Source organism: Dermacentor silvarum, chromosome 5 (assembly GCF_013339745.2).
Source record: "Dermacentor silvarum isolate Dsil-2018 chromosome 5, BIME_Dsil_1.4, whole genome shotgun sequence".
Lineage (NCBI taxonomy): Eukaryota > Metazoa > Arthropoda > Arachnida > Ixodida > Ixodidae > Dermacentor > Dermacentor silvarum.
This window is the reverse complement of record NC_051158.1, coordinates 97,727,437-97,871,615: the sequence shown is the minus strand read 5'-3', so window position 1 is coordinate 97,871,615 and position 144,179 is coordinate 97,727,437. Positions and strand designations below refer to the sequence as shown.

Sequence of the window (144,179 nt, the reverse complement as noted above, 5' to 3'; positions counted from 1 at the left end):
AGTTATTGAACGTACACAACAATACCTCAAAAATAAAGTCATTGAGCGCTTCACAACAGTAAAGTCATTGACTAATTGTTGTTGACATATTGTTGAATAATGTTGAGTACTATTGGGAATTTTTGACAATATTGACATTAAATATATATCTGAAACACACACATGTAGACGTGTATGTGTTTTACACATATATATCGTTTTATTGTTCACTTAATCATCACTAAATATATAGCGTGTCACATAACTTGAACCAAATGCTTATCTCTCAAGTCGTAACTGGGGGAGCTTGTCGCAAGACGACGCTGCCGCAGGCATTCCGCTTCGTTTGTCCTAAGTTCAGGGTCGGCGGCTCTTCGCTGACGTTTCGCCTAGGCTTCGGAAGCCGTCACGCTAGAATCAGCATGCTAGAATCGGACGACAAGCTTCGCTTACTAGAATCGGACGACAAGCTTCGCTTACGTAAGATATGCCTTTGCTTACGTAAGATGCTTACGGCGACAAGCTTTGCTTTCAGATATATATTCAATGTCAATATTGCTCAACACTTCTTAATAATACTCAACATTATTCAACAATATGTCAACAACAATTAGTTAATGACTTTACTGTTGCGAAGCGCTCAACAACATTATTGTTGAGGTATTGTTGTGTACGTTCAATAACTATTGAGGCATTATTGAAAGGATATTGTGTCAACAATTCCTCAACAATATGCCAACAACATATCAATAGTCAGTACTCCATTTTCTCGACAGAGGAAGGGCTGTTAACTTTGTCTCTTTGGGTCCCACGTATGACAAGGGCAGTTCAAGGAAGCGTTAGAGGTCCCCGTGCCCACAGGGGATATGTGCCATTGAGCTTGGACCCTTTCTGCACTGCCTCCAGGATCGGCCCACATGAAACGGGTGCCATTGATCTTGGACCCTTTCTGCACTGCCTCCAGGATCGGCCCACTTTATCTGCCCCTGTATCTATCTGCCTTTTGAACGTTGCTATTGGAAATGACAAAACTTCAGCGTAATAGAAGTTACAGCTTGAGTGATATTGTCAAGAAACATTGGCAAGAACTCGCAAGCAATATTTTTTTTGCAATTTGTTTGGAGAGTAACTAGCATGTGTAGTAAAGGGTTGGTGCCAGAGACCGCCTTTTTTCAAGTTTGACTGGTTGCTCGGATGACCTCGTTTTGTTCTCGCAACTTGTCATAGTGGCTTTTGATGTGTGGCAAAGCCAGTGTCAAGCAGACACCATTTACTATTTCGTTTGCTCATATGTTTTGTTTATATCAAGTACAATGCATTGCATGTCATCATCATCATCATCAGCCTATATTTATGTCCACTGCAGGACGAAGGCCTCTCCCTGCGATCTCCAATTACCCCTGTCTTGCGCTAGCGTATTCCAACTTGCGCCTGCGAATTTCCTAACCTCATCATCCCACCTGACTTTCTGCCGTCCTCGACTGCGCTTCCCTTCTCTTGGTATCCATTCTGTAACCCTAATGGTCCACCGGTTATCCATCCTACGTATTACATGGCCTGCCCAGCTCCATTTCTTCCGCTTAATGTCAACTAGAATATCGTCTACCCCCGTTTGTTCTCTGATCCACACCGCTCTCTTCCTGTCTCTTAACGTTACTCCTAAGATTTTTCGTTCCATTGCTCTTTGTGCGGTCCTTAACTTGTTCTCGAGCTTCTTTGTTAACCTCCAAGTTTCTGCCCCGTATGTTAGCACCGGTAGAATGCAATGATTGTACACTTTTCTTTTCAACGACAGTGGTAAGCTCCCAGTCAGGATTTGGCAATGCCTGCCGTATGCACTCCAACCCAATTTTATTCTTCTGTAAATTTCTTTCTCATGATCAGGGTCCCCTGTGAGTAATTGACCTAGATAAACATATTCCTTTACAGATTCTAGAGGCTGACGGGCGATCCTGAATTCTTGTTCCCTTGCCAGGCTATTGAACATTATCTTTGTCTTCTGCATATTCATTTTCAACCCAATTCTTGCATTGCATGTACGGTACGCTATATTGCACTCTACGTCCATGCCACAGTTGTACTCGTGCCTACGGGTGACAAAATTTCATTTTCAACTTGCCGGCATGTTCTCGTTTTGAATGCCCGGATAACAGCTTTGGCTTTTGGCTCAAGGTCACTTGAAGATCGCCGACAACGGGAGCTAAAAGCATTTCATGCTTAAAAGAGTAGGCAACCTTAAACTTTGACTTCGGTGTTTCTTTTTGGCACTCGCATCCCGGCGTTGGTGTTCTGTGCTTTGGTAAACAGTAATAAGTGATTTCTGATCAATTATAATTATTCCAGACACTTCAGTAACTCAACTTGAACTAAGCTTATGCTTTGATATCATGTCTCTAATGAAACCGATGGATTTTGCACTGTACTACTTTGTTTCTTTTTTTCCTGATTTATTTTTAATCTGGTCTCAGCTAATTAGTTATAATTATCCCACACACTTCAGCAAGTCCGCTTGCAACAAAACTTATGCTTTGATATCATATCTATAATGAAAGTCATGAATTCTGAACTGAACCATTTTTTTTCTATTTTTTTTATTTACTTGGATTGCATCCCCGGTCGTCTCAGCTAATTAATTCTAACTATTCCAGACACTTCAGTAACTCAACTTATAGCTAAACTTATGCTATGATATCATATCTATAATGAAATTCGTGAATTTTGTACTTTACTATTTCTTTCGATTTATTTTCACCTCTTGATCATCTCAGGAGGTGAACCGAAAGTACTGTCCAAAGAACAAATGGCACTCGACGCTCCTGCCACTAAAAACTCCCGATACAGCTTTCTATTGCTCAATGCGTGCAACATAAAATTGATTTTTGTTCTTTTTCTTTTTTTTTTTTTCTAGCGTGAAAGAAGCCCGCGAATACACGCAAAATTGCCGCACAACTAGCCGCTCGAGGCACTATGCGTGTATCCGCGGGCTTCTTTCACGCTCGGAAAAACACTTTTAATGTACCACGTATTGGGCAACAGAAAGCTGTATCGGGAGTTTTTCCTGTTGCTCTATAATTTTCTGATTGACACTTTTCAGCTAAATATAATATCTGAGAAGCTAATTATTTATTATTAATTGATTAATAATCATTAATTATAATGATTATCTAACTAAAAGATATAGTGGGTGTTAAAAATTATAGGCTTTACGAAAATTTTTAAAAATCGCTTGTAGCAGGTAGCATAATTCTTATCACTTAGCTATCTAATGTAAAAATTGAGTATCTGTAAGCGACGGCAAACAACATTACCTTGGTTCTGTCCAGCTACGTGGCATTTGCCTATATTTAAGTGTCGGTGCAAGAAAGTTGGGACACCCTGTATATAGTGGGTGTTAAAAATTATAGGCTTTACGAAAATTTTTAAAAATCGCTTGTAGCAGGTAGCATAATTCTTATCACTTAGCTATCTAATGTAAAAATTGAGTATCTGTAAGCGACGGCAAACAACATTACCTTGGTTCTGTCCAGCTACGTGGCATTTGCCTATATTTAAGTGTCGGTGCAAGAAAGTTGGGACACCCTGTATATAGTGGGTGTTAAAAATTATAGGCTTTACGAAAATTTTTAAAAATCGCTTGTAGCAGGTAGCATAATTCTTATCACTTAGCTTGGTTATTCGAAGAAACGGACATTAGTAACACAAGAAATTGAAACTAATATTCTAATAATTAACAAAAAAATTACTAATGAACTTCTTAGTTAATTATTTTACGACACATATTGCAATATATGAATTGTAGCCGGTGAGTTTGCAAGACGCATCCACCTAAAATTAATTTCCAGTATAATACCAGTTTCGAGATATTATTGCCCAAAGTGTGGGACGAAATACATGGGCGTTTTAGTTACTTTAGTTAGTTACGTTTTAGTTATGTATAAAACAGCATTTTGGTAACAAATTAAGTGTAACAACAGTGCATTTTTACGGCGAGTTTGATGGCGCATATCTCCAAACTGGTGTCATTCTGGAAATTCATTCCAAGTGGATACGCCTGAAAAGATCACCGGCTCAAATTCGTAAATCGCAATATGTGTCGTAAAGTAATAAAATAAGAAGTTAATTAGTGATTTCTTCTTAATTAGTTGAATGTGTGTTTCGATTGCTCGTGCTACTAATGTCCGCCTCATCGATTAACCCACCTCAATGATAAGAATTATGCTACCTGCCACAGGCGATTTCTAAAACTTCCGTAATACTTAACAATGACCACCCTGTATATATATATAGACACCACATTGGAGCACAAGACAAACGTCCCAACAAGCAGTGACCAATGACCGATGATTGAGCACCTCCTGGATTCCCATCGGCTACTATTGTAAGTGGCAGTGCCCTGTCTGTGTCAGAAAACGGCATTGCCTCCATGTTAAATATGGGCAAGATGGTGGGAAAAGTAGTATGTAAGCATAATCAATAAATATGTTTTTTAAAGAGTGCGTTTTGTTTAGTTGTTAGCCCTTAGCGCACAATAAAATGAAACAAGTTTGGGTGATCTCTGCGACGTGGTGTCCATATTTTACATGAAAGCCTAGGTCTATTCTGTAACACGTAGAGACGGGGTGCTGGCCAGTGTGCTGGGAAACTGCTTGGCCACCACGCACAATCTACGCTGTTTTGCCGGTAGCAAATCGTAGCGCAGAAGCACAGGTACAAATGTTTAATCAACGGGACGGCATGCTGTCTATACCGTTCGTCATGATGTCAAACTAACAAGCACGAACAGCGACAATTGTGTACGTTGCTGGTCCGTAGTTCATTTCGCGCCGGTTGCTTCACGTATTAAAATAAATATTTCTTTTTAATACAAACGATTAAAACTGTGCGCGCACACAGGGCGCGACATTTGCGACGTTTGAATTTTGCACTATTTCCCGCGCGCTCCGTACGTGACCGGCCGGCGCACTGCGTTACCGCGATAAAGAAAATAGTTCCTCAAGGAAGCTAAGCAGAAAATTTTCACACTCTTGCAAACCACAGAAATTGTTAAACAATACCATTATATTACAAGATTTGTTAATAAATATGGCAACTCACATCTATGAAAGCGTGGATTTGTATGCGCGTTTTTCTTCTTCTTCTTCTTTCTGTTTTACGTGCCAAAACCAGTTCTGATTATGAGGCACGCCGTAGTGGAGGACTCCGGATTAATTTTGACCACCTGGGGTTCTTTAACGTGCACTACAACGCAAGCACACGGGCGTTTTTGCATTTCGCCTCCATCGAAATGCGGCTGCCGGGCCCGGGATTCGATCCCACGACCTCGTTCTCAGCAGCGCAACGCCTTAGCTGACTGAGCCACCCCGGCGGGTATATGCGCGTTTTTGTGTGAATGCGCGCTTGCGCTGTTGACTCTTTGGCGGATTCCGGAACTTTGTGCGTGCGGCGTATGTGTGCGGGTTGCGTGATGAGTTTGCTGTGTTTTCTGTGCCCTTTGCCTCGCTGTGACATCTTTGGTATATTACAACTTATTGCTCGGTATTTATGGGCTACACGGTGCCTCGAAGATCACCATGATCGCCTCCGACTGAGCCACATCGCAGGTGAGTGAGTGTTTCGAATTCGACTTGCTCGTTCATTGCGACGCTATCAGAAAAAGTGCGTACAGAGCCCGTGCGTGTCTTCCACGCGCCTCTGTGCTCGTTTTCATTACTAGTACTATCCTTCCGTTGCGAGAATTGGTTGTGCAGCACTAGATTTGTGATATTGAGCATGAAGTTTTGTCCTGATTTAACTTCACAGCGCGCTTGCGGCGACGTAAAGCAGCTATGTGGAGCCAGCTAAAACAGGGCATGTTGTGTCACGGCCGGGCTCGACTGGCGCGCGCGCTCGCTTCTTGCGAACGCGCGCCAGTCGAGCCCGGCCGTGGTTGTGCGCGCCACGATTTTTGGTACGGTGTTCCAGCACCGATTGAAATTAGCCTTATTAATGAGCGCTCGTGCTCTGCCGTTTTGGTGGGCAGCTATGTGGAGCCAGCTAAAACAGGGCATGTTGTGCGCGCCACGATGTTTGGTACGGTGTTCCAGCACCGATTGAAATTAGCCTTATTAATGAGCGCTCGTGCTCTGCCGCTTTGGTGGGCAGCTATGTGGAGCCAGCTAAAACAGGGCATGTTGTGCGCGCCACGATGTTTGGTACGGTGTTCCAGCACCGATTGAAATTAGCCTTATTAATGAGCGCTCGTGCTTTGCCGTTTTTGTGGAAACAATGCGACGTGAAATAATCCGAACTGTACTGTAATCAAGTATATTTCGTTCGCGCAACGCCGTCCATTGACGTGTATCTACTGCATGGCGTGTCGGTATCGGCGAAAATATGCGCGGGGCGTTTTGCCGTTCTAATGTATTCTGCTGCGCTGTTCGCTTGAGGATCGAGTGCCCAGAGTCCGCTGCACGCCGTGCGGTAGACACGCGCTGTGGTGCGATAATAATAAAGAATTGCAATGGCGTATATGTGATTCTTTGTGATAGGTGAGATAAAAAAGGGCTGATGCCAGTGAATGCTGTGAAATCATCAGGTTATGTGTGGTTTGTTTTCTACCGGTACGCGCGCGGTGAACTTTTTTTTTTAACCGTTATCTCCCTTCGACGCCATCGAGTACTTCGCGCTAACGCCTTCGCGTAGGCGCTCTATATTCACGCAAAAGGCAGATTCTGTGGGATGCTATGTTCTGCTTTAGTGGGATGAAACATTCAAAATAATGTCATGGTGTGAAGTTTCAGCCTTTGGCCCTTCAGTAACTGATTGATATAACTAAGTTCGAAAATCAGTAAAGGAACGAGATGCTTGGGCATATTTGCCGTGTCGTCCCACTGTGCTCCCAGTGGCATGTAAGCGTTATCGACAAATGTCAAAAATTAGCAAGGCTTTTTTTGAGATAGAAGCAGACAGCTATGTCAATAAGTTATTTTTGCTTTGAATTCACACACTAAAGAGGAGAGAGAGTTAAAGGGGAGCGTATCCTTGTGATCTAAATGACGCTTTGCCATAAGCTTGGAACAATGGTTTGTTGGTGGAGCAGTTCTGTGGAATACTTAGAGAGTAAGCAAACTGCAGTAGCAGCAGTTAGACGGGGAGTAAAAAATGCAACACTGGTTTTATATGAACGAGCTACCTTTAAGATGTGGCCGCAACAGTTCATGCAGTAGATGAGCAAAAATAATTTTAAAATTTAGGAGAGAAATTAAAAATAAATTATTTGCCCACCTCACACAGCCAGTGGCAAGAGCAGCCATGCTTTAATGTTTTCAATCAGTCATTTATATCCATCTATTTATGTCGGCCTAATCGTCCATGTAGATGTTTTGATTGTTGCTTTTGAGTTATCGTGGCGTCACATTTTAATACTGACATCTGTTTTCAGAATCAAAATGAGCCTGGAGACGCCACAGCCGGAATGCAAAAGGTGAATTCTTTGGCCATTCATCATCTAGCGTCACTATGATCAAATCCACTGTTGCCAGGAGAATGTATTGCTGGAAGGTATTCTCCTTAAGATTTAGTAAAAATGGTAGCATTAAGTGTCTCCTTTGCGATTTTGCATAGCCTTTGATTTGCGAGTCGATTCATTTATTTGATGAGGTGGATGAGGCACACCCTGTCTTTGTGTCTTATGTACACATTCAGCTGAGTTGGTCTGGGACACAGCAAGCGAATCTGATGTGTAGTGGTAATATCGCATTAACGTCAACAGTTATCTTCCTGTTTGAGCTGCTTGCTACTGCTGCTTGCCAACACAAGCAGCAGTTGCCCACGATGGTGTGAAAGAGGTTCATTGAAGAGTGGCACATACTCTGAGTCACATACCCAGAGATCCAAGCAGGTCCATCAGATGGTTATTAACCCACTTCCCGTCTACATAGCAGCCCTACCCATTAGGCCATTGACCACCAAGTGACACAAATTGGCTGGAAAATAGTTGGACATACACCCGAAAGTATGTGAAGTATCCTAAAAATGCTACTTGCATTAAATTTTTCAATGCTTTGGTTTACTTACTATTTTATTTTGTACTGGGTGAATCCTTGTTTTTCTGAAGCACATGGCATCCCAACAGCATAACAAGCTATGACATTAGTTTTAGTTGTTTTTATTAGTGACATTAGTTGACATTTTAGGTCTGGAGCAGGCAGTATTTGTGCGATTTATTCGGAGTGTGGCTGTTGTGTAAATGTGCTTAAAATCCTTAAACTACCTCACTAATATTATTTACCTAAACGTGCCATTTCACATAGGTTGGAGAGGTGCTTATTCAGATGATCCTGGCACAGCTTGCCATGGTGGACCAGGCAAGTTTGCAAGGGCCTTGATTCACCATGTGGTCACAGAGAAGAACCTCATGGGCCACTTACTTCTCGGAAACACCACCACCAATAGGCAAAAAGAGGCTCTTGGCCTTATCAGGGTCAACGCTGTTATAGGCAAGTACCGTACATCCTTTTACCCATTGCATTTTCGCCTTCACATTTTGTACTTGGAATTACCAGCTTGCTATTAGCACAACAAATGACTTTCAAGTAGCCTGTGTCTGCAACTACGTGCTACAATAGCCTACTATTTGGAATGAATGTTCATTTGATCTCAAGTCTCTAACGCCTCCATACTAAAGTGCTAAATTTTAAAAGCAGCCTGAACTGCCAGAAGTGATTGGTGGCTCCAACTGACAAAGTTAGGTGTATTTGCGCATTAGTTGCACTACTTGACTGTCATTGCAATGAACAGTTGCAATGAAGCAACTACCAATCTGTAGTACCAATCTGTGAAGCTTGCTACCAATCTGTTGCTATAGCAGGTGTGCTTAAGTAGCCTGAAAGTGTTGTTATAGGAATTGTGGAGAAGCTATGCTCAAGTGCAGTTACTGCTCAACTCGAGGGACAGCACTTCCACCAAATTTCAGCAATCAAAATGGCCCTCCAGATTCTGTAACGCAAAACATAGTGGTTTCACCTATTTCAACAGACCACATTGAATTAAAGTTGCTCCTGTCTTGAAGGAGGTCCATGTGGTGGCAGACAGTAGCCTTTAAGCAGAATGAGCTTAACTTACGGGGCATAATTGTTTGGTTGTTTCGATGAAAGCAACAATAGGAACAGTTGCCAAATTCGTTGTCAACATTGCTATGTTTAGCAATGTCCTTTCATTCTAGGCACTCAACCAATTAAGATCCAATTTATCACATTGTATTGTAGGATGTGGAAAAAACAAAGGTATTTATTTTACTTTTCCTCACGTTCCCATAAAATGATCAGTACTCAATAGGCCCTTGGCAGCTACTATATAAAGCTTATTACAGAACATGAGGCATGTCCGCAGGTCCCACTCTGAAATTGTTGGAAATTGTTGTCTCCTGCTTTCTTAATTCAAGGACGCACTTGCCTGTTTTCAGCGTTATAATAAACCAGTGCTCAAGTACTATGGGTTTAGATTTATCAAAGATTGATGATATTTGGTGTTTTGTGGCGCAAGGGCCAAGTGTGGCCAAAGAGCGCCAAGACAATGAATGGTATGTTTGCCATGATCAGTGTGTTCCGATGACGGGATGCAATGTGGCTGTAAAGGGGCCTAAGAACAAATCGCGGAATAGAAGCGTAAAACATATATCGAATAGAATTATGGCAGTGACGTGTGGAATGATCTATGGGTAGTGAATGGATGAGAAATGGTCATGGTGCTTAGAGTATTAAGAGTATAAAAGTAGCACGACGCCTACCGGAAGCCTTTGTACACGAAGACCAGGAGGCACGTGCTTTCTTTAATAAAATACCGCAGCAGCGGCCTCTCCAGAGAGGCCGTGCTACAAGTCACCTGGATATATAACACGAAAGTTAGGTATATCCTTTAAAAACGCGATAACGGATTGATATTTAAAAAGAGGTTCATTGCCCAAAAACATACATGGATGCAATGGTAGATTCTGCCGTAATAATAATGAAAAATGTCTTTTCCTCTGAGGCTCCAGTTCAGGGCATTGCAGGAGGACGTGAAGTACACTAAGTGGCTCGCCACATTCATCACAGACAGGCGGATCGCCACCGGACAATAAGTATGCGTGTGTACTGTATGTGTGTCCTATTCTGAGTCTGCAAAGTGTAACTTGTGTGCGGCGTGTCTTCGATTCTGGTGGCCAATGAGCGAGTTGAGGCTTTATAGTGCGTAATTTGTTGCTCGTTTCTCTGTCCCACAGACGTTGCCAGTAGGCCCTGACCTTTTTCTTGAGAAAGGGTTTTAGGTCCATTACAGGGACAGCTATGGGTGAAGTGGCAGCGTCTGTGCGAACGGATGTGGCTAGCTTGTCGGCCAACTCATTCCCTTCGATCTCGCGGTGCCCTGGCACCCAGCACAGCACAATTTCTTGCTTAGATGCATACGCGGTGCAAATTATGGAATAAAGAGCTATAATGACGGGGTTTCTGTGCCTACTGAGAGTTTTTAAACATTTCAACACGGATAAAGAGTCAGTAAAGATGATTGCCTTGGGTATGTCTAACCGTTTGATGTGTTTAACCGCCGCCAGGATGGCGTAGGCTTCCGCTGTAAAGATGGTTGTGTTTGGGTGTAGAACTCCCGCAGCAGAAAAGGACGGACCAACCGCCGCGTAAGACACGCCAGCGTGTGACTTTGAAGCGTCAGTAAAATATTCTGGACAAGAGTATTTGTGCTGCAATTCCAGGAACTGCATACGGATATGTGCGACCGGCGCATGCTTTGTGACCTCAATAAAGGACAGATCACAGTCAATCAGCTGCCACTGCCATGGCGGCAGCTCTACAGGAGGGGGCATGACATCGTGCTCATGGAGCGACACATCCATTTCTTCGGCAAGACTTCTTACTCGCAGTGCGTAGGGCTTTCTCACGGAAGAGCGGTTCAGAAAGGTTTGGGCACTGGACAGATCGTTTATACTTGTGTAGGCAGGGTGCGTATTGTCCGAGTTCACTTTTAGGAAATATACAAAGGATAAGTAAGTTCTCTGTAGATGTAGCGACCATTCATTTGATTCGGCATAAAGGCTTTCTACGGGGCTTGTTCTGAACGCACCCGTAGAGAGGCGGATACCCAGATGGTGGACAGGGTCTAACATCTTCAAGGCGCTCGGCGTCGCGGAGTGATATATAATGGAACCGTAGTCTATACGTGAACGAATGAGGCTCTTATATAGATTCAATAGGCATCTTGTGTCACTACCCCACGTAGTGCGAGACAACACTTTCAAGATGCTCATTGTCTTCAGGCACTTGTTTCTTAAATACTTTAGATGTGGGATAAACGTTAACTTCGCGTCCAGAATTAGGCCTAGGAATTGTGTTCAGTTTTTACAGGTAGACCCTCACCCTGTATCTCGATGTTGGGATCAGGATGCAGACCTCTCTTCCTGGAGAAGAGGACGCATGTGGACTTTTGTGGGTTAAGCCGAAAACCATTCTCGTCTGCCCACTTAGACAGTTTGTTCAGTCCAAGCTGAACCTGCCGCTCACAGATTGCAAGGTTACATGACGTGAAGCCTATCTGTACATCGTCGACATATACTGAATAAAATATGGTGCGTGGGATGTACAGACGCAGAGAGTTCATTTTTATGATAAAAAGGGTGCAACTAAGCACACCACCCTGTGGTACTCCAGTTTCCTGCACATATGGTCTTGATAGGGCATTACCCACACGAACACGGAATCTGCGGTTGGACAGATAACTTTCAATGATATTCAGCATAATGCCACGTATTCCAAAGTGTGCGAGGTCTCTTAGTATTCCGAATCGCCATGTGGTGTCGTATGCTTTTTCCATATCAAGGAAAACAGACAGGAAGAATTGCTTGTGGACAAAAGCCTCACGAATCTGAGCCTCTAGGCGTATCAGATGGTCAGTGGTGGATCGGCCGTCGCGGAATCCACACTGGTATGGGTCAAGCAGCTTGTTTGATTCTAGGAAATGTATCAGACGGCGGTTTATCATCTTCTCAAAGACTTTGCAGATGCAGCTTGTTAGAGCTATGGGCCGATAACTCGATACGGACGATGGATCCTTGCCCTGCTTCAGGATAGGGATTACTATGGCCTCTTTCCAGGCAGAGGGGATCTTGCCGGAGGTCCATATAGAGTTGTACAGGCAGAGAAGGGTTTTCTTTGTTTCAGAGGACAGGTTTTTCAACATTTCGTAGAGTATGCGGTCAGAGCCTGGGGCAGATTGTTTGCAACAGGTGAGTGATGCTTGCAGCTCTGCTAGGGAGAAAGGTAGGTTATATGGCTCGTTCCCAGTGCTCTTTCGGTCTAGTTTTTGTTTTTCTATTGCTGCTTTGTATTTTGTGAATGCTGGAGAATAGTGTGATGAACTGGACACATGTTCAAAATGTGCACCCAAATGGTTCGCTTGGTCCTCCAGGCTATCTCCCTGCGTATGTACCAGGGGAGGCGGATATGTTTGTCGTCCTCTTACTCTATTGACCCTGTTCCAAACCTTGGCCTCATCCGTGTATGAATTTATGCTTGATAAGAATGTTTGCCAGCTATCTCTCCTGGCTTGTCTGCGCGTTCTCCTACCTTGGGATTTGATTTTCTTGAAATTGACGAGGTTTTCAGCAGTAGGAGAATCGCGAAGCTGCCTCCATGCTTTGTTCTGCTGCCTACGTGCGTTCCGGCATTGTTCATTCCACCACGGAACACGGCGTTTGCTAGAAAGTCCACTTGTTTGGGAAATACACTTAAGAGCTGCATCAATTATGAAATTAGTAAGATATTCGACGGCACCGTCAATTCCGAGCAATGAAATGTCAGCCCACGAGAGCGTACTGGTAAGTGTTTGGAATTTCTTCCAGTCCGCTGCATCGACCTTCCACTGGGGGGCGTGTGGTGGAGATTCGTATTGTCTTGGTGTTCTCAGCAGTATTGGGAAATGGTCGCTCCCATAAGGGTTTTTTATAACTTCCCATTCAAGTTCAGGTAGTATGGATGGAGAAGCTATGCTCAGATGTATGGAGGACAAGGTTTTATTTGCGAGACAATAATATGTGGCTGCTTTTTTATTTAGCAGACATGCACCGGATGAGAAAAGAAAGTCCTCAATTAGACGGCCTCGTGCATCAATGCGAGAGTCGCCCCACAGACCGCTGTGCGCATTGAAATCGCCAAGAACAAGATAAGGTTCTGGCAATTCGTCTATAAATGACTGAAATTCATGTTTGTGTAGTTGGTAATGTGGGGGTATGTAAAGCGAGCAAATGGTGATGAGTCCGTTTAAGAGAACAAGTCGAACTGCCACTGCTTCGAGGGGCGTTTGTAGCCGCAAACGTTGACATGCTATGCTTTTGTGGATTACGATGGCAACACCGCCTGATGATGCGAGGGCATCATCACGATCTTTACGAAACGTAACATACTGTCGGAGAAAGTTTGTATGTGTCGATTTTAAGTGAGTTTCCTGTACACACAGCACTTTTGGGTTGTGTTCGTGGAGAAGTTCTTGGACATCGTCGAGGTTCCTAAGAAGACCTCTGACGTTCCATTGTATGATTTGTGTATCCATAATGAAAGTAAATTGGTGCTGTGTGTACTAGAAAAGGAAATATTGCTTTAGATTACAGAGCCCTTTCCGGGCCCTGTAACGCGGGATTTGTCCTTTCTGAAGCGGTCGAGGGAGCCTCGCCGCTCCTTAGGCGCTTGGTGCGCCGTCGGGATGGGTGTAGTGTCCATTGCCTCATGTGGGGCGCCGGACACGCGCTCTTGCGAGCGAGAAATTTCGCGAGAAAGTCTCGCCGCGAAGGACGAGACCTTTGCGCCCACCAGCCCGGAGGTTGATGGGGCTGTCTTTGGGCCTGAGCTGCGCCGGCTGTTGCCAGCGGCAGCAGGGGCCGGAGAGGGTGAGGCAGCCTTGACTGCACCCACCGTGGGCGCTGCTGGCGGTCCTGCCGGTTCGCTACGCGAAGAGCAGGATGCCGCCGTGGACTGTTGTGGTGCCGGTAACCCTAGGGTAACCGGGCTTGTTTGCTGGTTGGGTGGGGTAGGCTTAGCGCCTTCCACCCAGGGGGCAGGGGCCACAAGCGGCAGCTCGCTGTGTGCGGGCTGGGCAGGTGGCAGTGGCCGCTGCGACGCTGCCCCCCGACGCGCCGCATCAGCATAAGATGTGTTGTGGAAAAGTGAGCACCTCTTACGGGCTTCCTTGAAAGAAATATTTTCTTTTACTTTTAGGGTGATTATGTCCTTTTCTTTTTTCCAGTTTGGACAGGAACGTGAGTAGGATGCGTGGTCACCACTGCAGTTCACACAGTGAGGAGTGCCAGTACAGTTGTCGGAGGAGTGGCCCTGTACTCCACACCTTGCACAAGTTATTTGACCACGACAGCTCTGTGAGCCATGGCCAAATCTTTGGCATTGGAAGCACCGTCTAGGGTTGGGGACATATGGTCGAACAGTTAACTTAATGTATCCTGTTTCGATGGTTTCAGGCAGAACGCTAGATCCAAATGTGAGGACAAGATGTTTGGTGGGGATTTCTTTGTTGTCCCGTCTGATGATGATACGTTTTACATTGGTGACATTTTGATCTTTCCACCCTTCCAGGAGTTCTGCTTCTGATAATTCTAGGAGGTCTGCTTCTGATACGACTCCACGTGAGCTATTCATTGATCGGTGTGGTGATAAAGAAATTGGTATGTTGCCGAAAGTCACAAGGTTGCCGAGTTTCTCGTACTGTTGTTTCTGAGGGACCTCAAGAAGAAGGTCTCCGCTAGCCATTTTGATCACTTTGTAACCTGAGCCTAAAGCTTCCGTCAAAGATTTCGCAACTATGAATGGAGAAATGGATCTGGCCGGTTTTGAAGCATTTTCACTGTGTACAACATGGTATTTTGGATAGTTATCTTTTGGTCGGTTGAAAGATAGGCAAAGTTCATCGGTGCGTCCCCTCTTTAGAGGGTGACGATCAAGTAGGCGGGGAAATGCTGGTGTTCCCATAACGGTTTGTTTTATTTCGGCGGCAATGGCGGCCACCCACCACGGAGCCCAACTAGGGGACGCTGCAGTGCTTAACGCGTAAGGCTGCAGGCGCCAACCGTACATTGCCACTATAACCTAATATATTATACCAAAGGGAGGGCACATACACAAGGTTAACCCAAGCCGCCAATGAAAATTAGGAAGTGACAGAAGAGAAGAGATGATAGGATAGTTGAAGAAAGGAGACAGGAAAGCAAAAGGTTGGAGAGGGGGATAGGAAAAGGCGACCACCGATTTCCCCCAGGTGGGTCAGTCCGGGGGTGCCGTCCACGTGAAGCCGAGGCCAAAGGGGTGTGTTGCCTCTGCCGAGGGGCCTTAAAGGTCCAAACACCCGGCTTCGGCTCAACCCCCAGGATCCCCTTTTCCCCGGACACGGCTAAGCCGCGCACGTTTAAACGCGGGAGGGTCCGACCCTCATGTGCTCGGGTCCGTGGTGTCGCAACACACCAAACGCCTGCTGACGCAGACGCCCCTGCGGGGGTTATCAAAGATTGAATGAGCTTTGTAGGTGTTCATGTTTAACACTTTGAGGATCACATATTTTCTGGCAAACGTCCCCCAATTTAAGTGTTATATTTTTATTCTGAATCGTTCTTCAGAGTGACCTTTCGAGAAAAAAAATGGGTAAATAATTTTTTAGGTCACTAAGTGACAAAGATTTCTTAGTGTCCGCTGTTTTACACCATGTTCATTGTAGCATGCAGGGCAAACTAGCATAATCACATTTTTTAAATGTAATGACACTCACAAAACATTAAACTAGTTGAATACTCCCAAACTACTGCAGTGATGGGCACCATAGAATAAAGAGAAAGATCAGTTTTGGAAGAAGCCAAGGGGCAACAGCACAATCAGGATTTTTGCAGAAGTCGCAGAAGGTTACAGAATCTGTAATGTGATGCTTGGGGACACTTCATTCTTAAAAGGTATGCTTATTTATATGTTCTTTCGCCGCCTCATATTTATGGTCGTGACCACACGATTTGTTTCCACCAGTCTACATGCATGGCAGTGACCCTCAAAGGATTAGCAGAGCCAGTCCACTTGCATATTTCTCTTGTAAGACTGAGCATTTCTTCGTATTTCTTCTTCGCATTTATTTGTGTTAGTGTAACCAGGTCGGCGTGCAACTGCAGTAAATTCTCGTTATAAGCAGTATTTTGTTTTCAGCATAGAGGCATAAGAATGGTCATCACAATGCGAGAAGTGCACTCCAGTAGCATATGAGCTTGTAAAACAAATTCAGATATACCACACTCAATTCTGGCCGCATAACCGTATTTGGAGCAACTCCTGCGAGGAAAAGTGCAATAAAGTGCTGCACATTTTGATTATGATTGTTGAGAGAACTAATTTTAGTTGCCAGTAGTCTACCTTTAAGTTTTTTCACCAACTGTATGAAGTCTTTTTTCCACCATTTGTTCCTAAGCAAGCAACGTTCACATTTTCACACCAAGGATATTCATGAAGTTATTCTGCCACAGTGGGCTTTTCCTGTTTGCCTTCTGCATATTGTACTAAGTGGAGTCCTCCGGTGCCACTCCACTTTGAAAGCTGGTCATTCTCTAGAATTGAACTCGTGAAAACTTGGAATAAACAAAACAAATGAAACAGTTTCATTATAACAGGGCGTACTGTATATCTCACTTTTGCATGTGGAACATTGATCTTTAACGTCATGCTGTTTTTTCCTTTATTACAGGCTTTACCTGTCACAAGTTTCCTGGGACAAACATGACCTACATTAAGAACACTCTGGCCTCACTTCTCGCAAGGGACCTGAAGTGTCCAGAAGAGCTCAAGTCTGTGGACAGTTCGAGTGTTGTGCACTTGCAGCCCTGAACATTTTTTTTTATTATTATGGTGTTTCTGGTCACCTGAAAAGCACAGGTTGGATTGTTCAGACACAAGTACTGTGTTGTGATTAATAATTAATTGCACAAGTGTTGCGCTTTGTATTTTAGTACATTTTTACGTAAATCTTTAATATATTTCTACAAAAGCTAGTGTTTCTTGACTATTTTATTTCATAGGTATCTCGGGTCATTTCATGCCAAGACTGTTCCATGACGGCACACCATTTCAAGTTTGTTTGATAAAGTATAAGTAGGCCCAGTGAGAAATTTTACAGAAAGTTAGGTTTCATACGTACTCTGGAAAGTGGAATCTGTGCTATTGTCAGAGTGGTTCTGTTTAAGAAAAACTACATATTAACATATGTTTGTAGTAATGGTTTATTTTGCTATTTCAAAACAGTAAGAATTAAGTGTTAAAGTTTGCTTAAATTCAGAGTGCAACAACAGTTCTCGGGCAAGGCAGCGATGTGCTTTCTTTCATGTATGCATGAAATCTGATTTCTTGTAAATTCTTTCATTCTAACTTGTTTGCGGCACTCAAAATTAAACAAAATTTCCTCATGCCAGTTTCATTTAAGGCTTCCAGCAAGTAACTAATGGCCACTGTGTATCAGGTAAAAATCTTAAGTAGTCAAAGTGAATAAATCGCTTGGTATGTAATGACCTGCCCAGTTACCTAGTAATCATGGCAGAAAACGCAACTGTATCCTGCAACAAGCAGTGCAGCACAAGAAACTGCTGCCATGGCACAAGTTATTGTAATTACCATGTCGTTTCAGAGGTAGATAACGTTTAGTAAAATGGGCACACCATTTAACCAATAAATAAGAGTCTCAGTGGGCTCATGCAGATTGTGCCATAATTATTAAGTTACTGGCTACCAAATAAAGAAATCAAGTACATTTTAAATGGTATTTACTGTAATGCTTGTATAATATTTATTTTCTATTTATTTCAATTTTCAGAAATGTTTTACTTTAGGGCCACGCAAATTTTACTACTCTCAGTATTCAATTTCGTTATTCTATCAAGCTGCTGGCAGTTTGTTGATTGCGTTAGGATTTTTTTGATCTCGAGGCACACATGGCTGTACAGTTAACAAATGTTTGGCTTCAATAAACAATTCATCTAGAAAAAAATGCTTTTTGTCCACATCAATTTTGAGCTGTTGATTTTGTGAAGGAGTATTAATTTTGTGTGTTAAGCCAATTCAAAAACTGGCTTAATGGTTCTGCTAGCAGCTCTATAATAAGTTTTATAACAGGCTATATCTAAAAGTGGTTTTGATCCCTAGGTGACCCAGGTCTTCAGTACAGAAGTGCCTGAATTTAAGTTTGCCCCTGTCCTCTAGTATGCAAGGACCACATCAATATGGATGGCATCAGTGGTTATGCCATGAGACTCAACGTAGCTCAGCGGTATTTAAAGAAAAGTCTAATGCAGTTTTCAACACTATTCACCAAACAGCATATTTCAGTGGGCTCTCAAGTGATTTCAATAGTGACGTTCAACACTGCTCCAATAATATTTAAATGGTGTTGCATTATTGACTAACAATGCACGTTGGGCTTGTTGGTATAATATAATGGAGGCAAAAGGCGTAGTGCATCAGAAACAGGACACAAGAGGAAGAACACAGACAACACACATGTTTGGTGCTTAACATGTGTGTTGTCTGTGTTCTTCCTCTTGTGTCCTGTTTCTGATATGTAGCAACTTTTGCCTCCATCAAGCAATATTGACGTTTAATGCTCATCCAATAGTACTTCAATGGGGTTTCAATATTGATGTTCAACAATGCTTCAATAATATCTCAATGGGGTTTCAATATTGATATTCAATACTGTTTCAATAATATTTCAATTGGGTTTCAATATTGACGTTCAACACAGTTCCAACATTATGTCAATAAGGTTTCAATATTAGCATTCAACATATTTCAACAATGTCTCAACAGATTTTCAATATTGACATTCAACACATCGTCAACAGTTCTTCAATGGGCTTTCAATATTGGAATTCAACATGGTTTTGAACAATCCATCAATGACTTCTCAAATTGAAACGACCCAATGATGTTTCAACAAAATGTCGCGGGACAATTTTCAACACCTGTCAACAATTTCCTCAATAATGTTTCAACAAAGCCTCAATGTGCTTTCAATGCTATTTGTTGACATTGACCAATGACTTTTCAACAATTTTTCAACAATTTTTTTGTAAGGGTTTGCTTAGAAATGAGAAAATATAGGATATTCGATTCAATATTCCCAGGTCCTTTTTCACGTAAAGTCTCGTGTAGTTAAAAAATTTCAGATTTAGAACACCTTTCAAACCGTTTTCAAAAACAACCAAGTGATGTTTTCCAGAAAGTACCCATCTCTTGGGGACGGTGGCAATACTCCATTTAGTTTAGAGTGTAAAAGGGCCGTTTCCCGTTCTATGAACTTTGTGCATCTGCAAAAAATTTTGTTATTCCTGACAATCACTGTAAATGTACAAGAACATTGTCAAAAATCTGTTGAGAGTGTGTGTTAGTGAGCTTTTTATTATTAAATTTTGTTTCTTTGTTGCAAGGCGTTGATTCCTGGTATTTGTGGCTGGCGACATGCTTCTCCGGGACCCTGAACAAACGAAAGGACGCTTCAACCCATAATTCGCGATCACAAAAGAAAAGGGGGGAGCCCTGGCCCACGAAAATAAATAGGTGTTTGCCTGTTTTCTGATATATAGTGATTCCATGTGATTGTAATGTGTTAAAGAAACCCAAACACAAATTAACTTGTAAAGATGGGCTACGAATGTTATGTGACTGCATGTAATTTTTGTTGATAAAACGCCCCAGACATTTGCAGAAAGTAAATTGCAACTGTGATAAGGGTGTGCTCCAAACTTCCATTCAGAGCAGCCAGTAACAAAGCACGCGCGGGAGGCGAGAAGCCGCCATAGGACAAGGGCGTCGTCGGTGCCGGTAATGAATTGTCACTAAGAACGGCTAAGAAAGAGAATCCTGGTAGTACTGACGAAGGGTATGAGAATTCATGTGTACAGCTTCGCTGCCTTTGACTTATTATTTGCGTATATTAGCATGTATCAGCGAAGGATTTTCTAATCGTGTAAACAACGTGCTAATTACTGCAGGAGCCCGTAGTACTATACCTTACGCCAGAGATACACAGTTCTAAAAAAAAAAGAAAAAAAGTAGCAGCACCGAAAAAAACAAAAACAAGTGGAACTATGAATTCAACACAAGGCCTATAGTAAAAAAATGCCTCTTATGCAACTATCGTTCGTAAGGGAAAATTCCAGAAAATATTCATATTGAGCATAGTACTAGCGAAAGCGTTCGGTCAATGCCGAAGAGCACTTATAAACAAGTTGATTTGGTAATTCTTCAGCTGATATCCAAGGAAAGCTCTGCCCTTTTCTGGTTTCGTGGCCTCCTTCGACTCACCTTCATTTGCTGAAACCGCTTCTTGAGAATCTTCACGCTCGCCAGTCCAGCGCACTCCATATCAAACTCCGGTGTCAACGACTGGAGCTCGCCTTCGGGGTCCGGCATCAGGATGGAGGAGTACAACACGTGCTTGCAGATGAAGCCGGGGATGTAGCCTAGCACCATGCGGGAAACTGCGCGGATCGCAGGGCACGGTGTAGAGCAAACGCTCACTTTATCAAAACTCACACCAACAAAAACAATGTCAAACTGGAATGTAACTGATTTGACTCGTGTGAGAAACACGTTTTTTTTTTCAGTCATCGTATTGATTGACTGCTTCGTCATCTAAGTACTTAACGAAAAGGAGCGAACGCTCCGCGGATATTCTTAAGACATCAAAAGCTTGTGCGCCTGTCCGTTCACCTGCTTGTAAAGCCTCATCGAGCATTTCTCTTTTTTTTGGGGGGGGGGGGGGGGGCGAATAATAAATTGGTCAGAAACAAGTGAGAAAGATTGTCGATGTCGGGATTAGGGAAACGCTCGTAGACAGCTTTTGGCTCTACTGAAAAAAAAAGATGCACTTAAAGGCGCGTGTTTGCTGCAGCGTGGATATTTAGATAGAGTGTGTAACTTCATTGCGATATTCCATGGAGAATACAGCCGTACACCAGCCCAGTTCTAGTGGCTCTACATATAATACAGCCGTACACCAGCACAGTACAGGTGGCTATTCATATAAACCACTTCATCATACGTGTATAGACTCCACCGGCGAGAGCGCCGTTTTGGAAGGCGACTTCTACAGACGCCCCACAGGTCTCGCGCGACAGCATGGCCGGCAGCCACCTCCTCCAGCCCCCCCGCCACTACCGCGGGCTCACTCACCGAGTGGCCTGCGATGCGTCGTCGTGTTGAAGACGCAGAGTATGGAGCTCGCCCGTTTCTTGATCGAGCCAGTGGCCGCTTTGCGGGGAGGGAACTGGTCCTGGCACGGCGGCTGGTTCTCGACGGTGAGCCACATGGGGTCGGTTGTCATCTGGGGCGGCGTCGTGGGACGCGTCGGCCGGTAGCCCATGGCGAAGGCAGTCAGGCTGAGCGGGATGAAGAGCATGATCCACACGGAGCAGCAGACAACCCACAGCTTGTAGCAGGTCGTGTGCGCGGGCGGCACGAAGTCGACGCTCTCGAACAGGCCCGACTCGCCCTGCGACAAGACGACATTTCAAAAACGACTGCAATAGCTGTTACTACCTTCATCTGTGCGAACCATACGCACAGAGAGTACACAGACGTCTACAATTGGCCACGAAATTTTGGGGGGCACGGCGTCTGAGAAAAATGTGAGTTTACGCTCTGTCAATGTTCGTATTTTAGTGTATGACTCCGCAGAACGGAAACACTACATTAGATTGAAACATTGAGTTCGAGGCTATGTGCCCAGGACCTCCCGCGCTGCCTTCCCGCTTTCCTCCTTTCGTGTGGGAGATTGAGTGACCAGTTCTCCTTGCGCGCGGTTGCAAGATACGCATTTGGTGCCGCAGAACAGCGTCGCCCCCCCTCTTCCTCCCTCCCATATAGCCCCACGGCCTTTCGCGCTACGGAAGTCCCGTTTGCTCTCCGTCGTGCGTTTGCTCTCCGTGATGACACGCGTCCCCCACGCGCTTTCACTCGCACATACAGCGAGTGAAAGTTCGCAGTTGCTAGTAGAGCACTGCACGGGCCGATTTTTGCGGCCCGGGCCCGGCCCGGGCCTGTTTTTACATTGGGCGGCCCGCCCGAGCCTGATCAAAACATTTATGGCGAGACACGGGCCCGGCCCGGGCGCGGAAATAATCTACGTTACCCGTCCGGCCCGGCCTGCCACCCCTTTACCTTAGGCCCGAGCCCGGCTCGAAACCGGCCCGAACCCGGCCCGAACCCGGCCCGAGACCAAAAAATACATGCTTTTCAGAGTTGAGAGGCCCGAGAATAAGTCGCTGCACGTTACATGCGCACCACCAGAATGCCCGAGCCCGGCCCGAGCCCGGGTCAAAAAGCACATGCCGTGCCCGAGCCCGGCCCGAGCCCGTGAAAAAACTGCTCTACCCGACCCGGCCCGGCCCGGGTAAGCCCGCGCAGTGCTCTAGTTGCTGGCACAATAGAAGCCGCACCCCCTCCCTCACGCGCTGCCTTTCCGCTTTCCTCGTTTCGCGTGGGAGATTGAGTGGCCAGTTCTCCTTGCGCGCGGTTGCAAGATACGCATTTGGTGCCGCAGCCCAGCGTCGCCGCCCCTTCCCTCCCTCCCATTCCCCCACGGCCTTTCGCGAGATGGAAGTCGCGTTTGCTCTCTGCCGTGCGTTCGCTCTCCATGATGGTGTGCGTCCCCCACGCGCTTTCACTCGCACATACGGCGCGCGGCGACGATTTTATCGCCCTTGGACTTTATACGGAACCTCACGGCGACAACAACGGTGGCGGCGACGCCGATGGCAGAAATCTGCTTGAAGTGTCCATATAATTACTATCGCAACAAAACACTGAGTGATATAAGACCGTCTCTATTGTGCTGTGAAGGGATTCTTAGAACTTCCTTGCATGCCGGCTCGTACGCGCAAAAGGAAACAACGAGGCGGGGTGGCCATGGGCAGTCACTTATGCAACGGAAATTCAAAGCACACAAGTGAAGCTTAACAACGACAATTGGCGGCCATGAGTAAACCACCAAGACGCCGAGGTGAAATTGATGAAAAGAATTTTAGCTGACCTTGTTAGTGTACCAAGTGGAATGGAATTGAGCATTGGGAAGTCTTACATGACCACAGCCATCAATTACGCCTATGAATTTACTTTGTCAGTGGCAGCCTTGCTGTGTTCAGGTTCATCGAGGCTAACTAAAACGAAGAACCACAGCCACCATGGCTCCGGTGTCTCAGTGCGTCGATTTCCATTATCGCAATCGCGAACGTTAAACACATAAGAGTACGTCTTACCGACGTACGTCGTCACCTAGTCCAAATCATTAAAATCATTTCTTCCGAAAAATTCTAGCTTAAGAGGGCTTTGTGAATTTGGGCCCTGGTCAATAGAATCATCACGTGATCATCGTAGACACCAATACGCTCAACACATCTACTCTTTACACCTCATATTTCTCTACGTTCACGGCACTTCTCACCGCTGTACCAAGTCGACAACCACAACACCATGAACAACAACAGACTCGCGAATACCTGAAGAACGAATTCGTTCGGGGCATTGCCTGCGGTCATGAGAGAACGCCCATGTAAGCGTGTGAATTCATGCTAGTTTGACTTGTATTGGCGACTTATTTTTTGACGGTGCGTAACTCGAAGAAAGGGTGTCTTGTTATGGATGTGAGTTATGTGCATTGCAACAAACAAGCACGTGCGTTACATCTGATTTATTGTAAATTCGTGTACTTTGAAACAGACGCCACATTTACAAAGAAACGTTCTTTTTTTTTCAGAAAACATTTTATTCGTGGCGGCATTGCATTTTCGTAAACATTGAACAGTGCTTAGTCGTTTTCCCTGAAAGTTACTGTCATTAGCGTTGCCTTTGCAATATGTTTGCCTCAACGTTTATGTATAAATAAAAAAAAAGATATGAACACGGAATACACGAAATTTCTAATTACACAATACAAACTGCAGTATGCCTGATGTCTACGGGAGGGAATGAAGTTGCGGGAGGGAACAAATTTTATTCGCTGCTGCACTGGTTTCAAGAGTTACATAAGGCGTCCCCGGCAACACGTGGCAATGTTCTACGGCAATCAGAGCATGCATGCATCACCTGTGCCGACTCCTGCTTTGCTGTATCCTGAGGCTCGGGGTCCTGCTCCTGTGGTGCCGATGCCTTGGAGGTCGTACTCGCCTTGGATGGCTGCCCTCCAACGGCCATCGACATCCGCCGTAAGGCGTACATGGCCGAGATCCCAGATCAGCGTTGGACGAAGCAAACAAAAATCACACTGTATTGCCCCTGCTGCTAGCCTGTCTCGCAAAACCAGGAATGCTTCTTCTTCTTCTTCTTCTTCTTCTTCTGCTTCAACTAACCCACTTGGTGATTATTAGAATAATGGCGCATACCCAATAAGGGGCTTTGACCGAAATTTCGACAAGAAGGAGAGGTGGGAGGGTGTAGAGGGTCTGGAAAATTCATGCACATTTAAGGGGTCGTACTGCGTATGTGTCTGGGTCTCTAACCGTTTTCGCGCTAACTTCGATGACTGGGTACTCCATGGTCTAATGGGTACAACATGGGGCTGGTGTGCTAAGGGAAGAAGAACGTAAACTTTATTATCAAATCGATAAGATTTGAGTCCGGCGTATTTTTAGTGGGTCTGGGCACCCGCCCCGGACGCGGTTCCGAGACCTTGTCTCGAAGCGGCTTCCTCGGCTCGCTGGACGGCCCAGAGCTGTATTGTCAGGTTCGAGCTGAGCAGTGCGGTCTTCCAACGCGAGCGGAGGCTGGCGGTGGAAGAGACGGAGGTGTCGGCACTGCTCGAATTGTTTGTTATGTCCTGACATTCCCATAACATGTGATTAAGTGTGGCAACCTCGCCACAGGATGTGCATCTGTTTGTTGTGTACATGTCTGGATACATGGCGTGCATGAGTCTTGGGTTTATGTAAGAATCAGTTTTTAATTGCCTGTAGTGTACTGCTTGCGCCCTGTCTAACCTAGCGTGAGGGAATGGGTATACGCGTCTCTGTAACTGGTAGTGTGTCGTGATGCCGTGGAACCTGGTCAAACGATCCTCGCACGCCCAGACGTTTGCAGTACCCCGCGGGGGCTCTTCCTCCGATGATGCTCGGTGAGTGAGGCCTCGAGCAACGCGGTGAGCCGCTTCGTTGGGGGTGCTCAGTCCAGTGTGTGCCGGGATCCAAAGCAAGGGAATGATGATAAACTTTATCATCATCCAATCCTTTCTGGCGATTTATTTCAAGCGCCTGCAGTCACTTTCCCTCGCCGCGATCATCAGTATAAAGTAAAACGGCCCACATGTCACACTCATCGCTTTGCTAATTCGTTCATACCACGCACTATCATTGAGTGGAACCACCTACCATCGCATGTAGCTACTGAGACTAACATAGCAAAATTTCAGGAGCTGCTACGCACTGAGCGCATTGCCTAAACGGACTGCCCGACCTAATCGACTTATTTTTTTCCTGTACCGGTTCGTAGCCATTTTTCACTTGGAATATGTTATTATTCACATGTCACTGCAATATGTCCCCCTATGTAATACCCTCTTTGAAGGCCTTTAGGGGTATTTTGAATAAATAAATAAATAAATAAAGTGCCTGCGGTTATCGACGTCGGCCTCTCCCTGGTGTATGGGATGTCGCTTGAGTATGTCATACGCCTCTTGCGATATGCGCCCATTTGAAAAATTGCGAATTGCCGTTTGCGAATCGCAGATCTAAGGGAACAAGGTTCGAAACCAACCGTAGGACTAACTCGGGTCACTGGGCAAGTGCCACAGGGTATGTGCTGTCTCTTTAGTGACGAAACAATCATTTCAAGATTTCCACATTGCTGGGGGAATCGAACCCACGACATCTATAGCGAGACAACGTTGTCTCAATCTATATTCCCTCAATCGCCACGCGCGGATACTTGTAGGTGCCGCTAGATGGCGCAGCGTGTTCAGTGGAAAGCTCAAGACCGGAAGCCAGCTGCATAAACAACTCACATTGACGCGTTTCGATGGTTACAATAAATCTCGCCACATTGCTTCATTGCTGACCACGTCAACGTCCACTTTGATGTAGATATGGATTCCGTCGGATTTTTAAATAAAGCTAATCGAACACGTACAGATGAAGTGAAGAACAAGTCTTCCTTAAAGAATCGAAGCAATCCTTCAAGCAAGAAAATGTCTTCGAATAGAACCAGGAAGTCCGACAAAGATTCAATGTGAACGCCTGGAATTGGGTAAGTTTCCCTGAACAGAGAGATCGAAAAATAAAATTCACCGACGATTACGATACTTCCTAGTGCAAATTTTGAGCGAAGATGTTTAGGTGTTTTGCATTCGCGATATATTGTGGCAAAGAATTTGTGGACGACAGGGTCCTCCCAGCAGTGGCGCTGATCCTCTTGTCGGGCAGCTCATTTATCAGCAGCGTCCAGGGTGTCGGAACGAAATGTTTTTCGTTCTGGTTTTGCGTGGCCTAGGCCCAGGCCTCAATTCGTTGGTCTCAATGAAGTTGTTTCACTCACTGGTTTTAGTTTCGTTCCACTGAAAAAAAGTTCCGTTCCGGCTCTGCTCGATATCGAAAAAAAAATGACCCGTAACAGTTGATAACGGTTTCTTGTTGACATGCAAACATTTTCGAAGCAAAGTAACGATAAAAACGTAGTATTTACTTTTCTCAGTCAATGAATTATGAATTCTGAGATCATGCTCAGTGCTATGAGTCAAGGCACTGAGCATGATCTCAGAAGCAGCATGTTATCGAGTGTACTCGCCGCAATGCGAGACCGCGTTTTCGATAAAACGTACATAAACGAAGGATAGAACTTGGGTAACAAAGCGATGTACCCGAAGAATACGAAACGATAAGCTCTTCAGCGCGCAAACCCTGGGTTCTGCTACGATGCCGATTTGCTAGTGCACCGAACGACAGGCTTAGATTAGTGGAGCGCTCGATCGGCTATCGCTCGCACTATCCCTGCCTGAGATACGCGCTAATGCGGACCTCCGAGATACGCACTAATTTTGACGTTGCCCGACGTCGCTTGTTGCGGTTTGCAGGCTTTGTCCTTGAACGGAAAATCGATAAAAATATTTCGGTTTCACTCCGAACCAAAAGATTAACGTTTAGGTATTTCGGTTACTCTTTCCTTCAGATCAAAAATAACGTTTTACAGCGAAGCTGACTACGGCTAGGGTTCTCTGCATTTTTCGTGTCCGTCAACAGATCTGCGTGTGCGAAAACCCAGCTCCCAAATATGATGCAATATCGCTTCATTCCATGCAAAAGCATATACGTCTCATCACTTGGATATGCATTTTCAGTAGATTATAGTTATCAATAGGCGCCATTTTCAATGTCAGTAGACGCTCAGGTATATAATAAAGGTTTCCCCAATATTTGCCGCTGTGCGACCCGCGTGGGCCATGTGTACTCTCGCACCACGCTCTCTTTGCAGTCGTTCAAAGCGCTTGCGTACCGAGTTTCCTTCCCCTCTGCCGCCGTGACGGTCCCGTCGTGCGTGTCTAATTTCCTCTGGCTCCCAGAGGTGGCGGTAGTCTTCCACCCGCATTAAGCCCCCTGAATAAAATTAAAGGTAGCGACATTCCTCCTCGCCCGGCATATCCTTCTCCTGGTATCCTCGCTGCTCGCGTTTTCTCTCGTCGCTCGCTTCGACGCGCGCCGTCTTCGCCCTAGAGTTACGCGAGGTGAGACATTAAAAATTGTTGTTGGGTGGTTCCGCATGGATTTCTGCAGTATTTACGGCTTGTTTATTGTTTGCTGTGCTAGGAGCGATGATGGAACGCTATGAAACTGGCATAAGCAGATGATTTTTGTGCTTTTTCGGCAGTGTAACCGCGCACTTGTTTTGCCGCTTTGGGTTGGCTACCTGCTTCCAGTTAGTAGCTTTTTGAGGCTACTTTTGTGGATAAATTTCTTGTAGTGTCGAGTTTTAGCACAAAAATCAGAGCTCTTCGTCTCTCCAATATTGGCCGAAACAATAAAGGAGTTAGGATTCGAATCGCTGCAACGCCCGCCATACAGTACAGAGTCCAGACTTGGCCCCAAGCGATTTTCATATGTTTGGATCACTGAAGGAAGCGCTCAGGGGTAGAAGATTTGCAACAGATCGAGAGGTCATTGATGCGGTGCAAAATTAATTACAAGTCCAACCAAAAAAATGGTTTTTTTTCGACGGAATCAAAAAAACTTATGAAACGTTGGGCAAAGTACGTTGAAGTGCAGGGAGGTTGTGTAGAAAACTTTTGTATGTTTCAATTTTCTATCGTTAGAATGAATGTACATTTTCTCAAAAGTACCTTTACTTTTTGACTTCCCCTCGTATAAACAAACACAGGGTGCGCGAACGCGAAAGCTACACTTCGCGTCGCAAAAATAAACTGTTACAAAGCTGTGACGCGCAGCACACGTCCGAGTGATGACTTCGTCATTCATCCGAACATCCACAAAGCAAAACAGTCACCTCCTGAATCAGTCAAAACGTAAATGAAATCTGAGCACAATCAGCGCACGGCTAACTATACAGCCTGTGGTAAAAGTGCAGTTTTTAAATGTAAAAGGCCATACATAGAATGCCATGCCAAATGCTGGTCGGGGGAGACTTCAATGCGCCTCATCAGTCGTGGGGCTACCCTTCCTCTAGTGCGAGAGGCAGTATTGTGTCAGACAAGTTTACAGACGCGCAGTCTGCCCTTTTTAATACCCTGGACACTTCTACTCGCGGTTGGGATCATCCCAGTGCACCACCGTACGCGCCGGACCTCTCGTGGTAGCTGGTACGCATGCTGTTTCCTGGTGCCGAAAGCCGGACTGTTGGGGCAGTGATAACCACCCCCTGGTAATCGCTTTGACCACAGTCAACCAACGCCACCTCCGCTGTAGGTGCTACGTTACCGACTAGGACTTATTCGGCAAGGAATTGAACACCTAGATTACGGCTACACCATCTGACCCATTGTAAGTGTTAACCACAGTCGTGGAGGACGCCACGCTGGGTGGAGGGCTCCAACTGGGTGGAGGAGAACAGACCACCGCCGAATTTACATCTTTTGCGTCCCTGGGCAGCACGCTGTCGTGCAGAACTAGCCTTAAACCGAGAACCGGTGGCCGCTGAGCTTCGTGCGAACCTAAATAGACTCACCGCGTCAGCACGTCGCTACGAGAAGCGCCTCTCCCGGGAACGGTGGGTGGACTAGTGCGCGTCGCTTGGCCCATCTTCTTCGTCCGCCTCGATCTGGAGAACGTTCCGGAGCATGGAACTGGGCGTTTGCACGCCGGACCCAGCAGCCAGTGCATGCATGTCTTCTCCATGTACACCGAGTCAGCTCGCGCCAGAAGTAGCCAGGTCCTTTTACCCAGCGTACGATCAGGCCCCGCCACAATTCGACTGTACGTATGCCCTTCCTCTGGAAGTTGGCGCGACTCCCGGTCAATCAGACATCGAAGTCATGCAAGTGTCCTTTACAATGGCGGAGCTCCGGGCAGACATTGACCATGCAAAAGTACGCAAGGCGCCAGGCCCAGATGGGATCTCTTATGAAGTGTTCAGTAACATTGATGGCCCTGCGCTGCAGTGCCTGCCGGACTTGCTTAATGAAATTTGGACGACTTTAGAGCTGCTTGAACCATAGAAGCATGCTGAAGTTCTGCCAATACCGAAGCCAGGAAAGCCCTCAGACAAACTGTCTAATCTTTGGCCTATCGCCCTAACGTGCACGTTGTGCAAATTTCTTGAACACATGTTGGTATCGCGTATGCCTCCTGGTGGTTGGAAAAGCACGCCTGGTACCATCCGACCCAGATTGGCTTTCGACCACACTTGGGCACGGAAGATGGCCTAGACCATTTGACGTTCATGGAGCTTTTCGGAGGAAGAACAAGCAGCATTCGAACCCTCCTCACCATGCATGTTCAAAAGCCTACGACAACTTAGCGATCATTCACATAATGCAATGGCTCCTTTTTGTCACACCGCACCTTCTGTATACGAGTCGCCAAGGAAAGGGCAGGACATTTTGTTTCGAAGCGGGGTGTACCGCCGGGCTCGGTGCTGGCTCTGTGACTGTTTAACTCCGATATGCCCGATACTGCCCAACTGGGCGCAGATGCCGCCTGCCATCCAGCGGAAGTCGAAAACCCGCTGCCTCTACTTAATCTGTTCCTAAAGGGCAGCTTTCTGCCCCCTGCGCCCGCCCCCGCCCCCTGCGCGGCCTTGGCTACCACCCAGGTCGACCACCTGACCTAAGGCGCTGGACGCAAGCACCCTTGTACGGCCGCACAGTTACATCTTTTAACAGGGAAGCTGTTTAAGCCAGCCGTAATTTGTGGTGCGTAGCCGTGGTAGCCATGGCAACCCGAGGAGGAGGAGGAGCGCACGCGTTCTCCTCCTCGCCAGCTCCCATGCCTTCCCGACCTTTGCCTCTCTTCTCTCCGCGGCGCGCTGCGCCAGGAGAAAAAAAAAGGGCGCAAGCTTTCACTGGGCCGCGCAAAACTCAAGACAGAGCGAAGATGGCCGATTGATATCGAGCGGCTAGCCTCCAACGCGTTCGGCGTCGGCAAGCAGTAGCGTTCTTGGCACTGTGCCAACCTTGGTTAGCCTGCCTGCGTTTGTGGCATGCCAGGAACGCTGTCGCTCGTAGGCGCCGACGCGTTTAGCGCTAGTCACGCGAAAGGTTGCCAACGCGTTCGGCGTCGGCAAGCGACAGCGTTCTTGGCACTGTACCAAACTTGGTTAGCCAGCCTGCGTTTGTGGCAGTCCAAGAGCGCTGTCGCTCGTAGGCGCCCACGCGTCCAGCGCTAGTCACGCGAAATGTCGCGAAAGGGAAGGTACCTCAGAAAATGATCGCTCGAGAATACCTTCCTACGCGCGTAGTTAAGTTAAACCAAGTTAAGACCTAGCAGCAACCAAGTTCATCCCTAGCTGTAGCAGCCAGTAAGATTCGCCGTGCCTAAGCTTTGCGCGACAGAGTGCAAACTTGCCTGATTTTAGATGCGAAGCAGCTTATGGCGGGGGCTTTGTCCGTCCCTCCTTCCGTCCCGCGGCGTCCCACACCCCCACAGCGCATGCGCGTCCCCTCCCCCCTCTCTCCTCTTCTACGCTCCCCCGCTTTCTCTCCTCTAGGAATCCTCTACTCTACGGAGCGGCGCCCGCGTCCCACACCCCCACAGCGCATGCGCGGCCCCCCTCTCTCCTCTAGGAATACTCTACTGTACGGAGCGGTGCGCACGACAGGTGGTGTGACAGCTGCATACTCCGCTGGGGGCGCTACAGTAGTTCCGCGGTATGAAAATGATGGAGCGCGTGCGCCTCATTCTCTCTTCTGTGCAGCGCGGCGATGAGCGCTCGGGCCGCTGCCACGAAACGGGAGCGGCGACGAACGATTGGCTGGTCCAGCACATGCTAGACGTGTACTCGTTGCGATGCATTTCCTACGACCACAAACAACCGACCACCATTAGGGGAACGTGCATAGACCTGATATTCGCGAACTTCAGAATGAAAACTCTGGAACAGCAACCCTTGACGCTACACTTCACCGACCACAAGGCCGTCGTCTTCAAAGCGCCGCGTGCACCGACGCTAGGAATCGCATACGGTCTCTAAATAAATAAACAGACAACCACCATGTTCTCTCTCTTCTCCTATACGTTCTCATTCGTCATCCCAATAAAATTACACCATCTCCCGCTCAAGCTAACCATCTCCCCGCTGTTTCGCATCCACACATGGTTCCCTTTAGCGGGGAGATGGAGTAATTGTTTTAATTAAATTTATGCCGTAGGGTATACTGGCGCCAATAAAAAAATGACAGCAGATCCACGAGGTGAATGATGATGAGTGGGCGAAGCTCCGGAGGGAATCATCGGATCTCCCGTTTAAGGGGACGCTAGCACAAACGCGTTAGAAACGTGCAGTACTCTCTAGTAAGGGGGAGCGGCCACAGCGTCTTACGCAGCCATTTACACATGCCGGAACGTGCACCGCGTTTGTCGACGCCATCACATGACTGCTGAGAGAGTATACCCCCCGTATTCATAAACGCTCCTCGACTTGAACTTGACTTGCCACCGCTTTGGGCAGCGCGTTCGAAACGCGTTGAAGGTAAGGTGGAGAGGCCACAGCGTCTTACACCAGCTTCTTACACGGGCCGTAACGCGCTAGCACAAACGCGTTAGAAACGCGCTAGAAACGCGGCCTTTTGTTAATGTTGGGTATTTATAGCCATCGTCGTGCGTTTGTCCATGTCCGCTTCGTGGCGTAGTGGGCTAACGCCGCGCGCTCGGAAGCGAGGGGTCCCTGGTTCGATTCCGCGCTACGGACACAACTTCGGAATTTTTCTCTCATTTTTCTCAGACTGGTTACACACTACTACTACTACTACGACGGGGACGGAACGGGTGCCGCTATAAGGAGCTTCGCCCCTAAAACAAAAAGAATGCCATATCTATCTATGGTTTTCGCAACCTTTTTTTGCGCACACAATGAACGAATGAATGTATGTTGTTTAATGGCGCAAGGGCCAGGAATGGCCAAAGAGCGTCATGCCAGTGTTAGTAAGCTTGCAGTGGAGCAATGAGTTTGACGACGTAGATGAGACGTGGCTGTAAAGGGGCCTAAAAATAATTTCTGTAAAGTGCATAAAATCTATAGATGATAAGATTGTGGCAATGGCTAATGAGGTGTACTGTGAACATGTAGAATGCATTGCGAAGGAATGATACTATTTACAAAATATGACTGATCCAAGAATTGGCCAGAAACACGAGTGCCTAAACAGAGCGCTTGAAACACAAGGGCCTGGAGGAATGGGCTATAATAAACTATCTCAGCTACATCCTCTGGAGAGACGATGCGCTAAGAACTTATTGGGCTAATAACATATAGCACAACATCATTCAGGAAATCGAGGACTGCTTTGGCATTAAAAAGCGGTTCTTCACCAATAAACATCATGGGATGAAGTGGGATATTGTAGCGGTATGCTACAGGAAAATGTTTCCTTCTCTCGGTTTCGGCTTCCCGACACTCCAAGAGACGTGGAGGACGGTCAGCCTCTCACCACATCTACCACAGGTTGGTGGTTCATCACCAGTCAGCAAAAAACTGTGGGTGCCGTACGTGTGTCCTATTCTGATACGACAGAATATGACGTCAGTTCGTCGTGTTTTTGTTACGGGGGGCCAGAAACCTATCTGTGGTTTAATCAAGTGAAGCTTATTATCTGTTTCAGCGTCCCACAAGCGTTGCCAGTGGCTTCGCAGTTTCTTTCGCAGGAAAGGTTTCAAGTCTGTTAGAGCAACAGCAGCTGTAGGGTTAATAGCGGGTGATGTGACTGATGTGGCCATTTGGTCGGCAAGAATATTGCCCTCGATGCCACTATGCCCAAGCACCCAGCATATAATGACATGCTGGTTAGATGCATATGCTCTACACAGTACAGAATAGAGCTCAATGAGTACAGGATTTTTCTGGTTACAGGGTGACTTCAAGGCTTTCACGACACTTTGAGAGTCTGTAAATATGATAGTCCTTTGAAGTTTTGGTTTATTTATATTGTCACGTAGGAGTGACGGCAAAGAAAATAGTCGCAAAACTGTGCATGACGAAACTGGTTGTTTATTGGGCGAACCTGTGCCCACAAAAGAAAGCTACACTCAAAGCACAACGATATCGGCGAACACAGTCGGCGATCGTCGAAAATCTGATCAGCGGCGAAACGCGTTGGCTTTTATACCTGAGTCAAAAAGGTTCCAGATTAATCCCTGATGCCCGCGGGTCTTCCAGAAAGTTCTAGAAAATTCGCGTTGGTCATACAATCAGATAACATAAGCGTCGGTGAAAACATGCAACGGGAAGAAGCATCGATAACGTTCTAGAAACTTCCCATACAGGCGCGTCCTGCGCCGAGCGATAACGTTTAACATTTGTTAGTCGGTGGAAAGCGGCCACCGGTGAAAGATAAACTTGTATACGTGTCAATATGCTTTACATCTGACAATAGTGCGTAGGCCTCAGCCGCAAATATACTTGTTTCTGGATGGAGTACGCCGGATTCCGAGAAGGACGGACCGACAGCTGCATAAGATACTCCGGCATGGGATTTAGAAGCGTCTGTGTAAAATTCTGTGCACGAGTACTTGGACTGCAATTCTAGGAAATGCATTCGGATTTAAACCTCTGAAGCGTGCTTTGTAACTTCTACAAAGGATATATCACCTTCTACTACCTGCCACTCCCAAGGTGGTAACAGCTTGGCTGGAGGCATTAAGCGATGTTCGAGGAGTGGAACGTCCATTTCTTCGCTCAGCTTCCTGACACGCATTGAGAAAGGCTGTCTTACAGAGGGACGATTACGAAAAAGTGTAGCACACGTCATATCGTTAACGGTATTAGAACACGGATGCTCATGATTAGAGTGAACTTTGAAAAAATATGAGAGGCTGGTTATGTTCTCTGTAGATGGAGTGACCACTCATTCGATTCGACGTATAAACTTTCAATGGGGCTTGTTCGAAACGCACCGGTGGCCAGGCGGATACCTAGATGTTGGACGGGATCTAGCATCTTTAGCGCGCTAGGGGTGGCAGAGTGATATACCACAGCACCATAGTCCAATCGTGATCGAATGAGACTCTTGTAAAGATTCATTAAACATTTCCTGTCGCTGCCCCATGTTGTGCAAGATAAAATTTTTAGTAATTTCATTGTTTTTAGGCATTTCACCTTAAGATGTTTAATGTGTGGAATAAAAGTAAGTTGAGCGTCAAGTACAGTCAACCATAAAAGTTTGCGGACCACGCGAGTGCGTGGCCAAGAGCCTCTTCGCGACACTTCCGCTACGTCACCAGCGATCGACAGCAGCGCTACGTTGAAGACGCATCCCTCCTTAAATCTATGGCCTGTCTATTTTCGCACTGTGCGCAAATATTTTCTACCTATCTCTTTCAACGTGACGCGCTCTTTGTTAGCCAGGGCTACTTGCTTATATTTTGAGAGCAGAATATCAGTACAAGTAATCAGACAGCGTATTCTTGGGCTGTTATCAGTTCTATTTTCGCGTAGCCACGCTGTTTTTTTTTTTTTTCGTGAGTGCGTGAGTGAGCGGTGAGGCAGCCATGGGACACAGATGCTTAGTCAGTAGGCAGAATTTTTCCGTTACTCCCCTATCGCTAAGTGACAGTAGCGGCCGGGATTTGATCGCCTGCGCCCAGGTTTTGCTGCGCAAAGCCCGAACCACCGCGCTGCTATAGTGGTTACATTTAGAAAAATAAGAAATAATCGGGTGCGATGACTCTTTTTATAACCCTTTGCGACACGGCGTCCTCGTTTGGGGACTCGAACTTCGGAGGCGCGTCCCACGCCACGTGTTTCTTCAAATGACCTAAAACTCAGTGTGCACATTCGTGTCCGCTTCCTGATGGGACAACTAGCGGTCAGTTAACTTCATTGTCCTGCGTATTGCTGCAGATGATCACTTTGCTGGAGACACTACCATGTTAGACAATCGTTCGACGCGCCGCGTTCCAAGACCAACGTCAAGAGTATTTTTTTTCTCCGGTCGACACGAATACAACCGAAAAAGCAAGTGTGCATGCGTTTCGGGCCTAATAGTTGATTCTTTTTATGCAAGCATTGAAGCTGATGGATTTCAGAATAATTAGATAATGAGTTATACGCTAATTATTTTTTTTACTGAAACTCGCACAAAACAGCACATTGCTTCGTCTTCTTTCTTGGAATGTAATAGTGAGCGTCTTGAAATGATGCCATGCGCATTTGACGCATTTGCAGACAGTGCATCATAATTCGTGTCTGAAGGGGATGAATTTATTCACAAGACATTTACAGAAGTGTCATGAAACATAGGTCTCTCAATGATCTAGTAGGAAGTGAAATGTCCGCCGTTTTCTAGCACCTTATTGATGCGTGTGGGCATCGACTCGTACAAAGATTCAGTAATCTCCGGTCGACCGCGCAGGCTTTCCCATTCTTGTGCGATCGCTTGCCACAGCGTATCGGCCGTGCGGCCGCGGTTGGCTCGTGTGGACAGCCGTTTCTTCAACATGCCCCAGACATTTTCTATGGGATTCAAGTCGGCGCCACATGGAGGCCACTCAAGCTGGCAAACAGCATGTTCTTCTAGCAATGACTGGACGATACGTGCTTTATGGATCGGGCTGCGGTCGTGTTGAAAAAAAAATAGCAGCCGTCGCTGAAGGGACCGTCCAGCGCATACGGAACGAGGTGTCTAGTGATGACGTTGCAGTACCGTGACGCAGTGAAGGGCCCTTCCAGACGCACAAGGGGACCAAGGCCATCTTTGCTGATTGCTCCCCACACGCTCACGGAACACCGTCCACTGGATAGAACACTCTGTGTGTAATTAGGCAGATATCTGCAAGAAATAGCATACAATTGGGTTCCAGCGGCGCGTCTAAAAATGTTGTGATTCCTCTTGCGTATGAACTTTATAATGCTGTTATAGAGTTGCAATAGAAAACGTGCAAACATCATTAGATAGTACTGAAAGACCCACTGGCAGCTTTTAATTAGCTTCAGAGTAAGTAGTACTATGAAACAATCGTTAATGTTTTCAACATAATACCACTACAGAAAAATCTCGTAATGTCCAAAAGCTCATTTTACGTGAAACATGTTGTGATGCAGAATTAGCTTCGTGAATTAACTGCCAATACACTGTAAACACACCTGCAGTTTAGTGGACGCCAAACCCGCTTCCGTTGGTCCCAGCGCGTGGAAAAAGTTGACTCGTCGCTAAAGATGACATCGCCCCATTTCTCTGTTGTCCAATCTTTCATTGCTGTAGCGAACATGAGTCGTTCTTGTAGCTGGCTGTCTGAGAGGCAGGGCTTCTGTGCTGCTACGAAAAACTGCAGGCCAAGCTCACTCAGCCTTCTTCTTACAGTCTCAGACGATACCGTGAGCGAGAGCGCTTCTCGGATATCCTCTGCACTTTGAAAAGGATCAGCCACGATGGCGGCCGTAATCAGGCGGTCCTCTTCCTCAGTCGTGGCCCTTGGACGCCCACTGCGCTCCATATCTGTGAATCTGTCATCGTCGCGGAAAGCTTGAATAATCCTATTCACGGCAGTCCGGCTCCTGTTGGTTCGGCGGCAGATTTCGCGCTGAGGTATTCCCTCTATAAATAAACGCACAATGTGCCTTCTTTCGTCAAGTGGAACACGCAGCGGCATCTTTCCAAATAGGCAATCACCACGTGGCCTGAAGCAAGTCTACTACGTTTTCAGCGACTGATGCGAAGATGCGCCTATGTGTGAAAGAAAATTTTCTATGCATCCGCTTTTTCTTTATTTTTGATGACAGTGAAACACCTCCCTACCCTTTCTCTCAAGACGCAGAAGCAGCAACACTCATTGGACCAAGATGCTGCCAACCAAAGTGCGCCAGTAAACGTCGCGTAAAAAAATCGTCGCAGCGCTTCGTGAAACTTATCTACCCACTGGCACACCAGTCGACAAAGGTTGCAGTGATTGCTCCGATACTGCTATCAAGCCAGATATGTGGCGGTCTTATCGCAGACAGCGCTCTGCGTCAACACAACGAACTAACAATGTCATGCACGGGAATAAAAAATTAACAGGCAGGCGAGTACCAAGAGGGCTCATATCCGGGAGAGCGCCCCTGTCGCCGCTAGGTGGCGTACCGCTAGGTGGCGCGGATAGGCAGTCTGGCACGCGCTCGCGTGGTCCGCAAACTTTTGTGGTTGACTGTACAATGCCTAAACATTTGTGCTCTTTGTTCAGAGGTATTTGTTGCCCATACAGTTCTACACAAAGATCTGGAACCAGGCCTCTCTTTCTTGTAAAAAGAACACAAGAACTTTTGTGGGGGTTCACTTTGAATCCGTTTTCGTCTGCCCACTTTGTTCAAGCCCTATTGTACCTGTCTCTCACACATTGTAAGGTTGCAGGATTTGACACCTATTTGTATGTCTTCTACGAAGACGGAATAAAAAATAGCTGGCGGTAATGAAGCACGAAGCATGTTCATCTTCACGATAAACAGTGTGCACCTGAGCACACCTCCTTGGGGTACACCAGTTTCCTGTATAAATTGACGTGACAGTACGTTGCCGATTTTCACGCGGAAGATACGGTTAAACAATTAGCTTTCTATTACGTTTAGCATATTTCCACGGATGCCCATTCGCGACAAGTCTCGCCAAATTCCGTAACGCCTAGTTGTGTCGTACGCCTTTTCCATATCGAGGAATATCGACAAGAAAAACTGTTTATGTACAAATGCGTCACGTATATGTGCTTCAATGCGAACAAGATGATCAGTTGTGGACCGGCTTTTTTCTGAAGCCACACTGATAGGGATCAAGCATTTTGTTCAGTTCAAGGAAATGTATGAGTCGGCGATTAATCATTTTTTCAAAAAGCTTACACAGGCAACTTGTGAGAGCTATCGGGCGGTAACTTGCCGCTGCGGAAGGGTCTTAACCCTGCTTCAAACTGGAATAACAATAGCTTCCTTCCATGAGGATGGCAGGTATCCGGCAGCCCAGATAGAGTTGAAGAGTGCCAGAAGTGTTGTCTGTGTGTCAGTGTGTAGGTTTTTAATCATGTCATACATGATTCTGTCAGCTCCCGGTGCAGAGCTGCTGCATACGCTTACGGCAGCTCTCAGCTCGGCTATATTAAAGGGACGGTTGTATTGTTCACTAGGTCGGCATTTACGATCCAGTGACTTACGTTCCGCTATTTGTTTATATTTAAGGAATGATTTTGAGTAATGTATGGAGCTTGATACACGTTCAAAGTGCTCGCCCAGAGCGTTGGCCTGGTCTTCCAAGGTATTCCCATGGTCGTCAACTAAAGGTAATGTGTGCATTTGCTGCCCCTTTAGCTTTCTAAGGCCATTCCATACTTTACTCTCTTAGGTATAGGATGTTATGCTAGAGAGAAACCTCTCCCAGCTAGCCCTCCTTGCCTATCGCCGCGTACGCCTTCCCTGTGATTTTACCAGTTTAAATTCGTTAAGATTTTCCGCAGTCGGGGAGCGACGCAGTGCGCCCCACGCTTTGTTCTGTTTCTTTCGTGCCAGTCTGCACTCCTCATTCCACCAGGGAACCCGTCTTTTACATGAGAGGCCTTTTGTTTGTGGAATGAATTTTTCAGCTGCGTGGAGTATAAAACCAGTAAAATACGCTACTGCGTCGTCAATGCTAAAATCGTTCATAAAATCTGGTGATAAGTAGGTTGACTCTTTAAAACCTTTCCAGTCAGCCGATTTTATTTTCCAACGGGAGGCGTGGGGTGGACTGTCACGCTCCTCTATCAATGCCAGTGTCACAGGAAAGTGGTCGCTCCCGAATGGGTTTTTAACGATATTCCATTCTATATAGGGAAAAAGGGTAGCAGAGCCAATCGCTAAATCTATGCAAGAAAATGAATTATGGTGGATGTTATAATAGGTGGGCTCTTTTTTTGTTAAACAGACATGCACCAGAGGTTATTAGAAAGTTCTCTATAAGCTGACCCCTGGCGTCACACCGGGAGTCTCCCCACAAAGCGCTGTGAGCATTAAAATCACCGGCAATAATGTACGGTTCCGTGAGCTGGTCAGTTAGCGTGTAAAATTCCGTTTTGCTGAGTTTGTAGTCTGGCGGTATGTAAATAGAACAGATGGTTACCAACTTGTTGACAAGTATCGCTCGCACGGACACCGCCTCAAGTGGTGTCTGAAGAGAGAGATTCTGGCAAGCAACATATTTATCCACAATTATTGCTACACCTCCGGAGGAGGCAACAGCAACGTCACGGTCTTTACGGAAGATAGCATATTGTCTGAGGAAGTTTGTTTGTGTGGGTTTTAGATGTGTTTTCTGAACACACAGCACTTTTGGATTATATTTATTAAGGAGTTCCCTAATATCGTCGAGGTTATGGAGAAGTCCTCTCACATTCTACTGTAAAATTTGTGTTGCCATTTAGAATGTGTTTTTGTGCTGTGCGTTCAAGAATAGAAAGTTAGCTCACGGGCCCTTTCCAGGCGCCGTGACACGAGATTTTTCTTTTTTGGAGCGGTCGATGGAATCGCGCCGCTCCTTAGGCGCTGGCTGCGCCCTCACGCTTGGTGTTGTGTCCATGTCCTCTTGCGAGGCGCTGGACACGCGCTCTTGCGAGCGGTTTGTTTGACGTGAAGGCCTCGTCTTGAGGGACGAGACCTTGGAGGCCACCAGCCCTGAGGTCGATGGCCCCTTGTTCTGAGATGGCGGAGCAGCGCTAGCTGCAGCCGCCGAGGGGCGGATGGCGTCACCGCCGGCCCACTACGCGTGTGCCAGACAGCCGCCGGGGGCCGTTGTGGCGCTGCCCCCTGACGCGCCATTTCGGCAAAGCTCGTTCTTGGCAGGTGCAATACCCGCCTGCGTGCCTCCTTGAAAGTTATGTTTTCCTTTACTTTAATAGTTACTATTTCCTTTTCTTTTTTACAGGATGGGCACGACCGCGAGTAGGCGGCGGGCTCCCCATCACAGTTAACACAATGTAAAGAGCTTTCACAAGACTCGGAGGAGCGTTCATGAGCACTGCATTTTGCACAAGTTTGGCGGCCTCGGCAGTTCTGTGAACTATGGCCGAACCGCTGGCATTTGAAACATCGGAGAGGATTTGGCACGTATGGCCTAACACGAAGCTTGATGTATCCGGCCTCGACGGATTCCGGCAGAACACTTGAGTTAAAAGTAAGTATCAGGTGCTTGGTCTGGATTTCCTTGCCGTCGAGCCTCATCTTGATACGTTTAAGATTGATTACATTCTGCTCACTGAAACCCTCCAGGAGTTCAGCCTCACTCAGCAGCAACAGATCATCATCTGATACAACGCCAAGGGTGGTATTCATGGTACGGTGCGGGGTTACTGTTACTTGAGCATCTCCAAATGTCACTAGGTTGGGTAGTTTCTCGTATTGTTTCAGATCACGGAGCTCCAAGAGGAGATCCCCGCTTGCCATCCTAGATGCTTTATAGCCTGGTCCAAAAATAACAGTCAGAGTCTTTGACACAAGGAAAGGTGAGATTGTTCATACTGATTTGTGTTTTTTCTGAGTGGAGCACATGAAATCGGGGAAAGTTCTGTGTTTGGCGTCCAAAAAACTAGAAAACATCTTCGGTGCGCCCTCGTTTCAGACGGCGATCAGGGAGTGGGGGGAAAGAACTTGCCATAAGTATAGGTGAATGTTCGGCAGCAGCGCCAGCCACCCACCATGGAGCCCAACGAGGGGACGCTGCAATACCTGGAAAAGATTGGTCCTGCAAACGCCAGCTGTATGCCACTACTATAACCAAATATGGAATATCCAAGGTTGGCTACCCACACAAGGTTAACCCTAGCTGCCTGGGAAAACGGAAGTAAAAGGAAGTGAAAAGAAGACAGGATAGATTGAAAGTGAGAGAGAACGACGAAGATTTAAGAGGAGGGCAGGAAAAGGCAACTGCCGATTTCCCCTGGGTGGGTCAGCCCAAGGGTGCCGTCTATGTGAAGCAGAGGCCGAAGAGGTGTGTTGCGTCCGTCGGGGGGCCTTAAAGGTCCGAACACCCGGCATCAGCTCAACCCCCAGGATCCCCCTTTCCCCAGACACGGCTAAGCCACGCACAGCTACACGCGGGACGGTCCAACCCCCATGTGCTCGGGTCCGTGGTGTCGCAACACACCAAACGCCTGCTGACGCAGACGCCCCTGCGGATTTTGCGCACACATATGTGGCGCCACGCACATTGCCTTCCGTTCACGGGGGAAATAGCGAGGACGAAAACAAAAGGCCTGCAGTGGAAGAATTTTGTACCGAATAGTATACAGGCGGAAATGCACAACATATATAGCGCGAACAGCCACCACATTTTAATCACGCGGAGTCGTGCAGAGAACGGAACAAAGCTTGCACGTTCACAGGTGCAACGTAGCTTCAACGATGCCAAACTTACGCATTCCCGTCCACGGGAACACGACAACGCGCGATGCCCCATTCAAAATCCCAACGTATACCTTTCCAGCTATAAAGCCTACTCACTGTAGTGAAAATGATTTACACTTGTCAAGAGCAGCCTGTCCTCGCAAAATGTATTTGCGGCGCCTAAAAAGGCATGGACTGACAATGCTACCACGGCCGCTCCATAAAAAAATTACACCATCTTCCCGTAGGGGAACTCTGAGTAGTATGCGAAGCAGCCATGAGGTCGACTCAAGGTAGTTTTATCAGCTGGATAAACTTGGATATGCAGCAGCACCAGCAACGCGCAGAACTGTTGTCGACGCCGTCGGCGTCTTGCCCGCGTTCGCACCGAACGCGCGCGGCGTTGGTGACTGTTGCTGGTACCTCTGGGGCGCCTACTGTCGCGCCTCTAACCTAAGCTGCTTCGCGTTATCGCGCGCGGAGCCGCAGGTGTTACCATTCGTTGCGCAATCCGGAGAGGAGAGGAGCATCGGAGAGGAGAGGAGGAATGCCGAGAGGAGAGGAGATGAGACAAGGAGAGGAGAGGAGGGGAAGGAGGATGCGCATGCGCAGTAGGGGTGGGGACGCCGCATGGCGGATGGAGGGATGGAGAGAGGCAGGGAGTGACATAGCCCCGAGCATAAGATGCCTCGCATCTAAAAGGTGCGGCCTGCTGCGTGGCGCCGAAACGGCGTCTCGGGCCTAGTTCTCGCGCCAGCTCTGGCGCCATTACTCTGGTACAGCCGTTCACGGAGAAGCGCTTCCACAGCCGCGTTAGTACGCGCGTTGGTACGCGCGAAATAAGGCATTTTATAGTTCCACATTACTTATTAGAAGTCGTCATTAGAAATTCCGATTACCCCACATATATGAAAAGTCTGCCCTAGGTGTGCTAATCTTTTTTAGAGTGGACCTCAATGCTCCTCATGAAAGCTGCCCACTCGACTCACCTGAAATGAAAAGAAGTGCTCTATTACGAATAATCGGGAGTGGATTTACGTGTTTCTTCAAGACGAAGCAGTGAGTGATGCAGGCACTGAGGAGGGTGGCCAAAGGGCCCTGACGGCTTTGCTCCTGAAATATAACTTTTCCTGTATCTCTCTGTTCTCCGCAATCTGACAAGTGCGGCAGGTTGGGCAGGTTAGTAAAGATGCATGACTTGAAATCAGTAGCGCGAAAAGAAACCGTGGCAAAATAAGATATGCAGAAATGACAAGCCCGTGTTTTGTGTACGTTTCTTCCTTCTGCCTCCGTTTTTTTTTTTTTTTACGCGCTGCTCATCTTACATTTTGCCCGTGTTTCTGATATCCTTTTTTTTTTGCATGTACTGCGGATAACCGGGAAACAGAGTCGGTACCACAGTCGGAAGCAAAAGCCTAATCTTTGTGTTCTTTTTATAGTCATTCTCAGTAAAATGTACTGAATATATCAGCGACATGCCGCTTGGCTCCCATGCACTTGCTTCCTTTACCCCTGATGACCATTGGTGAGAAATATTCTTCAGCCACGCTTCCCGACGCTGTAGATCGCAGGGGAATTGGCGGTACTTCACAGTAGCGTCTCTTCTCGCGTTCGAGATGCACAGCGGCACACAAGGGCTTCGCGACATCACACCGCTAGAAAAAACCATCTGCCACACACGCGCACACCAAAGAACCGTACTCAAGCACAGGAAACATGAGGCAAGCTGCTCACACACAAGATCACACAAAAAAGCACATGAGAATGCGCACGAAAAAGCACACCAACACGCATAAATCCTGAGGCAACCATATTGTAGTACGCACCGGTGTCTGCCTTGCGTAGAGGATAGCGCGACCAGGAGAAAAATATTGGAACGAGAACCGAGAAAGCAACCCTCGCACAAGTCTAGCCATGTGTAAGATTAACCATGCCTGGGTCCCGTAGCCCGTGAACAATAAAAAAAAGCGGGCAAGTTTGCACTCGGTCGTGCAAAGCTTAGGCACAGCGAAACTGTCGATCCTCAAGTCTTAGTGGCTGCTACTGCTAGGTATTAAGGCTCATTCACACCGGCGACTTGAGGTCGCGCGACCATTTGCGACTCGCGACCAAAAAGCGACAGAAGGCGACCGATGTTCACACCGGCAAGCCCGGCTGAGCGCGACCCGCAAGTCGCAATCCCGGAGATTATCGTTCTCAGCGAGAAATCTAGGAATCTACGCAGTTCGCGCGCACTTCGCTGGCACTGTGTAAATTGGTTTCGCGTTCCGGCAAACGCCATAGATTTTGATTCGGGCGATGGCTGGATTTTGATTCGAGCGAACAGGAAGACGTCGTTCCTGTGCTGATGTGCGCTTCCATGGTGTCAGCTGTGGCAGCGCGGAAGCCTCCGAAGAAACGCGACGCTGGTGGGTGGGCCCGTGCCTCCGCTCGTGTGAAGTGGCCGGCCACGCAAGCAGCCTCCTGCCCGAACTTTGTGCGCATGACAACGAGTATTATCGAGAGCAGTTGTAATTTATAGTTATTTGTAGTTTATAGCTAGTTATATCAGTTGTAATTTATAGGGATTCGGTGCATAATTTTAAAGCGAAGCTGTTCACCCGCTGTGCACCTTTGGGTGGCGTGCTGATCCAACGAACGGCAGCTGGAAAAAGGGTTTGTGTTGTGCTTTCTTTTCTTGCTGTTTAGCTTCCAGCGAATGCGACCGCGTACATTTGACACGTTGCTGCAACTGCTGCGTCCCAGCATCACAAGACAAGACACCAATTACCGGCCTGTCGTCTGCATATGGTGGCGCGGACATTGCATTTGGCGTGGACGACCGCCGGATAAAAACATATAACATCACTTTCGGCGCGGCGATGATTGGTTGAGCAGCTTAGCGACTACGGTCGCGCGACTGAAAAATCGAGCAGTGAGCGACTGGCCCAAAATGGTCCTTTTCTCGAAAAGCGATCATTTGCGACCATTTGCGACTGGTCGCTTTGCGACCAACTTGGTCGCGCGACCACTGTCAGTCGCCGGTGTGAATGAGCCTTTAACTTCGTTGCTGCTAGGTGCGAACTTGGTTACTGCTTGGTTCTGTAACTTGGTTGCTGCTAGGTTTGTAAGTAGGTTTTGCATGGCCTTGTATTTTGCTATCACTTCGCATTACTGGACATGAGGATCGACAGTTTCGCTGTGCCTAAGCTTTTCACGACCGAGTGCAAACCTTTCAGTTTCACTTTCAGTTTATTTCCTTAAAGATTCATGCTAACCGCCGTAAACCATGGTTCACAAAAAAAAATCCGAAAACACTCGAGAATAAGAAAAAGCGCCTTTTTCGACAAGCTAAGGAAAACCTGCCCGTTCTTTAACAGCGAATCTGTTAAAGCTGGAGGAGAAACGTCCGAAGTCCGCAGAAAACTCCGCGCCGTTGCCTAGCAACAACCAAGCACAACTGCGCAACACCTTGCCCAACCTCGGCTGGCCGCGCATGCGCCGAAGCAGTAGCAACAGAGCAGCAGCCATCAAGCCACGCCCACCGACGGGAACCCTCCGCGTAGCCGCGCCGCCGAGCTACCGCAGCAGCTGGCAAACCGTTTCCCGCCATGCCGCCTCTACCGAAAATAGCTGGTACGTGTCGCCTAGCAACCAACTACGTCATACATGACGTAAACACCCTGTGTGCATGCGCTTGGCTTCGGAGTTTGGCATAAAAAGGGGTGGGCCTAGTCGTGTCAACTTTCGCTAGATAACGAGCGGCTAGCCTCCAACACGTTCGGTGTCGACACAAACGGCTGCGTTTGTGGCATGCCAGGAATGCTGTCGCTCGTAGGCGCCGACGCGTCCAGCGCTAGTCACGCGAAATGGAAGGTACCTCCAAAAATGATCGCTCGAGAATACCTTTCCTGCATGCGTAGTTAAGTTACTAAGCATGCTAGAAATTACAAAACAAACAGCACAATGACCGTCGACCGCAATGCGCTTGGCCTCGAAGTTTGCCATATATCTTCGCCGCTCGATATCTACCGAAAGTTGACACGACTAGGCGCCGCCCCTTTTATGGCAAACTCCGAGGCCAAGCGCATGCACACTGGGTGTTCACGTCAGTTATGACGTAGATGGTTGCTAGGCGACACGTACCAGCTATTTTCGGTAGCTTCGACGTGGCGGGGAACGGTTTACCAGCTGCTGCGGTAGCTCAGCGCGGCGGCTGTGCGGAGTGTTCGCTTCGGTGGACGTGGCTTGACGGTGGCTGCTGCGTTGCTACTGCTTCGGCGCATGCACGGCTAGGTGAGGTTGCGCCAGGTGGTGCGCAGCTGTGGCTTGGTTGTTGCTAGGCAAAGGCGCGGAGTTTTCTGCAGGTTTCAGACGTTTGTACTCCAGCTTCAACAGCTGTTAAAGAAGCTCTGTTCGTAAACTTTTGCACCTTCTGTACATTTAAAAGCAATCCCTAACATAAAAACAAAACAAAACCAGAGTTCGTAAATGACGTGGGTAGCCAGAAAACCTATATACAAAACACATCCAATCCCTTGCGAATGCTTCGCCGAAGCAACTAGACAGCCAGCTCTCATGGCGGCGACGGCATTGAGACGCTGAAAAAAAAAACTGTCAGCCCTTCCACTGGGGTGGAGATGTAAGACCAGCGAAGCTGTATTACGGTGGGAATTATGTATTTCCAATTATGACTTTTCTGATGTGATGGTGTAACTGGTTATTTGAATTATTAATGAATGAGAAATATATATGATCCGGTGGTTTCCATTTATTTAGTGACCGCAGGCACCATCGTCTTATGGTAGCTACGGTACACCACCATAGGGTGTACAGCAAAGGTTGGCACGTTCCTCATAAACACGTCACCAACGACGCGCGCGTTCGGTGCGAACGCGGGCAAAACGACACCGCCGTCGACAACAGTTGTACGAGTTGTTTGTGTGACCGCACACAACCGCTGTCAAAACGCTGGCTACGTGACGGAACGGCTAAACGCCGTTGTCGACACTGTTAGCCTGTTAGGGGAGAGGCGAGCGAGAGCCCAGATAGAGTCTGCGGCACAGGCGGCAGAGGCCGGCAGGGCTGCACGCATGCGCCGCAGTGGGAGAGTAGTAGCACGGCCGCTAGATAAAAAACAGGTGCGGCCCGTTGCGTCGCGCCGAAACGGCGTCTCGGGCCTAGTTCTTTACGCGCCCGCTCTGGCGCCACTGCTCGGGTACAGCCGTTTACGGAGAAGCGCTTCCACAGCCGCGTTGTTACGCACGACAGTGACTCTAATGAGGCCGTAAATAACGCGTTTTATAGTTGCACATTACAGGTTGAATATTGAAGTCGTTATTAGAAGTGCCGATTTCTTCACATATGTGAAAAGTGTGCCCTAGGAGTGCCAATCTTTTGTAGAGTGGGTCTCAATGCTCTCCATGAAAGCTGCCCGCTTTACTCACCTGAAATAAAAAGAAGTGCTCTATTACGAATAATCGGGAGTGGATTTACGTGTTTCATCAATACGAAGCAGTGAGTGATGCAGGCACTGAGGAGGGTGGTTTTTTTTACGCTCTGCTCATCTTAGATCTTGCCCGTGTTTATGATGGGCATGTCTCTCCCAACAGCTCCACTCGCCCTCACGCTTGGCATGAAACTCACCTTGTTAACCCTCTCGTGCAACCTCATTCCCCCAAGAAAAAAAGTGTTGGCTACGTGCCTGACGTTAAGTCACGAATTCGAAACCACACATGAATGTACATGAGCGTGTGGAAAATTATAACTGTATGGGTAGGCGACAGAAGTGCGAAATGATTCGACGAACACCTTAACACATTTACTGCAACTTTATTGTACATAACGAAGAGCTTATTCACAGGCGGAAAACCTTCCTTCAGAGAGGTTTATGCGACAGTGTCAAAACTCGCTCTACAGTTGCATTTGCAGTCCCAGCCCAGTTCGCTATAAGAGGCATCAGCAACGTTTTAAAGAATACTTTGAAAACCTCCTCAGTGTGAGCGTGGTCATTTCATTTCAATCGTCCACAGTGAGTGAGATGTGGAAGCAAGGCTGACGTCAGAAGGTGGCACAACTTGCTGCTTTTTCAGACGTCGTCTGCCTTCATGACGCGCTGAACAAAGGTGCAGGTGAACATACCAGCGAGCTGTCGCTTGGCTCCCACTTGCTTCCTTTCCCTGACGGCCCTTGGCGAGAAATATTCTTCATCCAGGCTTCCCGACGCTGTAGATCGCAGGGGAATTCGTGGTACTTCACAGTAGCGTCTCTTCTCGCGTTCGAGTTGCACAGCGGCACACAACAGCTTCGCGGCATTACACCGCTAGAAAAAACCGTCTGGCACACACGCGCAGTCCAAACAACCGTAGTCAAGCACAGAAAATCTAAGGCAACCTGCTCACACACACGATCACACAAAAAAGGCACACGAGAATGCGCACGAAAGAGCACACCAACACGGATAAATCCTGCGGCAACCACACAGTAGCACGAACGGGCGTCTGCCTTGCGTACCGGACGGGCCGTATTGATTCTCCAAACTGTACTACGTGCGACGAGACCTGAGATATTGAGCACTTTCTGTGGTCGTGCCCAAGCTGCTGAGGTGAAAGGGACATTCTTCTGAAGAATCTGCAAAAAAGGACCTTCCGCAGGCATGCCTGCGACACTTCGTGTTCCTAGAACGATAAGCTATAGCATGCAAAGAAACTTCATGTCTTCTTATTGCATTCCTAAAGTGGCCCTGAGACATTTCTTGAAATTGTAGGAAAATGTTGCCGATCTGTCATAGGCAGCTGCTGTGAACATGTGAGCCAAATAATACTGCACTGCATGCAGCAGGGAATTTAAAATCTCGTGTCAAACACAATGAAAAATCATTTGCTGTCGCTTACGCAATGTCGTCACATTGAAAGCAGCTGGCCTACCAACGCTATTGGCTGATTTCGTGATGACGAGAGCATTCTCAGTAATACGTAATTCCTACTTTTGAGTAATTGCAATCGCAAAAGGGCAAAAAGCGTTTCATCTTTGCACTGGCCATAGTTGCATCAGCCACGTGTGGCCTTTAAGATGGCAGTGGCGTGCTGCATTGCGTAGTATACCGGGGCTTTGCTATCTTGGCTTCTCCTCTGTGTAGCTTCCAGCACGCTAGCAGGCAGGAAAATAGTCTTGCATTGGTGTTGTAACTTCACTTATAGTTGGAGGTTTGGAAAACTTTTTGCGGCACGAGATTCGTGAGACGACTGCCCTTTATAAGTGAGGCCATTCTATGATTAGTTAAGTGTTTCAGGGTGCCTTTAGGAAGAAAATGGTTTTATTTGCATGTCTTACAATACCGCAGTGATAATGTAAGAGACACTCGGAAGGAGCAGTTGCTGGCCTTGATTGCCAGGCTAAGCCCGCCTGTTGCTACAACCCACCAACATGCGCACCACTACCTAAATAAAAGTAACGTACTCTTGTAAGAGATTTGTTTGGAAACCATCTAACTGCTAATGACCTACTGGAAGTCGCGTGTGGATTAAACCATTTGCCAGTTTAATTTCACTCTACAGTATAGCTTTTTCATATCATATCTGCAACTTAATTCTGAACATCATCGTACAGCATAAGATTTTGAGAGAAAGTATTGCTTAAATTTATAAAGTAAATGTGACCGAGGTAAAACAACGACACATATTTTGCTATTTGAAATACTGAATTGCACATCTTTATTGTAAATCAAGTCTGGCTTACTCACTTTATTCTTCACTGTTGTATTACAAAGCAAACTTCTGTGGGCAGCCAGTGGTATCCAAGAGGGAAGGGACCTGGATTCCTGTGGTTACTGCAGCTACGTCTTATTTTATGTGGTCAGCTTTTCTACTGTATTTAAAAATGTTGTAAAATCATTCTGCGTGTCCTTTAATTTATTAGTCAATAAAGCCGCTTTCTCACAATGTCAGGTTGTAATTTTTTTCTGCATGTTGTTATGCACATTTGCTTTCTTTGTGTATTGCACAGTTTATATATGTGCAAAAATTTTATGCAAGTTATTATAAATAATATAATGTAATGCTTCAATTCAATTTTCAGTTCTATATAGTAACATGTGTAATGAAGCTAGCATACGGATCCATGGTATGCTGAAGAAGTGGCCATTAATTTTGCTTACCACGTCGCTGTAGGATGACAATCTATAATTGCTGCTTTAAAGACAGCTGTAAAAGCCTGCATATTGTTTCTGAAGGCATTATACGTTATGACTTCGGAAACAATATGCAGGATTTTATAGCTAAATTAAAAATTTGTTAGACTTCCCCAGAATTCTGTTATAATTTATAACAGAATTCTGGGAACGTCTAAAAAATTCTTGAGTTGTTCTTGTCGAGATGTTTTATAAAAGCCTGCATAATGTTTTCGAAGCCATTATTACAGAATTCTGGGAACGTCTAACAGAATTCTTGAAGTTGTTCCTGTCGATATGTTTATTAGCCAACTTTTAGCGTAACGTTAGCAGGGCTTACTGAAGTACCTGTAGACGTCCACGGCTAGAAAATGTCTTGACAGACAGCCTTTAGACTTTTGAATTATCCGTTCAAGACATCTTTTAGACATCAAATAGCTGCTTGTGTGTTTCATGGGATGTATTAGTGAAACTTTTATTTCTTTGTTTAGCAGCAAATAAAGCTTCATATATATATAGGCTGATGATGATGATGAAATGTTCATGCATAGCGTGTTTCAGCGACGTAATCATCACCCTCCTATTCCAATAGGTTTGCTTGTTAGTTAGTTCATTACGCATGTGTAGTAAGTTCCTTGTATGGACGCCTCTGACAGAAAGAAAATTTTGAAAGTTTACGCTTGTCAGTGCCAACACCCTCTCGTCCTTGCCTGTCTTTGGCACAGCGCATTTTAGCTTTATTGCGGCCCAACTTTCCGTCCTTAAACCCGCCTTCCCTCTTGCCGCTATCGCTGTGATTGAGCGCAGAGCCGAAAGAATCACTGAAATCTGCGGTCTTATTTACTTGTTGCCTGCGTGAATTTAGGTTCTCATAAATTTCTGGTGTGGATCCATCAACTTTTACTGAACAGAAACGCTGTGAGCTGAATTGGCAATTCTGGATGTTTTATTAGGATGAAAATAAACGCTGCTGCCAACCCAAGCATTATCACGTGGTATACATACTACTGAAACAGCCATGGCTAAGGTAGAGTGCCTGCAGTTGCCTAACTTCTTTTATTAACAGCGTTTGAATAGTGCCCAGCGTAGAAGACGAGTAAATCTCTCTGAATTTCAGCTAAGTTCCAGGACTGATTCTATCATGCCATGTGTACTGCCTCATCCTGCTAATGATTCCGTGGAACGGTGCTTGTTTTCACTGTTCTAGGTCAAGCATCATTTCCAGCAGGCGCACGCGGTGGTATCTTTTTCTTTCCATGTAATAAATACCTATTTTTGCTAGTGCTTCGAGACGCAACTTCTCAGATTTCGCATGTAAACTTTTTCACGATGACCCCATTGTATCTACACTAATTGAAACTAGGCTTTTTATGCTGTAATCGGTTTTGTTGCAATTCTTTAATTCTAAATTGCTACGTTGGCTAGGTGTGGGGTGTAAACAAGAACGATGGATCTTGCGCGCTTTGTTTTTGTGTTCTAAATGTTCTATGTAACACCGACTAAATATTTCATTTATGTTGAAATGTTAAAAAGCGTTGCCTCACAAATCTCTCACAACAAAATTTATTGATTCATCACTTCGAACTTTCTTCTCAAAATTCCATTCTTGCAGTATAGTTATTTTTCAAGATGAAAACATTGTCACATACATTTGTCATTCCGACATATCTGATAATCTTTGCTTTTTTTAACACGAAAGTGTTTTATCCCGGGTTTCACGACTGACTTAACGAATGTGATAGTCACCACTTAGGAGCGGTGAGGCGAATTAATGCATTGTGACACTAACGAGCGCCGACAGGGAGCGCTTCGGTAGTCACAGCCACCGTGGTCACAGCACAGCGGAGGGTCCAACGCGGTGTAGCCATAGAATAAACAACCAAGTATAGCCTCGTGTATGGTTTCATACAATTGTACAATAAATAATCACACAATAAGAAACATTATTAATATTGTCCGACGGCAGGATTCGAGCACAGGAACTCTGGAAGAGAGGCCCGATGTTGAAACCATTACGCCACGGACGAATGCCTCGACACACGACATAAAACGCCCTTATCAATTTATCGCGAGCAAGCCAGTGCATTGAGACGCTTGGCGCGTTTCCATTTGGCCGCCTCGACAAGCTGAACCGTTGTAATTAGTAGCGATTGCGGGTGTTCGCACCGTCTTCTGCACTTCGAAAATTATAGATTGCTTTGAAATTTATGGCAATAAAGGCATAAAAGCGCAAAAAACAAAGCCACAAGCACGAAGATAAGACAAATTTGTTCTTCTGTGGCCTCGGCTACGCAGTTAGCGTCGGATTAGCCTGTGGCGCCTCGTCGCCTACGGATTGCGGCTTCAACGTGGATCAATAGTGCATCGCCTACTGTTTCGCTTGCGATGGTACCACCTAAGACAACTGATGCGCTAAACGGCGCAGAAAGGCAACGACGTCACCGGGCCGCTTTGCTCCGGCGAGACATGCCAGCGTGAAGCAGAGTGCCTTCGCGCGTTCGCAGTTCACGGTGCGATCTCTCCCATTGGCATTCCTGCAGCAGTGCGCATCGCAGCTCGACTCGCTGCCGTAGCCACTACGGAGCCGCACCAAAATGATCGAACCTTCGCCGAAGCCACTCGCCAGCAGGACGCTGCCCGCTAGCCAACCTGTGACATGGTTGCCGGCATGCAAATCGTGTGCCTTTCGCTGCAGCGGATCGTGAGTTCACGCAGCAAACATGCAACAGCTTTGTGAAGACACGTTACATTTTCGTGTTCTACCGATTTCTATGAAAGAGGGATTAACCATACTTTTTTACAGCACAATCATCTCCACCAAATATGAGGAGGTGGTACCAAATGCAATGAAACCACAGCCTTATCGCGTCTTCAGGGACCTGACCAGCCCGCCGTCATCCGATCTCTGACCAACCAGCCTACCGACGTCAGCTTGCCTGCCCTAAAAGTCCTAGACAACCCACCGTCCTCGGCAGCTTTCCTAATGCCTATCCTCAGGGCCCTGCCTAATCCATCGTCATCCACTTAGCTTCACGAGAGATGACTCTTTGGCACTTACTTGTAAAGAAACTGCTTTAACATAACCCACCGTCACCCATTTAAGTCCACGGAGAATGCCTGTGCGGGCTTATTTATTTGCAAATAAAACTGTTATAAAATCGTCTTTAAGTATTCTTTTATTATTATTTGCATGTGTAGAGGGCTTCTGGTTCTCGGCCTAATATATTTCTATCGCGTTTTCCTAGCTACAATTGATGTAAACAGTATGGGGACAATTGCTGTCAAAAATGCCACTAGCAAAAGGCTCACCGTAATAACGGCTGCTTGCTCTAGCGCCCACGTATTTAGAATATTCGTCATGCAAAGGGCATTGGCCGAAAGCGGGCCCAGCGCTGGTACTACGCTAGCAACACAATGGCTGCTGAATTGGCATAATAGTCGGCTTGGCTTTAACCCTTGGCCGTCGTCAAGCTTTCGTTTCAACATCATCATCGGCAGCCGCTTGGACAGGCGCTCGTCCAAGTATGTTGTCATTAAAATTTGCAACAGTGCCTTCGTCGGCCTCCGGTGCTATGGCTTGTGATGTCGGCATTCTAAAAGAATTTGTATTGTTAAAGGTCGTCGGTGAAAGCGCGCTATCGCGATTGACCGAAGTCCCCAAAGAAGCGAATGTGCTATGTAAGAGGGTGTTTAGAAGGCTCTTTCTTCTAGAGAGTACTCTGACGTTATGTCTGATCAATGAATAAATGCCTATTGCTCTGGGGCGCTATAACGTAAAACGATTTCCAACTGTTTTGATTCCAAACTCCTGACGTCAAATTTACGTAACCACCGACGCAAGCATCGGGCGGTGACCCGCAGCGTTGTCTGAACAACCCAATTAAACACTCTCCTCGTTTATAAGAGGTGACCTTTGTTCGCTTTCAAAACCAATTACATTGTTTACACTCAGCAGTATTTCTTATCTAATTGGCTGGCCAGAGGCAAGGAGCACGCTCTATTGGAGAGGGTATCGATGGGGCCGAGCCAGCACAGTGAAAATAGATAACCGCATGAAGAGGGTGGTGCCGGCTTCTCCGATTGGTCCGCTTCGCTTTACTTAAGTTGCGGTAGCTGGTCGAAAATCGCGGCGGCGTGCAACGGAAGGATAAGAATGCCGCTAAAACGGATCCTCAGCAAGGAAGAGTTGGCAGAACGATGTCGTATGCATGCCGAAAGGGTTCGATAACGTTTTACTGCCATGCAAAAACGTTTATCATGCGCAAATAAATACATGCAACGGCAGGTGCGAGTAGCGAGGGCCTGAGCGATTGGCGGGCAGCCATCTTCTATTCCTTTCGGAACAGGGCAGTCTGTGGCTATTCAGAAAAATGTTTAGTTTTGTTCGGCATAATAATGCATTTTTTTCGCGTACACGTCACTTTGACGTGGTGAGTTTTCGCGGTTTTGTGTGGTCGCGTGACAAACAGGCGAAGTGGGCGTAGCCAGGAAACATTGGACCAATAGCAGAGGGCTAATGATGAAAAGGCGTCGAATCAGGTATGGATATTTTTCTTTTGTGTGGTTTAATCATGCATAATCAGTGTGTACACGTTATACCAGATGGGGAGTTATCACGGTTTCCGTGACGTCGCGTGACAGACCGGCGAAGTTGGGAGTGGCCCGAAAATTTTTTGACCAATCGTGGAGGCTGATTGCAGTAATTGGAATCGAAACAGTTTGGAATCATTTTACGTTATAGTGCCCCTGTTGTCTTTCGTTGGAGTAGAGATGTATAATTTATTTCCTGTCCGTACAGCACTCCTAAATCAGATGAATTGTTTATTTCTCATATTTATCTACTTTCTTTATTGATACATGAGTTTAGGATGATGAGTGTATCGAAGCAGATAAGAAATATTCATATTTCCGCAGTGATTAGTCTAGGCGGTGGACTCAAGCAATCGTCCGGAAGCATCTTTGAAAAGGTCTTGCACTCCGTTTTGCGAAGCCTGCTCGTTGAGGGCGGTGCATTCCTTGATGTTGCACTTCAGAAGCGACAGTTTCGTGCTATGGATTGCCTCAGCTTCGTCGAACTGTGCAAAAAGAAAGCAAGCGTTTTAGAAAACAGCATCAACGTCATAGTGTCTGTATATATTTTCCAATCACGTATTGTGTGGCCAAATGACTAATCGAATAATTAAGACGATGGGTGATATCACAACGTATAAAAGAGCGTGTGTGTTAAATCTGTAATGTACTTGCACTAACTGAGTCTAACGTGGCTAAATACATTTTGTGAGAATACTATGCAAATGGCTGGTTGGAATAGACGAAGATAAAATTCAGGCTAATCCAAGCTCTGAAGCCCCCCCCCCCCCACCCCCCCACCCCCATATGCCCCCCCTCCCAAACGTTTATAAAATAAAGCTCCAAGATGGTGCTAAACTTTCACACAAGTCTTCAGAGGTTTGCATGAAGACGGCTGGAAGCACTTGGAAGGTTTTATGCAGGCCACCGTGGGCTCCGCTCTCCATCATGTATAGGGAATGTTTGGGCGACTTTATTTCTGTTAATCTATTATTAAGATATACTTAATGCAAGGCTACACAAAGAACGTAAAGAGATACACACATGGACGAACTGTCAACTAAGTTATATTCGGTTTTAGGTGTTGGGCTTGGCAGCTGCGCCTCCCACTGGTGTTCTGTTGGTGCTTGGTCGGGCGTAGTCCGCGGGTTCATTTTGCATTCCCAGACCATGTGGTAAATGGTGTTTAGTGTATCCCGCGTTTAGTACATCCTTTAAACGTACAACGAACGTTTCAGGGAGGTCTTGGTTCTTGATGATGTTGAGTGCGGTCTTGATAATTCTTCCTGCCCGAAAATGACGAAAGGCTGCCTGCGAGTCTGTGACGACGATGACCGGCACGTCCCATCGGCAGGTCCATGTGGCCGTTGCTATGGCGACCTGTTCGGCTATCTTAATGTCCCTAGCAACTACAGATGCAGCTGCTATCTAATCGTTCTGCTTGTTGCTTTAGCAGGTAACATATCTCCCTTCCTTGTATCTGGCGACGCCCGAGTACCTCATTTCTGCTTTGTTGCTTTGTTGGCTTAGCATTTTTTGTAGCGCGGTGGCTCTCGCTTGTGTTCTCTCTTGGTGGTATTCTGGGTGCATGTTTCTTGTTATGGTATGGTTTGTTCGGTTGGTACATAATTTTTAACACCACTGAAACCCACATACTCATCATATTTATGAGGTAGCTTACAAGATGGAAGTCAAAACCTCCCCAAATATACACTAAAAATGTAGCACTAAGACGCATAAGGAATTATAAAAGCAGAATACTGAAGCAACTCAAGAAAACTACCGAGACGTCACGTAGGTATACAATACCGCTTTCGCAAAGAGAGATAGAATTTCAATCTCATGGATCGCATGAATTGTGTTGGAGATTGTAGTTCCGTATGTTTACTGGGTGCCCACTTCTTCTAATTCTTTGTGTCACATATACGGCATAAATATTTTTGTACATATTTGTATACGTTTCAGTAGCCTGTGTGTATATTTTTGTTGCTTTCGTTTACCAGTTGCATCTTAGCTTCCGTCTAGTAACTACGCCATAGCGGTGGCAAAAATTCCTGCAATAGAACTGAATAAAAAGTTCATGTTTGTTTTTTCTCGTTCCAGCATCTTCGTCTAGTGTTTACAGTACTTCGACAAGGGATCATCCTTGCACCAACATTTATCGCCCTATTCGTAAGTTCTTAGGTCCCTGGACTTCCCCAATCACTAACACTAGCAGGCTAACTCTCCCTGTAGCAACATCACCACCACCATATTACGAAGTCACTAAATGTCTTTATTTCGATACGCAAAGTAAAAAAAAAAGCTGCATAATATATGGTTCACATGGGCTCAAGGCAAATGGCTCAATACCCGTACGTTCATCGGTACGGTATGTGAACGCGCTGCGCATGGTTGTAGGTGCGGTTCTAATGCCGCGCATAGGCTCAATATCAGCTCCATGGGCAGCCTGGTTGTGTCTGAGGGTCTGGTCGACGATTTCGTCGAGCGCCTACCGACAACGAAACGCATGCTTCCTTCGCAGATGATCCCTTTCGACGGAACAGAGTGCTATGAAAGCAGCCGTAAACAATGCAGGAAGAAGCTGAGGCTACCGACACGTCCAAATTATGACTGAGAACTTTAATACGTAACATCGAAACGTGCAAGTTTCGCTGCATATCACACTTTGACATCGTATCGGCGTCCATCGTTTCTTCTGGGCTTCTCAGCGGCGAAAACAGGATGATGCTTACATCAGATCAAAGGTTTGTTTGTCAGGTTCAGGTGGCCGCATTCCGGAAGAGGCGAATTATGTTCGACGGTGCTTACACATCAATTTTGGAGACCGTTAATAAATCATAGGGTGCTGATGTCGGGGCCTGGAGCCCCTAACTGCGCAATCTGTCATACGCCAATTGGCACATAGAAGTCAAGGCTAATCAGCCAACATCGCCACAATGACCAGCACCAACATTTTCATAAATTTACCAGCCTCATATGCACACACATTCAAGTGTATGTCAGAATACTGCACAGCACCGTACACGAAGCACATAACGGTTAAACACTCTAGCTGGTTTTGAATCAAATCAATTCAAGTCGTCGATTCTGTGAACACTGACGCATGTTCGGAGCAGTCACTCCACATAAAGTATGAAGCCAAGGTTGCGGTGGTGGTATCCAAGCGGCGCCTGACGCCGTTCTGTAAACATGCGAATGCGGCCTCGCCATACCAAGTGAACTGCGGCCCAAAACCAACAGTCCGTTAAAATTCCGGGCGAGTTTTGGGTGTTGTAAAACGTCATCGGCGTATTTTTGTGTTCACTGCTGTACAAAGGCCTCTTCTCCCAGCGATCTCTAATCACCCCTGACCTTCGCTAATTGCGAGTTATGGCCGGAAATTTCCTGATTGCGTTACCCCATCTAGTTTTCTTCCATGGCTGGCAGCCGCTTCCTTTGCCCTAGCACCCACTCTGCATTTCTAATGAACCATCGATTACCTGGCCTACGAATTGCGCGGCCTGCCCAGCTCCAATTTTCCCTCTTACTTTCAATTACCACTACTTCCTTTTGTCCTGTGATCCACACCGCTCTCTTCCTCTCTTAGCGTTAGGCCTAAAATGTTTCGTTCCATCGCTTGTTTGCGCGGCCCCTAACTTGTTCTAAGACTGCTCCAAGTTTCTCCCCATATGTCAATACTGGTAGAATTCAGTGGTTGTACCCTTCCCTTTTCAACGACAGTGGTGAGCTATCGGTCATTCTTTGGTAATGCCGGCCCTATGCGCTCCGACCCGTTATCATGCTTCGGTAAATTTCCGTCACATGATCAGGGTTCCCTATTAGTAATTGACCTAGGTAAACTTACTCCTGCACAAATTCTAGAGGCTGACAGCCGATCATGGTTGTTGAGATTTTCGCCGTTGATCGGCGCTTATATTCCTTGCCAATCTAGCACCTTGAATATATTTTCATGTAAACATGCAGTAGATATCATTGGAGAGATTGGGCGTCCCTGCCTTGGCCGGTTCCTCGATAAGTATTCTTCTACTTTTCTTGCGGATAATTAAAACATGTGAAGCCGGAACTATCACTGATGCAGAGTGGAAACCTAAGAAGTTGCACTATGGCTGAACTTAAATATGGAAGTTACACATAAATGAAAGAATTTTTGAATCGTCAACCGAATGTTGCAAGCACCAGGGCATTTATGTGAAGTTCCTTCAGTCTGCCAGTACAATCCATACGATATGCACATTCTTTCAATCTATGTAAGCAATAAGAAAGACTGGACGGCGCACTGGTGTTCCACGTGGTATCAGCCTCCACAGTCGTACAAGCACATAATCAGCTACTTTTGCAGTAGGTTGCTCGCGTCATTGTTTTGTTTGTTTTCACAACACACACCAAGACTAAGGCCGCCAACTGCACTCACCTGCAGCACTTGCCGAAAAAACTTGAAGCGCCTCCAAAAGTTAAGAAAGACGGGGCTAGTGAGGTGCAATTTTGCTCTCGACTCTTTTGCACCGCCTGGAAGCAACACAGTAAACAATGTCAACGGTGGTTCTCAGTCACCATTTAGGATAAAGTAAAGTAGGCCATATTTTTGTACAATTGTTCAAACTTCCCTGCGACGTTTAGCCTCCCTATACTTAACAGTAGGCTATGCGGGAGGCCGTAGTGGAGGGCTCTGCATTATGCATTAATTTGATCGTCTGGGCTGCCTTAACGTGCTCACAAAGGCCGCTACACGAGAGTTATTTCGTCCCCCCTCCATGAAGATGCGGCAGGCGGGACTGGGAATCGAACCCTCAACCTAGTGCACAGCAGCGCAACGCATGTCCACTATGCTAGCGCGGTGTGTTTTACTGATTTTGGCGAAGTAATACTTGCGGCTCAACTTTAAAGCAAAAATTTGTATGTTTTTATTTTTATTTTTTTGTGGCTGCTTTGCATACTAATGCAACCATTTATAAGCGTAACTGAGTGGTTTTTCTTTAACTGCACAATAAAAAGGCACGCTACTGTGTTCGCCATTTAGTGCAGATTGGCATTATGGTTAAAAGTACGCGTAAGGTGAAACTAACTGGGTGGTTTGCACTTTTCGCATATTAAACACCTCAATTATTTTGCCGGGAACTTGTAAAACGAAAGGCGGGCGATCGAGCAAGCGTAATCATCCCAAAGGAGCCTAGAGAGATATGAAAGATTCTGCAAATGACTCATTTAGTATAGTCTCTGCTGACTACTAAAAGCATCAGCCTGACGGCATGTCAAAAGCACGCAGAAAAATTGGTGGTGTGAAGTGAGTTTCAGCAGAAATTGCGCTTTTTCGCGGAAGTAGCGCCCCTTAAGCCTTTGACGCGAACGACGCATAAGTAAAATTTAATACGGAAAGGACCGAACAGAGCCATTGATCAACTTTAAGCCGGCAGTAAAGCACTTGTAGATGCTTAGGTGTACTGCTTGACAGATCCACGAGGCTGTGCAGTATTTGCAACTGCCGGAATATGACACTAATGTATCCAATACTGTGAATATAAAACCACCGCAGATACTCGCCTGTAACGAGGCTCAGCGCTGTTCCTAAAAGGACCGTGACGAGGGCTCCGACGAAGGTGATCCAGAAGAACGACAAGCGGTATAACGGGAACACATAGAGTCTGCACAAGAGAGTCGTATCTAACAAGCTTGCCGGTTACGATTTACGCACTTGGTATCGCTAAACTATGAACACAGATCTAGGAGAGGCCACAATTTTGGAGTACAGTATAGCGTTCGGGTAATTTTAGCGACGTGGTTTAAAGATACAACTTTTCGTCTCTGGATGTCCGTCGCTGAGCTTTAGGCGATGTTCTCCCAATCTGATTTAAAGGGCCCCTCACCAGGTTTGGGCATTGCAAACAAAAATACGCGGCGCATAGACCACGTGGTGGCAATCGTGTCTCTAAGGTACCAAGTGGCTGCGTATCATGAAAACAGGTGAAATTTCAAACAGAAGCCCATGCGCTCTTTCTCTTTAGGGATTATCGCTTCCAACAAGAGTCAAGTTTGCGCGAATGCCCCTACGCAAAACGCACTGCCTGCAACGTCAGCGATTGTAGCACGTGACCTCGGTATATCATCCAATGCATAGCCCGTAATATGGTCACTGGCATTGTGCCGCTCAGCAATAAGCGGTCGCTATGATCACAAATAAATTTTAAAACGAGGGCGGGCGCACAACGCAAACCTGACACGGTCCCTCGGCTACGGCATTGGAGAACGCTGGGGGGGGGGGGGGGGGGGGGGGCGTTGCGACGTTAATGGTGACAGAGGAGGGTGTCCACATTGACAGTGAAGCTTGTCTTCCGGCATCATGGCTACGTGGCATTTTAATTTCTCCTATCCCCTCCGACACTAAACCATTGAAACATATTCTTGAGGTCAGACGCTCCCCATACAGTACCCTACAACTTCTAGCGTATAACTAACATTTGCAATTGGTCCTGGTGAAACACCTTTTAAGACATTTCCTTATGTCGTTGCTGTATGCTCGAGCAGGTCATTTACAGCTCGTTCACTCTCACTTTAATAAAAACTCTTAAATTTTGTTCACGTGATACTGGTGCCTTTCAGAGGCCTTGGTTACGACAGTGATCTAACGTCTGAAATAAACACCCGCGTAATCTACAAAACGTATGCGAGCGTCCGTTCATATGGACATTTTATAACACCCTGAGTGCAGAATATGGCTTTAAAAATATTTGCCGTACTAGGGCACGAGTTCAGCATATGTGGTTAAAGTAATTTTTTAGAAGCAGTGCGCAATAAGTTTCCCTTAGTATGCAGCTGAAAGTTTAGTCAGTATAGATTTGGAATTGCTCTAAGTAACTCAGTATTGCTGTAAAATCAACGAACATAACTATAAATACATCGCTCTTATATAGCTAAGTACCGAAGAAATAACAGCCTAATGCAATTTAGAGCCATATATATTAAATGTATTAAGGCAAACGTTTCAGATCACAGCCAGACTCATTTGAAGATGTTTACTTGAAAAAAAAAACATTTCATATACATCTGCCGATCTGAGCAACTCATGCAACAACATTATAGAAGTGAGTTCGCACCCGCTCCATTGCAAAAGTGAGTCCTCACACCCTTCAGAAGTTCTAAGGGTCTATTACACACCTGCCCAAAATCTACCCAAGATTTTGCATCAGGCGATATAAGCCAACACAAGGCGTACTACCCGTAATCCAGTTGTTTGTCAGCCAGGATGCTGGAGCCGGCGAGTACACCGGTGTCGTTGGACCACGACGGGCATCGCTCCAACGTTCCGGGAATCACCGGAGGTGGAGGGATGGCCGACAGCATCCTCCCCACCGCATGCCACAGTTGTAGTGCGCACACCAGAAGACTTGCCCACGCAGCACCCTGCGGGATCACATAAAAAAGGCAGTTTAGCCCAGTATGTTCACTCGCTGTTTCTATAAATAACAATGGTGTCGCGAAAAACGTACTTTTCTTCGGAACCAGGGCATGACGGCTGAGATCGAGTGGTACGGCTTATGTGCGCGTGTTCGACCAATACAATGTTATTCAAGCAATTCCTGCTGCGGAGCTGTGCTAAAAGAAATTTATATTTTTTTTTTCTGATTCCGTGGTGGCCCAAAAATTTTGCACGTCAGTGTGTGTTTTTATGGGTTCGCACGGTAAACACAGGTCCGCCAAACTATCAGAAGAAAAAAGAAAACTTCAGTGATCTGTCTTCTTTATTTCGAAAATATAATTTCTCACCAGTCCAAAATGTATAATATAGTCGTAAATACATGCTTGTTTTTACGCCGTGTAATCCTGCACACGGCTTCGCTAACGAATGCGCGGTTTATTAAGAGAGGCCAGTCAATATGAAACGTAGACTAAAAGCACGTGACAGATGGTGGTCTAGACATCGCCAACGAATTGACGTAGTTTGGGCTTTTTGTTCCCCTCACTGGGAACGCCCTCCTATGTTGTTGAACGTGTGAGACACAATTTTGCAAATAGCACACGGATGCCTTATTTTGGACAATCGTAGCAATTTGTCACACGACGATCACGCGGACCTTTTCAGCCACTGCATCGGTGTCTTGTTTTCTGTGAAATGTATGAAAAGGTGCATTCGGCTAATGTATTTCTCGCGACATTTTGCATTACCTTTTGTTGTGTACGCGGGGTAAACGTCAAAATGAACCTGAGGAGTTGGGCTGACAATGTTGCTTGCGCCAACAACCGTAGGATGGATAGTTGCAACCTTGGTGCTCAGTAACATTCGCACAGTGTTTTTCTTACAGCCCAATGGAAACATTTAACCCTGTTTGAGCCCATATTTACGCTCATGGTTGCTGCTATGGTTGCTGCGATGCGGGGTAGTTATTGCTTGATATACTTTGTATCTTCTCTGCTATGCATATTGAGCATATTGGTTATTTCTTCGCAGGCTATGCTGAATAGCGGCATGTGTTCCTATCATGCATATTGCCTATGTTTTCACCACTCTTGCTATAGCCCAAATCAGCTGCACTTCGTACGAATATGAAAAAGGACCACGAGATTTCCGCGTAAAGGCGGGTATACTAGTTCCTTTTCCTTCACTGAAATAAAGGAAAGTTCCATTTCGGTTTATTCAACACAGGAGCTATACAGCAAGTAGCAGAAGGGAGATTCGAAGCTATAAGTATGCAGGGATCGGTGTTTGCCCAAAAAGATATCCCCTCCCCCCCCTTTCACATCGTGTGTCATGCACTGTCTTAAATAACCATGTGTCAATTAAAGCGATTAAATCGCTATCGACTCTATGCACTATATTCGGGTGCGTATCTATATGAATTAGTTTATTCTGCTGACTGATCTCCTAAACTCTAACCTTATAATGACCGTACTGTGGTTTCTTTCTTTCGCGATTACCGATTCACATTGTGACTTTTCTTCTGATTTGCCTTTGCATTGTATTCAGTGTGCCGCTAAGTTTCTTCAATTTCAGTTTTGTTCTCAAACGAATCCACTGGTTGTAGCAAACTGTAACCATGTCTTGATTCCTATTTTGACCTTTTGTAACCCCCCCCCCCTCCTTATGTAATAGCCCGACAGGGGTCCTTAAGGGAAAAATGATGATGATGAATTAGCGAAAATTTTTTGGGATATCAGCGGACGCAAAGGCACAGTGGCCATAATGGCGTGTGAATGTTTACTCGCGATGCAAACGATCACTATATCCGCAGAAGCGTTGCCACGAGAGGCAAAATTTACATATTTTGCATTTGTCAGCACAGTTAGGTGGGGCTTAATTTTATTTCCATGAATGCCTACTCAAAAATTAAAAGTACCTGGTGAATAGCGTACGTGAACTGCTTGACGTAACGTTGATAGCGTGAAAGCAGAAGAAGTACTGTGCTCTTTCTCTCTTTTTATGTTCCTTCCGTCACCCAAACATATTTATGTATACAAACGTCTTTCTTCTGAGTTAGAGTGTGTTGGTGCCTTTTAAATCACATCAGTAAAATCTCAATGACGGCTTTATGTACATCATTCAAGTTTTGCGCCGGATAACGAAATAAAAATGAGCGAATTCGCAAGTGATGCCGCCGGCGCATTAAACGCACACAAAGCAGTGCGATACTTTGACCCTTAAAATGTTGATGTGTAAATGACATTTACCTTCGCGTTCACCCATGGAGATGAAATGGCGAGAAGTATCAGACCGGAGAACGGGCCAGAAGCCGACGAGTACAAGGACACAAACAGCTTCGAAGAGGGGGAAAAAAACAAGAAAAAGCGATCGCAAGTTTAAAAAAATGCTAAGCATAAGCTACTCTTACAAAATAAAGGACAGCTGATATTGTGTAATAGAGATAATGAACACTGCGATGTCGATCCAAACTGTCAGCCATGCGCAATGTTTGTGAATGCATCACTCGGCTGCTAGATTTTATGATTTGAACGGCATCATTGGTAGTTTATGCATATGCCATTGGGCTTTGACACAAATTTATTGAAATTCTAAACACTGTCACAACAGAGTTTTTACCTTATAAGCTTAAAAATTCTAAAATTTCCGGCATTTTTCGCGTGTTACGCCAAGCCGACCTCACGAGTAATCTTTGCTTTGTACTGAGTGTTCCCCAAGTGTACATAACTCTTAAAGCTCAACCGCCGTCTCATTCTCGATAAAATTTCACACAAAGGTGCTAAGATAGCTTTTTGCAACGTGTTCAGTTTAGCACCGTTTTGCGAGAATTACTCAAACTGTTTGAAATTTAATCCGCAGTCCCTTACTAGGGCGTGCCTTATAATCATGTCGTGGTTCTGGCGGCACGTGAAACATCAGAATGTAGTTTTTAAACTGTTTTGCTTGCACCAAAACCGAAGTCGGTGTCGTTTGCGCAAGCGACACTGAAAAAAAATGTGCCTTTGCACTACGGCGGTGAAACACGCCTTTCGAGTAGCGGAGACAAGTGGCGCCACCGTTTCATTGCAGGGGAGTCTACCGCAGACGTCGCACACTTCGGCTGTATCGTGAACTAAACTTACAAGGAATTGTGGCAAACATCAAAGCAAACTGTACACAGTGAAAAATGGTTATAAATAGGGGTAAATTAAAAAAAAAAAAGGTTCTGGAGTGTCATGCCCCAAATCCAGCATCTGATTGCATGTCATGCCTTGGTGGGGGACTTCGGATTAAGTTTGACCACCTAGGGTTGCGTACCAAGCACCTAAATCTAAGTATACATGCGTGTTTTTTTTTTTGTCGTCGCCATAGAAATGCGCCCGTATCGACCGGTATCGAAACCGCGTCGTTGAGCTCAGCAGCGCAACGCCATGACCACTAAACTGCCGAGGCGGGTAAATTGCCGTGCTTTCTTAGGGTAAGGTTGCACTACTCATTCATAACATGGCCGTTGGCTAGCGCAAACTTAAGCACATTAATTTGCGCTAACAGTATCCCACCGATTTGACTAGAAAACATTCACCAGGCCAGTTGTTGCAGCGCATTGGAAATATGCATCTGCCACCGGAAATATGCTCAGGCTTCCAAGATGTAATACACATACGAGTAGATAAAAAGAAAATAATGCCGCTGGCAATACGGTCACCAGTCAACTGGAACAGCTTGCACCTACCCTTGAAGCTGTGCCGAAAAATGGTACTGCGATGGCGAATAGGGTCATTATGGTACCGCTTGCCAGTGCTAAAAAGAAAATTTTATGGTGAATTAGCATCTAAGCTACGTGACCGGTTGATTTTCGATGCGGTTCTACGATCTTTTGACGAGATAACGTGCGGAGAAAAACACCAAGCACATCTCAAACATAAACAACAGGAATTACCTAACATAACAGAGCAGGACACAGCACCATTTTGTTTCACGCCCCAGGACACTGCCATTGATCGTGGCATTGTTTCGATAATAAATGTTATGCATGGTTCTGTCAAACCGGCATGGTTCCTGTTTCGAGTTTGCTATATGATGTATGGGTTCAAATCTGGAACTTGATAAATAACAATAGGTTTTCGTGCTGAACTACCAGCCTAATTGAGCATTATTATGTAGGGCATGTGTGTTTATCCCCTATGGACGCTTGAAAACAATTAGGCACTCGCTTTCATATTCATGACGACTGTTTGGCCCAAAAGAATGCAATAAAAGCCACATCGAAAGGTTCATCCCCTTTTGTAGAGATTGAACGTTACACTTAACCGAATTAGAATGGATCAACTCTTTGTTGAAACGGATGTGCCATTGGTGCAAAAAAAAATTGCGGATACTGAGCCATTCCGGAGATGTAGAGGCCAGAATATTCATGCAGCAAAGTAAGCTGTACACAAACTGTATGTCTGGTTCTACATAATCAGTGTAAGGCGCGTATAACGGCACACTATATTGACAGATTTTGACCGTACTTACCCATGCACTAACAGTATACCCTTCACTAGTTTGATCTCACGCAATCACAGTCCGTATTTGTAAAATAAACATGCGCAGTTACATACAATGTTGCTAACTGGAGTTGCGGCCTATAAGATGGGTCGATCATCTCATTTTCTTCAGAACTATTTCTTTCCAGAACGTAATGAATTTAGAGACCGGATTTTAGGCAAATGCCTTTTTTTGGTTCCTTGCTCAAATCGTCCCACTTTGATATATGAGCATGAATGAGAGGTTAAGAAGGGCTTTTCTAGTGTTTTTATAGTGCCTATAAATGCATATTTTGGCGTTTGTGCCTAAGTGCCTATAAATGCCTATTTTCAAAATCGGCGCTCATATGAACACTATTTAGACTCAAGTTTCGCTTTCGAGTGCAGTTACAGACCGTTATTCATGTTACCGGGCCACACTGACTGTTCGGAACTCTATGGGGTTCAACCTAGTCCTTTAGTTCAACCAACTCCCGGAAAACAACTGCTAGCAGCATTGAAATGGGACGCGCTGGCCAGAATACGCCGCCGCGCTGACATTGCGCGAGCGGTTAGCGAATGCGAAACCACGGAGAGCCGTCAGGGGAAAGGAGAGTGCAGGGCAAAAGAAGAAAGAAAAATGTCATGTGCACGCGGATTTTTTGTTTGTAATTTAGTTTTTAAGGTGTTCACCGCCGTCGGGCGTTCCTTCTCAGCGTACGAGATCATTCTCTGTAACAAGACGCACGATTTTGAATCCAAAAATCTGGAGATGGTGGTAGTTTGCTATTGTTTCCACAATGCTCACAGTGATTCTTAGACTACGTTCCGCGTGCTCTCCAAACAAATTTCTTCAAACATGTGCACTTCAAATGGGCGGAAGTGTATTTCGCAGTGCTGGGACGCCTTGCCGGTACAATTCGGACAACGTCATTGTATATGAGAAAATTGCCAAGAGTTGTGCCTAACAGTCCTAATGTAAGAACATGCTAATTTCTTAATAAATCGTAGTCTCTCTTGCATTTGTTATTTCTCTGTTTTTGTTGTGTCTTAATCTAATTGCGTCAGGCAGACATTAAGTATCGATTTTTTTAATCAGTATTCCCAGCTTTCAAGTATTCTTTTTCATGCCTGTTTCACTATATGCGACGCTCGATCGAGTACAGTGGCCATTGAACATGAATATGAGCAGTGTGCTTATTGAATTAAGCCAATTGATCGTCATTAGTCCAGCAGTTTTATGGGACAATTGCACGGCTATGTTCAACTGCTGGCGCCTTTGTGCCATCCTAGACAATAACATTTCTTGTTTTCCTATCCTAGATATAGGCCGCGCACGTCATCGTTTTAAATTATTTGTATTTACGTACAAATTCATTGTTCCTATATTTACGACGTTGGAGGCCTAAAACGTTGTTTTGCCTGCCTATTTTTGGCGCCTAAAACGCGCTTTTTTTAATGCCTAAAGATCCGGCCTCAAGTAATGATATAACGCCTTGGTAAAGAGAAACCTATTCGTGTACATAAACCTAGGATCGAATCAACAATCTCCCACTTTCAATCTGACTTTGCACTACAACAAAACACATGCATTAAAATCTATGGTAAAGCAAATTTGAACTCAAATCAGGTACGAAATGGTCACTCGAGGTTTGCGCCACAAGGGCAACCAATATTTGTTGTTTCATCGGTGGATTTCGAGACAAAAAAGCAGCGGTACAGCTTTATTTTGCTTATGTGTTCGAATAGCCTTCGGTGTGAGAAACGCTGAACCAGTGCGAGCAACCGAACTTTTCCACCGACAAGACAATCCACATAAGCTAGCCACATGAGCACTCTAACTACGCCCTTGATTCCCTGTTCCTTTCTACGCCGTGGCGTCAGAAACATTTCATGCTTGAGCTCGTAAAAATAATTTATCCACCCCGCCGCCCTCCACTCATAAACTATTGACTGTATGTCTGTACCCCTCGGCTATCTACGCAAAACTGCCACTGTTTCTGGAGGTCACGAATGCAAGCAGAAAATGTTCCATCCGGGATGCTCTTCACCACGACAGATACATCATTTCGGACTGCTGCCATATATCTTCGCGATGCTTCTCTATTAGCGGTCATTTCACATCGCAAACAAGCATAAATTACACGGTGAAAGGTAGGGTGAATATGGGGGACGTGTTGAAGCAGGAATACGGTATTAGGCACAACATTTCTGGATCGATGTAGCTTTGTGGGTACTCGCGCTGTCGTGCAAGAACCACTGCCCAGACGTCGCCGCCCAACTTGCCTTGTGCAAACGTTGGAGCTCGTCACTGTAGAAGTTTTGCTTTATTTTTTTTTGTACTCAGGCTAGTTTCACGTTGCAGGAGGCCTCAGTTATAAAAAAAATTGCGATCAAACTTTTCTTTGTTCTTCACATTTCACTTTCTCAAAGGGAGGTGAACCATGATTTTGTCGATCGGCGCTTTACCGCTATATGTTTTTAGAGTCATGCTGGTAGCACCAACAACTGTCTCCTGAAGAGGAATGCTTTAGCTCGCGGCCAACACCCATGCCGGCTATATAAATATATGAAAAACAGATAAATGCTTTTATGAGACATCTCCTGGACCAATTTGAATGCAATTTGTTGCTTTCGGGAGAAAACGTTACGTTCTAGTGACTGTAGGAAGAAGTTTGATGGAGGTCCCAATTCGTTTACAATAATTGCCGAAAATCGGTAAGTATTAAAAATATAGAAGCATGTAATTTACAAATCTGTAACTCTGCATCAAAAAGATATATCGCAGTTTTGTCAACTGCACCCGTTAGAACATCTAAAGCGGACAAACTTGATATATAAATTTACAGCTTATGTGAATTTGTTACAATGCTTACGAGAGTCTCAAAAAAGTCCTGCTAACATATTATTGAAAGAGTTCCAATCGCTTCATGTAACATCAGTTTTGATGTTACACAATTATGATATCGTTTGTCTTAGATGAGTTACGAATTGTAAACTCGATCGTTTAGTTTTTTCAGAAATCTTGAAACCTTCAACAATTCTTGTTTAAGAAACATGGCCTAAATAAAACGTTAAGTCCAGAATTCACAAAAACGTCGTACGCTGTAATTCTTCCTAAGATAAAATTTAAACCAATCCTGATGCTCGACATAATATTAGTGAACGCGGCTGGCGGATGGCAGTGAGCACTTATGAAACAAATGCTTTGTAAATTCAGCCCCTGGGTCCCACAGTCACTAGATCTTAACGTTTTTATTTTATACGTGACAAACCTAATCAGATTCGGTGCAGTGATTGCAGAGAAAAACGATTTCTCTGCTTTCATGTATTTAGATATATAGGAGTCCCCAGCTAAAGAAAGCTTGATCACACCAAGAAGAGTTCAGCGTTCCAATTCCACTTTCGAGGACAGACGCCGCAAGGCAGCTTCGACACCTGGCACGCAGTCTCTCACTGACCGAGTGGAACTCGCCAAACTTACGACTTACACGACTTCATCAATTAAACCCCTCACTGCAACTCCGACCTCCATTCGGACTTCCTCGACGTGAAGCTTCGCTTCTTTATCGCCTTTGGTTAGGAGTTGCCTTCACAAAGGCATACTCGACATTAATTGGAGTGACCGACAGTGCAGCATGCGAGGTCTGCGGCACCGTCGAAACTACTGACCACCTGCTGTGCCACTGTCCACGATATGCCCAAGAAAGACAAGAACTTGCTAACGCGCTAAAAAAACTGGACAATCGGACGCTTTCGGTGCAGGTGCTGCTCGAACACCGCCCCCATCACTCGTCGGCCCATAAAGCGGTGAAGGCACTTTTGTGCTTCTTGAGGACGACGGGCTTGTGTCAACGTCTATGACTATTAGTGCACTAACACACGCGTCAGCGAACTAACTGCTCATTTCCCTTCTTTCTTTCCCTCCTCTCTCCCTGTCATCTTTGTGTTCACTCTTCCCATTCCCCCGGTGTAGGGTAGCCAACCGGAAGTTATTCTGGTTAACCTCCCTGCCTTCTCCCCTTCTATTGCTTCCTTCCTTCTTACTAACACATATGCCATAAACTGTTTACGGATCCCTTCGGACACTTTCCAAAATTTTAGCAGCAATTGTTTTTTTTTGGTTTCTTTCTGTTCGCCAGTCAGTATGTAGGCTACGGTTTTTTCATTCTGTTTCTGCTTGCGTAAATCGTTGCGTAAGCTCTTGTGACGAATATCCCTGTGGAATTTGAGATCTTCTGATATCATTTGCACAGTCAGGTCTCATTCACACAGGTGGCTCCATGAAGTCGTGCGACTAATTTGGTCGTCAATCGACCGGTCGTGAATGGTTACTTTGGTCGAAAAGCCAGTGGTTGAGTCATCGCTCAGGGCTCCATTTTTTGTCGAGTGGCTGAAGTCGCAAACTAACCGAACCAATCACCGGCGCAGGAGCAGGAAATCACTGTACGCTGATCTTTATTTCAACTTTCTATGTTGCGACGGGCAAGTTGCGCCCACCGGTATTAACATAGGTTACCGCGAGTCGCTCCTTGGACGCTAGCTGTGGTTGGTTTCGTTACCACTCTTAGTAGCCGGTTCGAAGCCACCCTAACACGGCCATTTTCGTGCAATAACAGCCGTATTCATGCAACATTTGCAGCGGTATTTGACAGTGACGTGGAAGGGTGGCCTTTTCTGGTATCGTCCTTGCGCCAAATCTTTGTCCTCCGTTAACTTTTGGTGTCATTCAAAGGCACGGCTTCCGCGTTATGCTTTGTAGTGGTTTCACTTTACTAGCTGTGTCAGCTTTATGCTAGGAATTCTCGTCCGTCCCGTGAATCATGGGACGTCCGAGTAACCGCGCCAACAAGCCTTACTGTGACTTGGTAAGTACAGCTTCGCCGCCTAGTGAGTTTAGATGAAGACCCTTCTGAGGCTATGTCCACTTTGACCGCATGCCACGGGGCTCAATAACTGCAATTTCTTGGTCTTGAGTACTTCAGAAAAAAAAACTTAAAAAGACCAGCGAAGCTGTACTGTGGTGGGAATTATGTATTTCCAATTATGACATAAAGATGTGATGGTGTAATTGGGTATTTGAACTATTAAAGAATGAGAAATATATATGATCCGGTGGTTTTCATTTATTTAGTGACCACGAGACCATGGCCTTATGGTGGCTACGGTATACCGCCATAGGGTGTACGGCAAAGGTTGGCACGTTATTCATAAACACGTCACCAACGCCGCGCGCGTTCGGTGCGAGCACGGGCAAAACGCCGCCGCCGTCGCCCAAGTTGTGCGCGTTGTTTGTGTGACCGCACACAACCGCTGTCAAAACGCTGGCCACGTGACGAACGGCTAAACGCCGTTGTCGACACTGATAAGGGAGAGGCGGGCGAGAGACCAGATAGAGTCGGCGGCAGAGGCCGGCAGGGCTGCGCGCATGCGCCGCAGTGGGAGAGCGGGCACTCACAGTAGTAGTTGTAGTAGTAGAGGTTGCAAAAGAAAAGATGCATGTTTCTGCAGCCCTTACAGGGAGCACGGCTCAGCATCTGAGGGACGGGGAAAGGGGGATAGAAAGTAGGAAATGTGGAAGAAGGGGAGGGAGAGTGTAGTTGTCATCGTCTCGGGCAAGGTGCCCTTATAGTCTGTCAGCCAGCATCGAATCGGCAAGGTAGCAGAGTACGACCTTGAAAACCCTGCTGGAACTGCGGGCTGGGATGAGCAGGTCCGTGCTGGAGGCTGAAGGCAGGCCCATGCGGCGTAGTTGGGTCACCATGGTGGTTCGGTGTTGGTTGAGTGCGGGGCAGAAACATAGGAGGTGCTCCAGTGTTTCGTCTGCCCCGCACTGTGTGCAGGCTGGTGAGTCAGTTCTACCGAGGCGGAAGCTCCGGGCGGCTGTCCAGCAGCAGCCAATCAATAAGCGTAGCAGGAGGGATCTCTCCTTCCTTGTCAGTCCCCGGTCCGGCAGCCGTGTCGCGGGACTCCGCCTCGCCACGCGTGTGTCGGGGTGACAGCTCAGCAGCAGTCGCTGCAAGGTGCTCCTGGAGTAGTCTGAGTCAATGACTGCCGGTCTGATCGCCGTGTCCATGCCGTGTGCCTCCTTTGCCAAGGCATCTGCCTCTTCATTGCCTGGGATTCCCACGTGTGCAGGGATCCAGTGCAACGAGACATCGGTGCCACTGGCACGGAGGGCGTGAAGCTTTGTTACCAAGAGGGCTGCACTAAGGCCAGACCTTTCCGGGAGACACGCGGCCTGGAGAGCTGCTCTTGAGTCGCAGGCCACCGTCACAGGTACTCCAGGAGGGTCTGCTGCCAGCAGGTCTGCGGCCAGGTGAAGGCCCGCCATCTCAGCAGCGGTGGAGCTGGCCGAGAAGGAGAGTCGGCAAGTGGATGCCCTGCCCAGCGGGGGCCACACAGGCTGCAGTGGCTGAGCCGGTGTTGGGGAGGACGGAGCCGTCCGTGAAGATGAGCAGTCTCCCTGCCAGCTCTTTCTCCAGCTTAGAGGTGGCCACCTGCAGGAGCGTGCAGCTGGCAGAACGGCGCTTGGAGTGTCCCTCCAGCGAGGTGCACATGACCAAAGGCCTCTCGTGAGGAGGTGGGAGTCGCCCCGCTGGAGGTACCTGGCCGACCACTGTCTGGTAGGTCTCGACCAGGCTCCCCATTCTGGAAGAGGGTCGGCCCGCCAGGCGGGTGAGCAGGGGTTCTCCGTCAGGGGCGGTGTCCAGCCAGTCAATGGGCACAAAGTCGCGCTGCTGCAGCAGGAGAAACAAAGGCCACACTCCCGCTTCTGTAAGCGTTGCCGCTATCTGTGAGGACCGGGGCAGCCCCAGCACGCTCCTGAAGAAGCCCCGGTGGAGTTGTTCCAGACGTGTTAGCCGGGTTGGTAAGAGGGTGATCAGTGGCAGGGCATAGAGCAGCCTGGAGGTGGCGGCTGCTGAATGCAGTCGCAGCGTCCAGGATGGCGAGCATCCCCGCCCCCTCAGGAAAATGTCTCTCACTGCTCGCTGGACCCTCTGGACGTGCGCACCACAGCCTTCACAACGGGAGTCCAAGTCAGCGGGTGGTCAATCTGCAACCCGAGGTATGTGACTGTCCTCTGCCATGGTATCCCGGTGCCACCTATGATGAGACAGGAAGCGCCCCGTCGGGTGGCCGATCGGGGGTGCACCAGGAGGGCCTTGGTCTTGGCGGGGGATACCGAGAGGCCCACTGAAGCAAGGTGGCTCACCGAGGCGTCCAGGGCCTCCTGGAGGCAGGTCCGGACTGCAACGAGGTTGCGTCGTGGACCGCTGGTCCACAGGGCGATGTCGTCAGCATACACAGAGCTGTGCCCTTCGGGATGGTTGAAGGCAGGCGTGCTAGGGCCACGTTGAATAGAAAAGGACTCAACACGGATCCCTGAGGCACGCCCTACCGTGACCGGTTGCGGGGAGCTCTGTGCATTGCCCACACGTACGCAGAAAGAGCGGCCAGATAGGAAGGCACGCACGAAGTTCCCCATGCGTCCAGACACCCGCAGTGCATCGAGGGCGTGCATCACCACTTGATGGGGCTGTCCGTCGAAGGCACTCTGCACGTCCAGAAGACCCAACAGAGCTGTCTCTCCCTCGCTCCTGGCCTTCTCCAGTGTCGACACGACATCGCCGATGGAATCAGCTGTGCAGCGGCGGCTCCCGAAACCAGTCTGCTGCTCAGGGAAGAAGTCCAGCACCCTGGAGATCCACACCAGACGGGCCAGGGCCATGGACTCCATGAGTTTGCAGGCAGCGAATGTTAAGGAGCGGGCACTCACACGCACAGTCTACGATGCCTCGATGCCCTCCCCGTCCACAGCTGCCCTTCCACTGTGAATCCGCGTTTGCTCTGCGCCGTGCGTTCGCTCTCCGTGAAGGCGCGCGTCCCTCACCCTCGCTCCTCTTTCACTCGCACATACAGCATACGGTCAATGAGTTTTTTTTTTTCTATTGCCGGACGCGACGATCGAAAGGTGAGCCCTTGACAGCTTCGGTGGAAAAAGAAACAGTCCTGGAATTTCTCTTGCAAAGTGCGCACTTGCACTGTTAAATTGTCCTTCCAGAACGGATTATGAGCACAACGAGAAGCATTAATAGCATCAATTATAGCTACGGCAGCTGCCGTGCTATTTATAGTTTCCTATTTTAGTTTACGTGTCTCTGTTCTGTATTTATAAAGATACTTAGAACTCTGCCAATTGCCCCAGATACTGTGTGTTTTGGTAGAACGAGGCAGACAAAATTGCCCTTCATAGCTATTTCGAAACGCTAGAGCTAATGGCTACATCAGCGAGACGCGCTGGATACCAGTGGATGCGAAGAGGCGCTGAACCGAATCATCAACTTTTACCCGAATTACGGAGCAATGCATCGCGCATACTCGGTAACAACTCCAAGCTAACTGCCTAATTAATATACGCTCCCGAGTTTTGCAATATGTAAACGTTGCTACGGAAAGTTTTTCGGATTACCTAGAAGGCGCATGACGTTCACGGCTGTCCTGTCGCTCATGTTGACATACGGTGAGACGATGTCGATGTAGAATGTGGCCGCGTGGGAATTGACGATTGACGACACCGTGCTGCAGAAAAACGCATACAAAATTATTGCTCTGCGCATCACAATAGATATAGTTTAAACGGACCCTAAAGAAAAATGTTAGAATGAGATAGATGATAGAAAGTGATTATGATTCTTTAATACTAGTTTGCGCAGTGGTGGCCTAGCGGTAGAGCATCCGCCTCGTATGCGGGGGGTACCGAGTTCAAATCCCGGTGCCGCCGGGAACCCGCCGGTTTTTCTACTGCGTAGAGATGTCCCCTGGCCTGGTGCTCAGGCCTGGTGGTCGGTTCACATCTCGAAAGAGGGCCCAATGGAGATTTCAGCTCTTGTCTCTGGGCGCCTCTTGGCCAACCACAGACGGCCTTGTGGACGAGCATGCGCCGAGGCTGTGAGGCAAATGCTGCCGCCGTGTACAAGCGCGCTGCCGGCCTGGTGCTCGGCCATTATGGGACCTCAACACTTGGAAAGGGGTGTTTGACCTCAACCCGAAGGCGTCCCCCACCTGAATAGGTGCTTGGGGCGCCACATGGCAAATGGCCGACATGGGAGAGGCCCAGACATCACTTTTTTTTTTCCATGCTCACGAAGGTTTCGACGGGAATTCAGGGCCCAGGCTCCTTTTCCAAGCGTATCACCCCTGAAGGAAGCCGAACGTCAGGCCGGGGTACGCTTTTACCCATTGGATCCAGTGGGTGCCCGGCGGCGGTGGGAATCGAACCCACAACCTCCCGCATCCGAGGCGGGCGCTCTACCACTAGGCCACGGCTATGTTATAAACAGGGATACTAGTTTGTCATTTGTACCGAGAAGCGCGCATTTCTTAGCTAGAAAAAGACGAAAGTGAGAAAGCGGAGTGGTGCCACCTGTTGCGTACTATGGTACCTCTCATGCGACGTCAGCACTGGCTGATTCCCGGAGAGCGAAATAGAGGGAGGTCACGTGTAGATTACATCAACTCGTACGTTTTGGCGCACGCGGTTCAACTTGAGCAGCATGAGTGCGATATTCGGCGGCAATTTACTGCGCAACAAAATGTTACAGTTGGGAGATACAAAATGATGATAGGCTTCTCGACAAATGATCTGTTGATCTAGCTCGGCGTAATATTTGCCTTGAGCGTCCCTTTAAGGGTGGTAGGCAGGCCTTCGGTTGTGACAAAGCTTGCATTATGCCATGGCGATGAAAGTGAATATATTCTACCTCATCCACACATGTACACGATCGTTTGGTCCGTGTCATCTTTAGTTGTTAGGTGTGTCCAGGTCCCTGCGTGCTATATAAAGCAGGCTTTACCCTATAGAGGGTTGCGAACTAGTCCCGTTTGTAGCCTTGCTAGTGCCTAAATGTCAGATATGCAGATGTGCCACTATAACGTGTGCCCGCAATTGCTGCTAAAAAATTCAGAGCCCTTCCCGTGTCGATAAAATGGGGTTAAGCGAAGCTTGTGGCAAGACGACGCTGTCGCAGGCGTTCCGTTTATTTGCCCTAAAGTAAGGGTCGATGGCTCTTCGCTCACGTTTGGCCTCAACATCGTGCTCCCACAACTAGGGGTCCGCGACTCTTCGGTGTTGTTTTGCCTGGACTTCGGAAACCCTAACGCTAGAATCGGCATGTCGACGACGAGCCGGCCATGCACCCCGTACAGATAGTAGACGAGCGGAGCTGAAATGTGCGGTCCCGGTAGAAACCACATGATTTCTTTCCTTCCTTCTCTCTTTCTTTTTTCCTTTCTTTCTTTCCTTCCTTCTCTTTTTCTTTCTTGTCCCTGGCTCATACCCTCATATCCCTGGCTCGTACCCACATATAAAATGCGGGTATGCGCCATACGTCATTTTATTATCGTTAATCGTGACGTAACTGACGAGCATATGATCTTATTGATGTCATGACCTATCAGACATTTTAGTCATACATTCCTACCTTTCAATGCAAATTTTCCTATATACCAAGTGAGCGAGACGCGAGTTTTCGACAGGTTTTCGATAGGGAAGTTTTAGCCTGACAACGCCACCACCACCGCCGCCGAGACTTCTGAGGCAATACAAGCTTCGCTCCCAGTCAGGATTTGGCAATGCCTGCCGTATGCACTCCAACCTAATTTCTTCTTCTGCAAATTTCTTTCTCATAATGAGAGTCCCTTGCGAGTAATTGACCTAGATAAACGTGCTCTTTGCGGACTCTATAGGCTGACTGGCGATCCTTAATTCGTGTTCTCTTGCCAGGCTATTGAACATTATGTTTGTGTTCTGCCTATTAATCTTCAACCCCACTCCTACACTTTTTCGGGTAAGGTCTAACGGTAATGTTAGGTCTAACGTTAAGAGACAGGAAGAGAGCGGTGTGGATCAGAGAACAAACGGGGATAGCCGATATTCTAGCTAAGAGGAAAAAATGGAGCTGGGCAGGCCATGTAATGTGTAGGATGGATAACCGGTGGACCATTGGAGTTACAGAATGGATACCGAGAGAAGGGAAGAGTGGTTGAGGACGGCAAAAGACTAGGTGGGGTGAGGAAGTTAGGAAATTTGCAGGCGCAAGTTGGAATCAGCTATAGCGCAATACAGGGGTAATTGGAGGTCGCAGGGAGAGGCCTTCGTCTTGCAGTGGACATCAATCTAGGCTGATGATGATGACAAGCTTCGCTTGAAAAACAGGGGCAAGATTTTATCTTACGTTACCTTAGCATATAACGTAAGTCGCTGAGATAGGAAACGCATGGCATCGCTGAGCCCATTTTGAGCCATGAAATCATAGTGTGTTTGACGTGATGCTGCCGCGCGAGTACGCAGCGTTCACGCGGTCGGTCTAACTGTTCTAATATTTTTCTTTTTTCTTGTCTATTTTTGCCACTAATCCTCCAGGTTTGGTCTAAAATATTTTTCGCCACCGTCATTTCACATGTCGGTCACGCGACGTCAAACAAACCGCGAAAACTCCTCATATGATATGGCGTGTACACACTGATACACATGATTAGGTCGAACAGAAAGAAAAATATTTACAATTCACGCCTTTTTCGCTACTGGCTCTCCATTATTGGTCAAATATTTTCATGCTGCGCGCACTTCACCTGTCTATCAGGCAACGTCACAAAATCACGAAGGCCCAGCAAGTCATGGTTACGGGTGCGCACTAAACATGCAATAATATGCCGAACAAAACCAGATTATTTTTTCGGTACCGCCGGCGACTAACCCTTCCCTAAAGGAATAAAGATGATTACGAACCAATTGCTTGGGCAGTGGCTGCTTGGAGCTGCCGGGGAAAATTGATTTCAATACGTGTAATATCAATTTTTACGGGGCAATATAACATTGTCGAGCCCTTTCAGCACGTATACGACATCACTCTGCCCACTCTTTGTGTGTTTGTGTGTGTGTGTGAGAGAATCCGTTTTAACGGCATCTTTAGCCTTCCGTTGCGCGCAGCCGCAATTTTCAACTGGCCAATGCAAGCCAAGCAAGGGGAAGCCGACCAATCGCAGACGGTGGCACCACCCTCCTTATCCGGTTATATAATTTAACTGCGCTATCTTGGACACACCGAAACCAACTCCACTTCTGCGCGCTCCTCAGGTCTTGTCAGCCAAGTAAATAGAAAAATAATGGCTGCGGCTTAGCTCAGCTAACCCTGGATATGCAAAGCGAAAGTTTGGTTTAGCCTGGTTAAGTCTCGATTTCACTTGGTTAACCTTTGATTTAGTTGCAATGATTATGCTTAAGTATACACTCATCGTTAAGCCAGGCATAAATTATAAGCCGACAAGTCCGAGCGTATTGCGAGCCGAAGGGCTCGCTCTTCCTCAGTCTCCGACGCGCTTCGCATTGCGGACCCTCTCCAGTGAAGCAGTTCATTGGGCAATATCCGCGAGGTGGTCAAACGCTGCTTGCGGGGTGGTCAGACGCCGGCGGAGCTCGGCGCAGCGAGTCACGTGATGCGTTTCCAAGTCGACGGCGGAGCTGCTGTCAAATGATGTTCAAGTTGCTCGCGACGGCGCAACTCGGCTCGACTAGGTTAGTAGAGCTTTCGCTTTAAAACATCTGAAAGTACACAATGCTATTTGTTTTCAAAGCAAAGAAACGTTACTTCCTATAAATGACGAGAGCTTTTGACGGGGCTGTTCCAACAAGGCTGCGGGTCACCACCCGATGATTGCATCGGTGTTTGCGTTAACTTGACGTCAGGAGACTGTAATAAACTCAGAATGGAATAAATTTGTTTTGTACGGTCTCACGTTTGCTAAGTTCTTTAATATCGCCTCAAACTTTCTATGGTTGGAGAATGGCTTTCAAAACAAAGCTCATTCGAGAACTCTATTACAATCAGTATGCGGCAAACTTGGTGAAATATAGCAATGCACAAGGTGGTAAACGCTTTATACCACGCGAAATAACCCGCATAAAATTGTTTCTGCGCTATCCCTCGCTTAGATGCTGTCATACTAAGTCAACCTTATGCTGAGTGCCTGAAGCATTAGTGCAAGTAATTTGAAGTTTACTGTGTTCCGCACATGACTTGGGGTCTGTTTTCCGTAAGAGTTACCACGTGGAACTTTGCTATCAAGCTCACTGACATGAAATGTGGTAGTTCTGTGCTCCTGCATTGATAAACCTGTTCCTACTCCCAATTTTCGAAACAGACACCGATGCATGACTATGCTTTCGTTACACTGAAGCGCTATGTTTATTCTTTGTAAGGATAATAGCGAGCGAGAATTGATATAAGGCGGCGTTTTAAATGCCGCAAGAAAAATTTCGCTTACTGCCTCCTTTCCGCTTGCAATAAACTGGCTTCACTTAGTCAACTCACCTTGTCGAAGCCCCGAGAAGTCCAGCCAGGAATAACCCCCGGAGCATTGCGACATCAGTAAGCCTCTCTCTCATGTAATATGGAACAATCTTGAACAAAAGATATATAAGAACAGAACGGGATATTACCAAACTGCAATTGTAAGAAGAAAACGTCTTTACTGCAGCATTTCACGAATACCTCAAGTGCGGTATGCTTGAGCAGAAGCACGAATGGGCGATAGCGTTATATGGATGGTGTCTACTTGCCTCCTTATAGTGTGTCATTGCGACTTTGAAGCGTGCGTGCCAATTACTTATGATTCAATTGAGTGAGTTGCAAACGAAAATGACTTAAATTATGCCTTTCTGCATAATAACGCGAAATTATGCGAAATTATGCGAAATTATGAATAATTATGAATTATAAGAATTATAAATTATGAAATTAGAAATAACGCGAAATTATGAATAAAAGCCGTGCACGACCGCGTCAACAATGATGCAGTTAGCTTTTAGCCACAATGACATTTGAAGGGAAAATGTAGAGGCAACTCAAAAGAAACCATAAACGGTTTGGGTAACAGGCCTCTGGTAATAACATTCTAAGAGCGAGGGTGGGGGGGGGGGGGGGGGGCAGAATTCTCCGGAGGCGGCTCGAGCCGCGGAGCCCCCCCGTAGTCGGCGCCTGTGCCTCTTCTTGCTCATGGCACACGTGTTCAAAAGCGAGCTACAACAACAGCGCGGGAAATGTGCCCCCAAGTTAGTTTTCCCTGTGCAACATTACGGTAGCTACACCAGTCGTTGTTCACCAACCAGCCCACAAAAATACCATGTGAATGTGTGTACCTCGTCATAGCTTCTGATGACACCAGCGAGGACTGGATCACAGTCCCTGTACCAGTATATTATCGCAAGGGCGCCGAATGCTGCGAGTGAAAAGAATGATAACACGAAGAGAGCACCGGTGATGGCAATCCTGAAAGAAAGCGTATCAACAACGTGTTTCCATTTTTTTCCCCTGAAAGACCTGCTCTCCTTGCACAAACCTTTTCGCTTCTCGTAAAGTCCTCGCTGCAATGAATCGCTGAACTGCCATCTGGTCAAATCCTGTTCGCGCAAGGCAGTAAGGCAGTGCACCTGCCAAGGCACTCCACACGTTCTCGTCGTTCGTCAGGTCGACGCTTGTGCTGAAATTTGGAGAAACGTGCTTTTCAATGGCATATTCGAGGAGGAAGGAGTTAACTTTTGCTGATGATTGAATTTCATGGTGACAAACTTTAAAAAAATAAAATTATGGGGTTTTAATTGCCACAACCATAATCTGATTAAGAGGCAAGCCGTAGTGGAGGACAAGATCAATTTCAACGATCTGAAGTTCTTTAACGCGCACCGTAATCAAATTAGACGAGCCACTTTGCATTTCTACCCGATAGAAATGCGGCCTCATGGTCGGCATCGAACCCGCGCGACTTCGAGCTCAGCAGCGCAACGTCATACGCATTGCGCAACCGCGGCGGCTTGGCGGCAGTTTGAACATATTGGCAGGTGTCACTGAGAAGTTGCAGTCACTTTGTTGCGGAATAAGAGGTGCTATTGTGTAAATTTTGAGTTATCCGTAAATAAGTAACGCATTAACACTGCCGATAATGTTGTGGTGACAGACGAAATACGCTTGCTCGGTAGTGCCTTACGTAGAATGTTTAGGCGTGTAATAATGCCTGCCTGTTACAGAAATCGACTGCAATAATGAGAAGTGGAACAAAAATACCATAAGATGCTATGGACAGTTTAAAACGCGTAAGAATTTTAATGCCTACCCAACGAGGAAACCCGTCCGTCCGTCCGAGAGAAACAGCTAAAAGAACAACACAGCCGCCTGCCATGACCAACATGGCTGTCATCCCGAGCGAAAATTTTCTTTGGTACACATGCAGTTTGTGTTTAGTACTGGACGTTGCATAAACTAATGTTTCATAGATACATTGAGGGTAGGAGAAAAATTCGCCCCGGTGCTGGCGCTTTTCATGACACAAGCGTCCCATTTGTGTGCGACAGTATCAGCCATGAGAGCAGAGCGGATGCGAAAGCATGGCTGGGTTGACTTCATACTGCCGATTTGAAGGTATCGTTTACACAGCATGAAACCATATCATTGGTCCTCGACTCTCAAATTCCAATTTTTCTTTCTGATCCAGATTTGCTTTTTCTGAGTTCAGCCTCCTTCGTGTGAAAACAATCCATTGGCGAATGTACTTATTTGACTGAAATGTCGAATTTCAGTACAACAAGGCAAATTGCTGATTTTACTGACTAGGTTAAGTCGAGGTTTAACTGTACGCACTTACGGGAAAAGCAGACTATCGTCAGCTCACATTCGGCCGCGCCCGCCTATGTAAGAATAAAATTACTTTTGGTTGGCCACAATACTTATCGCTGTAGTAGCCGTCGTGTCTCTGCCCATATACAGTGTCACGGCTACCCAAAAAACTGAAAGAACAGCTGCGTTTTGCTTGCGTACGTTCGGTACTCGAATAATCATGTGTTTGCTAGGTTCTCCATACTAATGAGTTAGCTGGTATGATTCAAAAGGTTCAAAATATGGAAGTTTGACTTGTAATAGGAATTCATACTAAAAGGATTTAAATGACGGTGAAAGTGGTTGCAAATAAAATAATTTCACAGCATATACTATTCTAAACATGTAGAAGTAGAGAAATTAATATTAGGCTATCATCATATCTCACAAGAGATCACAATAAGAAAATTTATTAATGTCCTCTTATAGGCAACGCCTTGCATTTTCTTTTTTCCAAAAGAGACTAGAACGTTCTTTCATCTGCAAATATTTGCATAGTGTCCAATGGTAATTCGCACACTGCTTTGTGTGCTTGATTTGAGTGTAAGTTACTCTACACGGAATGCATACACCCACGTGCAATGCCAGTAGAGGCGAAGTAGGTACTAAATTATTAACCACAAAGAAAAGGTTGTGGAGGGAGCAAAAATGGCGCGTGCAATAAAAAGATGGGTAAATGTCCTGTCAGTTTTGCTGTCAAACAAGCAATTGTGGTATCGGGGGACTGAGTGAAATAACTTAACGTGCGTACTTGCCAAAGTATGGCTTTCTTTGGCATCTTGATTGTGACTTAGTTACCAAAAGAAATTGTTTTCTTTGTTTCGTCTTGTTCTTTTTTTATTAAGATGTACTTTTTCCTTTGTTTACTTTCGTTTGGATTTTCATAGCTATATTATGTGCCCATGTGGCGAATACTGTCATCTGGAAGTAGTGGTTCATATTTCTTGCACCCTGTCCTTTGTTCAATTTGTGTGCTAAAGTCAATAGAGCACCAACCAGTGTAAACCTGTGCGTTGTTGAAGTCTTCTCGTTTTAGCACAAATGACGTGACTGGTTATGTGCCCAAATAAACAGTAAGGTTATGAAAGCAAAGCTCATCAAAACATGTAAATTGTTTTCCTTATAATTACGCTATTTCAACTGCAGAACCGACATATTCTGGCATGTAGATTTAAAGAGAACTCGTCTTTTTGTGACTCTTAGTTTTGAACAGGTGACAGCAGTGCTAAGGATGCAAAGGAGGCCCACATAGAAAAATGGCTTGGTGCACTGCGCGCTGACTGGTAACTGATCTGTTTTTGCAACAAACAATTATATAAGCAGGAACGCTTCGTCAAAGGCATGAAACCACATAAAGAGGCATGGGGTGGTCGCACACATGTGTGCCCTGGTCGTAGGTTGTCATACCAGCATGTCATTGTCTTGCATTTTCAGGAAAGAGATGCAGCATTGACACTTTTCTTGTTTAATGCTGTTACTTTGTGGGACTCGATTATTTCCTGGGTAAATGGTTGATGTTTTTGCTATCACTTGGCATTTGTGAAATTGAGGCCGGTATCTGCTCTGCTTACGATGTATGTACCCTAATGGTCACATTATAGCGGTGCTTGATCGTGAAGACTCATTTATATATAGACTTATCTGGCCTACATATGTTTTTCGTCATGCCAAAGAAATAAAATATTCCATGTTTGTGTCTGAAGGACTAAGTGAGGCTGGTGTTTCTTATTGCATGTAAATCATACTTTGTTGCATTAACATTTTTGCGTAATATGAACAACTTATTCGGCGCAGTTAGATCAACGGTAACATTAACACTCTGGCTTATCCACTTAAGTATAAGGAAAAAAAAGGTGAAAAGTAAAGCAGTGCAGTGGATTTAGCCTAATGCTCTTTATTCTTGCTACCTTATTGGACTGACTGCTTTTCTTCTTTTTTGGAAAAACGTAAGTGCTAAACAATGTTTTGACCAAATAGGCTGATGTTTGCGAAGCTTTGCGAGCACCACTATAATGTGACAAAAGCAGTGTGTGGCCATTTGATTATACCGATTCCGGTGTAATGGAACCACACACACAAAAAAGGTGTACACATGTGACATAAGCATCGGCTCTCACCTCAAGCTTTAAAATCAAGAAACGTACAATACTATATATTATCACGTGGTGACATGATGTGATGTTGTCTATGAAAAGAAATTTTTCGTGCAGTACAAAGCAAGGATGACTACTACACCAGTCCTGTTTTTTAAATGCCGCAAGCCACAATTACATCGCATGTGGTCTGTTCATGATGGCTGACTACAATGCGAGTTTTTCTGAACGCAGGACAGCAGCCACACTTTTTGCAGTGTTTCACAGTGTGTCATGGATGGTTGTTTCACACAGATGGCTCATGTTCCCCTCAGTCTCGCATTAATACAGCGCCTCATGTGCCCGATGTAGGCACGACGTTATGATGACGGCAACTGTACACAACACCTGTGGCCTAGTTCGCCGGATCCATATATGTGCAAGCCACAACCAACCTTTTTCAGGTTTGGCTTCTGCGTTTATTGTCCCAGCACAAAACCCTCCTAAGGGATGTGAAAAAATTATTTGCGCGACTAAATTAGGCATGAAGATGGAATATAATGATCGGTTAAAAAGTGATCGCCGTTGTTTCGTATGCATTTGTTGTTTTTCGTGGACAGCAGCATAGCCAGTTCCTATGGGCTAAAAGATTTTTCTTTTCTTTTTTTAATGTATGAAGCATGTGAACGAGATTCGCTCTGTTGTGAGAAAAAAGGCTGAAGCCAGGAAAACAAAGTTATTTGGTTGTTGCGTCTGGCACAATTCGCAGGCGGTGCGTTGTGCAACGGTGGTTGTGTAAAACCTACTATTGCCATCTGGTCGGGCCTACATTGTGTAGACAGACATTCTATTAATTTGAGATTGGAGCGAATCGAGTTTTTTGTGCGCAACAAGGTCATCCGCACATTGCCACACGCTGCAAAAAAATGCGGGTTCATTCCTGTGTCCCACAAAACATGTTGTGGCCAGAAATTATGGAACTTGGACATCAGAACAAGCACAAAGGATCGTGAAAATAAAAAAAGAGACATAGACTGGACGGGTGCTAGTTTATGTGCCTCTTATCTGTGTTGACTTTGCACTTGTTATGATTTACAAGTTCTGCTATCACCAGCGAAGCCAAACTTCTGCGTTGAACAGAAATTATGACCAAACAGTACATAAGATAATTAAGCTTTGGCAGATTCACAAGGAAAAGGTCCAATTCCTCTGTCATTCTCAGTTACATTGCATGAAGAATTTATTTTTGAATGAATGACGTCACTTCATGTCACGACGTCTTACATATGATGCCTGTTTTCTTATTAAAGCTAGATTCAGGAGAAGGCGCTTGCGTCCTGCATTTGTTTGTCTTCCTTTACTTTCTGGGGTGCCTTTACACCAGAATAAATCCATGACATCAACTGCCAGTCCATGTAGTTATACATTGTACGCATTTTGCCTGTCGGCCTGAATTTGACAAATGCGAAGTAGCAGGAATAACTTCAGATGAGTTGAATCTTGGGCCAGTTGGTGATGCATATTAGAGTGAAGTGCAATAGATGGGACGAGCCGAGGCGAGACAGACGGGACAAGCACTACCGGCAGCTGTGAACGCTTATTGGAAAATTTCGCAGTAGCAGGACAATTCACGCATGCGCCCAAGGCACCCCAATACCAGCAACAAACAGGGCAGGCACCAAAAACAAGGAAATAAAGCAAGAATTGCTCAGGCGCGTACAATCTCTTCAAGAAACGTGAAAATTGGGAAGCACTTGCATACGCTGTCAACTGCACACAACAGGCGCAAGAGTCATATATAAACACATACCAGAAGTAGAACCAGCTTGGCTGTGGCTAACCATGAATCGTGCTTCTTTGTTTAAGAGTGCCAGTAGAGCCCTGCTAACGCTCATATCAGATCCAGAATTTTCGATTATTACTGCTTCCACTAGCTCATGTTCTAATGTTGTTTTTCCGCGACCTACGACTTCCGCATTCTTCAACCGCGGATAACAAGCACAACTCTTGCAATGCAAGGCAAGATCCAACCCTTCTCCTCATTTGGAACGTGAGCAATGCACGGCGCATGACGGCCACGGCAGTGCGGCAATATGCCAGAATCACCAGACTCTCCAGAAGGGTATGCGTATGTATGTGACTATGCCCATGGAGCACTGAAAAGTCTCGGAGGCTCAGAGATGGACGGCTCGCTGACAAATTTCAAGCGTCGTCTGCGTAGGTAGTAGTACGTTTCTTCAGCCATGTGGCCTTTAGAGCCTGCTAATGGGAAAACTTGAAAATTACCAGTCTAGCAGTTATGCTAAGTTTGCTTAAATTGTATATCAACATAGATAAAGTGCGATTTCGTTGCAGGAAGTGTTTAAAACAAAGGTGTTTCATTATTAAAAAGAGGGATATATGAAGCAAGGTATTGAAACGAAAAAAATAACAGTTTTCTTCTGGTTCGGCTTAAGAGTGCACCAATTGCATTCCGCGTCCGAAGAAATGTATATCATCAACTAGAAGCACGAGATCTGGCAAGCAGTTCCAAATGTTCGTTCTGTGCTTGTCAATAATTAAATCGACAATATCAGGAAATTAGCAAGTGATGCATGGATGTAAATATGCACGGGCAGTGCCACTGACCCTTTTATTGCGATAGCAATTATATGGACACTTCAACCGGATTTCTGCCGTCGGCGTCGCCGTCGCCGTCGCCGTAGCCGTCGTCGTCGCCGTCGCCGTGAGGTTCCGTATAGATAAAATCTTCACCGCGCGCCGTATGCCCGAGCGCAAGCGTGCTGGGACGCACGCTATCACGGAGAGCGAACGCACTCAATCCCCCACGCGCAAGCAACGAAGCGGGAAGCCAGCGCCGGAGGGAGCGGGGGGGGGGGGGGGGGGGGGGGGCACTTCTACTGTGCCAACAACCGCGCTCGTCGCTCGGCCGCACGGTCTCTTATCTCTCCCGCGCGCAAGCAAGGAAGCGGGAAGCCAGCGCCGGAGGAAGCGGGGGGGGGGGGGGGGTGGGGGGGGCGCACTTTTCTTCTGCCAACAACCGCGCTCGTCGCTCGCCGCACCGTCTCTTATCTCCACACGGCTCTGACCTTTATGAGCCGTGCATTCGCGGCTCAGTTCCTGTTGAAGCGATAGACCGCACGTACCTTCGCCCGCAGCGGCGTATGCTTGCTGCCAGCGTTTTGACAGTCGTTGTCTGCAGTCATTCAGTGTGATCTCTTCATGTTTGTGCGCGCTCACACCACGCTTGTTCATTCAGTTAGTAATAGTCGGGCCACATTTTCCAACGCACGCTACACATGTAATGCTGCCCGGATCGGCAGTGCAGCGCTACAGGTGTGTCCCTTCGCACGCGCGCTGCCCACGGGAAGCGCTTCTCATCAACACCATCGTTTCACACGCGCCTTCTCGTGGTCATCGAGTCTCTCTTCATGTCGGTCTACTTACGCCGCAGCACACCTGCTTAATCAGCTCATGTTTACTACAATTCATACTGTTACCAAAGCCGCTCACCTTACTTCGTATGACATTGCTGTGTTGCTATCGCATTCATTGCTTCGCCCTTAGGGCGAAACTGTGACATTTTTTTAATCAATTCTAAACACAAAAAAACTACATCTTATCTGTTTGCTCGTATATCAAGCGCAAGCAACACAGCTACAGATTCTGCCTGTTATTTGCCTGTGTTTGTTACCCACACACCTGCACTTTGTACTTTCGTACCACAATCATATATTGGGGTATAACTCACCGGAATATGTATTCTGTGACATTGAAATCACTCATCTGCCTCAGCGGTGGGCTTGCACTGCCAGAGTCGTATATCACTTTACCAACGATGATTGCAGGAGATGCAAGCATCACAAGTGCTTGAACACAGTCCGCCCACACGACGCTGCGTAGTCCTCCCTGAGATGAGAAAAAAAAACAAATGTCAGTAATGTTACAAAATAATTCAATGCTTGTACGACCTGTACGGCAAATAAACCCCATATGATTAGTTAAAGCGGTCTAAAAGCTGCGAAAGCTTTGGTGCTGACATATCTCAATATTTCTAACCTGAGCGACTAAACCGATATTTATTTATACCAGAGCTACAGAATTACCTGACAAAAGAAGCTAGAAAATACTGCAAGACATATTCTTACCGTTGTTACTGCAGGTCTTAGGGAATGAAATAATACATGAGGCATCTCACGAGGTGTAAACACTTGGCTATTCTAAAATATGTCCTTGGCCATTTACCGACAAAAAAAATTAAATGTTAATTTTCGTGCGCGTGGCGTATTGGACATTTTTTTAGAGTGGCACATTCCTTGCCTTCTCCCTTTTGCAGGTGCTAGTTGCTTGCCAGGTAGACATTTTGGATTCCGACTAGAGAGTTAGACAGCTTGGTTTGATCGACGGCCGCAAAGGGTGCTGTCATAACAGCTGCACTGAGGACATTTGAGGGATGTACTGCCCAGATTGTGGTCATTCATGTCGACTCAAGGTGTGCACTTCTTCAGTTGTCGCGTGATCTTTCATCGAACACACTCAGTCATCAATCCCCAGATATTTTCAATGCCCCAAAAAGAACGAATTGATGGTCTAATGTCAGTGCATATCTGCATTTGTTGGTCTTTCCGGAACTTGAAAAGTGCACCCTATTGCAGCTGCTGCGCTATCAAGCCCCTCAACATTGAGTGCGTAAAAATCCCGAGCTAACAAAGGAGACCACTAGCAATCAATTTCTAGAAGTTCAGAGGCTGCTGCGTGGGCCATGTGTGATGAAGAAGCTAACGCGCTCAGAGACCACACAGCGTTTTAGAATCACAACGGGTTCGGCGTACCCTTAAGTTTGGACGTTTGACACAGGGAGCACGTCTTTCCCACTCCATGCAGACCGTGGGGAGTTGAGCGATGCGGAGCATTCTATAAGGTCCTGCCGGCGACATTCTAGGAAGCGAAGTCTTCTACTTGATGCCATCAGAAAATGATTTTGAAACGATTGCGCACAACGTCTCGTGCTTCCAGGAGGTCGCCAGATCAACAGAAGAGAGATACTGCGCCTTCTTGCGTTGCTTCAAGACAGCGACGCCACAGGCGGAACAATTTCCAACCTCACCTTCCAGGCTAGAACCAGATGTAACATCATCACCGCCACCATCGCCGCCACTAGATAAAAAGTCGCAGTTTTGCCCCGAACGCGAAGCATCGAATGCGATATTAAATTAGTGGACAGCTATACGAAGGACACTACGTAGTTTATCGGCCGTATAAACTTGTAAACATAGGCTAACTAACTAAATTAACAAGCATGGTGTTACGCGCGCACAAGCAAACACGAACACATCTCACTCTAAGACCGCGGAACTCGCTACCAAAACGCTGTAGTGAGTAAGCACGGCAGCAGCAGCGAGCGAATTGACCTTCGTGCCGCCGCTCACATCAACACGATCTAAGCCGCAAAAACACAGCGCAGGAAGGACTCTGCCCCCACCGCGGATGGCTTTCAAGATACTGCCGCCCAGGCGGGCGCGCGCGCGGCGTAGACCAGCCCCCCCCCCCCCCCCTCCCTAACCTCCCTCCGCAGCCTGGCAGCCCGGCGGGCACGCGGTCGCTCGGGCCACGCGGAGTAGAACGCGACCTCTCCCCCTTCCTGCTCTGCCTCCGGAGCGTTGCGCGCGACTGGACGACGGCGCGCACATACATACATACTTTCACTCGCACATACAGCATATGGTGTGCGGCGACGATTCATAGCCCTAGGATACAGTGAACTAGAAGTATTGGGTAGTGGAAAGAGCGGAGGGCTGGGCGCACAGGCAGCATGAAGCCAAGAGCGAAGACTCCCGCTAGAGGCGCTGGTGTGCTCTTCCCGAGGAGACCGTGCCGGTTGGAGCCCGCGTTGCCCGCGTAGCTGCAACCGCTTTGCCGCGTCGTTATTGGTGTTACGAGCCAGCGTGCTTCTCGTGTTTTTGCAAGTGAAGCTACTGAAAGTGCCGAGCGTGACCATTTGTCTGTTCGATGCTGCCCTGTGGTCGCTATTTGGATAACGTAAGAGAAGAAGAAGAAAAAAAAATGTCACAGTTTCGCCCTAAGGGCGAAGCAATGAATGCGATAGCAACACAGCAATGTCATACGAAGTAAGGTGAGCGGCTTTGGTAACAGTATGAATTGTAGTAAACATGAGCTGATTAAGCAGGTGTGCTGCGGCGTAAGTAGACCGACATGAAGAGAGACTCGATGACCACGAGAAGGCGCGTGTGAAACGATGGTGTTGATGAGAAGCGCTTCCCGTGGGCAGCGCGCGTGCGAAGGGACACACCTGTAGCGCTGCACTGCCGATCCGGGCAGCATTACATGTGTAGCGTGCGTTGGAAAATGTGGCCCGACTATTACTAACTGAATGAACAAGCGTGGTGTGAGCGCGCACAAACATGAAGAGATCACACTGAATGACTGCAGACAACGACTGTCAAAACGCTGGCAGCAAGCATACGCCGCTGCGGGCGAAGGTACGTGCGGTCTATCGCTTCAACAGGAACTGAGCCGCGAATGCACGGCTCATAAAGGTCAGAGCCGTGTGGAGATAAGAGACGGTGCGGCGAGCGACGAGCGCGGTTGTTGGCAGAAGAAAAGTGCGCCCCCCCCACCCCCCCCCCCCGCTTCCTCCGGCGCTGGCTTCCCGCTTCCTTGCTTGCGCGCGGGAGAGATAAGAGACCGTGCGGCCGAGCGACGAGCGCGGTTGTTGGCACAGTAGAAGTGCCCCCCCCCCCCCCCCCCCCGCTCCCTCCGGCGCTGGCTTCCCGCTTCGTTGCTTGCGCGTGGGGGATTGAGTGCGCTCGCTCTCCGTGATAGCGTGCGTCCCAGCACGCTTGCGCTCGGGCATACGGCGCGCGGTGAAGATTTTATCTATACGGAACCTCACGGCGACGGCGACGGCGACGGCGACGGCTACGGCGACGGCGACGGCGACGCCGACGGCAGAAATCCGGTTGAAGTGTCCATATAATTGCTATCGCAATAAAAAAAAGCGATGCGCATTGCTATGCGCCCGGATGCAAGAGCGGGTATCCTGGTTTTAGAGAAGTAAATGGGCGCACGTTGTCTCTTTTTGGAGTGCCTAAACACAATGACAGGTGGAAACAGTGGGAGAGGAATCTTCATTGCTAAGATAAGCCACTATCCGAGACTTCAACTGTGTGGGAGGGGCACTTTGAAGCGCATTTTATTTTGCGCCACCATATTCACTTCATCAACGGTGAGGAAGTAAGGATTCCTCGAGGTAAACCTGCGCTGACCGACGCCGCGGTGCCCACGCTCCTGCCTGATTTGCCATCCTACCTCTCAAAGGAAATGCGTCAGAGAAGACAAGAGAGAAAACACGGTTGCAGTGTGCCCAGCTGCACGCACGAAAAAGGTGCATTTGTCTCGTCGCGACGTTCATGATTCATCATCTCAAGATGATGGTGCGGATGGCAACGAGAGCCTGGATGTGACAGCGCCCCGGCACAATCTTCAAACGATCGTAAACAGTGTGGATATTAGAAAATAAATTCTTGGTGCATTTTTGTGGTAGGATGATCCAGGGGCGGATCCAGGTTTTTTCTGAGGGGGGGTCAGCTTCTGTCAATGATGATGATGATGATGATGATGATGATGATAGTAGCCTTTCTTATTTACCGAAATTTACCGTTTTTCCTCACGATAAAACCGTGTTTTATACGGCTAAAGCAACACCTGTAGCCCTCCGTGGTGGCTCATGCAGTCAGCTCAGGCGTTGAGCACAAGATCGCGGGATCAAACACCGGCCGCAGCGGCCGCATTTCGATGGAGGCGAAATGCAAAAACGCCCGTGTTCTTGCGTTGTAGTGCAGGTTAAAGAACCCCAGGTGGTCAAAATTAATCCGGAGCCTTCCACTACGGCGTGCCTCATAATCAGAACTGGTTTTGGCACGTAAAACCCCAGAAAGAGGAAGAAGACCTGTAGCGAAGCCAGGTATCGGTTTCTCCGAGCTTATAGGAAAAGGACGTTACCCAATACAGCCATGTGCTTGGCGGCTGCGCCTGATAATACAGGGTGTTAAAAACTAAGCTTTATGGTTTTCTTAAAGTTAGGCACTGGGAGGCATGTGAAGACCACCTGTGCAAATAAGTTATGTGGCTAAGGGGGCACAAAGTGAGATGATAATTATCGCTGTGAGCAGCCCAATTAACTAAAATTGAACAGTTATTTTTTGTTGACTGCAGTAAGTGGGTATGTTTGTATTGAAAACTTAGAGACAGTCGAGTTTCTACACAGTATCAGTCGGAAGAATTATTCTAGCGTGTCCGTGCTCCGAGATATCAGACTCCAAATTTCAATTGTCGTACTGCGCAGAATAATCGAGAATAAAGACGCGACAATTCTCATGAATAGCCGTGAATGATCATGAAGCTCACTCAGTGGCCACTTCTGGGGAGGGATGGCGGTGCCATCTTCTCTCTTGAGTCGTGGTGGTGTGTTGACTAGAGGAACGTTCTTGAATACGGGAGTCACGGTCCGCTCCAACGCAGCAACCACTACGCTGGTTGTTTACGATATGCGAATCACCGCGTATGAAGACTCACGACGCCACCTAGAAGAATAACGATGTGGTGTAGTAGGCGAGAGCGCGAGCCAGCGTCTTCATGTTTTGTTTCCCACGCGACGTCATCCTTTTACACAAGGCGCGCATCTGCTCCCGTTTCTCTAACCACGCGACGCCATCCTAGGCCCGCGCGCTGGCGTTGGCCGCTGACGTCACGCTCCCCCACTTTGCAGCCGCGGCTCGAGGCTTCGCCCCGCTTCGCGAGAACGCCCACTCAGATAAACGGATCCGGTGAGCTTGAGCCTCCTATGCTTAATGTACGACAATAAAACTGCGAAGTTACCATGAAAAACTTGTAGCGTACGAACGGTACTGTGCTCGTACTGAATATTGTCAACGTGTAACTGTGATCACAATGAGTGCTACAGTTAAAAAAAGTTGCCTATGCGTAGTCCTTAGTTTAGCTGTTAGTTGTTATTATTTATATATGAACACTTCAGCAAGAGATCTCTTTCATTAAGCAGGTTGGTCACGGAACCGATGACAGCCAATGAGGCAACCGTTGACAACCCAAGGGGAAACTAAGTTAATCAGGCGCGAAGGCGCTCGAGCGGACCTCGGCATGTTTGGCAAAAGGGACGTCCCCTCGTTCATTCGACGCCACCGACGGGACGAGTAAGGCACGCCAGGCGCCAGGAGGTCCAAGGTGTTCATGAGAAAAAATAACTATGGCAACTTCGCGACACCACACTCCTACGGAATACAACTAAGCTTGTGAGCGAGTAAGCTTTACTTCTACATGGCTGATACCACTGGTACTCGCGAAAAATACTTTTGAAGAATGCTGGTGACCATATTTTTTTTTGCGACAGGGCCATCCCCCTGTCAGCGAGGGGGCGATGCAGAAATCTGAGGGGGGGTCAGGACATCCGGACATCCCCCCTGGATCCGCGCCTGGGATGATCCGAGACATCATTGAATTAATGACATCCAGATTTCCAAGCCACGCTCTGCGGCCAGAATCTGCTTCTGTGGAAAGGCTTCTTTCGTTTTTCACATGCCTGACCGAATGGGAGCTGCATGCAGGTGGTCGAGGTGGCTTCCTGTCCGCATCTACTGCTGTTGGCCTGAGAGTCACAATTGCAAGCGTTCTATCGTTGCTGACCTACATGAGAAAGAATGTTAGCTACAAGTACTTAATGGCCTCAAAGCTGGGTCAGGACCCAGTTGAAAATCGCTTCGGTACAGCACGGCAGTCAAGCGGTTGCAATACCCATCCAGTACACAGTTTCTCATTACTGTGTCTTGCCTAAGTATTTATTGGCTTGCCAGATCCGTTGCTAATGGGAATGCTGAGCCTGGTGTTCTTACAGCACTCATTGAGCCAGACATGATGGAAGGCCCAAAGCCTGGCAAAACTGACATAATTCAAAGCCTTCTTGATGATGATGACATTCCCACTGCAGGGTATCAAAAGCAGGGCCCTGTACCAGACCATGTCTCATGTGTTCAAGCAAAATGTGACGACCGGCTCATTTTTTATATTTGTGCTTATGGTGCCAGGAAGTTTTTGTTGAAATTGGAGTGTGATGGGGGAATGCCACAAAATGCTTCTCCCAAAGAAGGAGGATGTTGATAGTCTTGCTGCAACTCAGTACACCAGGCTGTACACCAGGCTGTACACCAGGGGCGGTATTCTGTAAGAATCTACATAGTGGACTGTTCATTTCGGCGGCCGCTGATTCGCTGCTGCTTGGTGTGCAGGAAGGTGCCAGCCAGTCTCCTTCCTGCACGTCAAGCAGCAGTGAATCAGCGGCCGCCGAAATGGGCAGTGAACTAGGTAGACTCTTACAGAATACCGCCCCAGTACACAAGGAGACAATGGTGGCCTACTGTATTCAGACGGGTGGCTTTTCAGGTTTATTCGAAGATTAGAAAAACCTTTTCACAGCCACATTCAGTACACAAGAGCTGCATCATGAGCGTGTTAAGCATGTTATTACTCTTATTAAGAGAAACCGAGAAGACCGGATAGGGTGCGCCAGCCATGCAGAATATCTTTGACGGTGAAAGTTGTAGCTTCTTATGTTACCACACACGGTTCCACTTCTTTGTGAAGTCCTTAAACCGTTCCAAAGAGTCGGGTGACTTCAAGATATCTGAAGTTGAGCCGCTGTACATAAGTATGTGAAATGGTATTGTGTACTCTCTATCGTGCAACTCATCTGTTGCAGTATGTTTCTTGAAAATGCCTCCCCCCTACCTACTGATACAGTCACTGAAATAAACTGTCTGCAGGAGGCTCATGATTCTGAAATGCGCATGTTCATCGCTTGCTTAAATCATAATGATAGAAGAATGAAGCAGTATAATACATGCATTCAGTACAAATTTTAAGCTAAACATTTCGACAGAATTGCCTGTCTGGCTGGGAAAATTGATTAGAACTTAGACAGTGACTCCAACCAAGTAAGGGTATTTATTAGCCCGACGTAATATAAACCGCGTGAAGGGCATCCTACCCTCTGTGTATGTCTATGGCCTCGGAGACACGGCGAAAAGAAGAACCCCCGCTCTAGGTCACCAACACCAAAACATATCGCCCCCCCTCCCTTCAACGGCTTTCCCGCGGGTAAAGTGTCCCCCAGCATCGGCCATCCCAGTCGACCAGCAACGCCGCAGCCTCCCCACCCTTTCGCCATTTTCGTGTGTCTATAATAGGTGCCCTGTCGAGTGTCTCCCCACCTCCCTTTCTCTCCCCTTTCTTACGATGGACTTTTTAAAAGCTGCACACCGTCACCTCCGAAGAATACCCCCTGAAGAAGGAGCCGAATTGGCTCCGAAACATCGGGTTAATAAATACCCTTACTTGGTTGGAGTCACTGTTTAAGTCCTATTCAATACAAATGTATTTTCTATGTTTCGAACGGGACTTGTGACTAGTGCAACTGGGTAAAAAAAAAGCGAAATTTTGATGCTAAAAGTGCACCCTGCCGCTGCAGCACGAAGTGCGTGCATCGCGATAACATGCATTGTAGGTCCGTACCGTGCCCCGCCATCCCTTGCAACAGATCTTAGTGTTGCTTACATAAAATCATATTGTCATATTTGGCATGAGGAAAAATGAACACAGCATTCTGAACCTCTGTGCCGCCGCACTCGCCTGCTGCGTTCTGCCGCTGACTCCCTCAGCCGGTGCTCGGGAAGTGAGCGCGCGCGCCATCTGGTGAGCTTCTACACAATATGCCTCGCGCCGAGGCCGCCGCTCCTTCCACTACCCAATATATTCTAGTGCACTGTACCCTAGGACTTAATGCGGAACCTCACGGCGACAGCGACGCCGACGGCAGAAATGCGCCTGGAGTGCCAGCGCAATGAAAAAAAAAACTTTGGTTGCCGGCTGTGGCCCCGAATAGATAACTTGCTTCTGGCTGCTGTCTCCCCGAGAAAACAGCAAGGGCCACTGTGTAACTTCCCCAGCTAAGCCCTTCTGAGCATGTGCAACTAGGTATGTGCTCCCATTCTCCACGAGAAGTCAGCCGAGCAGACAGGCCAAACACCAGGAAGAAACGAGAGAGTTTTGCTTTAATAAAGGGACTATGCGGTTGAAGAAGCACATTTGTTGCAGTAAGAATATTTAAGTGTCAGTTGTTGACTTATTGCCTAATTCCGCACAGAAAAGAGCCGGTCACCGCCACAACTGATGCACTCCCACAGATGTCTATATAAGTCGGTTTGTTAAAATGTGTGCGCTGTTTTGTGCTCATCAGTCTGAAAGCGGTTCGCAAAGAAAATCTCGCGTTGAAAAGTTCATTCATAACGTTCCTTCGTTCAGCGAACCATAATAACCAAGCTACCACACCATGTGCTTTTGATATGCGCTCTGGTACCAACGTCTTCTGAGCGCCTGTAAACACGCTGGCGGTACATCACGTAAAGAACAAAACAAAATAGGTTGGTAGGTATAACAGTTAAGGTACGTGTACTTTTAGGCAAGGTGAACGCATAGTTGAAACTATTATTTTCTCTCGAATTTAGCTACCAAACACTAAAAAGACAAGAAAAGTACTCACAAGAGCGGTGTAAACTGTCCCGGCGAGGCCGATGGCAATATTGGAGTAAAGCAGTGGAAATGAAAACACTGAAGAAAAGAAGGACACACATGTTTGCAAAGCCACAAAGTGACCGCGGCATTACACTGCAGGTTTGGTAGTCGCGGCGCTCCATTAAACATTGGCACTTTACCTTTCATTGTAACAACAAGCGTTTAAAAAAAAGATACGGAACTCTGTACACGCTTCAAAAATTGAAGTTTCGGCAATTTTTGCTATATATTGCACGAACTATGCACGTGAGCGACCCTGTCTTGGAGAGTGGCAGTGACGTCACAATGAAGAAGAACCCAACGACCGGCGCAGGTGTGGCCCGAAACAGCTAGCCTTGGTTCGGACCCTATACACTGCACCCAGGTCCGTCCTCGTCTTTTGTGCGCTTGATTGTTCAGTGTGGAATAATTTCCACACTGAATTCACCACGATGGATTTCTAGTAGTATTCCCTATAAATTTATACAAGTATCTGATGATGAATTACCTTGTATACGATACTACCTAGGTATTTCCGTCTCGGCATTGTTCTGCTTGCAATACAGCTTCAAAAGCCACAGCTACTAGCTGAACCCTTGCAGATTACATTACCCACTAAATATAATATAGTGTTATTAATTACGCTAAAGGAACCATACTACGAATGCTACCACGTGTCTGGACCCGAAAGGCCCTACCTCAAGTCTCTGAGCCAATCTTTCAAGCTATGGGGCTGTATTCGCTGTTCTTTCTCATTCATGAAACAAAGTTGTAGCGCCTGGAACTACGACTACTCAAAAGCTGTTATTCGCTGTTGATGAATCAATGTCCTAAGAAGTTAAGGAAAGCGTCTTTCCCTTTAGCAGACCATAAGCAAAAGTCATCCTGGGTATTCAGCCTGACGTTATATGAAGTCTTGACGTTATATGTAGCCTGATCGGCATGATAATCGTTCATACGAAGCAATGAAGAAAGACATGTTGCTGTGTCTGTTGTGCTAGATCTACGTGAAGAATTAAACGTTCGTTTGCATTTAGCACTAAATAAATATATGAATCGCACCGGGGATCAATGATTGTATGCATGAAGGCATTGCTTTTTTATTTCTTAACATGAATGACTGTTCTCACGCGTTTAACTATGATTGGGAACTGTTGAATGAACTTGTGCTTCTAGGTCGTGTTATTTGATTATTGTGAACATTTCTAGGAGCATACAAATATTTGAAATTCCCGGTACGAATACGAGGTACACGTGTTATAAAGAGGGATAAGTGCCTCAGAAAGGCTGGCCAACGTTTCTTTAGGAGGGCCTATCTTCGTCAAAGGCGGCCTCGACATCCTCGGCAGGGTAATTTTAACGGATTAGTAGAATGACGTCACGTCGTTGTCGGTGTCGGCTGGCTGGAAAGGGAGAGACTGAAAAGGAAATGAGCGGTTTTGTTTGACTTCTCTAGGCATGGTTTCTAAGACGAGGGGACAAGACTGGGCGAGCGGGGAGGCGGCAGAAAAAAAAAAACTGTTTATAAACTTTATATCACATGTGCTACTCTCTCTGTCAGCCACCTTTTTAATTTTGAAGTACGAATACGAGTATTTGCTAACAGGTTCCTATTTCGTTCGACAATTCATGATACGAAGTCGTGGGATATTTGTTCGCTTCGAAGACAGTAAGACACAACAGCTATTCTTGCAGTCTACAGAGAAAACTACATGATGCAAGTAAAGATTCGTCCGAGTGATTTTACTGCAGGGGAACCGCGGTTCTTGCGCAGACGAATCAGTTCCTGAGTTATCACTTCTGCTCTAGTTCTTCTAGTCATCACTTCTGATCAATTTTTCAAGTTGTTAAATAACAATGTTTTGGCTTAGGTTGCCTACGAACTTGATCTGTCGGTTAAGGTACGAAAATTTTCCACTTGGTCCATCATGTCATGTTTGCATTATTTCAAAACATCGTGCGAACTTCGCTCCTTCAACAAACACTACGTTCTAGTACGGGAATATATGTGAGGACGTGCTCTTCCTTCGTTTAATTACTGTCATTGGTGCATCAGATGCGATCAGCCTTCCTCTATGTCTCATATACAAGCTTCTTATTTGAACGGACTTCCACTTGGCAACAGCATTGGATGCATGAAATCAGAATGTTTGCTTTTAAACCGACATCATCGAACCTCTGTACTTTATTCTTAGAAATAGTACATATTCCATATTTGGTCCGATATCCGATTTGAACACGCCTACTTTTTAGGTAAAGTTGCGTTAGCGGAATAGGTTATGCTTTCCTATGTCTCAAAACCACAATGAATTCCCTTTGCCGGACGTACGATATATGAAATAAGTTTTCCTTACAAATGTCCTGTCTTTTAACTCTGCACACAAATGCAAGTCAGTTTGCCCATACAAAAGCTACACTTGTTCATCGGCTCCTGTCGCGAGCCACGCAATCGTAGCCTACATTTGTGAGAGTTGTCAAACGCTCATGCAAGCCTGCGAGGTATGGCGCCTTTTGAACAGCCAACAGCTTTGCTGCTAGGTTTTGATGTGTATTGAGAATCAAACCAGCAAATCATGTCCTTTCAGATGATAAGTTGCACTGCAGTTACATCTCTTTGCTGCCGAACGTAGATGTGCATGACGAGGGGCTTTGCGCTGCGATCGTAGATATACAGAAATTATTCGAGAAATTGCTAGTTACGACTTACTGCCACTGAGCAGGAGCTGAAGCACCTCTGCACTAAATATCCAGTCTCCTCGCAGGAAGGAAACGTCACTTGTGCTCTAGCGCGCGCAGGGCCACTCGGTGTACCGGTGTATGTATTAACGATTTCCATTGTGTGCGAAATTACAGGCACTGTAACAAATAATTAGTTGATCTCACCACGAGCTTCACACTACGATGACACGCTATGCTGTTTTCCGCCGTCGCGTTGTAGTTACAGCTTCAGTGACACAGAACTGGAGTCGAGCTGCGTGAGCTGGATAACCGTTTGAGGGGGAATGGATAAAGTGCAGCCTGTCTCCCACTGGTTTAAACTCGTCCTCGCCATTGGTCTTACGTGCATGTACATGGTGTGACCGACTGCAGATGCTGGTGCACTCGATTCTAACGCGCACTTTTTCTTTCTGAGAAATGTATTGAAAATTAACACCCGCGTTTGATATGAGCACACAACCAAAACTGCAATATTGAAAGTGTGCCATCACTGGCATAAAACTGCCTGTGATGGAATCCCATTCACACGTTTCTGCGGGAGTGCATTCTCGAACACTGTGCAATTTTTCAACGTTGTCGAATTGGCCATCGTATCATTCAATGATTGGCGCAAGTGACGGTTGCGCCTTCGCTGATTGACTCCAAACACCAACAATTGTACATAATAGAGTAATTTTATGGCATCCGGAATGGCAGCCCAGCTGTAGCACGAGAGGTTCTTCCTCGCGTTTGCCCGATCCAGAAGGTCCCAACCGAAAAAGGGGGGAGTGTTTGCTGGAGAATGTTGCCTCTGTGGGGACTTTCTGCTACGGAATCTTGTCTCTTTTGCTCCTAAGAATGTGCCTTTTGGTAAATACTAAGCTGGACGACGCGCTTCGCTTCGTAGGCTGCCTAAACTTTCGTCCAAACGGGACCATAGTAACCGATACAGAGTGTGTAATGGCCAACCGTCAGATTTTAGTTCACAAGTGATGACCCGTCTGACGGCTGCGCACATAACATGAGGTTTACCTCTCCGCAGTGCGAACTCGGCGCTCAGCCAGTGGAACAGTCTTCGGCGATGGTAGCAGTACGCGCCACACAGGCACACTCCGCGCATGCGCCGCCCACCCGTAAACAAGAACTTGAGTGTAACGTACAATTGAATATTTAGCGCTAAACAAATTCCCGGTAACAGCGTGCCATTATACGTATGTCTAAGGCCACTAAAGCGGCATCTACCCTGTGGTGCTAAGTGGCACTAGGCCTGAGCAAAATTGACTGCAGCTTTTGCGACGCCAGGTCAGCCTGCATCTAGCGACACTTCACGTCATCCTCAGGCGAACGAAGCTTTAGAGGAACTTCTTCCGAAACTAGCGAAAACTACAGCTTCAGTGGCAGAGGTCCTTGAAGTACTTACTTGTGGAAATTCCGATGGCGGCACTGTAGATGCCCACCGCTCCTAATGTTTGCTGTGGACGAATACATGTCTGCAATGAAAATCTCGTCTCGCACTCCTGCGGGATTGAATTTGTCCAAAGAAGTGTAAGAAATATAGCGCTACCCAACCCACGCCCGAAAGCGGAACCTGTCTTAACAAAAAGTGAATGCTCTGAGAGCCAAATGAAAAATAAGGAAGACCTCTGACTATGGAACTTTGTTTAACCATCAACGCCTGCTGAAAGAGCTAGACTTGCCTTATTGGTTTTGTATCAGAAAGTTTATTACTTGCCTGTTCTGGCAAGCAGCTTGTCGGCCCACAGAAATTGTAATAAGGAGAGGGAAAAAAGGGCACACTTCTAACGTGTCTTCTAGTACGGTGACACACTAGATATGTAATATTGTTCATGCAGCAATATTGTGAATGATGTGCAGTGTTGAACAAGTTTGTCAAGACATGAAGTGACGGCCTGAATGATTTTCTTTTTTTTTGTGTGTGTAAGGCCTTCCTCCCTTGCTTGCCTAATAAACGTTGTGTTCGGCGTCCATTCTCAATACGGGCCACATTGAGATATGCTGTACTTCCTCGGTCTCTGAGCTCGCTTCATGCTATGCACTTATCTCCCGCGTTTTCGCATAGTATGCATGCTCCCGCGTAATTTTCTATCCATTCATACCTGAAAAGTAGTAGCTCTGACCACTATTTGGTGATTGCCTCCGCTTCTTTTTTTTTCATAACGTCGAAACAGCCGGAGCAAGTTAGCAACACCGTCTGCGTAGTCTGTTTTTTTTTTCCTCTCCTTCTCGTTAATAAACCCCAACGTCGGCATATTCACTTACACTCAACACGAAGTAGACGACGCAGGCAGTGATGCCAACCTTGTTGTCGAAGCGCAGGCGCAGAAACTGGAAAACAAGAGAACCGAACTATACACTTGGAACCAAAAAGAAAAGAGGATTCTGAGGAAGGTTTTTCGCTTACGTTTGTACAAAATGAACATAATAAAATAACATTAAAATCCGCAATTAAATGTGGATGCATTGAATTGCTGAATGATTCGCGAGCCTACATACCTTTTTATGTCCCTTACAGCGCACTTTATGGTTTTACGTAACGCATGGTCTGTCTAAGTAAATTGCTGTTTCTTAGTTGAGGTTAACAAAAGAACTAGAGTGCGGAAGTCCTGAACGCGCCTAATAAAAACAAGAAAAGCGGCACACGAAATGTCACATCAGCTCAACTGATCGCTGTTAAAGAGACTGTTCTTTAATAATTGCGGCAACCATCAGGATGACGGATCATCTTCGTACTCCAAAAATGCTGTCCTGCAGAGAGAGAGAGACAGAGAGAGAGGGGGGGATACAAGGAAGGCAGGCATGTTACCCAGTCGAGAGTCCAGTTGGCTACCCTACGTTGGGGGAAGGGAGAAGGGGAAGAGAAGGAAGCGAGATAGGGTGGTGGGGGTATGGAGACGTACACGGACCGTACTACCGAGTCAAAGGCACTCGTACAAACCAGACGCTCTCAGAAAGCACAAAAATGCCTTCACTCCCTTTTGAGCCGATGATTGGTGGGGGGCGATGTTCTAGTATAGTCTGTTCATTCAGAAGACGATCATCTAGTTTCCGGAATGCGTAGATCACAGATTGCCTTTCTGCTTCAAGTTGAGGACAGCGGCACAATATGTGGTCAATGTTCTCCTCGCATCCGCAGACATCACGTGCAGGACTGTCAGCCATTCCGGTTAGTGCTGAATAAACTTTCGTAAAGGCAACTCCCAACCACAACCGGCTCAGAACAGACACAGAAGATATCCCTGTCCTGCAGAGCACGTGTAATTGGAATAAGGCTCATAACCTTAACCCAGTGACACAAATGATGATGTATGGTGTTTAATGGCGCAAGGGCCAGGTATGGCCAAAGAGCGCCAGGCCAGTGTTCATGAGTTGACAATGGCGCAATGAATTGCGAAAAGTAGACGTATCGTGGCTGTAAAAGGGCCTAAAAACAATCGCTGTAAAATGCGTAAAATATATATGTAGTAAAATTATGGCTGTGGCTAATGAGGTGCACTATGAACACGAAAGAACAAATTATAAGATAGTTAAGATAAACGAAAATATATAACAGATAAAACTTTCAAAAAGCGCTACTGCCTTGACAGACCCTTTGAAACGCAAGGGCCTGGAGGCGCGTGCTATGCAAAACTACTATCGCGGCGACATCCACTGGAGAGAGGATGCGCTACGAAACTTTTGGTCAAATAACATGCAATACTACATCGCTCAGAAAATCCAGGACAGCCTTATTGTCAAAGAGAGGTTTGTCGCCAAGGAACATAGCGGGATGGAGAGGGAGACGGTACCGGTACGCTAGAGGAAAGTGCCTTTTTCTCTCTCTTTCGGCTTCCCTGCACTCCACGAGGACGTGGAGCACGGTAAGCCTCCCTCCACATCTACCACAGGTTGGCGGGTAATTTCCCGTTAAGAGAAAATTGTGGGTGCCGTATGTATGTCCTATTCTCAGACGAGAGAATAGGACATTAGTTCTTCGTACTTTCGTAACGGGATGCCAGGGACCTATCTGTGGCTTAACTAAGTGGAGCTTATTGTTCGTTTCGGCATCCCACAAGCGCTGCCAGTGGCTTCGAAGTTTCTTTCTCAAGTAGTGCTTGAGATCTCTGGCAGGGATTGAAGCGGTAGGGCTAAGCGCTCGCGATGTAGTTGATGTGGCCATTTCATCAGCTAGAACATTGCCCTCGATGCCTCTATGGCCAGGCACCCAGCATATAATAATATGCTGGTTAGACAGGTATGCCTTGCACAGAGCAGAATACAGTTCAATAAGTACAGGGTTGTTGTGTCTATGTAGAGTCATGACGGCTTTTACGACGCTTAGGGAGTCTGTAAATATTATTGATCTTTTGAGTTTTGATTTGCCTATACTCTTCACAGCCGATAAAAGTGCATAGGCCTCAGCCGTAATACATCGGACTCGATGGGCCGACTACTGCATAAGATACCCCTGCATCTGACTTGGAAGCGTCGGTGTAAAACTGAGTGCAGGACGAGTACTTGAACTGGATTTCCAGAAAATGCATCCGGATTTGTGCCTCTGGAGCATCTTTTGTGACCTCTACAAACGAAGTATCACACTCTATGAGTTGCCACTGCCACGGTGGCACTGGCTTTGCTGGGGCCATCAGAGAATGTTCAAGTAGTGGGATGTCAATTTCTTCACTAATTTTTCTTACACGTAGTGAAAAGGGTTCTCTTGCTGTCGGCCGGTTATTAAAGAGTGTGGAACTGGTCATATCATTTACGGTTGAGAAGGACGGATGTTCTGGGTTCGAATTTACTTTCAGGAAATAGGTGAGGCTTAAGGATGAACGTTGCATATCAAGCGACCACATGTCCCCCTCTATATACATGCTTGCCACAGGACTTGTCCTGAAGGCACCAGTGGCTAGGCGGATGCCTAGATGGTGTACAGGATCCACCATCCTTAGGGCGCTTGGCGCCGTAATGGCGCCGTAATCTAATCTTGTGAGTATGACGCTCTTGTACAAATTTAAAAGACACTGTGTGTCACTACCCCAAGCGGTACGTGACAACACTTTTAGACTATTCATTGTTTTCATACACTTGTTTCTTAGATACCGTATGTGTGCCACAAATGTAAGCTTCGTATCTAGAATCATACCTAAAAATTTATGTTCTGTTTTTACGTGCACGCGTTCTCCCTGCAACTCAATGTCAGGATCGGGGTGCAGACCCCTCTTTCTGGAGAACAGGACGCAGGTGGTCATTTGTGGGTTAAGGCTAAATCCATTCTCGTCTGCCCACTTAGACACCTTGTTCAGACCAAGCTGAATCTGCCGCTCACAGACTGCGAGATTGCACGAGGCGAAACCTATCTGTACATCATCGATGTATGCAGAATAAAACATATTTCTTGGGATGTACAGACGCAAAGAACTCATTTTTACGATAAAGAGAGTGCAACTGAGCACCCCACCCTGTGGCACTCCAGTTTCCTGCACTTTCACTAATAAAACGACGCCTTCCGTTTTCACTTACAAAGTTAATAATACTCCAATTCAGAGCGTTAGTGAATATAAATACCTTGGTCTTGTTTTCACACCAAGTATGTCTTGGTCGAAGCACATAGATTTAATATCCTCAAAGGCATTGAAAAAGTTAGGCTATCTGCGCCGCACATTGACCACAGCCCCAAGGGACACTAAACTACTCATGTATAAATCGCTAATCCGGCCTATACTAGAGTATGCTTCTCCTGTCTGGAATCCACACAAACAATGCCACATTAATCAGATTGAGGCCATCCAAAAGAAAGCGATCCGCTTCATATGCCGTAGGTACGACAGGGATTTTTCACCCTCTACAGCGCTTTTATCCCTAGGCTTACAACCGCTCTCAGACCGCCGACGCACGGAATCACTGAAGTTTTTACATTGCATTATTAACTCCTCTTGCCGTATATCTTCAGATAATTATCTACCTCCTGCAAAACCATCTCGTACTAGAAGTTACCATCGCCTAAACATCGCGCCTTATTTTGCCCGTACGGACACTTTTAAATACAGTTTATTTCCTCGTGTAATTGAATACTAGAATTGTTTGCCTGGTCCTACTCGTTCTCTTCCTTTAAACTTATTCTTATCAGTCATTGAATAGTTTTGATTTGTTTTGTTCGTATTGCCTTTATTGTTTATTATTTGTCATTCCTCTGCTTTTCACACCCACTCCTGCCATAGCCCGATAGGGCTGCAGTATGTACAAATAAATAAATAAAATAAAAAAGGTCTTGATACAGCATTTCCCATACGAACACGGAAAGTGCGATTAGATAAATAACTTTCTATGACATTTAACATGTTACCACGTATACCAACGTGCGAGAGGTCTCTAAGTATTCCAGACCGCCACGTGGTATCGTAGGCTTTTTCTATATCAAGGAATACAGAGAGAAAGAACTGTTTATGGACGAAAGCTTCACGAATTTGCGTCACAATACGTATCAAATGGTCAGCGCTGGATCGACCTTCTCGAAACCCGCATTGGTACGGGTCAACCAATTTGTTTGATTCGAGAAAATGTATTAGTCGGTGGTTAATCATTTTTTCGAACAGTTTGCAGAGGCAGCTTGTTAGTGCTATAGGGCGGTATCTCGAAGCAGACGATGGGTCCTTGCCCTCCTTCAGTATAGGAAGGACAATGGCCTCTTTCCAGGCAGAGGGGATCTTGCCGGAGGTCCATATAGCATTGTATAGGGAGAGGAGAGTTTTCTTTGTTTCATGAGGAAGGTGTTTCAGCATTTGATAAGCTATGCGGTCAGAGCCTGGCGCAGACTTGTTACAACAACTAAGTGATGCATACAGCTCAGCAATGCAGAATGGATGGTTGTATGCCTCGTTTCCGGTACCTTTTCTTTCTAGTTTCTGTTTTTCTATTGTAGCCTTGTGCCTTTAAATGTTTGGGAATAATGAGATCAGCTGGCCACATGTTCAAAATGCGCTCCCAGGCAGTTAGCTTGGTCTTCCAGACTATGGCCTTGTGTGTTTACCAACGGGAGTGAATACGTTTGTAGCCCTTTTATCTTATTAACTTTCTTCCAGACTCTGCCCTCGTCTGTATATGAGTTTATGCCTGATAAAAACTTTTTCCAACTTTCTCTCCTGGCCTGTCGGCGCCCTCCGATTTAATTTTCTTAAAATTGACAAGATTTTCCGCAGTTGGGGAGTCGCGTAGCAACCCCCACGCTTTGTTCTGTTTCCTACGAGCGTTCCGAGATTTCTCGTTCCACCATGGGACACGGCGTTTGCAGGTCGCACCATTCATTTCTGGTATACATTCAGTAGTGGCATTGATTATGAAAGATGCAAGATACTCAACCGCATCATCAATTCCCAGCAAAGATATGTCAGGCCACGAGATACCACTTGTAAGACTTTTGAATTTCTCCCGATCTACCGTATCGAACTTCCACCGGGGAGCTTGTGGTGGAGGTTCGTTTTGTAGTGGTGATCTCAGCAGTATGGGGAAGTGGTCACTCCCGTAAGGATTTTTATAACTTCCCATTTAAGTTCAGGAAATATAGACGGGGAAGCTACACTGAGGTCAATGGAAGAAAAAGTTTTGTTTGCGAGATTGTAGTAGGTGGGTTCCTTCTTATTCAGGAGACACGCACCAGAGGAGAAAAGAAATTGTTCGATTAGGCGTCCTCGCGCATCGATACGCGTGTCGCCCCACAAGCTGCTGTGTGCATTCAAATCGCCAAGAACGAGGTAAGGTTCTGGTAATTCATCTATAAATTACTGAAATTCATGCTTGTGTAAAGGACAATGTGGGGGTATGTAGAGCGAGCAAATGGTTACGAGTTTACCCAGAAGTACAGCACGAACGGCTGCCGCCTCAAGTGCCGTATTGAGTGGAAGGTGCTGACAGGCTACACTTCTGTCGAGTATGATGGCCACACCACCAGAAGATGCGGCAGAATCCTCGCGATCTCTTCGGAAAACAATATTCTGACGTAGGAAGTTGGTGTTTCTGGAGTTTAGGTGTGTTTCTTGAACACACAGCACCTTTGGATTAAATTTATTGGTAAGTTCTTGGATGTCGTCGAGGTTGTGGATTAGTCCCCTAACATTCCACTGCATTATTGTGTTCATGTTGGAGGAAAATAAAAGGTGCTGTGTGTCTCAAAAGGGAGGAGAGTGACTTACTTTACAGAGCCTTTGTTAGGCCCTGTAATTGGTGTTTTGTCTTTTTTGGAGCGGTCAAGAGAACCTCGCCGCTCCTTCGACGCTACTAGCGCCGTTTGGCTTGGACTAGTGTCCATAGCCTCTTGCGAGGCACTGGACACCCGCTCCAGAGAGCGATGTGTGCGTCGCGTAGACTTCATCTCGAGCGACGAAGCCTTCGCCCCCACCGGGCCGGAGGTCGACAGGACCCCTGTGGCCTCTGCGGTGCCCTGGCTGCTGCCGGAGCTTGTAGAGGCCACTGGTGTGGACACTTTGAGAGATGGCAGGGCAGCGTTGGTTGCTCCCACCTTAGTGGCGGGTGGCGTTAGCCTCGGCACGCTAGACGTGGTCCGGGCTACCGCCAGAGGCCGTTGTGGTGCCGCCCTCCGTTGCACCACTTCGGCGAAAGATGTTTTAAGCAAGAACAACGAGGAGATACGTTGACGTGCTTCGCGGAATGTGATATTCTCCTTCACTTTTACAGTAATTATTTCCTTTTCTTTCTTCCAGGCTGGACAAGCTCTGGAGTATACCGGGTGACTGCCGTCGCAGTTCGCACAATGTACCTCGTTATTATTGCAATCGTCAGAAGAGTGACCAGTTGTGCCGCACTTTGCGCACATAAGCTGCCCTCGGCAGCTTTGGGATGCGTGACCAAATCTTTGGCATTTGAAGCAACGTCGCGGGTTCGGAATATAAGGTCGAACATGTAGTTTTACATAACCGGTTTCAAGAGTCTCGGGTAATGTAGTTGAACTGAAAGTGATTATTAAATGCTTTGTTGGGATTTCGTTGTCATTCCTTCTGATTGTGATGCGCTGCACATGGATTACGCCTTGGTCCTTCCATCCATCCAGGAGTTCTTCTTCATTCAATGTCATTAAGTCTTCATCTGATACTACGCCTTTGACTGTGTTCTTAGTTCGATGTGCGCTGATAGAAACAGGGATATTACCAAAGGCTACGAGGTGTGCTAGTCTGTTGTATTGTTCCTTGTCTTTTAGTTCGAGGAGCAAATCTCCACTTGCCATCTTTGTTACCTTATAACCAGTTCCAATGGTCTCTTTTAGGCACTTGGCCACAAGAAATGGTGAAATTGTTCTAGCTTTTGTAGATGATTGTTCACAGTGGAGGACGTGGAATTTCGGGAAACGTTCGTTGTTTTTGGGCAAGAATAGCAATGTTGCATCGGTGCGTAGCCTTTTCGAGGCACGATCGGTTGAGAAAGGGTTCGGGGATCCCAAGGAAAGAAGTGATTTGTTCGGCAACGGCGTCTACCACCCACCACGGAGCCCAACAAGGGGACGTGGCAGAAGATATAAACAAGTCTGCACAGCGCCAGCTGTATGCCGTTACTATAACCCAATATGGTATACCCAAGGTAGGACAGCCACACCAGGTTAACCCTTGCCGCCAGGAAAAGTCGAAGTGAATGGAAAAGATGAGAGGACAGGATAGATTAAAAGTGGAAGGGAAACACGAAGATCATAGTAGAGGGAGATAGGAAAAGACGACTACCGGTTTCCACCGGGCGGGTCAGTCGGGGGAAACAGAGGCCAAAGGGTTGTGTTGCCTCCGCCGAGGGGCCTTAAAGGTTCGAACACCCAGCTTCGGCTCAACCCCCAGGATCCCCTTTTCCCCGGACACGGCTAAGCCACGCACGGGTAAACGTGGGAGGGTCCAACCCTCGTGTGCTCGGGTCCGTGGTGTCGCCACACACCAAACGCCTGCTGACGCAGACGCCCCTGCGGGGAACCCAGTGACACAAAATATTTGTTGCGTTCATCATGTGGCCACTGTCGCTGGACGCGGTGTCACATTCTGGTGGATTCTTTGACACTGTAGTATGTCCGGAAAAGAAAGAAACGGTGATGTACAGAGTCGCACAACTATCAAACACCAAGATTTAAAAATATGCAAATGCCAAGTAACTGGACAGAACAAAGTTAATGTTTGCTTTCGCTTGGAGATACTCAGGTTATTTCTTGCATTATGTCTAATTAGTATAGTTAGTTCTAATTAATTATTTGACTTCTCAAATATAATTATTACTTGAAAAGTGTCAATGAGCAAATTGTAGAGCAACATGAAAAACTCCCGATACAGCTTTATGTTGGTCAGTACGTGCTACATAAGTGTTTTTCCAAGCGTGAAAGAAGCCTGCGAGTACACGCAAAATTGCTGCGCGACTGGCCGTTTGAGGCACTTTGCATGTATTCGCGGTGTATGTGCGTATATGCCACTTCATCACGCAGAACGAAAGAGTAATAACAGCATAGGAGACGTCCAAAGCGTTCCGATGTTGTGCTCTTAGATGACACACACACACACGTCCTGGGAAACAAAACCGAAACGTGTTCGAGGCTGCCAAAAATTTACACCCGCAGCAAAGTACTTGATTACTGCAATATCAGGTGTGTTTGTCTGGTTGAGTTCTGCACCACCAGGTGGCTCCACGGAGTATTATTATTATTATTTGATTTGTACACATATAAACTCAAGGACACAAATGGATTAAGGAGGGAGCAAGCTGACAACTGCCACCGAGAGGGGCACAACGCCTGCCTACTCCTATAGGAGGAGGGAATAGAGGAAATGAAAATATGAGAAAAGAAAAGAGGAAATAAAGAAATGACGGAGACACGGACAGAACAAATAAAAAAAATAAAAACAAAACAAAATACAAATAATGTCTATAAACGGGAGGCCAAGTCAGTGTCCTTCAGAAAACTTAGCAAGGCTCGATGGGCCTGGTCACGTCTTGCAGCGCTCCCCTTTGGAAAAAGGCAATCGTCAAGGGTCGCACATTGCAGCCCCATAAGTCTATACTCCTTAATTAGTAATGCGCGCTGCGCAACGAATGCGGGACACTCTAAAACTAGATGTTCAAGTGTCTCACAGGAGCCACAAAACGTACACGACGGGCTGTCCACACGTCCTTGTCGGTATAGGCGTTCGCGCACCAACACAGACCCAACCCTTAACTTGTATAACAGTGCTCTAGCACGACGGGGCAAGCCTCGACCACGAACGCGGGGAGGGAACGATCCGTCTGCAACACGCCGGTCTGGGTGCTGTTTTAGGAGGTGTCGGCGTATAAGGAGACGGGCGTTTTCAAACGTGCACGAAATGTCAGGGCAGTCACATTCATGGTGGGCACAGCTTGAAGCGAGGCGATCAGCCTCTTCATTTCCAGCGATGCCCACGTGCGAGGGTACCCACTGGGCAATGAGGGACACTCCACAGGAAGTAATTTTGCCCGAAGTTTCTTGGATACTGCACAACAATGGGCTATCGGCATCTTGTCTAAGTCTGCTGAGGGCAGCACGGGAGTCTGTAAGAATGACGACCTTCAAGGCGTTTAATTCTTCGTGTACGTATTTCAGAGCAACATCAATCGCTGCTAGTTCTGCAGTTGTTGATGAGGTTGGATGTAGTATTCTGAATACCCGTCTGATGCCAGTCGAAGGGCAGAAGAAAGCTGCAGAAGCGCCTTGCGCGTCGCTGTGTACAGATGCGTCCGTGAATATTTCAATATATCCTTCAAATTTTTCAAATAGGTGGGACTGGGCCAATTGAAATAGTGCCGGAACAGGCTGACTAGATTTTTTGTGGATTTCAGGAATTGTCAGATAAATGGGGAAGGAGCATTTGTTGCGCTTCTTCGGAGTAGTGAAAGAAGTAGTGTCTCGTGAACTCTGAGTAATGTCCACAAACAATGCCGCCATTTTCCCCATCCGAGAGAAAGGGCGCTGAAGCAGCCGATTAATCAGTGCTTGGCCGTCAGATGCTCGGTGCAAACGTTCGATATGGTGTAGCGCTCTCTGGTCTGCTTGCAAGCTCAGGGGAAACTGGTGCGCTTCCGTGAGTAGTGGAACAGATTGTGCCTCACGAGGTAAGCCAAGCATGACTCGGAGGGCAACACGATGGTCCCGTTCCAACTCAGACATCATATTTGGCGGCACGTTCAAAACTGGCAAGGCATACATCACGCCAGAGAGGACAGACGATTGGTATACCTGAAGTGCTGTCGTCTGGTCGCAGCCAGCGCCCCTAGCAGTCAAGGCGGCCACATACTTGAGCAGCGACCGCGATTTGCACCGCACAGAGGTAATGGCAGGGCGCCAAGAGAGGCGATCATCGATAATTACACCCAGGTAGCGGTGGTGTTGTACCCATTGTACCGGTGTCTCTCTGAGGTACAGCCGGCTCATGGTTCGACGAGCCCGTTGCCTTGGATGATATGCAATCGCGGCTGACTTAGCTGGTGAGATCTGCAGACCAACTTCCTCCAAGTACTCTGAAGTCGCATTCAGAGCTCTCTGCAAGATTCCACGAAGACGTGGACCATGGTACGAAGGACCGCTGATCCACAGTGCAATGTCATCTGCATAGATTGCTATACATATTGGAAAGTCTGCTTCCTGAGGCAATCGGCTTGGAAGTCCAGCAAGTACACTGTTGAAGAGAAGCGGCGACAAGACGCTGCCTTGTGGTACACCGCACTTAACAGGGCGAGAATCACTTGTTGCTCCTCCAACACGCACTTTCATGTGGCGCTCAGATAGAAAGTTATGCACGAAATGAAGCAGTCGACCCGAAATTCCCGCATTCATAAGGGCGATAATAATCGCCTTATGGGGAACCGAATCGAAAGCTTGCTGTATGTCCAGGAAGAGCATGTATGCAGAGTGCTTGTTTTCTCGAGCAGACTCAAGAGATGAAACGAGGTCTGCTATGCTATCGAGGGCTGAACGGTGAGTAGGCCGAGTAGGCCGCTCACGTTTACGCCTCCGCCCCTCCGGTAAAACGCCCAGTCCACCTGCGTTTACCATAATACAGGACAAGCTAAAGCTCTCTAATGCAGCGCCACTAGCGGGTACGTCATAGGTACGTCACAGACCGCCGTTGGGAAACTAATTGCATTTTCACCTAAGGGCGACATAAGTAGGCATTGATTGATTGTATTGGAAATTACCGGCGCTTTATTGCGAGCTACAGCCGGATCGCAAACGCCGTCTGCCAAGGATCCAATGGCCAGCGAGCTTCGCCTACCGTTTCCCTGCATTTGCCAGGTGGCCTGGTTTGCTCATTCGTTCTTCTCTACAGTGGGTGTCGAGAAAGCCAGGGGCCCTATGGGGCTCTTGCGTTGCCCAGGGGGCGCTGCAAAAATGGTGCTAAAAAGCGCCCTCAATCCGAAACTGGGTAGTACCAAGCTCGGTCGTCTGCTTCGGCAAGCACGTTTACAATATGGACCCGCCACTTTCGGTTGTGTTGTACCACGGCTTGCAGCGAATATCGGGCGCCGAAGATTTTTCCATGGGTGGCATGCTGCGTAAAGGCAAGAAATTATGCAACCCGAATACGTGTACGCCGTTCAAGAAATAAGCGGCGAAGTTTTCGCGCGGTGTCAATCGCAAGTGAAGCGAGTCACACTCCTGCGAAGTTGGAACTTCAGGTAAGGTTGGCACGCTGCTAGATTCAGGCGCACAAACGCGAGGAAATGCTTTCTATAAATGAATTCACAGCATCGATAAGCAGACATGTGTACGAACTGCTCGAGCGCACGATCGTACGCGCCGCGACGGCAGCGGTCTTTCGACATGCCGCGAAACGGCAGGTCTCCTGCAATCTTTGTTGACTGCTTGCCGCTAGACAAGTAGTTATGCCTGCGCTGTAGTAGTGGCCATCTGTCTAGCAATTGATAAATAACTGATGCAATGCAATGCATATAAGCTCGCACTAACGTACGTACGCGCGAATCGCGCTGCAGCGCGCGCTCGTGCACTGCTCGCTTGATGTAGCTTTTAATGACAGCTAGCGCTCGAACATCGATGTGCTGTAATCAATACTACCTTGCTGTGCTGCCTCAACGTGCTGGCTTGAGGTCAAGGATGAGCACATTCAACTCTCTAACCTGTGCTGCTCGTAGTGGGGTAGTGAATTGTCACCGAATCAGCCCGACCGTTTGTGGTCATTTGCACACACTTGGTCACTTAACCACTTCGCACCGGTCGAATTGTTAATTGTCGCTGTGGCCGGGTCTCGGATCGTGAATCACCAGCCATGCCTGCTGCTATGTCGGTCTCCCATTTCGCTTACCCAGCGCGACGAACTGCAGTTATCCAGCGCGCCCGACGCTCCGCAGCGTGAGGCCTTGAAGGAAAACGGTAGAATCTGATGTTGGGATTCAGGCCGTCTTGTTCATGGCAGCCCACGACGCAGCAATAACGACGGTGACATTTTTTCGAGGCTGAGCTAGGTCTCTCGATCCGGATCAGCGTCGCCGATGTCTTCTGCTTCCAGCATTACGTCCCACGGCACACGGAGAGTCCGTGTTTGTAAAACTATAGGCTGCGGCCAGCTCGCAGCCTGGTCGCCATGGTCTGTGAGAAGTGACGAGCCTTTTCGCACTCGAAACAGGGCAGAAAAAAGTGCGAATCGACGCAAAACGCGGGCTAGAAACGTGCTTCGCCACAGCCAGGGCTCAATACTATCCAAGCTGGTACTACCCAGATGACGTTTTTCGCCGCCACCAGGCGCCGCTACTATACCTCAAACTCCAGTGCAAGACGCCCATAGCGTTAAACCATTACAATGTATTTTTATTCCACTCTCCTCACCTCAAACTGATGTAACCGCCGACGAACGCATCAGGTGGTGCCACGCAGCGTTGTTTTACCAACCCAATCAAATGCTCTCCTGTTTTATAGGAGGTTACTTTTGTTTGCTTTCAAAGGGAATAGCATTCCCTACCTTAACAGGTTTTTCGTATCTTATTGGCTGACCAGAGGTTAGGAGCACGCAGACATGAAGAGGGTTTCAGTGGGGCTCAGCCATCGCAGTCAAAGTAAATAACCGGATGCGGAGGGTGGTGCCGGCTTCTGCGATTGGCCCGCTTTCCCTTGCTGAGCTTGCGGTGGCTGACCGAAAATCACGGCGACTGGCAACGCACAGTTGAAAATGCCGCTAGACAAATACTCAGCGAAGAACATTTGACAGAGGGACATCGTATACGTGCCTAAAGGGTTCGACAACGTTGTACTGCCACGCAAAATTTTTTATTATGAGCAGACAAATCTCTTCAAGCCTTTAGACCAGTGAAGGCTTTCGGAGTGAGGATCAACGGCGAATATCTCAGCAAGCTTTGGTTTGCAGATGACAGTGTCCTGTTCAGCAACACTGGGCAAGAATTACAACAAATGAATGAGGACCTTAACCGAGAAAGTGTAAGAGTGGGGTTGAAGATTAATATGCAGAAGACAAAGGTAATGGTCAACGGCCTGGCAAGAGAACAAGAATTCAGGAACGCCAGTCAGCCTCTGGAGTCTGTACAGGAGTACGTTTATCAAGGTCAATTACTCACAGGGGACCCCGATCATGAGAAGGAAATTCACAGAAGAATGAAAATGGGTTGGAGTGCATACGGCCGGCATTTCCAAATCCTGACTGAGAGCTTACCACTGTCGTTGAAAAGAAAAGTTTACAATCATTGCATTCTACCGGTGCTAACATATGGGACAGAAAACTTGGAGGTTAACAAAGAATCTCGAGAACCAGTTGAGGACCGCACAAAGAGCGACGGAACGAAAAATTTTAGGCGTAACGTTAAGAGACAGGAAGAGAGCAGTGTGGATCAGAGAGCAACAGGGATAGCAGATATTTTAGCTGACATTAAGAGAACGAAATGGAGCTTGGCAGGCCATGTAATGCGTAGGGTAGATAACCGGTGGACCATTCGAGTCACAGAATGGTTGCCAATAGAAGGGAAGCGCAGTCGAGGACGGCAGAAAACTAGGTTAGGGTGATGAAGTTAGGAAACTAGCAGGCGCAAGTAGGAATCAGCTACCGGAAGACATGGGTAATCGGAGATCGCAGGGAGAGGCCTTCGTCCTGCAGTCGACATAAAAATAGGCTGCTGCTGCTGAGGATAACGATGAAGCCTCTTCTCCCCGGCAGCTCCGAGTAGCCGGCGCCAGAGTGATCGGCGGGCTGCCATCTTTTATTGATTTCGGAACTGGGCAATCTCTGGTGATATATAAAAATACATAATTTTGTTGGTTAATGCGTTAACGTTACTTTCACGTGGTCAGCTTTCGTGGTTTCTTCCCGCCGTGTGACAGGCAGGCGAAGTCGGCGGAGCCCCAAAACATTTGACCAATAGGGAGGGCTAATGGGAAAAAAGCCGTAACATCGGAAATAATTCTTTTTAATTTGTTCGGCTCATCATGAATAATCAGTGTGTAGACGTCATATCAGACGGGGAGATACCGCGGTTTTCGTGACGTCGCCTGACAGGCAGGCGAAGCGGTGGTGGCCCGAGAAATGTTTGACCACTGTGGAGCGCTGAATACAGAAATGGAATGGAAACAGTTTGGAATCACTTTACGTTAGAGCACCCCAGATGTACTGTAAGTTAGGCGCGACATAATTGTATTAGCGCTGTGCTGACGAATATAGCCAGAACGCTATATATATAGCTATATATATTATATACGCATAATATTCAAGTATGAATATCAGGAGAATATTTACTAGTAGCTGTTAACAGCCCAATGCGAAACGTGGGCTGCCATTCCTTACGTACCTGAAAAACGGAGGCGGCCCTCATGTCGTACAGTAGCGGCACCAAAGCCGTCGACGTGATGATCATCGCCAGCGGTATCCCAGACAGCACCCACATCACGTGGAATCCGTGTGCGTAAAAGTGTCCCAGAAAGCCGACCACTGTCACTCCGTTCACAACGGAGGCCAGAACGGACACGGTAAGAGCAGCTTCAGGGAGGCTGCGGCCTCCAAGGAACGCTTCCGTTGCAGCGCCGCCGCTTCCATCAGCTCCTACAACCTGGATAGGATGTTTCAACGTGGCAGCGTTCAACGCATCGCAACAGGCCTTAATTTGCGTAAAGTTCCTCCACGATGCTTTCCAGCGACCCGAAGGTGCACGTCGATCAAGGGGATTTAAGCGTTTTAGGTACCAAGGGGGGTATTAAAGTCCCTATATGAAACAAGACTTGTTTTATCAAGGGCCCTTAGGCGTGCCCCCTGGTGCTCCAGTGGGCGCCAAGCTCAAAGGACAAAGGGACCGCGAAAATTCCCCACAGGAGAAGTGCGCCGTTATTGGCTCTTCGAGGACTGACATCATTTCCGGAGCCACCAAGAGAACTGAAAGGGCCACGCGACATTGCGAAGAGGACGCGCCTAGGTGGACAGGGAGGGCAGCAGAGGAAGATAGCGCACTCCCTGATGCCAATATAGCTACTCACTGACAAATGTTTCTGGCAATGAATAAACAGTTTGGCGGCTGAGCTTCTGCAGGTGTGTTACTGCACCAGGTATACACCAGCAGCTTTTCAGAGCGCTATTGAGGTTTTTATGTTTTTATTTTTTTGAGCGGATACCGTATCAGCGTAGCTTCCACGCAATTCCCCATAGTGTAAGGGAAAACCGGGAAATAAGTCAAGCACAGTCAGGAAGGGTACAACTCCAGGTGACTAGATCTACGTAGTGCTCGCATTACGTAGATTTCATCGTGATTGCGTAGTTGGTGTGATACCCAGTGAACCAAGTTGACGTCAACGAGCTTTATTGAATAGCTGCACTTACCCAGTGGCCCCAGTGGCACATACCCAAGCTGCGGTGAATGATGTACATTGAAGAGCAGCACTTGCCCACTGGCCCAATAACTTTCGACGCCCGCAAAATCGCAATCCGCTGCTTCCGAATCACGTGTGACATGACATGAATGACACGTAATGTCATGAATAACATGATGGGACATGAATGGTATGCGTACATGACGTGGCATGGCATAAATGACATGACAAACGGGGCATGAAATGATGCATGATAAGCATGACAAAGAAATGTCATGGCATGTATGGCGTAAATGTAATGACATCCCTTGAAACGCGCAACATGACAAAACTGGCATTGCATCGATGGCATATGAAATGTCGATTTGACATTTATGACATCCACATATGACAGGACATACATGGCGTACATTACATGATATGACATAAATAACGTAATTATATGCATGTGTGACATGAATGGCATATCATGACATGCACGACCACGTACTGTGGCACAAGCCAGCAACACATGAATGACGCGTAATAAATACCATGATAAAATGCGCCATGTCATTCATGACGTCGTTCATGCGTCACGTCATATAATTAATGTCATAATATACGTGGTATCTCGTGCATGTCATAACATGTCACGCTTGTCTTGAGTGCATGTCATCCTTGTCATGTTATTCATGTCATGGTTGCATATATGCCATGCATATCCTTATATGATACAGTCAAATAAATCACCACGGCGACTGTCACGACGGCGCAAGAGAATAAATCATGATATTCATGTCATTACTGTCATGAAACTTGTGGCATGCTATGCAGTCATGTCACATCATGATTAAATAGAGCTCAAGGTACTTTATGTAAAGAAACGAATTCTGCGGCATCACAACAGTGTAATAGATAGATAGATAGATAGATAGATAGATAGATAGATAGATAGATAGATAGATAGATAGATAGATAGATAGATAGATAGATCAACAAACAGATTGACCGACCGAGTGACTCAACAGGCATAATGTAGGCAAAATATGCTTCGCATTTACATAGCATGGAAGCAGACTCGTATGGCGCTAACAAAAACGCCAGCGCCATACGTTATAAAAGTGCAATCACATGCCGAAAAAAAGTTGCGGAGGATCCCTAAAATACTCTTATGAGATGAGAACGCGAAAGCGTTTATTTTCGCTAGGTTGTTTTTACGGAGAGGTGCTGCGAAGTTGTGTTGCATTATGATTAATGAGGTAATGATGATGATGATGATGATACACTTTATTAAAATAGAAAGTAAGAGTAGCAGTTCTGCATAGGGTCCCTCAGTCCAGGGTCCCGCCGGGCACGCCTTTCATCGCTGCAGCGATGAAGGTTGCCAAGTACCGCTGAGCAAGCAATGATGCTGCGAGAGTCAACCAAGCAGCCGTAGGGGTAGGGGATAGGTTGGTGGATGTTGGGGTGGAAGCGTGGGGATGAGGGAGTATGGTGAGAGCCATTGGGATGACCGCCACACCTGTGACATCGCGGATGTGGCTCTTCCGCGAATGCGCGAAGATGTATACGTGTGGGAGAAAGAAGAGAGCCCGTCTGGGCTTATCGGATGAGGACGCCGTGTGCGCGAGATAGACAGAGTTGTAAAGGCGGAAACGCACGGCGGGCGAGTCGATAGGGCAGGAGAGAAATGGGAGGAGGTCGGCAATCATGTGAGCTTGGCCCGGGGAAGTCGGGAGCCTGGCGAAGAGTGTCACAGGCGAGCCGGTTAGCCCGTTCGTTCCCCGACAGTCCCGCGTGGCAGGTACCCACACGATTTCAACTTATGTACTCAGACTACTTTGGAGAATGTGTGCCAGAGGGGAAGGAAGTTCCCCGCGTTATAAGGTGCGACAGGCGGCCATGGAGTCTGTGAAAATGATAGGAAGGTGCGGGGTGTTGGGATAGCGGCAAGCAGCTACTATCGCATGTAGTTCAGAAAGTGCGGGATCGGCAATCGAGAGGACTTCCCTGTGGAGAATAGCATAGCTGCCCGAAAGAACCACTATGGCAGAGCCGAGTGAGGAGACGCTAGCGTCCGTGTAGTAGAAATGACGGTTTGGATGAGTGCGGATGAAATGCTGAAAATAGCAGATTCTAGCCGCGCGGCGTTGTGCGTGTATACAGGGATTCATGTTGCGAGGTAATGGCGCGATGCGTAGAAGTGCCGCGCAGGATGACGAAAGTGCCGTAGAGGTGGTGGAGGGGGACGTGGAGACAGAGAAGCCGACATAGGCCAGGATGTGGCGTCCCTGAGTGGTGGTGCTCAGGCGAAGTTCCTGATTGCGACGGTGAGCCACGATAATCTCTTCTGTAGTGTTTGTGGACGCCCAGCTGAGCTAGGCGGTCGTTGCTGGCACTGATTGGGAGGCCCAAAGCGATTTTTGTTGCTTTGCGTACGAGTGCGTCAAGGCGATTGAGGTCCTGTTGGCGAAGAGTTAAATAAGGGAGCTGGTAGCGATAGCGAGATAGAAGGAGTGCGTCACGAAGACGAAGAAGTTCAGATTCGCGAAGGCCCCTAACACGGTTAGTGACGCGACGCATTAGGTGTAGAATTCGTTCCCCTTGCTGGAGAATGTGCCGGATTGCGGAAGAGGCTCCACCATCGGCTTGGATGTGGAGGCCGAGAATTTTTATGGATTGTACTAGAGGAATGGGATGACGATCGAGTAGTAGTGCTAGGGGAGGGGGTTGCCATCGCGGATGGTGGACAACGAGGAGAGCAGATTTAGCGGGTGAGCAAGAAAGCCCGATTGTTTTGGCAGCAGCCGAAGCGGCAGCAAGGGCGTCCTGTAGGCAGTCTTGTATGTATCCCGGCAAACCTAGATAAGACCAGATGGTTATGTCATCTGCATAGCGGATGGAGGTTATAACGGTTCGAGGGCGCGGTGAACGATGCACATGGCGAGGTTGAAGAGCAGAGGAGAAAGAACTGAGCCTTGCGGTATACCGCGCTGAGGGTGCGAATATACGGATGATGTCGGGGCATCGGCGAATCGTAGGGAGTAGGAGCGACCGCGTAGGAACGAGCGAACGTAATTGTACACGCGAGCGCCACAGCCCGTGCGAACAAGTTCCTGCAACATTGAATCGTGTGTCACGTTGTCGAAGGCTTTTGAAAGGTCCAGAGCTAGTATAGCGCGCAGTTGAGAGGTGCTAGGGCCAAAGAGAATGTCATGTTGGATTTGTAAAAACGCATAAGGTAATGTAAGGGGCCGAGTTGTATTTGTATACATGATTTGGCGCAATCAAAGTGATGTCGGCACCACTTTACATGTCTCCTTCTATTTCGTCGTGCAGGCAGTAAGCATTACAGGTCTCGGCTATATCGTAGCAGAACGACCACCACCACGTTGTGGGTGGTGTCATTTAACTGTTTCCGGTGATGGCGTACATACGTCGGGGTACATAGACACTATCATGGCCTTGTGATCCGAGTATAGGTGGAGACGTCGACGCGCTTACGCAGCGCGCCGATTATTCCTATGCGCTTTCGTTCTCCGCAACTGCTGCGCCGATTCCTCTCTCCTGCGCCGCGACTGCAGGTGGTTACTGCGGCCGTTGACTGCGGCTGAGTAGAGCGCGCGCCGAGTGTTGCTACGGTATGCTAAGGCAGTTGTTGGCGCCTGCGTTAGTTCCGGTGGGAGAGGTCACATGCTTTCCGGACACGGCTTTTGCGGACGCCTTGTGCGGACGCCAGCTGGGTGCGCGCTTTCTCCAACCTAGCCAAGCAACGCTGTCGCGTTAAAATGCCAGCGCCATAAACGTACGGAGCGTACGGTAAGAATGCCTCGCATTTATATAGCATCGCGACAGTAGCGGCAGAGGCCCTGTTACAAGTTCGGCTCCTGCGCGCGCGATGAGTCGCTTTACCGCATTTAGTTGGAACAAAGCGGCGAAAGTATGGGCAACTCTCCTCCCTTGGAAGCATATTATCACATTGTAGTGAAGGTCAACAACCACAGCAAAACAAGTAACAAGAAGACAGCGGCGAGCACATTCGTCGATAGTCGACCTGCGGGTCTAGTGAGTCGGATTTTATGCGTGGCCCGTAAAAGGTTCCACCGTAATCGCTGGTGTTCGCATGTCTTCTAGAAAGTACAACACTATTCGCGTCGCACATTCAACCTGATTAAACAAGGTTTGGCGAGAACAAAGACGACAGATGAAATCAATTATAACATTCGAGTAAGTTCCAAATCATGGAGGCGCGCCTTGCACTTAGGCGTAACTTTCATTTGTTAGAGGGTGAAAAGCAGTCCCCGGAAAACGGATAAACAAGTACGCGTGTCATCATACAGAGATACTAGAGAGGGGTAAAATTGAGCGGGAACAGTGCAGGCGGCTCCGTAGAGCGCAGCCAACTGGGCCCGCCGTTAAAAATGCGCTGCTGTTCCACCTACTTTCTTAAACAAAACGCTCTTTCATGCATTGAAGCGCAAAAGTAACTGGGACGCCCATGTATTTCGTCGCACACATTGGGAAAAATATCTCGAAACTGGTGTCATCCTGGAAATTCATTCCAAGTGTACACGCCTAGCAAAGTCACCGGCTACAATTCGTAAATTGCAATATGGGCTGCAATGTAACTAATTAAAACGTTAATTAGTGAACTTTCGTTACTTAGTTGATTATGTGTTTAGATTTCTCGCGCTAGTGATGCCCGCATCTGCGAATAATTCAGCTCAAGGACACGAATTATGCTATCTGCCACAGGTAATTTTTTAAAATTCCATAAAACTTTAAAATTATCACCCCGTATACAGTAGGGCGTGGCCGGAAAGGGTGTTATTACCGCGGACATAGCCCCAAGCAATCCAATATGTTTCTCTGTAAGTGAACTAAATAACTATTTCAGTTGCTCGAAAGTTGTGTTTCGCTATGTTGCACCCTGCTGGGCAGTGATGGTTTTCTTGAAGTAAAACTCACAGAGGAAAAGGAATAAACTGAAAAAGGGTGGATAGTTGGGCGAGTAGGTACGGGTAACATATTCTTGGTATAAGCGCGAAGAAGACACGGACGGCGGCGGAAGAAGACAGGACGAGCGTTAACTCACAACTAAATCTTTATTGGAAAGAGCAAACATATATAAGTGATTGCAAAAACCGGAGCAAAGAAGCATGACATGGTCGAAAGGATAACAGTTACCAGAAAAAACTAATCAGGAAATGGTGAAGCAAAACAGAAAAGAACAGAAAGCAAAAACAGAAAAAAGCACGGTTTGCGGTGGTGCCCTATATGCACAGGTTGTCACATGGTTTACGGAATGTAGCCTGTAGATATGACGTCAATACGGTTTTTTCGGCTCCCTGTAAGTTGTCAACGATGTGTCCTATCATCAAATAAAAACTTTAGCTGGGGAGAGTAAAAAGAAAAAAAATGATTCTGGCGTCAGGCACGTGTCCCCTTTAGCACATTGTGACACAGGCATAGTCAATATCACATTCCAGTGTCCACTCGAGTGCGCTAAAGCTTATATTGGACAGAGCGGCAGGTGCCTCAATATTAGACTAAACGAATATCAGCATTTTGTTAACAATTTCAATGCTTCTCCCCTAGCCTCGCATTGTTTTACGTGCGGTTGCAGGCCATTGTTTGAGGACACAAAAGTCCTTTCTAGACACAAATGCCAAACAACACGCGAAATAATTGAGGCATTTCGCATCAAAAGACTAGGAGAAAATTGTGTTAGCCAGGCATCATTATCATTGTCAGAAGGTGAATTTCAATATTTGCTCAGCACGTGCGTAACTGTTCCAAGTAGTGTTTTTTCTTGTTTGAAATTTAGCAGCTTCACCGTTTTATTATTGTTTTTTTTTCTGGTAACTGTTATCCTTTCGACCATGTGATGTTTCCTTTGCTGCGGTTTTTGCAATCACTTATATATGTTTGTTCTTTCCAATAAAGATTTAGTTGTGAGTTAGCGCTGGTCCTGTCTTCTTCCGCCACCGTCCGTGTATTCTTCGCGCTTATACCAAGAATAAGAAAAGGAATAAGCTAGTCAAGTCAGTGTTACGCACCTGGCGTCGGCGATGCGCTATGGAGAAGTAGAGCCCTACCAGGTACCCCAGAGCTGTGAGTACTCCAAACACGGCACAGTCGGCAGCGTCCAAGCTCTTTGGTGTAGACATGCTTGCTTTTGTGCCTCAATTCCCGTTCCTGTAAGTGAAATGGATTAGAGAATGACAGTTTTACTCGCTTGCTGTGTTTCGTGAAACTTATCTTACGACTCTTGAGTATCATGTGTGTGTGTGTACGACTCTTGTGTATTGGCTTCTGAGATGCGCAGTGTCGCAAAACATTTACTTACGTGCTAAGTATTTCTGATAATTTTACCACGATAGCATTATATGCCCCGTGACGCGGAAATCCGTCATTGTCAGCGGAACCAAAATATGGCACCGAATAGCCGACGGTGCAAACAGTAAAAACGCGCCAAAAATGCTCGGATTCAAGTCAGATTTCCCAGGCAAGTTAATTTGCTCGCTACCCTCATCACGTACCATGCGAGAGCGGGGTAGTAAATTTATGATGCTGTGAACAATTAGGCTTTTATAGCGTTCCGCATCGTCAACGCATCACCAATGCGGTGGCGCCATCTGCTAAGTAGAAATGAAACTACTTTTATGGCTCGGTGCCGTGTCTGTAGTAATAGCCGCGTGAAAAGAAACAGCCGATCTCAATAATTAAGGCAACAGATACCTCATAATTGGACCTCAGATTGAGATGAGACTTAGCGATGACGGATTATGCTGCTTGTTTCTCGCTGACCGGACAGAGAGCCAGCAACAAGCGCTAATTCGCATCGAAGCGGTTGGTCGGCGCTGTATGGGCGCTGCCATGTTGCCCCGGTTAGGGTGGCTATTACGGTGACCGGCGGCAGCTTCCACAGTAATTCTCGGTATACGACGTGCATGTGCAAAGGTCCTAACGTGCCACGTATCGCTGTACCGTATCGTGTACCGAGAAAAAATAAAGCTCTCTAGTTTATAGCCAATATCAGCCAGTTGTGCACGGAACTATATACCGCTGCTCAAGGATATTGTCTGTGTACGCCTCGTACCTTCGGTAGTGCTGCAACCAGCTTGTGAGATGGAGTATAGAACCCAGGCGAGAGCTTGCGCGGTCCAGGAATGCGCGAAAAAAAAAACATTTCACCAAAGGGACTATAACACTTTCGTATTCCCACATGTAAGCAGTCTTAAGTGTCTGCCAATTTTTTTTTTTTTTTCATTGGCTCATGTCATTTTGTCTGAACGCTCTTCTGCGTCGTACATCCATGTTCGCAAAGAAATTAAATGCAGAAATACAGAAAATGAGGCCGAACTGTGAGAGAAAATCTCGCGAACAACAGGCGTCAGTTGTCAAGTGCATGTTACTAAGGCGCGTAGTGTATGCCACTTGTTCGTGAGTTTATCATTGTGCTGAAATGAAACGCACGCTGGTGAGCAAGAAGAAGAACGCACCAAAATCTCGTACACGACACGTGGGCAAGCGTGTATACAAGTGTTTGACCACGAGTGGTAGACAAACGTTTTTATTGTTCAGCAGCCCATTTCATTTCTACATGTACAGCCAAGTACCCCAACCTTATCCGGAATAGTCGTCAACAAGCACCTGAAGCGTCACTTGAACAGCGCCAGCACATGTGTCTAGTGCAGTGGTGTGTAAGAAATGCCTGAAATGGCCAGCAGAAGTGTTTTCAGTCACAGTTTTATTTGACTAGATACTGTTTTTTTTTTCTATGAGCTGAGGTTCTTTCTTAACGTTTTCTTTGGGGTTGCATTAAATATCATGGGCCATATCAGGTCGCGATGCAGGAAGTGTGTATTTATGCACGAAAGCTTACGCGTTTTCAAGCGAAAGCTTCATAACGCTACCTCGGCCAGCTGTCGGCGAAGCAACAGTTTTCACCTTGAGAGCTAGAGGTCAAACCACAAGAGAGCAATAAGGCGCGTTTATAGTCCGACGTTATCGGCAAGCGGGCGAGCGTCATCGGACGCCGGGCGCGTCGCAGCGCATTGGCAGCGTGTCCGGTTACGTTGGCGGCGCCAGTACGTCGAACCATCGGTCGAACTATAGCCGCTGTTGTTCTCGCCAACTTGAAATAACGTGTGCACTCGTTCACGCTACGTCGGACTCTATTGAGGCATTTACGGAGCCCTGAAAGGAGACATTGCTGCCGTTGCCCGAGTAGAGTTGGACCCGGCTACGAGCCTGCAACCGAGTCTCACTACTTTACTGATCACCGCAGTGTCATCTGGAGCATAAAAAATGATGAATAAACACTGTATTCATTGCAAACATGGCTGTGAATCATTGCGAAACCACACCTCGGCCACAGCTCGACAATGGGCCTAGCCCGGGAAGTGAAGCTTTCGCTGTCAACCAGGGTCAACCAAAGCTAAACCCCACCAATTTTAACAATATTGACGCAGGAAAAAGGCAGGCACTCAGGTGCCAACGGGTGTGCATTTACAGGTGATAGACGACGATGATGATGACCTTAAAGTCTTTGGAACATTACAGGAGTTAGAAATAGCGCTCAAGCAGATTGCATGGGGATTCCCTTCAACGAGCCCAAGCAGCAGCCACAGTCTTGTCGTCTCCTTCTCGAGACACCTTCTTCGTTCTCTTGCCCACAACAATATTCTGTTTTCTATACTGTTGTGATGTGCTCTGCACTGCAACTGTGTTGCGCTATTGCGTAGAGAAGTTTACATGTGATTTTTATGTTTAGTTTTTTTGACTGTTGTGGCGTGCTGTGTATAGACAGAAAAAGTTATCGCTTTTTGTAATATTTAGTTCTCTAGTCTGCTGCGCTATGTTTTAAACTCCTGTTGCGTATTCATGCAGTATGATGTGCAAATGAGAGAGCATTACTTTTCAGCAAGATGACAAAACTTTGCCGAATGATGACAGTAATTTCCGAGCGGCACCACGGTGTTTTCCCATTTCTTCATCGGTTTCGTAGGCGAACTCCACCTCATACTCTGTGGGGATGTCGTAGTCGGTCGTCCGACGGGTACCTGAAGCGCATTGCATCTTATTAGTCAGTGCCTCTGTAACTTTGTTTAGTTAGATGAAGATGACGTAATTTGTGTGCCGTTTTTCCGTCACGGCTTTTCTGCCACGGATTTCTGCCACGGCTTTCTAATAATGGCGGGGTCGCACAATAAGCCAAGTAATGCTCAAGCATGAAGAGTTTAACTGTCGATTTATAATGTAAATTCTCGATACAGCAGTGCTGTACTGTTCTCTAACCTGTTGCTCTGCTGCGTATTCGTGACAAGGGAAATATATTTTATAATGTTTTGTATTCTATGTTGCTGTGCTGTGCTTGTTCTAAACTGCTGTTATGCTGCGTATTCGGGTACACAAGGTTACATGTATTTTATATTGTATAGCTTTCCAAATTCCTGTGCCGTTTTCGAAACGCCTGCTGTGTTGTACCTACATGAAGAAAAATTGGTATGTGTTTTTATAATATTTAGTATCTACAGTAGCGTGTGACTTGTCTTTGGTGCATACTAATGTATAGCCTACATTTCAAATCAAGGAGGCAATATGGTCGTGCACACTGGTTCGTACATATACCAAACACGGTTATCCGTCCTTAATGTCCAATAACTAAACGGCTGCTGGGTTCTGCATAAAAGCATTTGTGCGTGAACGCTGGCAAAACTGCTACTGTAAGTGAAGTGTGATAAAGTTATGGTGACAATCATGATACGAATGATCTATGCTTCTTTTTTAAAACTCTGCAGCCCTTCTCATAATTTTCCTTATGTCGAGTACACTATTATCATCTTCAGCCTCTGGCTTATTGAGATGCTTTCATGCCATCATCATTGACTCGTTTCACGCGCCGCGGTGGCGTAGCGGCTACAGTGTTGGGCTGCTCAGCACGAGGTCACGGGATCGAATCCCGACCGCGGCAGCGGCACTTCGATGGGGGCGAAACGCCCATGTCCCGTGCATTCGGGGCACATTAAAGATCGCCTGGTGGTCAAAATTATTCCGGAGTTCCCCACTACGGTACCTCGTAATAAAATTGTGGTTTTGGCGAGTAAAACCCCAGAATTCAATTCTGACTGCCTTTTCTGCCTCTGTGGATAATGGAAGTTAAAATTTCAGATTGATTAGCTCGATGATGTCCTACCACAATCGACGTTCGAGTCGTGCGACTTGTTTAAGACCGAAGTCTGTTGTTTAACATCTCAGTCTCACCTTCTACAGAAAGTTACCTGTATTGTTGTCTGTTCACGTTCACCGAGGCTGTGTGATTGGGCAGCGCCCCGCCTAGAGTCATGTAAAAGGACTGAGGGGTGAACTCTCGCTTCTACTCCGTGGACCAGGTGCTTTGTCTTCCCAAGTCGAAGCGCCCACAGAATCACCCAACACTAAGGCTGGCTGTAGGGAATTTCACAGCCCCGCCCGAATTTCCCAGGCACAAAACTGCAAGCGACGAGTCGTTGCGGTTGACTTCTAGGATCGAACGCTGTTCGGTACTCTCCAACTCCGCTCTGAAATGATGCCCTCCGCTGTAGCGCGCGGCGCCAGAAGTATTGGGGGCGACATGCCAGACGCAGCTTTTCTTTCTAGTGTACGCACTCATTTGGGGCTCGGCAGCAGCGAGATCAAGTGCAGCTGTTACATTTGCAGCTGTTGTGGCAGTTAAACCTCAGCCAATTTTTTCATGTTGTTCTACAATTTTCTCATTGCCATTTTTTCTACTAATAATATTTGAGACGTTGATTAACTAATTAAGAGTGATTGTTTAATTAGGAGGCATACAAAAAATAATCTCATTATCTCCAGGCGATGGAAAACAACATGACCTTGGTTATGTGCAGCTACGTGGCATTGCATATTTTTAATGTTTGGCTGAAGTTGGGTGGCACACCTGGTATATCCGGAACATCACGGCGTACAGTGGTCTCAGGGTAGCATAAACGGTAGCACGCATCTCTGGTATTGGTGCATGAAAGAGGCTAGAAACCTGCTCGATCCGGAAAATTAGTGATAACTCGCTACTAAAGAATTCGCCTTTAAAAAGTACGTTGTTTTAGGCAAGTACATATTTAAGAGTGCAGCTAAGTGCAGCTAAAGGAACGCAATGCCTGGCAGGTGTTCCTGCACGCTGACATACTATTGTTACGTCTGCACTTTCTCACCTGTGTCGTACGAGCTTGCTTCTATACTAGACACTGCTGGTATACAAATTTTTAAACATTTCGACGGAGCGCTTTCCTTACATTTTATTGTGCTCAATGAGCAGCACGTGGCTTGAGCATCAGAACCCCCTCTCCTCTTTAAATGGCACCCAAACTTCAAACTTTGAGTGAGCGCAGCTGCCGTCCGCTGTCGAAATTGCCGCAGGTAAATTTCTCTTTTCTTCGCTTGACCAACTGTTTCCTTGTGACTGAGGTTAAACCGTTGACAAGTGCACACAGAGTACACATGCTTGCAGGAGAACCGCTCCGTAAGTGTTCTGGTGTCTGGACTGTTCGTTCGCGCTGTCGAAGCAAAAATGTCACCTGTGTTGCAACGGCAATTGCGCGGGAAAAGGTTATATCCTCATGGCAGTCCAGGTTGGAGGAGAAAAGAAGCGCAGGGTTACCTACGTAAATTTCGGGTTGTCGGGGCTGCGAGAAAGCTGCCTTTCGCACCATCAAATTCCGGCCGCCGCGGCCGGGATGTTATCTTGCGCCCTTAGGCTTAGCAGCGCAACCCCACAGCCACTACGCCACCGCGGCTGCTAACCCGTTTCACATTGGCAGCATCATAAGGCCAGAAGAGCCCAAAGAAACGATGTATAGAGACTGACGCCGTGAAAAGGCGATGATGAGGGCAGACGGCACACGAGCAGCGATGCTGCTGAGGTGGTTTGACAGCAAGGCGAGTGACGCGTGGAGTGGTGCGTCGGTGGAGCACCAGAGACGCACCACCACGTTTGCGCCCCACCGGCGGAGTAATTTACGAGGTGCTGGAGAGGCCATGTAGCATGCGATGTAGTTGCTCGTACGCAAACCTTCTTGTCGTAATGTATGCTCTAGGGAGACCAACACTATCACGTGTAGTTGGCCACACAGTGAATGGTGAGTGGCCTGCGTCACGCCGCGCGTAGTGGGACCGGTAGTCGTAACAAGGGTTGGTCATTAAGTGACCCTCTATTAGCGCGGAAGAAAACGCTTATGCCAGCAGCGGAAAGCATAACGGTGTCTTTGCTCCACCACCGAGGCGATTGAGCATAGCGTTGATGGTGCGTCCACCTCGTTTCGTAGTTTTTTGCAGCGAAACGCACTCCGCGCACCTGAAGACTCTCTAATCCTCCGCGTGCCGTCCGCGCGTGCGCCATTAGTAGGACAGCACGACAATGGGGACGACTACGGCGTGACTGCGTCTCAAGCATCCGAATAATTGCTATCGCAATGCAAACCAATCGAATAACCTCGTCAAGCCTCAGGGACATTTAATGTGCCACTTTCTCTCGGCATAAATAGTTGAAGCGGCAAAATTTCTGGGATCTTTGACAGCTAAAGCACGTCGTGTAGGGTCTGTAATGGAGTCATGCCGGCGCCACTGCGCTGCCCGTACAGAGCGCTGGCGACAGCGCCAGAAAAACTACGTTACATTACAGATTCTGATCCACAATATTGTTTTGCAATTGTGTCAGAGTTAAATGTTCAGGGTAAAAGGCAGGCGCTGTGAATGAAACGTCTTTTTTTTACCATAGCTTGCGGGCTACAACTGTGAAACAATCTGAGGAATCACTCAGTCAATACCACGAAATCTGGTCAGAGTGTAATTGGCGTTTGAATAACGTAGCATTTATCTAGCGTACCGAAAGTCCATACAGATCATCACGGCAACGGCGAAACATTCCTGGAGTGCCCATATACCTAATATCGCAATAAAAGAAAGGCAATATATTTGTGTACGAAGCCGTAACGTAAAATGCTGCTAGTTCCTTATCTAAAATGCAGCTTTTGTTACCCTAACGAATTAGAGTAATATCTAGAATATAAAAAAGGTATTTTGCTTCTTAAAGCACGAAAACATGTTTGACCGCTCGATATCATCGAAGTGTTCGTCAAACATCTTGGTACACAAGCACAATATTGAAAACATTCTTTCAGCCAACTGTCGGCAGGTGCCAAGAACAGTTTTTTGAGTGTTTCTCGTGTTACTCGTCAGGGATAACAGCACGGAAAACGCTGGCTAACACACTCTTAGCACGGTAACGTTTACTAAAGGGGTATATTCTAACAAATTTGTGCACCTATAAAGAAAAGTTACACAGTAACCTTTATTTAAGTAACCTTTAATAAAGGGCCTACTCTCACAAATTTGTAACCTATAAGTTGCACATAAAATTGTAACCTTTACTTAAGTAATGTTTAATAAAGGGGCATATTCTCACAATTTTGTGCACCTATAAAATAAAAGACTACTAAAGGTTACTATAGTAACCTTTAGTATAGGTACACGTAGCCTTTATGTATGTAACCTTTCGTGTAGACATACAGTCTTGCAAGGCTTCACACGTGCGTCCTTCGGCACATATCCATGAATTTAGGACATTGGTTCTTCGGCCAACCACCAAATTTCACCGCAATGCACTAGTGTAACTCACTGAGCAGAACTTCATAAAAATTCTACTTCAAATGACCGGCGGAATTTTTACAACTTTCGGTTACCAACGTTAGGAGGATATTCGCTTCTGAAAATATAGGCATTTAAGGCACTTAGTCATAACTTCTCTGCTGCCTTATATTAGCGCTTTGGTCAAGGTTAAAGCACTGCTATAACTCAGCAGGGAAATTACGACTAAGTGTCATAAAAGCTTATGTTATCGGAAAAAGGCTAACCGACGTAGCTAACGGAAAGTTGTTGAACTTTGGCTGATCTTCTGAAATACAATTTTTCTGAAAACGCTGCTCAGTGAGTTACGCTAGTGCCCTGCAGTGAAGTTCAATGGGTGGCCGAAAGAGCAATGTGCAAAATTCATGTGCATGCGCAGAAGGACGCGCGGGTGACAACGTGCAAGAGTGGATGCCTATACATAAGATTACAAAAAAAGGTTCCTAAAAATGGCCGCAGGGGTTATGCCCTAATTTCTTGGACATGACTCACTGCCGAAAACTAAGAAATATTCAGGACTAAAGACAAAATGACATTTTATTGCTGTGAAAATTTCACAGCGGCGACAGACAGCATTTGCACGATAGTCAATACATTTGGGGACAAAATTTTACTAATTAGGTTTTTTCATTTCTTTGGGTACATGTAATTGCATATTGAAGACAGCCAGTACTGAAAGAATACCGATTTGCCATAATTGTGCCTGGCACCAATTTAGAGAAATTGAATCTGCAATGAAGTGCGTTGCTGTTTCAGTTATTCTTTCTGCACATCCTGCAGCAAAATTCTGTAAACATCTCAGCTAGAAGAGCAATGCATTTGATGGCATGTTTGCTGCAAAATTCTGTAAATATCTCAACTGGAACAGCAATGCATTTTATGGCATGTTCGCAGTATGTGTTTTTGAGACTATTCTGTAGCAGAATGCTTCCAGCAACCGGATATGGAGTGCTGATTGACCAGCTCTGCCGTTAACCACGATTGTTTATTTACATGCTAATCAGTCATACATTGGTAATATTCGTACTAATGATGATTATTCGAGTTTATTTGCGCAATTCGTACTAATGATTATTGCTGAAATTCCGTTGCGATGACTATAAAACTTATTCCGCAGAAATCAACATTTCGTCTCAAATTCTCTTTTTTATTATTCAAGGACAGACTGGTTAACAATGTGTAAACCTTTGCCACCTTGCTATTTTACAGCGCAGGTCATTTACACAAGGCAGCTTCCAGGAATCAGTATAATGCACGATGCATCAAGACAGTTGTACCTATTGAAATAAGCTGGCACATACTTGGTAATGTTGGATTAAATGTGCAAGACACAAAATAATTAATGAATTACACAGTATGTTGCTTTTGTATAGGTGAATGCATCGTATACAGGTTCGTCCCACAACATATTTCTTTGCTGCGGGCCATGTTGAAAGTTTTTTTTTTTGCAAAAAGTATCATGTCGTCATCCCATGATAGTGAGATTTCTAATAATTATATTTTGCACAAGTGGAAAGTATATCTGAAAAGGCGGCACATTTCAATTATAGAGCAGCACCCACATTCTGGTAATGATGTGAGTAGCAGCTGTGAGAAGGAAAGTTGACACAAAACATTTAGTGAAAATGTCATGATTACTTTATTTGCATATACAAAACAAGGTAACTCAAAGCTTTCCCTTCACAAGCAAAATTACATTTAGCCTTGGTCTGTTTTCTTCTTCACGGCCATGAAGTAATAATGAAAAAACCTCTGAGTACTGCGCTCCCTGGCCACACAAATTTCAACGGCATCACGAGGAATGGGGCAAAAAAAAAAAGAGAAATGTTGAAGGTTCGTGTACAATTTGTTCAAATACAAATACATATAAGTTTTAGACTTCCACGAGGAGGACGATCTCATCCCTGTTGCCAGCACAATCATGTATGTCTCTTTGGTGCTAGTATGTCAGTTGCTAATTCTCCGATCTCCTTGCTGTGTAGTGGAGCCTACAACGACCGAAAAGTAATCTTACAATCTCATAGTTACTTGTTAGCTTCGCCCTGCAAACAACAGCTATTACCATGTAATGAAAGAGACATAAATAAACCACAAACAGATGAAAAACTACCACAGAACAAATAATTAAACACGCCTAAGGTGAATATACTCTTCTGTCTAGGAAATGTCGGTAACAATAAAAATTAAAGATAAAAAATGAACAAAAATGAATTCTCAAGTCCGTTCGTACTCCCCTCCAGTACAAGTACAAAAGACAACACCGCAATAATGTGACAGTTCAACAGTCAAAACGCAATATCAAGTGATTACAAACTGAATATCAGCACACAACACCAGTTCCGTGCATGAGGTCAATGTTGTGCGTCCGCACAAAAGTGCAACGTAAACTTAAAATTTAGGAATAACCAACACGGTGACTGATAGTGATAAAAAAAATGTGGTTGATCCCTCTTATATAGGAATCGGTATAGAACACGAAAGTGAAACGTGTCTTCACAGAAGTGGTGTAATGTTTATTGCACATTGATATATAATGTCTATTGGTGTTTTGTGGCTAAAGCGCCCTTAGGCGTTGATGCACCCACGCTGACGTCTGGTGGCACGTCTCCTCCATCACGACTACCAACGTCGATGACCATGAGCAACCGTCGTGCATATGGAAGCTGCACTACGCTGCACACGCTAGCACAACGCGAAAGACGAAGCACGTAACTGACACACTAATACAACGCGCAAGACAAAGCACGTAACTGAATCGTCACCGAGTCAAATCAGCGCGTACAGCGCGTCGTAATTGCAGCCTCCGCGATCAACTTCAGAAAGCATTTTCAGAGCTAATTGCGGAGGCCACGCTCCGCTGTGCTGAGTACGGTGAACGCCACCTAGGTGGCGTTGGTAGTGCTTCTTGATGCCAGCGTCCCTTCGAATGCTGGCATCGAGGCGTCGTAGTGCTGAGACCACCGAAGCGTTCACTGTCGGTGCGCGTTAGTGTCATAATGCAGTACTTCTCTTTTCTGCTCGTAGGCGGCGGCACCGCCCCGATCAAGAGCGCGGGTACACGGAGGAGTGTTAGATATATAAGGCGCGTCTGTGTAGCTCTCTGCAAATGCGTTTGTGGCGCAATGGGTTAAACGCTCGGCGATCTATCGTCGCGGACCGAGAGGTCGTGGGTTCGATTTCCAAATTTTGCATGTTTGTGGAACTTTTTCTTCTGGTTTCTTTCTTTGTATTATGTTCTATGACGTATTTCCGTGACGGAAATACGTCAGTGAAGTCTTGGTGGACCCCGGCATAAAACACTTTCGTGTTAATATTAAAACAGCAGTGTTTATGAAACGAGCAAGTAGTTTACTTAAATAAAACTGAACAGTGCGAGCATGAGCTTGAATTGACGGTGAAATTTAGGACAGACACACACCAGCAAATAAATAGTTGAACAGGAAGCATTGCTCACCTAGGTCACATTTATTGCTGTCTTCGGCATTCATTACAGCAGTCACAACACAAACGATGCTAGGTAAGCGAGGTAAGCGAAGAACTTTTACCATTTGCCATCGGCAATCTGTCTCGTCGCAGCGGCCACGTAGCACGCCAAACATGTCCCTGCTCCACGCCCGGCGTCATGGCTTCTTTTCAGCGGCGCGCGCACCTTTAGGTGTCTTTTTAGTAACTGTACCACCCGTCACGAGTGACTCAGACACACAACACGCTTGGTAAGCGCACGCCACCAAATCCGAGAGCGGAAAAACGTGCTTAAAGCGATGAAACAAAGCGCGACACGACCGTTTCAAAATGACACCACCGGCGATACTCTTCCCGGCATGCATCGCGAGAGCTGCGCAATGCGAAGGAGATATGACAGCGCTCATGTTTGGCTGAAGCTGAAGCGCGTTTGATTACGCCCCGCATCTAGGGCAACTAAAGCTAATAATCAAACTATAGTTCCGTCAAAGTATCACAGGACCATATTTATATCAAGACGCTAGTATTCTAATGTTTCAAGATGTTGCTGTTCGTTTGTATTTGTATGTTTTCTCCCTGCTCATTTGTCCGGCCGCCATTGTGGCCTCCCACCGCGAGCGCACGTTCATCTCTCTACGATACCTTACTGGAGCGGCTGTCGGCCGCTGTCATGTGAATGAAACGGTGTCTTTCTCGCGTGTTAGTGATCGGGCAAAATTGGTGCGTGTCTGGCGTTCTCTAATGAACCCAACATTTGCTGTAATTTAGGAACCACTCCCTCTAATGCGTGAAAAATATAAAAAGCGAAAGAAAATAAGAAAAAGAAAGCGCTGTGGCCTCAGTTGCAGGGTACAAGTAAGTCTGATTACGAAGCATCTTTCTCGCCCTGCAGATTAGTTATTCGACCTGCTCTACGCTTTGATTCTGTCGGTCGTCGAGATTTTACAGTACTCTAGCGTGCGCCCACGTGCGACCTTCAGTGTGCACCTGCTGTTAGTGGGTGTCGCGTTTCAGGAGAATATAAAACCAACGCGAATATCCATTGATACACAAGGAAATAATAAAAAAAATATTGGGTACAAGTATACATTCAATCACCAAAATGCATCCGCTTTTAGTTTTTCGTGCAGGTACACAAGTCTATGTTTTATACCACAGCCTAAAATGCATGCAGCGGCAGCGGGGAGCTTTCCATCACATTGAACCGTAGTGATAATTCAAGCCACAACATCGTTTGCCACAATATTCTCCGATGTATGTTCACTGTTTCTGTTGCTTCCTTTTAGATTATAATGGCACGTATGCAGTAAAGATCAGTGACGAATGAATTGCTGCTGTCTCTCTTGAGCATACGCTGGTGCAAGATTTAATTTTGTTTACATTGCGAAACCAAAGATCCCTACTGGTGTCAATAAAATATTAATTTAGTCCAACCTGCCTCATTCCCTCGGCCGCACAACATATCGTATAGGTTATTCCCGACTAAAAACACCACATCAGGATCGCAATACGACACAATAATAAGTAAACTTCCAATCCATACTGTAGGTCCCCTAAGCCACGAATGCCAACTCGTTTAGAGGTTACAACCTAAAGGTTACAAGACATTTGGCGTTGCAGTAACCTTTAAAATAGACGCTTCGGCAAATGTAACCTCTAGCCGCGACGGAAATTCACAAAAACACAAAGGTCAAATTTTTTTAGTCACCGAGTAACCTTTATGTTATAAGTTACTCGCAATTATCGGCTAACATAAACGTTACCGTGCTAACAGTGCAGTACTGCAGTACTGAACGCCGTTTCTTCTGAAGGGCAATCACCGTGCTCTTTAGTCCCGGGAAGTCTCTATTATTTACACGACCTACTTGCTGTGTTATATTCTGCTTGAACGGCACTCGCAAAGTAGTATTTAAAAGTAAGCGTCGCATCTATGTGTGTGCGGCATCTAGGCGACGTTTGGTGGCACTACTCTAGTCTTCCTTCACGTTTTATTTTCTATAGTGATGCACCATTTTTTACCTGGCGCCTGCAGCACAGCAAGCTTTTATATTACATTTTATTTTGCGTTCGCCCAACAACCGGTGCGGGCATACTTCTCGGTGTACGTTGCGCTAGATCCTTGTGTACTTCTTACATAGCGTATCGAACACACTACTTTGCATTTTGTCTTAAGCACGTGTGTGATGCTGTAACTTATGCATCACATATCGACTGAGCTGCCATCACGCTTTTCATTGAAATTGGACACACACAGTCATCGTCTATGCCACAAGTGACTATTCATAGTTTAGCCGCAGACATTTGTATAATTCGTCAAATTCGGCACACAAAAAACTGTCAGCCCTTCCACTGGGGTGGAGATGGAAGACCAGCGAAGCTGTACTGTGGTGGGAATTACGTATTTCTAATTATGACTTAAGTTGTGATGGTGTAATTGGTTATTTTAACTATTAAAGAATGTGAAATATATATGATCCGGTGGTTTTCATTTATTTAGTGACCACAGGGACCATGGCCTTATGGTCGCTACGGTACACCGCCGTAGGGTGTACGGCAAAGGTTGGCACGTTCTTCGTTTTGCCCGCGTTCGGTGCGAACGCGGGCAAAACGCCGCCGCCGTCGACAACAGTTGCGCGCGTTGTTTGTGTCACTGCACACAACCGCTGTCAAAACGCTGGCTACGTGACGGAACGGCTAAACACCGTTGTCGACACTGTTAGGGGCGAGGCGGGCGAGAGCCCAGAGAAAGTCGGCAGCACAGGCGGCAGAGGCCGGCATGGCTGCGCGCATGCGCCGCAGTGGGAGAGTGGGCACGCACACGCGCAGTCTAGGGTGCCTCGATGCCCTCCTCGCTCATCGCTCCCCTTCCACTGCGAAGTCGTGTTTACTCAACGCCACCTAGACTTTGGTTTGCTCTCCGCCGTGCGTTCGCTCCCCGTGAAAGCGCGCTTTCACTCGCACATACAGCATACGGCCAATGAGAGTTTTTTTTTCTATTGCCGGACGCGACCAATGAAGAGTGAACCCTTAACAGCTTCGCTGTAAAATCTGGCTACATCCGGCCCTGCTGGGTTGGCGACAAATTGCCCCGACGTCCGAACTCAAAATCAACATAACCGCTTCTCTATAACAACGGGACCACACGTATTTAGTTTGTACTCATCTGGAGAACATCACTCTTTGTCGATACCTTCGTTCAGAGTTACTTATAGCAACTGACAAATGTCTTTGCAACAACATTATTTTTTCTTATACCAGCCACGTTGGCTCAGTGGCTATGACGTTCCGCTGCTGAGCAAAAGGTCACGGGTTCCATTACCGGACGAGAGAGCCGCTTTTCGATGGAGGCAAAATGCAAAGAACGCCCGTGTGCTTACTTTCCAGTCTACTTTATGGAACCCGACGAGTACAAAATAATCTGAGCTCGCGCACTAAAGTACTCATCGAAACCTACTGTACGGTTTCGGGACGTTAAACTCCCTTATTCATATCGTGGCTACTTAAGCCATCGCAAGTTTTTGGTTTGTACTACACCAGTGTGGCGTCGCCGTCCATTCGCGCCATCATCCAATGTTACCCGAGTTTAGTCACAAGCTGCTTTTCACGAATATTCATTTTGGGGTGCCGTGGTAGGTTGCACCGTTTTCTCAGACGCGTACTTATATACAAACAAAACATAGCTAAGCCAGAATCTGCGCAAACCGTCGTTCGAGAACCAGCAAAATAATAATTATTATTAACTATTTATGGGGTTTTACGTGCCATAACCACGATCTGATATTGACGCACGCCATACTGGCATGCCTCATTATCAGCTATCAGTTACCATTATCAGTGGTCGCCATAGTGGCGACCACCTGGGGTTTTTAACGTGCACCTAAATGTAAGTACACGGGTGTTTTGGCATTTCGCCCCCACCAAAATGCGACCGCAGTGGCCGGGATTTGATCCCACGGCAAAATATGCCTGCTTAGGCTTGAACACATTATCGTAGCATGTTTCACGCACAAATTTGGACTGCTACTTGCCTGATAAAGCGGGCAACTTTGCAGTATGAAGCAGCAGGGGTGAATCCGAGAGCAGTGTTCACAGCGGCACACTTCCTTTTCTAGTCCGCAAAAACACATGCGTTCTGGCAGGATGCACATCTGTGGCGTCATTAAAAAAAGAAATTTAAGCTGTCCTTGTTTTCATAATGTTAGGCGACAGTTTCAGTATGTAGAAACGCTGAATTCTTTTTCCTATAAAAAATATCAGCAACGCACTCAAGCGCAGTACTATGTTTTAGAGCTACAAAATGCTTTTTCCTGCAAAAGTGCTGGCCCTATCGACGTCGTAGACGCCATTGTTAAACGAAGCGTTCAGCAGCTACATACCGCGAGCACTACTCATTCAGGCAGAAAACGTCGAGCGTACACACATGGAACTTAGCCTGTCATAAGAGTGAGGTCATGCGAGATCTCACTCTAACCGCTCTTCACGGAAACTCACGGGCCAAAAATGTAAAAAGAACGCACGTCCACCCAGAAAATGAGCCGTCACATTTCCGTATGTCAGATGCTTTGCCTTGTCATTGCTATCGCAGGGTTGGTGTACTAGAAAGTTGGCTTGTTCTGTAGAGATGTTCTATATTGAATATGCGTTACTGCTCGAATAGGAATGAACAGATAATCTGAGGTTACTAAGGATTTGTTAGCTACTACTTCATCATGCTCATCATCAGCCTATATTTATGTCCACTGCAGGACGAAGGCCTCTCGCTGCAATCTGCAGCGCTGATCTGCAGCCCCTGTCTTGCGCTGATTCCAATTTGCACCTGCAAATTTCCTCACTTCATGACCCCCCCCCCCCCCCCCCCCCCCCAGTTTTCTGCCGTCCTAGACTGCGCTTACCTTCTCTTGTTGCTGAATAGGACAATGTCATCTGCAAACCGAAGGTTGCTGATACATTCGTCGTTGATCCTCAGTCCTAAGCCTTCCCAGTCTAAGAGCTTGAATACTTCTTCTAAGCATGCAGTGAATAGCATCGGAGAGATTGTGTCTCCTTGCCTGACCCCTTTCTTGATAGGTAACTTTCTACTTTTCTTGTGGAGACCCAAGGCAGCTGTGGAATCTTTGTAGGTATTTCCCCAAGATATTCACGTATGCCTCCTGTACTCCTTGATTACGCAGTGCCTCTATGACTGCTGGTATCTCTACTGAATCAAATGCCTTTTCATAATCTATGAAAGCCATGTAGAGAGGTTGATTGTACTCCGCAGATTTCTCGATTACCTGATTGATGACATGCATATGATCCATCGTAGAATATCCCTTCCTGAAGCCAGCCTGTTCTCTTGGTTGGCTGAAGTCAAGTGTTGCCCTGATTATATTGGAAATTATCTTGGTGAATATTTTATATAATACTGAAAGCAAGCTAATGGGTCTATTATTCTTCAACTCTTTAACGTCTCCCTTCTGATGGATAAGTATTATGTTAGCATTCTACCAGCTTTCAGGTACACTTGAAGTCATGAGGCATTTCCTATAAAGGACCGCAAGCTTTTCAAGCATATCTCCTCAATCTTTGATTAAGTCGGCTATTATTCCATCTTCTCCAGCAGCTTTTCCCTTGGTCATGTCTTGCAAGGCACTTCTAACTTCATCGCTAGTTATAGAATGAGCCTCTGTATCCTGTTCATCACTACTTCAAATGAATGTAGCTTGGCTGCTCTGGGTGTTGTACAGGTCAGTATAGAATACTTCCGCTGCTATTACAATGTCATTGAAATTGTTGATGATATTACCCTGCTTATCTTTCACTGCATACATCTCGCCTTGTCCTATGCCAAGTTTTCTTCTCACTGGACGCTGCATTTCATGCGGCGTCCATATTTTACTGCTTCCTGAATCTTTTCCAAGTTATAATTACGAATAGCCCTTACTTTCTTCTTGTTGATCAGTTTCGACAGTTCAGCGAATTCTATCTGATCGCTTGTGATTGACACTTTCATGCTTTGTCGTTTCTTTATTAGGTCCTTTGTTACTTGGGAGAGCTTACCTACTGGTTGCCTTGGTGCCTTACCTCCCACTTTAATTGCTGCTTCTGAGATCAGTCTGTTTACGGTTTCATTCATTACCGCTAAGTTATCTTTATATTTCTCTTCTAAAGCTGCATATTTGTTTGCGAGCATCGACCTGAATTGGTCGGCTTTTACCCTTACTGCATCTAGGTTGGCCTGTTTTTTCTTGACTAATTTTACTCTTTCTCTCTTCAAGTTCGGAGAAATCCCTAGACCTGACCAACTTATGGTCACTGCACTTTACCTTACCTAACACTTCTACATCTTGCACTATGCTGGGATTGGCAGAGAGTATAAAATCTATTTCATTTCTCGTTTCTCGATTAGGGATTTTCCAGGTCCACTTGTTGTTGCTGCGCTTCTTGAAGAAGGTATTCTTTATTCGGAGCCTATTCCTTTCCGCGAATTCTACTAACATCTCTCTTCTAGTGTTCCAATAATCGATGCCTTAGTTGCCAATTTTGCTCACAAGCCTGCTTTCCCCCCACTTTTGCATTGAAGTTGCCATTGAGTACAGTAAACTGAGTTTGCACCTTTCTAATCGCTAATTTACCTTCTTCATAAAACTGTTCTATTTCGTTGCTTGCACTACCTTCATTCGATACGTTCTATTCAGCTTTATTACGACGACTGCTACCCTCTCATTAATGCTGTAGAATTCATCAATGTTACCCGCTATGTCCTTATGGACTAGAAATCCTACCCCGAATTCTCTCTTATCTGGAAGACCTCTGTACCAGAGGACGTGGCCGTTAGTCAGCATTGTATAGGCTTCACGAGTTCTTCTAACCTCACTAAGGACAATGATGTCCCAGGCAATCCCTGATAATTCCTCAAATAGCCCTGCAAAGCTAGCCTCACTCGAGAGGGTGCGTGTGTTGAACGTTGCCAGGTTTCGTTTCCAGTGGCGGCCTGTCCCAACTCCGAGAATCTTAGCACCCTCTGCCGCGTCGCAGGTATGGCCGCCGCCTTGGTTAGGTGCTCCGCAGCCACTGGGGATTGAGGGCCATGGGTTAATTGCATAGTCATGAGGGATGTAGTGGCCGAATACTGCCTCAGGGAGGCCAATTCCTGTTGGTGAGAGAGTACTTTGTTGAAGCTTAGTGGGCCATCCTAATTTGGTTGCACCTGGACTAGTATGGTGGTGCACCTGAACTTGAACACAGTTCAGGTGCATTTGCACCTGAAGCGTGGTGGCGTGGAGCAGGGGTAGAACACCGGTCTTTTAATCTGAACGTCGTAAGATCGAATCCTCCTCTAGTTTCTGGCATGTTACTACTTACTAGACAGAAATAGCCAATATTTTCCAACAAATTGCAGCGTGACAGTTTTCTACGTGTGATTTTACCGGCTGAGAAATTTGGATAGAAGGTCAGCGTGAATGCCGTGCTATAGCAATCATCATCATCATCATCAGCCTATATTTATGTCCACTGCAGGACGAAGGCCTCTCCCTACGATCTCCAATTGCCCCTGTCTTGCGCTAGCGTATTCCAACTTGCGCCTGCGAATTTCCTAACCTCATCATTCCACCTGACTTTCTGCCGTCCTCGACTGCGCTTCCCTTCTCTTGGTATCCATTCTGTAACCCTAATGGTCCACCGGTTATCCATCCTACGCATTACATGGCCTGCCCAGCTCCATTTCTTCCTCTTAATGTCAACTAGAATATCGTCTACCCCCATTTGTTCTCTCGATCCACACCGCTCTCTTCCTGTCTCTTAACGTTACTCCTAAGATTTTTCGTTCCATCGCTCTTTGTGCGGTCCTTAACTTGTTCTCGAGCTTCTTTGTTAACCTCCAAGTTTCTGCCCCATATGTTAACACCGGTAGTATGCAATGATTGTACACATTTCTTTTCAACGACAGTGGTAAGCTCCCAGTCAGGATTTGGCAATGCCTGCCGTATGCACTCCAACCCAATTTTATTTCTGTAAATTTCTTTCTCACGATCAGGGTCCCCTGTGAGTAATTGACCTAGATAAACATATTCCTTTACAGACTCTAGAGGCTGACTGGCGATCCTGAATTCTTGTTCCCTTGCCAGGCTATTGAACATATCTTTGTCTTCTGCATATTCATCTTCAACCCAATTCTTGCACTTTCTCGATTAAGGTCCTCAATCATTTGTTGTAATTCCTCTCCATTGTTGCTCAATAGGACAATGTCATACACTTCAATGAATACGAATAAGCAGCGTTCTCGCGCACATATTCAGACTATTCTGACATTATTTGATTTAGAGTATGTGCGGCTAACCTGGGCTGGGCTCGCCAGCTGGTTCAGGCTCCGCACTCATGTTCTGCCATAACTGTAGGCTAAGCGTGGTTGCTGGTCACGATAATGATAGACCTGCGACTGGCGCGTGTCACATCGCCATTGTGGGCTTCCTTCAGGCATGACAGTTATGTCTACATTACTTTATATTTCCGTTAAATGCGATAAAAAACCTGATTTCAAGTTGTCGATAGTGGTTATCTTTTATCAAGTTATTATTGACTCCCTGATGGCATATCGTTAAAAATTACCCAAGATATTGCTGCTAAGCATTCCACAAAATAAAAGTTTGCCATTGTACATTGTATTCACTTATGATTGCTCAATTATTACTATTTGTATTCTTCGCCTACTTACCCCGCTTTGTGCTTTTTATCGTACTTTTAGCCTCATTACGCCGGCGTCTTTCCAAACAAAATCACCAGCCCTTCTCAATCGAAAAAATGGGGGTAAGCGAAGCTTCTCGTGTGTGTACATCACCTACTATTTTCCTCTAGTTACGAGGCGTGCACCACCGTTGTCGGGTCCCTGGAGGGCAAGGCGACAGTATCGCAGGCGTACCGCTTCCTTTGCCCTAATCTCAGGGTCGGCGGCTCTTCGCTGACGTTTGCCCTCAACATTGTGCTCCCCTAACTCGGGGTCAGTGGCTCTTCGCTGGCGTTTCGGCTGGGCTTCGGAAGCCCTCACGCTAGAAACGGCACGTCGACGACGAGCACTTTACCGAGCGAGTACGTGGTGCCGTTGTTCGAACGTAGCCTGCTCCTGGGCGGAACGTACCACGCGAGGCCTTCCCATCCGGTCGCTGAAACTAATCTGAGGCGAGGAAAGCCCGGCGAAGCGCGCGCCAACCCTCTTTCCCTACCCGCGACACACCAAACGACTCTGATTGGTTGCGCGCGTCACGTGATCCGGCGCCGGCGCAGCTTTCCCCGCAGCTGCTCTACACTAGTATCAGCCGGGTTTTCTTTCTTTCCTTCTTTCTTTCTTCCTTGCTTCCTTCCTTTCTTTTTTTCCTTCCTTCACTCTTTCTTGTCCCTGGCTCATACCCGCTAATCCCTCGCTCCTACCCGCATATCCAATGCGCGTATGTGCCACACGTGATTTTTTTCTTTCTTTCCTTCGTTCTTTCTTCTCTCATTTCTTTCTTTCTTTTCTTACCTCTTTCTTTCTTTGTTATCCCTGGCATAACCCGC

The 144,179-nt window shown here is 46.7% G+C and overlaps 1 protein-coding gene across 1 annotated transcript; it reads right to left on the bottom strand.

Moving 5' to 3' along the window:
• Nucleotides 1–60,134: 60,134 nt before the first annotated feature.
• Nucleotides 60,135–123,694, bottom strand: LOC119453631 (sodium-coupled monocarboxylate transporter 2-like). The gene is made up of 15 exons (XM_049668007.1): nucleotides 123,560–123,694; nucleotides 116,510–116,767; nucleotides 101,999–102,064; nucleotides 101,139–101,190; nucleotides 97,011–97,078; nucleotides 88,134–88,291; nucleotides 81,001–81,141; nucleotides 80,801–80,930; nucleotides 79,974–80,062; nucleotides 75,074–75,183; nucleotides 65,826–65,893; nucleotides 64,363–64,449; nucleotides 61,916–62,100; nucleotides 60,244–60,344; nucleotides 60,135–60,181 (listed from the first exon to the last, which is right to left on the bottom strand). The coding sequence occupies exons 1-15, from the start codon at nucleotides 123,668–123,670 to the stop codon at nucleotides 60,135–60,137; spliced, it is 1,671 nt and encodes a 556-aa protein (XP_049523964.1). The 5' UTR covers nucleotides 123,671–123,694.
• Nucleotides 123,695–144,179: the final 20,485 nt, after the last annotated feature.

Bases quoted from the DNA above. Each gene is read 5' to 3' on its own strand.
- LOC119453631 (XM_049668007.1), bottom strand. From the start codon at position 123,670: ATGTCTACACCAAAGAGCTTGGACGCTGCCGACTGTGCCGTGTTTGGA. The intron at 101,191-101,998 runs GTAAGTGAATAT...ATTCGTCCACAG, and splicing joins TCGTCTACTTCGTGTTGAGT to CAAACATTAGGAGCGGTGGG. The intron at 60,182-60,243 runs GCGAGTATCTGC...ATATTCCGGCAG, and splicing joins AGCGCTGAGCCTCGTTACAG to TTGCAAATACTGCACAGCCT.